This window comes from Miniopterus schreibersii (genome assembly GCF_964146895.1).
Source record: "Miniopterus schreibersii genome assembly, chromosome: 2".
NCBI lineage: Eukaryota > Metazoa > Chordata > Mammalia > Chiroptera > Miniopteridae > Miniopterus > Miniopterus schreibersii.
Genome location: NC_138102.1, coordinates 158883786 through 159027964, shown reverse-complemented (window position 1 = coordinate 159027964; position 144179 = coordinate 158883786). Strand labels below are relative to the sequence as shown.

General features: G+C 37.2%; 2 protein-coding genes and 1 pseudogene across 6 annotated transcripts; 1 reads left to right on the top strand and 2 right to left on the bottom strand.

Moving 5' to 3' along the window:
• Nucleotides 1-8476: 8476 nt before the first annotated feature.
• KCNJ8 (potassium inwardly rectifying channel subfamily J member 8) lies at nucleotides 8477-15964 on the bottom strand. Of its 2 annotated transcripts, none has more exons than XM_081128886.1 (3): nucleotides 15622-15964; nucleotides 14357-14797; nucleotides 8477-10363 (listed from the first exon to the last, which is right to left on the bottom strand). In XM_081128886.1, the coding sequence occupies exons 2-3, from the start codon at nucleotides 14728-14730 to the stop codon at nucleotides 9463-9465; spliced, it is 1275 nt and encodes a 424-aa protein (XP_080985012.1). In that variant the 5' UTR covers nucleotides 14731-14797; nucleotides 15622-15964; the 3' UTR covers nucleotides 8477-9462. The 2 variants fall into 2 exon arrangements, with proteins under 2 accessions (XP_080985012.1, XP_080985013.1); XM_081128887.1 differs by lacking the exon at nucleotides 15622-15964 and adding an exon at nucleotides 15353-15578.
• A 14818-nt stretch (nucleotides 15965-30782) lies between these two features.
• Nucleotides 30783-134887, bottom strand: ABCC9 (ATP binding cassette subfamily C member 9). Of its 3 annotated transcripts, none has more exons than XM_081125431.1 (41): nucleotides 134550-134669; nucleotides 134096-134204; nucleotides 131286-131365; nucleotides 130963-131119; nucleotides 127691-127832; nucleotides 123084-123205; nucleotides 117279-117445; nucleotides 115767-115982; nucleotides 113669-113863; nucleotides 111551-111709; nucleotides 110897-111052; nucleotides 108942-109076; nucleotides 106815-106977; nucleotides 104280-104320; nucleotides 103237-103379; nucleotides 95834-95942; nucleotides 90713-90817; nucleotides 86072-86144; nucleotides 85071-85176; nucleotides 79060-79098; nucleotides 77415-77516; nucleotides 76147-76231; nucleotides 74112-74192; nucleotides 70357-70494; nucleotides 70089-70214; nucleotides 65883-65979; nucleotides 63300-63529; nucleotides 62487-62635; nucleotides 62208-62277; nucleotides 60007-60164; nucleotides 56553-56645; nucleotides 51658-51760; nucleotides 45086-45187; nucleotides 44377-44497; nucleotides 43068-43198; nucleotides 42272-42350; nucleotides 40484-40592; nucleotides 38923-39026; nucleotides 38379-38512; nucleotides 36581-36643; nucleotides 30783-32249 (listed from the first exon to the last, which is right to left on the bottom strand). In XM_081125431.1, the coding sequence occupies exons 4-41, from the start codon at nucleotides 131102-131104 to the stop codon at nucleotides 32112-32114; spliced, it is 4626 nt and encodes a 1541-aa protein (XP_080981557.1). In that variant the 5' UTR covers nucleotides 131105-131119; nucleotides 131286-131365; nucleotides 134096-134204; nucleotides 134550-134669; the 3' UTR covers nucleotides 30783-32111. The 3 variants fall into 3 exon arrangements, 2 of the variants coding, with proteins under 2 accessions (XP_080981557.1, XP_080981556.1); XM_081125430.1 differs by having other exon boundaries at nucleotides 115767-116009; nucleotides 134554-134637; XR_013997981.1 differs by lacking the exons at nucleotides 79060-79098; nucleotides 131286-131365 and adding an exon at nucleotides 35470-35890 and having other exon boundaries at nucleotides 115767-116009; nucleotides 134554-134887.
• LOC308552684 (small ribosomal subunit protein eS12 pseudogene) lies at nucleotides 75102-75480 on the top strand (annotated as a pseudogene). Its single transcript has one exon. The product of its transcript is annotated as a small ribosomal subunit protein eS12 pseudogene (transcript).
• Nucleotides 134888-144179: the final 9292 nt, after the last annotated feature.

Below are 144179 nucleotides of genomic sequence, written 5' to 3'. Positions count from 1 at the left end.
GGCAGATACGATAGAAAAGCTTCTTTTCCCAGATTCTGGAAGACCCGATTGCCCTCTCACCCCCAACAAGGGTCACTAAACATCATAACAGGAGAAGCAAGTTGTTTCTGTAAGCATTGTATAGGTGGTCTGATTTCAGTGCCCATAAAACAAAGGATCTCAGTTCATTTATAATATGCAAAATCTGCACAGCCTTTCAAACAAGTTAAAAAACTATATAGCATTCAGTTACAATCAAGTCATATATATATATATGCATGATTTAAATAGTGTAATATATGTAATTGTGATAAACATGGTGTGATTTTGATATTTCTGTCTTTTTCCCAAAACAACTGTATTGTACATGGCAAAGGCAGCATAGTGGGACCAGGCTTATTGGTTTGATCTTCTAAACAACTTGACCTTTAGGATGCTTATCAACAAAATGAAGAGAGTTGCCTTATATAACCTCAGAGTTTCTTCTTCATCTTAACATTCTAAGAATCTATAATTCTTCATTCTCTGGAAAATTAGAAATAACTCAGCTTTTCTAAGGAGCTTCAGCTCTCCTATGCCAGTCCTACTAACAGGCATTTAAATATAAGGATATGAAATCCTTATAATAAGGATATAAAATAAAGGTGTGATCCAGGCTCAGATTCCAGTCATCATATAATCAAGACTTTGGAAGTAGATGCTTTAAGGGAATGACTAGACACAGAATAGAGAGGGAATGACTACAAATGTAAAAGCCCAAGACCGCTTTATAAAAAATATGAATTAAAGGTGGATGTGGTAGGATGCAGATGAAGTGGACCCAGCACTTGGATCAGCTTGGATTATAGATTGACGGTATGGGGAAGGCTTTGGGAAATGCCTATCAAAAACTCTTCTTAGTTCTGCGTATGTAAGAGGATGCTTAGAGGGACTTTCTCTTTTCCCAGAACTGGCAATTGGGGCTCAATATGGGGGTCAAAGAGTGCTACATGCTTTCATGTCCTCTTGAGTGAAGGAACCGAATAGCCTCTTCATTCACACTGTTCTTATCATTTATAAGAGATGACAGAATCTGCCTCCCACCATTAACCAAAGCCTCAAACCTTCCTGCACTTTCTGTGCCTGCATGAGAAGACTGTGGGAAGAGTCATAAGGTTAAAGTCAGGTGTCATCAGCTTTGTGGGGAGTTCTGTGGCTTTTCCCCCCCTTCTTTATGAGATAGAGCTACAAAAGAATCTTTCATAAAATTTAGGGGTACCTGCAAAATATAAGGACTACCGTCTCATTCTCTAAATGGATGTTGGCTAAACTGTAAATTTTACAGGTGCTCTCACGGTGTGGGAGGGTGACTTTTTTATAAAACTTTACTTGCGTCTCCTGGAACTTGCAAGGTTTATATGGATATAAAGTGTAGTGTTTGCTTGTCATTTGGAGAAGTCTGAAGATATGAGGTTTGCTGGAAATGATTGTGACAACAGAGTGAAGATATTGTGGTATAATGTCCCTGGGAAAATGTGGCAACCCCTTACCCAAGATAGATTCTCTGTGACCTTTGAAGGGTGCTGAAGAGGACCTCAGTTCTTTCTGTGGCTCCAAGTGAAGGAGCTGGGATATAGGGTAGTGCAGGAGGAAGGGGGTGGTCCAGGCTTACTCAAAGGAGAATACAGTAGGTTGGCTCGATGATGGCCCTCAATGATCTCAGCTTTCCAGTATATATACCTTGTAACTCTCTTCTAACCAATAGAATATAGCAAAGATGATGAAATGTCACTTCTAGGATTTTGTTACTAAGATTGTAATCTACATCTTCCTAAGTGACTCTCTCCATTGCCTTTTTGGTTTGAATGCTTTGATGAAGTATGCTTCCAACTTAGGAGTCCCATGTGACAAGGAACTAGGGGTGGTTACTGGTCAACATTCAGCTGAGACCATCAGTCCAATATGTCACAGGGATCCAGATTCTGCCCAAAACCATATGAGCTCAGAAGCAAACCCTTTCTCAATCAAGGTTCAGATGAGACTTGTTTGAGCCTCTTGAGAGACTTTGAAGCAGAAGACCTAGATAAGCCATGTCTGGACTTGTAAACCTTAGAAACTGTGTGTTAATAAAGCTAATATTGTTTTAAGACACTAAGTTTGTGGTAATTTGTTACATAGCAGTAGATAACCAATATAGAGATAAACGAGGCATGGACACTGGCAAAGGACAAATGAAGAGTGGGAAGCCCCTCACTGGTGGGGATGCTCAGTAACATAATGGTGAAGCTAAAATCACCCCAAGAAAAATACACACATCACATTGGTGGAGACCATAACATTGGGAACATGGAAACATACTGGGCACCAGGTGCATAAGATATTTTTCTACCATCTCTCTTATTCCCTCTTGTCTTCGCAATACCAGTGATGCCAAAAAGAAAGAGGAAGGAAGTATCCCAGTGATGGCCATTCCTCCACGGTGAAGGACGGGGTGGAGGGTGAAAACAGCAGGCCACCTCCATTCATTCATTTGTGGTGGAAGAGGGTATAGGGGGGATAAGTGGTGATGGGGGGAAGAAGATAAAACATGAAGTCTATAAAAAATATCTTATTTGTAGACTTTAAGAACCAAAACACTGCATTACACTTTCAGAAGAAGTATTTTTCATTAGCCCTTTATAAAGTCAGTGCTTCAAGAATTCTGTTTTATCTGTGCCCACAGATGTAAAATTACTCGATAAGCATGCAATGGTCAAGAACACAGAGCAATTAGAGCTCCCCCACCCCCATTCCTTAAAAGTTATCACTGTGTTCTCAGCTTGGGGATTTACATTTCCTTCCAGCCACCAAGTCAGGAAATAAAGAACAGTAAAACAAATGAATGAACAAAACCCCTAGGACATAGAACTTTCCAGTGATGGTAAATAGAAGTTTTTCATCTGACATCTGATATGTGACTGCAATTTTTAAGTAAATGCCCCCAAATTCATTAAGACATTTTCTACTCATTCAAAAAGGGAAATTTGACAAACACATAGGACAATATTTAGAGAAAAATTAATCTGTTTCATGTATATTCCTCCACCAAGTTTAGACTCTGCATTAAATGGGTAACACGTGACTACAGTCTAGAAGGAATATGAGGTTCTGGACACTGGACGAAGCCTTGGGAAAGGGGTTTTAGGCTCTGAAATCTGAGAAAATGCTTCAGCACCTGAAAGGCACCAAAACTATCTTTGTCAGATTTTATGCAATCAATTGATTTAACGCGGAAATTTCCAAATGTTGGACAGTAGTTGTCAATACTTGTATGTAGCCTCTGATGAAACCTGCCTAGAAGAGCTCTGATCATCAATACCTGAGTCAAACCAGGATATTGAATCATATTAAAATATAATTTGAAAAATAACTACACTGACTCAAAGAAATTACTTTTCCTAACTTTCCCTGTCATTTCAATCTTATTGATTATCTCTATTCTTTGGGGCATTTTTCTTTTTGAGGGCTTCTGTAATACATTTCCTAGGTTTTTCTCTTATTTCTCTCATATTTCACCATCTTCTTTGCAGACTTTTCCCTCTTCTTGTCTTCAAAAGTTTAGCAAGTTTTCTTCCTGGCTCTATTTAGCATTCTTTCTTCTCTTCCCTGGCAAGACTCTACATTTCTGTGGTCTCAAATGAGTTGTCTATGTAGATGCCTCCCAAACAGACACATACCACATACATAAACACACACACACAGAATCTTTTGAATGATGAAAAAAATTCAACAATATAAATAATAGTTACTCTTCTTTGATCCCTTGTTGTCTCTTGCCTTCTCCTCAATAAATAAGTTTCCAAATTTCATAGGTTTTTCTCTCCCGCAAGGTCCTGCGCATCTGTTTCTTTATACTCTTCTTATTCTAATTTCAATCTAAGCTCTCATTACCTGTTTCCTAGGCTACTACAATCACCTCCAGTCTGATCTTCATGCCTCTCCTTCCTCTGAACCATCCAATATATTGTTAATGAAATAGTTTTCATAAAGCAAAATTATGATCATGTCCTTGGCTTTAAAAGCTCAAAGACTTTCTTTTGTCCACCATTCAAGATCCATCCTGAAGTCTTCCCAGTCTTTGGTTATGATATCTGAATGTTATTCACACCCTGACATTTTCACATAGTCTTTTGTTTGCACAGAATAATTGTATTTTGAATAATCACAAAGGCTGGATAGGTGTGTTGAAGTCAAACCACAAAGAGCCTTGGCTATTATGCTTAAAGAGTACAGACTTTTTACAACAGTCAATGGTGAATAATTGAAGCCTGTGCTGAGAAATCTGTTAATATGCACAGTTTCAGTGAAAAGTGTTTTTAAACTTGATTTTACATGTAACTATTTTACCCTGTACCTTCTCAATGTTTATTCAAAACAAGCTGAAGTAATTCAATAGTATGCGAAAATTCAGCCTTAATATTTTTATGTTTTCTCACGTGATTAAAATAAACAAAGTAATAGTTTCATTAGTTACCCCAGAGAATATCATACAGTACAGACAAGAAAATCTTCAGGAGAACTGTGACAACAATGGCAACAATTGCAAAAGAACACTAATGTAGACATAAGTAATCTAAAATAAAATTGACCTTCAATGTGATATTTTGATCTGAAGTTAAAGGCTGATTAAGATTTTCATGAGCTTAAACTTGAATTTGTGCAATAGGTTATCAAAGGGGTGTAATTAGAGTCACTTCCTTCCAAAAACTGTGAGGAAATTCCCATCACCATTGGTGAGAATTGTGCATAAAGATCATGGGAAGAGCACGGCCCTTGGGTTTGCTCTTAAACAGCCTGTACGATTTGTTATGGTTATTTTAATGCACTGGTCCTTGGAGACACTAATTTCAGTTCTGCCTCTACCTTCAACATGCTAAAAATGACAAAAGTTGGGGGTGGGAACCCCAAAAGATAGATATCTTTTCATTCTTTCTTTATCTATAATTGATTTACTATCAAAGAGGAAACTCCTTGCTCCATAAATGCCAAATCTTTAAACAACAACAAGAAAATGATTCTAAGCAATGGAGGGGAAGAAATGCTGTCCCATGTTCACTGAGTGGCTAATAACTTCTCTGGGAGTGAGACTTTCTCTGGGAACTGAGGTCAGTTTTTTGTCACTGTGGTTCTGAAACACTGATAAGTCAGAACACTTGGCCAGATGTATTTAGAAATGTCTGCAGGCAAAGGCAACAGGAGCTTTTCTCAGAGAAAGTCTTGAGTCATGTGGCACATGATGTAGAATTATAGAATGAATCTGTGGTATTGGGAGAAGGTAAATCAGGGAAACAAAGAAAGTTCTGAGAATGAACAACGTTCTATTCTCTCACCCAGCTCTCTGGAATGCTATATGTGTAACAGCTCTGGGTCTGACACTTTTCCCATTCCTGCTCAGTAAGCAGGGATAGGTCTTGATTTTCACTTTGATGTGAAAGTGTGTCTTCTGCGATTCTGGCACAGTTTTCCTCTCCTTATACCTTTCATTTCAGATTACTTGGGAGCAGAATCAGCATCCACATTGCCTAAAAAGTTCTGCTTCTTCTTAAAGAGAACACACCCAGTTACTTTTGCCAGAGGATACTTGTCAGACATGGTAGATGCCCAATATATACTACTGGATGAATAAATAAATGATAGACATGCGGAACAAAAGTTATCTTCTGTGTGTGTGTTTCCCTTTACACACTGTAGTGTTTCACACATTACACTATTTGACAACAAGCAAATGGCAGGTGTCAAGGAATCAGGAAAAGCAACTGGGAGTGGGCAGATATAAGATCTCTGCTGTAGTGTTTAAGAGATCAGATTCATGTTGCAAAGCTCTTTTGTCTCTGTCCTAGAGAGCAAGGGTAATGCATTGAATTAGTCATTTTCTAAGAATACAATTAATTTCAAGGCAGTCATTTCAAGCCTTTGTACTGGGCAAATGAATGAAAAGCTTTTAAGCCTTTACTTAATCTTTACAACTTATGAGGTAGGTACATATTATAATCATTCTGATTTTATGTATGAGGAAAATTAGGTGCAAAGAAATTAATTGGTGCCTTCTCTATGGAGCACACCCACCCCTTGCCCCACCCCTTTTCCTCAGGTGCATTTTCCTTGCTTCTCTCTTTCTCCTAAGCTCCAAGGGCCATCCTTGTGCCTCTGTAGCTTGTTTCCTGAGCCCATTTCTTCTACAGTTCACTTCTGCCTCTGTGACTTTCTAAATTAACTTTCTCTTATAGTTTCAGTCTTGACTCTGAATTCTTTCTTAGCCAGAAAAAAAAATTAATTTTGTCAAGACCTCACAGATGCTGTGTTGAAATTGAAATTTAAACCAAGTGAGTCTGGCTGCAGAGTCCATTTTCTTAACTACTATACTGTATTTCTCATGAGATGGCACTTGAGCAGAGACCTAAATGACAGGAGAGACCCACGAGCCTTTCTGGGGAAAGTTCTCCAGGTAGAAGCAACCCATGATATAAAAGCATGTACAGCTCTGTTTCAAAGAACAGCAAGGCCAGTGTGGTACAGAGTGGGAATGATTGAGGAGAATGGCTTGTGGGCTTTGGGAAGAATTTTGATTCTCATTGTTAGAAAAATAGAAAGCCATTGGGGGGTGTTAAGCAGAGTAATATGGCTTATGATGTATTATAGAATTGTACACTTGAAACATATATAATTTTATCAACCAATGTCACTCCAATAAATTTAATAAAAATATTGTGGCTGTTGTATGAAGACTAAAGTAGAAGCAGAGAATCTAAATATTTAATAAAATTCAACACATGTCAAAATTATACACACATATATTAGTCTTATTTTATAAAACTAAACTATGTAGTTCCTAAATCTCCTTAGCCAGTTAAACATATTTTAGCAAAAACAGGTTCGGAAATCATAGTAATTCTCTACAACAATTGATGTTAGCTTTTAGAAACTATTAATGTTATCTTTTGTTTGATGTGGCTGTCACTAGCTAAATAATGTCCCTGAGCCATGCCTTGACACAAAGGGGCCCCATCAAACTCTCCCACTGACTTTCCCATTAAATGGAGAGTCGTCAGGTCCTTGGCACTCAGCCTTTGTTTGCAGCTGGAAGGTAGCTAGGGAACTGCCCATGTTCTATAGTTAGATTTGCCCTTGGGTGCCAGGGCATTCTGTACCACCTGGACTCGGAAATCCTGCATCTCAGCCCTACTAACTGTGTCCCAACATCGCCTTCCCTGAAGCCTGTGTCACCTCCACAGACGCTGGGCTGCCACTGAGCAGCAGGCAGGCACTGCACATGCTCCTGTTGCTGCCCTGGGGTGGCCGTGGAGGTCCTGCATCTGTACCAGAACTGCAGGGGTCTGACATCTACCTCCGTAGTCACTGTTGGGTGAAGTTTTATTAAGATAGGTTTTTCTTTAGCAACCTCTACAGAAATGTTTCAATATTTTAACAACTGATACAGCTGCATTCATATATACTGGGTGGTGAGCACCCAGCTTGGACTAAGGAAGAAGTGGCAGAGGTAGAGAGAATAAGTCATGCTCTGGACAAATTTGGAAAGTAGACCTAACAGATTTTGCTAATGGATGGCATGTGTGGTATGAAAGAAAGGTGTCATGTATGACTCCCAGATGTTGGCCTGAGTGATTGGGAGAAAGGCTGGTGAGAGGAAGAAGGCTTTGTTTCCGAAAATGAAGCATTTGGTTTTTGACACCGTAAGTTTTAAATGGGTATTAAGTATCCAAGTGGAGCATCAAGTACCTGTTTGATGTATGAGTCTGAAGTTCCAAGGAGTGGTTAGAAGTCTTCAGAAATGATGAACTCAGTGACCCGATAAATAATTTCCATTCTTCAGGTTATACTTACAAGGCTTTTGTTTAAGACAGGATTTGAATATATATTTGATAACCCTCCTATTTCGCTGTTCATAGAGATAAATACAAAATAAAAAATCTGTATAAAAAGCTACTCAAGAGCTCAGCTTTCTGATATTGACTCATATGGAATATAAGAATTAAGAAAGAACAAACTCGTAATTTATTAGCTTGGCACTTGTCTCTGTGCCCTTACCCCTCCCTTGAAGATGCAGGAGCTAAGGATGATTAAATACAGCTTTGATAGAAAAATCTCACTTTAGCAATTGAGATAAAGCTAAATCTATATGTGCCGGGACCGAATTCAGATATTTCCAGGAGGGAGCTGTAGTTTTAAGATGGGAGGTGGGAGGGTAAAAAGAAAAAAGTTACAGGATTCCATGACACATCAGGCTCAGATAGAAAAGCCTAGAGAACATTTTAAAACTTGGAATGAAATGAAATAAAAAATGGAACAAAAAGTGTCATTTTCTTAGGACAACAATCTCTGAGGGAGGGAACCTGAGGGGGGAGGAGGGGACTCAGAGGTGTTATCACTGTATGATCTCTTTCACATGCCTCTAAAATTGTTTTCCCCTTGATATTTAACCAGGGATAATTTTGTGAAAAAAGAATAACACAGCCCCAATGAATACAAAGAAGATATTTTAATAAAATATTCAATACAGCATTTCTCTGTGGGGGCCCTGAAGAAGAAGTGAGAAGGTGAAGGAAACGACTGTCCTCGCTGGGAACCCAGGCCCGAGACGAGACAGGAGCGCTCTTAGCTTTTCCCCTAAGCTCCTTGCCCAGTTCTGCCCACCAGCGGCCCTGAGGAGGGCCAGAAGGGCCCTGGGGCGCTGGGGAGGGCCCAGTGAGTTTCCAGAAGCTGCTTAGAAGCAGAGAGGGCTAAGCAGTTTTTGCCTCGTGCTTGTTACCAGGTGCAATATCATAGAAAAGGAACAGGCAACATATTGGTTGATACACAAAAAGATTTTGTTTCTCCCCTCCTATTCTATTTGTATTTCCAGAGTGAACAATAGCAACAGAGAGATCCCTGGTTTCACCCACTGAGCATTTCAAACAAAAGCATTCCTTGGCCGCCTTTGGTATTCAAGGTCCATTACTATTAATATAATTGTGCTTCAAATGGAGAGAAATGAGGGCGCACTATTTTCTATGCATAACTTAAGCATGTCACCGCAAATCCTACGTGTATGAAACAAGTGTGAGCCACGAATCCTCCACCTTGTGTGTTACTGTTCTATTGATAAAGAAAGTGCTGTTGCTTGAATATGAATATGATTTAGTGCGTTAAGATGTAGAAGGAGCCCGGCCGGGCGTCGCTCAGCGGTTGAGCATCCACCTAGGATCCAGGCGATCCGGGTTCGATTCCCGGTCAGGGCACAAGCCCAGGTTGCGGGCTGGATCCCCAATGACTCTCTCATCACTGATGTTTCTATCTGTCTCTCTCCCCCTCTCCTTTCCTCTCTCGGAAATCAATAAAGATATATTAAAAAAAAAAGAAAAGATATAGAAGGACAAATTACTGTGTTCCAGCTCGGGTACAGTGTGGTAGTGCCCAGCCTAAAGCGTCAGCACTTGATGAAAACTCCTCCTGGGGGCCGTCTTGCTGTCAGGATTCGGGCGCATTCTGGTTTCCCTCCGGCGTCATGAACTGCACCTTGGGCACCATGAGGGACGAGTTGTTCCTGCGGATGGAGTTGTTCCTGCGCATGGAGTTGTTCCTGCGCATGGAGTTGCGCTTCCTCAGGGAGTTCTGGTGGGACAGCTCGCTCTTCTGCAGGGTCTGGATGAGGATGGACGGCTTCTCGTCCAGCTCGCGGGCGCTGCACCTGGGCGCGGCGACTTTAACAGTGTTGCCGAATTTGGAGTAGTCCACGGAGTACACTCCCTCCTCCTCGGTGACGATGGACACGAAGCGGTGGCCCCACTGGATCTCCTCGGCCACGTAGGAGGTCCTCGCCTGCGTGGTGATGCCCGTGGTCTCCACCACGCCCTCCAGAATCACTATGACCTCCAGGTCCTGCGTGGCCAGGTCGGCCGCTGAGATGTCGTACAAGGGGCTGCGCTTGTCGATCACGTGGCAGATGATCAAAGGCGCCACGAGGAAAATGTTGTTGCTCTCGATGGGGTTGTCGACGGGGATGTCCAGCTGGTGAATGGGCACCACCTCGCCTTCGGGGGTGGTGGTTTTCTTGACCACCTGGATGCGCACGGAGGCGCTGATGATCATGCTCTTCCTCAGGTCGCCCACGCGGAACATGAAGCACAGCCGGCCGTTGCGCACGGCGATGACCGCGTGGCGGCTGAAGATGAGCGTCTCGGCCCTGCGGTGCGCCTGCGCCGTTTTCATGAAGATGCAGCCCAGCATCACCGCGTTGATGATCAAGCCCACGATGTTCTGAAGAATCAACACCGTGATGGCCAGGGGGCATTCCTCCGTCATCATCCTCCCCCCGAAGCCAATGGTCACTTGCACCTCGATGGAGAAGAGAAAAGCGGAGGCAAAAGACCTGGAAGGAAGAACATCAGAAAGCGATGCCATCCGATCCAATTTGGAATAATGAAATAACAGACCAAGCTAAATTTTTTTCCCAATGTCAAAAACATTATTTTTCTGTGATGAAATGCCCAAACTGCATTTGCCATTTTCTTCTTCCAAAGGCTATTTATTACATGCCTCTGGGAAGACAAGCCAACTGACTTGTCAAGTGCCTAATTCTAAACACAAGCCCTTGTGTTCTCTCTCTCTTTTCTGCACGTATCTACCTCCCGACGTCTAGGATACAATACCATTAATGTTTCCTAGGTCAAGTAACAGTGGGCATACTTGTGTGAAAGCTTTAAAATAATAAATATACCTATTTATGTTTTTAGGCATATTTTACTTTGTGAAATAATTTACCTTCACAAAGGCATAGTTCACTTTGTGAAAATTTCTACCAGGTGGACGTTTCTTATTTATTGCATGGTCTGTGTTTAAGTGACTTCAGTCATAAAGAAAGTACTGCGTGATCAGTGTGTTTATCATTCACAACCTTTAACTATATTCGTTAGCTAACACTCAGTGTGCACCTCATACACTGAAAGCACAGGGCCAAAAAGTGGTACAAAACCTACTATTTTAAAAACTAGTATTTTTAATAAAAAAGAATGTTTTTCCATTTGGAAAGAAAAATGTTTTCTTACTGATTGTCTTATTTTGTTCTGTAAGTGATCTAGAGAATGCTGATGCTATTAAAGAAAGAATTCAAAGCAGAGAGGAATAAATGATTGTATCAAGATCATATAATTAATAAGAACACGAATCCTCTCAATTCTGGCCTAGTGTTCTGAAAGGGGCAAAGGGAAAGGGCCAACAAGCGTCAGGATTTTCTTGGGAAGCTTTTGCAAATTGTGTATTTTTTTTCCATTTCTCTGTGAATTAAACACTGATTTGGTAGATTCAGGGTGGACCTGGGTAAGACTTTTGAAAAGCTCTCAGGTGATCTGATTTCTTCCCCTGCTTGAGAAGCACCTCATTTCATTATTATTATCATGAATTTATTCACTGAACTACATATCCACTGCTGCTGCGGCTTCTTAATAGAAATGACATTAGTCCTGTGTTTCCCTCAACTGCAGTTTCAAACTTCTCCAGTTTTAGAGAAGATAAGCCACTTGTCAAAGTATTATCTATCTGCCACTGACACACACACAGAGCGAGCAAAATGTTTAAACATCTTAACACTGAGTATACACACTGCATTTTGGTGGGACACCTTGAGGAGGAAGCAAGCATACAGAGATTCTTTTGATTAGCTTTTAAGTGGAATACGCAAATTGCCCTTTTCAACATTTTTGTTGCTAAAAAGATTCATGGAAAACCACAATAGTTGCTTTTTGCACTAACTGCATGCAAAATGTCCTATGATCTGAAAAGATGGCAACAGCTAAGAGTAGACCCAGTGGAGAGGCATGGACACAACATTGACTTCTAATAGTATATACCCACTTCGGGGAGCAGCCTAATGCTGACTATCTTTAAATGTTTGGTTATTTAGCTTTGGTTAATAGCTTGAGAGGCTATTTAGGGGCTAATTATGTATACTGTTTATTTTATGAAATAATTTAATTCTAAACATTATGTGGCTCAAGACCCAGCCTCTGTATGGACACCTGTCATGCTGAACAATCTCAAGATATGAAAGGGTTTAGCTGCTTGTTTGTTTGACTACAGAGGAGGTTAGGCTGAATAATAGAGGAAATATGTTGATTAATTTTCTGAGTCACATTAGAGACTTACCCCACATGAAAGGGAAGTGAGCCATTCTAAAACGGGAGTGGTAAAATGTTATTTGGACATACTGGTGAGTATGCATCACAGTAAGTTGTTTCCAATTATGATGATATGGTGATACAATGGACTTATGAAAGAAAGGAGATGCAAAGAATTATAAATGTTATTAGTTGTCTTTTAAACCCCCTTTGGGACAGAATAAAAAATTTTCTGTTTCTATATTTTGGGTAACAATTTTTTATTATGTATGGTTTGTTATGATTAAACTGTATGTTGAGATTAAAGTATAAATAGCATCATAACATTAAAATAAAACTTGTAAGGTTTTAACCTTAAAGATGTCAAATAATTTTTTAGATGAAAGGGGCAATTTAAAATGCTAACATTGTTATGCTGATAAAACCAACTTTGTCTCACTGTAATTTTCACACCGTTTCTCAGGCTGAACTTAACGTTCACGCCAGTAGGAATGCATTAGGGGACTAGCCATGGTCCAGAACACATCTTGTTGAAAATGGGGACTAGCAGCAAAGCAGCTTTTAACAATCAGTGTGTGCTATAAAGTTCTTCTTAAAAAAAAATCATTGAAAGGATATTATTTTTGATGATCTCCCCCAATTACTTAATGAGTTATTTTTTTATTTTTTATTTTTTTATGGAAAAAGCCAATGTATTTGTCTTATAAATAAAATCTGTCATCTGTTTTCAAGGTTTATCATTTTCATTTTCATTTTTTATGTCTACTGCATATTTATTAAAAATGTATCTTAAAATGAAAATGATTCACCAACTTAAGTGCCAATAAATTTCTTAAAGAGAAATATAAATAATGATATTTAACCAACAAATACCTGTTACACACAATTATTTTCATTGTGTCCTTTATATCTGATGTACTGATCATCTCCTAAATTTTTCACCTTTATTTTCTTTGAGACAAGTTTGTGACAAGTTTAAGACAAGAAAATGCATACTTGATGGTAAAAGCAATGGATCAATTCCAGGTAGCTTTCTTTCCTCAAAATCCTAGCTGGAATCTGTGGCATGTGATGTCTGCACACAAATCCCCCCTTGGCATGCTGGCATTGCTGACACTTAAGAAATGGAAGGATGGACAAGTTCACAGTCTAGGTTTCTGCTTCTTGCAGTGGTATGCTAGTTTCATAAGATTTCAGGGTCAGTAAAGGTCTCACTCTTCACAGTATCCCAGCAGCATGGTGCTTGTTCAGGTTGCTCTGCTTGAGGCATTATAGGAATTTGAAATATCATTCATAAAATGTCCTGGGAAAGTTTCTAGTATTATTACTAGTGTTTTGCTTCTGAGTGGATATTTTTGAAATTGATATAAATGATCTCTTTCTATCTTCCAACAAAAAGAATTAAAAGACAAATCACCCCAACGGAATGTTCTTAGGCCATGTGAAAATATAAGAGAAGAATTACTGAAATTAAGTTCACTGTACTTATCTTTGAAATACCATATAAGAGAAAAAAGCAAAAGTTAGGCAATCTAAAAAGTGTCTTATTCCTATCTTATTAAAACTTTTGAAGAAAACCACAACACGAAGTCACTTCTACATAATCTCTCCCATGAAAAATCTGGACTAATTTCCATTAAAATTAATTTTTTGTAGTTCTGAATCTTAGCATAATTTTTAATTTTGGAATCCAATGCAAGCAATGAGCTATTGAAAATGTTCTTATTAAAGAGGGGCTTCTGTTTATTTATTTCATTTTATGAATTTTAAATCTAGGACACCTCCCACCAGTGTTTCCCCATTTTTCTCATTATTTCCGCAAATGCCATGGACAAGAGAAGTCATGGAACTATATTACTAGCATCTGCACAATATTTTTTGCTGATCAAAAATATCTACTTGTGAACACTGGAAATATGGACAACAGCTTTTTCATCCTGAAAACTAAATGTGCACTTTTTCTTTCTTTATTTATTTTAGTAAGGCACTTTGAGCCACAACCAGTTTTTACTAACTGGTATAGGGCTTTCAAGGCTAGCTCAGGGGATTGAAGCTTCACATTTTCAGAGGTGCCTCACCCATAAAACTGCATTAAAAAAATATTTTTTCACTATGTTAGATCAGCTTTTTTGCTTTTTTGTTTCTGCAAACCCTTTATTTCACTTTCATCAATTGGAGTGATAAGAGAGCCGTTTCATACTTTTTCCCCATCCTGTTTTCGACCCCTGCTTCATCCCGCTGACTCTTACCTGACATTCGTCACACACACAGCGGAGTCCAAGCCACTTTTCTCCATTCCACTCTTCTCCATGTAAGCATAGATGTCCCCGTGGGCAAAGGCCACCAGCCACCACATGATGGCGAAGAGCAGCCAGCTGCAGAGGAACGACATGGTAAAGATGACCAGCGTGTGGCGCCACTTCAGGTCTACCAAGGTGGTGAAGATGTCCTGGAGGAAGCGGCCCTGCTCGCGGATGTTCTTGTGCGCCAGGTTGCAGGCCCCGCTCTTGGCGATGAAGCGGGCTTTGGCCAGGCGGTCGCGGACGCGCGGCTTGCGCAGGTTCTCGGCCGCGATGCGCGCCAGCACATACTCCTCCGGGATGATGCTCTTTCTGGCCAACATCGTCCCGTCACCACAGGCCGCCTGCCCACCTGTCTCCGGCCTGCCTCTCCTCTAGAGACCCGTCCTCCTGCGCAAGGGAAACGGTGATTAAAAGCTTTCCCCTCATTTCCTCCCCTCTTCAGTCCTCGCATTTAGGGCTCTGTCTATCCATTCGAGGTGACATGCAAAGCTTAAAGGTAGGATTTTATCCATCTAAACACGAATTTAGTGTGTGCTTCAGTTCTGGGATTCCAGAGAAATGATTTGGGTTGAACCCGAACTGTTTCAAGAGTTCTGATCATTTTGAACATATATGGGTACAGCCTGAGTTAAGGGGAACTAGGAGGCTTTCTGTAAACAGCAGGCTCAGGAGCATTCCCCGAGGTGAGCGCAAGCAGGCAAGCACGTGGCGGCGTCTGGAACAAAAAGTAAGGCCAGCTGGGTATCGCGATCCATTTACTGAAGTATTTACATGATAGGGCAATATGAAAAGTTGAGAGGGGAAATTCTTCCTCCGTTATTTTTAGAAGTAGGCAAAGAAAAGGCCGTGGCCTCTTGCGCAGTATAAATAACGTTTGGTGTAATTTGACAAAATAGTAAACGATGTGCCATGTAACGTGAAAATTATGAACAAGTATTTTACCTTTGAAAGAAGTATGAGTTGCATTTAAAATTACTCTCCATTGGAGCTCCTGTTATAAAATGGAAACTTCTTTGCAACGAAGGAAGCGAACATACAAGCTGCAGGGAAAACCCGGAAAATAGCCCGCGGGCTGCAGATAGAGTTAAAAGAGCGTGCCCCGAAAAGTCCCTGCAACACTGCAAACCTCAGCGGTGTTTTGCATTTTCAATCTTTTGCGGGGACGCAGCCAGCCTCCCGGTCCGCTCCCCAGGCGGAGCGTAGAAACTTACAGACTCCGGACAGCGGGTGCGGCCGCCGCACCTCCCCGCGCTCGCCCGCGGACCGTGGGCTGGTGCCCCGCGCGCCCATCCCAGGGCGCGGGAGCAGGGGTGCCGACTGCCGGGCGGACGGATCCCGGGCCGCTCGTCCTAGGAAGAAAAGTTAAAATAATAAAAGGTGCAATTGAATCTGAACGCGGAGAGGGCTGGAGGAGGGGGATGGGTGTAGCTCTTCCCCTCCCCCTGCTCAGCTCTACTCCCTCGGCCTCGGCAGTGGGCGGAGGAGGGACCGCGGGGAGCGGAGCTCGGGGGTGATGCTCCACAAATCAGCCTCCCAGCTCGGGCTTTGACGCGCGCCAGACCTCTGAGGCCGCGGAGGTTGCCGAGCGGGGGCTGGAGAAGTGGTGGGGCGGTCGGGGTGGGGGTGGAGGTGGGGGTGGGGTGGGAGTAGGGGTGGGGTGGGGGTGGGGGGGTGGGGGGTACGGAGTTCGGGTGGGGGGTTGGGGGGTGGAAAGGCGCATCTCCCGTAGGTAGGGAGCAGGCCGGAGGGAGGGGCAGAGGTGGGAGGGCGGGACCCGTAGACAAGCTCATTTTCCAGTAGCCGTGACCCCTGCCGCGCAAGCTTGACACGCTGGTCTTTAAAAGGCTCCCTGCTCAGGGGAGAGAACTTTATGAGTCTAAGTTCACTGACGTAAAGAGAATTTATTTTATTTTTTTGTAACCTTGGTAAATAACCGGACTACTTAAGATTGAATAAAACCAGATACAGAGATAAGGAAAATAGTCTTTTGAGGCTCTCAAGCTGTGTGCACACACATTTATGCACACACGACACTTCAGTCTAGTAAGGATGATACAGGTGGAAAATGTTCTGAAAACCGTCATAGCAAACGGTTTCTTCCCGGCCAAACCATGTAGCTCTCAGGAAATCACACACACACACACACACACACACACACACACCCCCAGCAGAACAGGAAAAAAACAAAAAACACTCAGTGTCTTCCAATGAGAAATTTTACCCCCAAAAGGGACCGCTGTCAACACTTGAGAACTCAAAAGGTCATTCATTCCTCAGTACTTGGTGGCTTTCTGAAATGCCGCAGCTTCCCCATGTTGCAGAGACGGTCTGAATGATTAAACAGAGCAGTGCAGGAGAAAGGTGATACAGTAAATATCTTTCTATAGCTCTTGGAAAGGGAGCCAGCAAAGGCAAATGGCTTCCTCCTCAGGTCGGGCCTCCTGGTTTGGCACTTGTCTTAATGGAAACTTTAATTCTTGGAAATTTAATGTATTTTCCAAGACCCAGGGCAGAAAGTATATGGAGCATAAACAATGTGTTCATCTAGTTATCAAAAGACCTAAAATTAGTCTTTAATGAAGGCAAACAAAGAACATTTTTTCCCCCTTGTGGATAGATCTGTTTAACCCCTTCAAGCCTAGGGATCCTAGTCTGATAGTGTTAACTCTCCTCTCTACTGTCGGCCGTTAAGTTTTACAGTAAATGATGTGTGGTGATCAATTTGTATAATTAATTCCCTCCTATTTTACAATTGAGTTTGGTAGTATTTATGCCCTATTATTTTAGCTTGGTTAACATTCATTGAACATCTGTTTTGTGAAGGTTTTTTTTTAGGTTTATATATATCATAGTTTCTGTTCTTAGGAGGAAGACAGTTATAGTAAAGAGACGCAAGATTTTAATAATAAACTATACAAGCAGGGATGATTAGAAATGCATGAAAATTTAAATGAGAGATACTGAGACTAAAGAGACTAAGAAATGCTTCGTGGATTATTTGGCATCTGATCTAGTTTTTGAAGGACCAGATATATTTGGGGTATATAGAAAAGCAGAGAAAAGACATTCCAAAGAGAGAGAACATCATGGAAAAATTTAGGGAGTATTGATAAGAGTCCATGTTTTAATTACAAACTAATTTAATCAGCATTGATGAAGCAAGGTAGCAAGATAGCAGGATTTTTGAGTCCAGTCCTCCCTTGGCAGTTTCTATCACCCCCACTCTCGACACAGAATGGATTATTCATGTATTTGTCTCTTCACCTCTACACACACAACCCATGAAACTAACGGCTGCTAAAGAGCAGGGCTGTGACTTGCTTATCTTTGTATCACAAACCTCTAGAGAAGCTCAAATTACAGAGGTGTCCAAAGAATCCTTTTGAGTTGATGAATGGAAAGATAAGGCTGAAAAACATGTTGGGACCTTGAAAAAAAATGCACACAACTTCAAATACTCAATAAAGAAGGCTGGGCAGTCTTCAGGAGGCAGTGGTACGACATAGAAAGATTTTGATTAGAGAAAACACAGCAAGTGCCTGCTTCAGGACTGATTAGGAAGCAGAGGCTATGATGGTGTTCCTAACAGAGCCCCTCCCTCCAGGCTCCAAAATTCTGTGATTGGCAGGCAGAAGGGGACGCTGGAAACTACTGTATTAATTAAAGAAGGAATGAGGTCTGTATATAAATATATGTACACACATATATGTGCATATATATGTATATATACATACAAGTATATATTTATATATTGCGTTCTGATAATATTTGTATACTGTCAGTGAGCAATATCCAATATATACAAAAAGAATGTTATACAGAGTCAATATTGGGAGAGGGAAAAGTCAAAGGTGACTGTGAATATTTATTGGGGCGACAAAAATAACAGGAAAATTGAAATGAGTAGAGGTAAACTGCTGAAGGAGAATTATGAGATTTGCAACAAATAAATCCATTGCTGAATTCTAGAAAAATGCTGATCTTTTGCTATAATGCATACTGAGGACTCAATATTTTTTCCTAATGAGATATATCCCTCTAAGTATGCCCTTTTAAGTTGTTTTCAAATGACTCATTTTAAAGTGACAATTTATACCATACTTTTTATTAGTCAGTAATTTAAGCCGATCAATTCAAAATAGGAGCACTAATATATACATAATAAAAGTCAAATTTTAAGACATTAATAAGTAAAAATTGACAGTAGAATGACTAAAAACAAATAGCCATACAGAAAAAGGTATGAATGTGTGCTATAAAAGTATTACAGGTTTCCTTTTTCTTTTCTTTTTCAATTCCTTTCCTAAGATTTTTCGAAACCAACCCTTTATGTCTTTTTCCTTCATCTAGTTTTTCTGCACTGGGTGGAAACTGCATGAGCACAAGTTGTTCGTTGTTATCACTACACACCCAGTATCTGGAATTGTTCCTAGCTCTGAGAGCTAGGTCCTCAATAAATACTTGTCAAAAAGAAAGAAGCAATGCTGCTCCTAAGACGTGTCTCTCTTTCTTGCATTTACTCTGACTCTCATTTCTCTCCCATTCATGATTTTGCAACCATTTCTCACAGTCCACACAGGTAATCTGAAGTTTGGGGATCTCTTTGAAGCCTACGTGTGGCCTTACCTGTCTGCAAAGATGCCCTGCCTCATCACCTCCCTTCTCCCTTTACTGAAGTTTTCCTCCCTTTAAGCTATGCTCTCCTTCCTTCCTCAGCCAAGCCCCTACACCACTCCAGGTCAGCAACACAAACTTGTTGGGCATTTGCTGGCTATGTTTCTCTTTATAACTTGATCTTGAGCTTAATGGAAACATATCTGTAACCCCCAAAGGCCTTTTGGACAAACAGTAGCTATGCAAAAATATTAATTATTGATTGATCTCTAGCTCCTCCCCCTTTGGCCCTTCGTCTTTTCATATTATGGTCCAATAGTGAACATTTAAATTTTCCTCTGAAAAATTTGGGGAGAAAATCAATTCATCTCTCAGGAACCCATATACTACCTCAGGCTTATTTTATTGGCTTATTTAACTATTATTTTGCTGTCATCCACTAAAATATGTGCATTTTCTTAACTGTTCTATAATTCTCCTTACTGTTCTTTTAGAAGTGAAGACTTATTTGTACACTATTTCTAGTAGAGACCAGTAATATATATTTAGTACAGAGCTAACTTTTATTTTATTTTTATATATATATTTATATATTTTTAAATTTTATTTTTGTTTAAAATATTACAGATATCCCTTTTTCCCCCCCAATGACCCACAGAGCTAACTTTTAAAATCTTAGGATTTTCTTGACTATTTAGGAATCCTGATAGAATCTGTTTATGTTGCATACCATAAAATTTATGCAATTGGAAAGCAATTCATGAATATATGTTCACTTGTACGTAAATAATTGTTAGGTTCCTTTTAGACCCTATGAGCATTTTATTTGTGGATAAAGAAGTTTCTACCAGTCTTAGTCTCCAAAGAAACCACATTTGTCAGGGGCCTTCAAACAACTGGAGAAAGTGTTAGGTTGATGCTTTACCCAATTGTCTGATTAGCAAATACAAATCGGTAAAGTCCTTGAAAGTACTCTTGAGATAAAGGGTGAAGTCCTTGCCTATCATGACCTTGCCTTTGAATTTTGAACTCTTGGATTTCCTGAGCCATAATGAATGTAAGAATTTGGATAGTCTTCAAAATGGCAATGGAAACGATTCATGTTAGCAGCCCCAAATAAAGGTTGGTCTATTTGCTTGGTATGCTGCTTTATTAGTGTCCTCATATAAACCACATATTGGAGCATATTGCTTTGGAATCAGCTTAATAAAACTGTTACATAAACTAGTAATCAAAACAGCATGTTATAAACTCACTTTTTTTGGAGTTATCATGAAATGGGAATGACAGTATAACTCTTTGTGTTCATCTGTTCCAGTGAGTTCAGAGAGCATGTCTTTTTTGAGCTACATAACAATTTATGTGCAAAAAGCCGCACTCTCCTTTAAATTAGGTCACCCCATTTTTGAAGGCCATCCATCAGAACCGTTCATGAAGAAGACCTCCATCCAGCCTGCATGCTCAATTCTTCAATATTAGGCCTGCTCAGAGCTGTGAGTCAGCGAGTCAGGAAGGGGACATTAATAACAACCACTACCTTTTAATACACATGTAGGTGAACAGAACAAAGTCCCTGCTCCAGTGCATTCTTGGGGAGGAAGCTGTTAGCAAAGAAGCAGACAACTGATCCATTGTATAGTTATCAATGGTGTCCGGATTCATACAGAGAGTAAGGCAGGCTAAGGATTGAAAGTAACTGGGGCCAGAGATCAGCAATGTTCCGTATAATGGAGAAAAGGCCTTGTTTAGAGGTGATGCTTGGGAAAAGAATTAGCCAGGTGATGAACAGAGGAAAGAGTGCTTCAGGCAGCTCAAGAGCGAGTATAAAGGCTTTGAGGCAGGGAGTAGCTTGGTGCCTTTGAAGAGCAGTTATAAGTGCAGTATGTCAGATAGAGAAGAGGAAAAGCAGGAGATGAGATAGGAAAAGTGGGACGCGTATTCACACTTACCCAGTGAATGAAATTGAGGGCCTGCATATACTAGGCTGTGAACACTGACCTAATCCTGGAGGCAGCTGTTCAGCTAGTTTCTGCATTTTACACGAGTCAATCAGAGTATAGCTAAATGACTTACCTGAAATCAAATACCATGCAGGTGAAAAGTTACAACAAACTTAAATATCTGATCCCAAATGCTATGCTTTTCTCACTAAAAAATATCTCAAAGGTATGACTGATTGTTAATCAGTGGTCCATGAGATTAACATGAGAAACACCTGGCAGCATTATTTTATGCCCCCCAAACTTTTATTGAGCAAGGATAGAATAAGATATAAAATCTATGACCCTCAAATTAAAATATTTTTAAAAAGAAGATATAAATATTTCTAACAAAATGAAGCACACTTAGAAGTTCTTCCTGGAGTTTCTCTTGCCCACTCAGGTATAAGAAGCTCATAGAATTGCTATGAGGACACTGGGACACAGTTCATATAAGCGCTGAGGAAACAGACTGGTCTGTGGTAAGTACTTGAGAAATGTCAGTTCTTTTTCATACATTAGGGTGGGTTTTGGCTTGGTGATGGCCAAAATGACCTCAGAGCTTGGTGTGGAGGTGGGAAAGGGGGGAAGATAGATATTCACAGACTCCTTTATAATTGAACTATCTTTCCTAACCCAAAACTAAGAAAAGAAAACATAATATCACTTTATAGACTTGAGTATTATTTTTTATATCTCACCAACCTCCAGAATGCTAACCAACACTTGTACTGGCATCTCCTCAACTCTGGAATTTAATCAATACACTGGGGACTGAACCGGAGCCAGCCAAGATACTGGTCATAAAAACAAGGACCCAGGAAATCAACAAGTCTGTTTTACTATTATGTGTGTCTCTCAGAGAAGAGTGGTTCCTTCAGTGAAGTAGAGAGTACCCATCGTAATTATTTTCTGCTGGTAGGGTACAAAATGATAGTACTAAAGAAAGCCGATAGGTCTTTTCCAGGAGAAGATGAGGAGTAGCACAGTCATTGTTCATTTCTCCAGGCCTTGAAATTATGCGTTGATATTCCTGTGCCAAAAAAAGGCAAGTTCTCATGAGCCTGGGATGGGCCTTGCCGTAGGAACTATTCACAGGCTTTTCTGAAGCTCTTCAGAGCAGTTCCCAACATCGTCCTAATCTATTGCTAAGCTTTCACGTCACTATGTTTTGAAAAATCAGTGACTCATGCGGTGCTTGGAAAGAGAAACTTGACATTTTCCAGAACTCTCTGTAGGGTGACTCCTTATTGCTACCTTTCAAAAATGTCAGCTGCAGAAGGGATTATAGAGGTTAGAAGTTTTAAAGTGATATTTAGACTCATTGGCCCCAATGATCATTTGCCAGGATTTTTTCTTGCCTGTTAAATGACTTGGATTTTCCTTTAGGTAAAATTTATCTGTGCCAGAAAAGCTTTCACGAGGTCATTTTTCTAAACAAGTGCATACTAGAATTAAATATTTGATATTTGTTGCTAATTTAAAATGTCAATTTACCTCAATTATTGTTAGACTAAATGGGGTAATAAAATGATTTCCTCTCTAAACCTACAGAACTTTATTATGCATTTGAGTCGATCTTTTTTTTTTTTTTTAATTGAAGTAGCATAGAAGATGCATAAAATGCATATAACTTTTTGTTCAAGTTCACAGAGTTTTAGAGTCAGAAATACGTGAGGTCAATGACAAGTTCCTCCATTTACTTGGATGGTAGCTTCATCATTTTGAGCCTCAATTTCTAAATCTGTAAACTGGAGACACAACTCTCAGAGTTGTAGAGATTAAATGAGGTTAGTATGTAAAGATTTTAGCACAGGCCAATGACAAACATAATATTTTCTAAAATTAGTATAATTGTCACAACTTCTTTAACTAGTATTTAATTAATTTATTGTTTATTATTTAAAAATTTTCTTAGCCTGCATTTGTTAGTATTTTCGCATCAATAGTAAGTAATAATGGTGATAACAAGCATGCTTTTCTTCTTAGTGATTTTGAGAAAATATTTCCAGGAAATGTATTCACATAGTTATTATTTTAAGGTAGTGTGCTTTTTCTACTTTTCCGTTTTTTAAATCAATGATGGATGATGAATTACATAAAATGCTTTTTTAGCACATATCAAAATGATCTTTCTTTTTCTTCTTTCTTAGCCAATTTAATATGGTGAGTTAAGTTCCTAGAGTTTTAATACTGTTGAATTTATTGTTACATTCCTGAAATGAACTCCATTTGGTCATGGTGGATTACTATTTTCATGTAATCCTGGATCATTTTTTGCTCATATTGTTTAACATTTTTGGATAAATATTTATAAGTGAGATTGGTCTGTATTACTCTTTGCCTGATTTTGGATAAATGTTACGAGTCTTTGTGAAAAGAATTGATGCGTATTCTTTCTCTGTGGATTGGAATACTTTAAATAGAATATGCAAAGGCAAGTGCTCATGAGCCTGGGGTCCGTCTTGCTATAAGACTTCTTCACAGGCTTTTCTGAAGCTCTTCAGAGCAGTTCCCAAAAACGTCCCAATTAGCTTACTCTTTGAAAATGCAATAATTTTGAAATCATCTGAGTCTGAAATTTTTTAGGAGCAGTTCTTGACTCTGAATCCTCTTCATTCTATTTTCCCCCCTCTGGGATCCCTATTCCAGACCTTCTGATACTACCCTCCTTATTTTATTTCTAATAGTTCTTCATATTTTCTATCAACTTGCTCTGCACTGCACTCTAGGTAAATTCTAGATCTTTTTCCAATGAAAATAATTCTTTCATCATCTAAGCTTAATTGCTGTTTAATCCACCCATTGAATTTTTAATTTTAGTAACTTTTTTACTTTCTTGAAGTTCTTTTGGCGATTTTAAATTGATTCACTCTTTTCCCCAACTTTAAAAAATACACCTGTGTATGCAATTATAGAACTACCACACAAATCACAGATCGAGATATTAAACCATGTCTATTGCTCTAGAATATTTCCCCCTGGCCCTTTTCAGACTGTAATTTCTCCTTACCAGAGCCAACTTATTATGACTTATTTCGCCATTGTTTTCTTTGCTTATTATTGAGTTTGGAGTCATACAGTGGATACTCTTTAGTGTTTGCCTTCTTTCACTCAATGCAGTATCTGTGAGATTTGGCCAGGTTGCTTTATATTTCAGAGATAGTATTTCATTGTGAGAACGAGCCATCGTTTACTTATCCACCTCCTATTGATGGGCATTTGGACTGTGTTGTTATTTTATTTACTATTACAAATTAAGCTGCAATGTACATTTCTGTATAAGCTTTTGTGGACATCAGTACTCATTTCTCTTGGATACATGCCCAGGAATGGAATTGTTGAGTCCTGGTAGGACCAGACACACAATGTTAGTAGAAACTGCCCGTTTTCCATACTGGCGGTGCCAATTACACTCCCTTCAGCAGTATATGCGAGTTCCAACTTCACCAACACTTGGTATTGTCAGTTTTTGTATTTAAGCCATTTTAGTGGATAGGTAGCTATTTTATTTGCATTCCTGAGGAAGAATGATGTTGAGCACATTTTCACATGCTTATTGACAAACACATATTTAAAAATCCCTTGTACACTGTTTTATTATTTCTAGTTCTTGTGCTAATATTCTTATTTGTTGTGTCTCTTGAATCCAAAGATGGTGGTTCATTCTCTTGTGTGGTTTTAATTTTGAATGCAAGTTAATCTTACTTATTTTCCTCCCTAGGAGATGTAGGTTGTACCCAAATAGATGGCCTGATTTTGCATTTGCCCTTTCCAGAACCTCAGGGATATCAATATTCTGGAACTATTTTATATATTATCTCAGCTTAAATATGTCATTTCACCATTGTAAAGTTGGAATCATATCAAAAATATTTTAAGATTAAAAAAAGCTTACTTTGTGATTTTAAGAAAATCTCATATAATACTATTAATATGTGCTATATACAGGGATTGACAATACTAATATTTCATATCAGAATGTGCTTTTTAAATCATAAATTCCTTTCACCATCATTTAATTTGAGATTCAGAAGAACTCAATGAGGCCGGTAGGATTATTGTTATCATGTCTTTTTGTTTCCTTTTTTGTAAGTGGGGAAATGAAGACTCAGACTAAATAATAAATCCAAGGCCTTACATCTAATCTGTGATAGAACTGAGATGAGAACTTAGGTTTAATTCCTGTCCAGTTCCTTTTTCAGTATATTCTACATAGACTCACATGTGTATGTTACACCTGTTGAGTAGGCTCCCACCCCTGGCGACTCTATGAATAAGTGGTGTCCACAATGTCCTGTCCTCGATAGCTCTGCTCAGCTCCTGTACACTCATGACTTTGGCTTCTTTTATGGTGTCAATCCATATCACATTTGGTCTTCCTCTTTTCCTGCCACCTTCAATTTTCTACAGCATTATTGTTTTTTCCAAAAAGCTCTGACTTCTCATGATGTGCCTAAAGTAGGGCAGCTTCAGCTTCAGTTTTGTCATTTTTGCTTCCAGAGACTTTTCAGGCTTAATTTACTCTACGACCTACTGTTCATCTTTCTGGCAGCCCAGGGTATCTGTAGAGCTCTTCTGCAATAATACTTTTCAAATGAATTAATTTTTCTGCCTTCTGAGGCTCACATAATTCTTCTTTATTATACATCACATATCATATAAATCATTTATTCCCAAGAGAAGTTAATTGACTCACTAATTTATCATTAGTCTAGTATAGCACATGGCTACAAGTATAGTTCTTGAAGTCAGGTTGCCTGAGTTTGCATCTCAGTTCCATTAAAACTTGGGCAAGTAGACTCTGAACGTCAATGATAAAAATGGAGATAACAATGCTTACCTCATAGAATTTGTAAAGATTAAATGGGATTATACTTCTAAGGCTCATATCATATCAGGTCAATATATATTAGTTATCCTCCTTTCATCAAATTTTTAGTGAGATGGTTTCTGCAATATGCATTCTACTGATGTCGGAATTGATTTCACATTGCTCCTTTCTTCTGTTCCCCAGTGATTTTGTTTCTCTCATGTTGTTTGATATAAGATGGCAATAGACATTAAAGAGATGATCTGATATTTAAATCATAAATTACGATGTCATCTCTATGCTTTATTGGCACATGTAGATAAGCTTTATTAAAATATTATTTAAGCCAAGAATTTGCCATGAAATATTAGGCTTGCTAAGTTTTTCCTACAATTCTGGCCAAAAGCCTTGGTGTCTTATGTTTCCAATATAATTTTCCTGCATTTAATATATGCTAGAAGTTGTCAAGTGGGAACAAAGAAAACTCCCATTTTCAGGTGAAATCTTGTCACCCCAAATCACTTCCTTTTGCTACCTTCTCCTTCCTGTTTGCCAAGGACACTGAAAATTCAGTGTGTGGGCAACTGGTTGGCACTTGTAAATGTCTGAGAGTGGTAGGTCACTGGGAGAAATCGGTGCCTGTATCTAAAGTATGCTTGTGATGGCTGTATGGACTGGAGATGCTAAAATGGGTGGGATAGTGCAGTTCTAGGTGGGTGTTACTGTTTGTTTTGAATGGGTGGTTGTGAGAAAGTGTCTCACAGGCTGTGTGTTATGCAGTCATTCCCACAGGGAAATAAAACTTGGGCTTAAAAAGTCAATATTTTGGAGATAATTACACATGGCAGGAGATTTTGTTGTGCTTTCTTGTTTAAAAGAAAATTACATCCTTCTTTGGACCTTCCCTCTCTCTGGAGCAAAGGTAGGGTGTGGAAACATGTGATAAATGTCCAAGGGGCTTAGTCAACCCGCCCGATTTAGCTCATGTGATTGAAGAATGGTCGACCTCCCTCTGATTTTTCCCCCTAAAGGGAAATAACCAGTAGCCAGCCCGGCCTCATCACTCTTTTTCTGGAACTACTAGTTGTGATTCGGGTTTGTATTCCTGCTTTCAAGTCACTCTCCAGGCTACGTTAAGTTTTTTCCCTCAGTATAAGACATTACTTCCAACTGGCACATATCATCTAGTCACAGCTTTTAAGGCCAGAGGTCGATCCCTGACTGAAAGTGAAGTAATACAAAGTTGTCCCCTCATGCCTAAGACAAAGAGATGAGCTGGACAAATTGGATTCCTTGCTTCGGATACTTTGGAACAGGCGACCCCAGAAATGGAGACAGTTAGCCGTGGGCCCAGGCATCAGGGGATTTCATCCGAGATCGGAGTGGTTCATAAAGGCTGCATGCTAGATGACAAGTGGACAGAAGGGTGGGATAGCACAGAGGGCGGAAGGAAGCTGAGAAGCCTCAGGCAGAGAGATGGCATCGAGGGAGTGGACTGTCCCTAGAGGGGCTGGTCCCTGGCCCCAGGCCAGGTGTCACTTTTTTGAGACCTGGTAATTCTGCTTTCTCTAGATTCCAGCGCAGATGTACCCTTTCAGTATCACCCCCATCTCTCTCCTCTCCCTTCCCCTGGTGTTTAAAGTGCTATCTCTGGAGTCAGACAGATTTTAAATCAATGATTTGGGGTAGTTCATTTAAAACATAACCTTGGGTGGTGGTTATTTTTACCTATAAAATGAGTACAGTTAATTGTTTCAGGTTTTATATTATTTTTAATGTACTTAAAGCTTTTTACTACCTTGACAACCTCCTTGAATCACACTTTATTACTCAAAGGTGAACACATAGCAGATACTCAACAAATGATCAGTCAAGATTTGGGTATTTGAAAGAAAGAGATTAAGAATTTTTAAAAATTGCTCTTTACTTAGCTAGTGTTGGAGCAAAGCCCCAACTGAGATGAGCCAAAGAGCAAAATACCTAGATATGGAAGAGCTGGTCTAAATTCATTTAGTTCCAATAATATTAAAGGTCAATAGTCTTTCACTTAATAATAACTTATCTTTTGTATAAATAGTACATAATGTAGCACTAAAAGAAAAATGAGAATAAATCAGCATTAAGCAGTGTTGCATTGTTGCTGTATATGGCCAAGGAACTTTTTTATACAGTGGGAAGATTAAGTGATAAAAACAATGGTCTGAAAAGAAAGCTCTTTGTCAGTAATGTGCAGTGCATAATTGGAGATGGTCTGAGATGGTTGGTGGCACTAAGGTCATAGAGGGCATTCTCCTGACAGCCAATTAAGTTAGTCAATTACGGATCCCTTGATTTTTTTCAGTTTGGAAAGAGGGCATTGGTGACCATAGTGTGATAGCAAAGGGAAATTTGCTACTGTCCATATAAAAGGAAATAATTTAAATCCTTTGTAGTAAATGTATAGATGAGTATATCAATGATGATGACAATGCTTGCAGAAAAAAATGTGAAGGTGGAAAGGGGAATAATCATCACAGATGATTTACCTTCTGTCCATATCATGAAACATCAGTATGGAACCTACCCAAACTGGCTGCATTTATGTACTATGAACATCTGGAGATATAAGTTCAAATTTAGTAGAAAAATGTGCAAATGATTCAATAGCTAATTCAAATGTGGGAAAAAACAACTTTGTATCTTTGTGAAAACATTTCTCCTAGACCACATTATTTCTGGTTAAACTACAAAACAAAATGGCACTCAGAGTCCCTGTTTATATCTTCTCATCTGAGATCCAGTTCATTTAACGATGTGTCCTTTATGCTGGAACTAAGGCAGGTTATTCAATGACATCGAGAGGCTTGTTTTAGCAATTCAGGATAAGGTGACTTCAGAATGATAGAAAACATGTTAACATCACCTTCAGTATTTTATGGCTCTGTGTTATGCACAATGAAGAGAAGCCTGGGTGGTGACTTAGGGGGATCATTGATTCCTAAACTTTGCTAACTATGAACTCATCTGGAGGCACTTGCTGGAAATACAGATACAGCCCTTACATTGCAGTTTGAGACAAGTAAATCTTACTAATGCTTGAGAAAACCTCTTGTAAATGATGTGTAGTTACTAAAGAAAAAATTAAATCTAAGTGACAGGGTGCATCCTCTTGGCTACTGTGTCTTATGCTACGAGGCTAAGACTAGAAGATGGCATTTACTTTGGGTAGTGGGTCGATAAAGGAATTATCATAGTACTATAAATCACAGGTCTCCAAAGGATGTAGTACAAAATAAGTGGTAAAAGATAGATTGGAAGACAACTGGAGAATTGATCAACAAGCCTTGGGGAAAAGTCCAGACATCCAGCTATTTAATTAGAGATGTAATAAAATTATTGATTTAGCTGCTCCACTTAATGGAAACTTCCATGAAGCCTATACATAAAAGTAATGAAGTGTATGACTGTGGCAAGTGTGAAACAAAATTGTTAAAGCAGGGTAGTTATTGTCTTAGCAGCTGCTGTTGATTTATAGCTATTGATCAGTCCTGGCAGATACCCAATAGTATTATAAGTGAAAGAAAAATCACCCTCTTTAATCAAGCAAAAAGAAGAGTAATTTATTATATAATACCAAGCCAATATACACTATTTTCACAGTAGGATAAACACAACACAGAATGTGAAGAGAATAGCCCAGAGTTCTAGGCACGTGATAAGTCGTGTAAATAATCAATGGATCAATTAACTACGTCTATTAGAGCCTACTGTGGGCCAAGCACTTGTGTTACATGCCAAGGCCACAAAGACAAATGAGACATGGTCCCAGATCTCAAGTATGAGTTACTTAGAAGGGTCTTCTGGTATCTAATCTAGGCCTAAATTGACTTTTAAATGCATCATGAGTAGAAGCATAAAAATAGAGGACATACAATCCTTTAAGAGAATCCTTCTCGCTCAAAGATATCAGTAACCTTGTAATTTTCATATAAAGTTTTATGCATTTATTGCTTTTAACAAATATTAAGGAATTTTAATTTATAAAATTGATTTGGCTAATTAAATGTAAACTTTGTGAACATAAAATTTGATTTGGTTAAGGCTGATCTTTTATGGATACATACTATGGAGTAAAAAGTTATTTCAAGATGAGTTATTTCTATATCCAGTTGATCATACATATTACATAGTAAATGATTAAACAATTAAAAAAATCATTCCTGACTTTATTCAATTTAGTTTTGTAAGTAAATACTTATTCATTTTAGGTGATTAAAAGCTATCTGGGAACCAGCGATCACTAGAGTGAAAGAATGGAAAACATGATTCTCCGTTGGTGTAATTAGATATGCTTCTGCTGATATCACTTCTGTGCAGTATAATTTACAAATATTAGGAGGGATTATTTCTATGGCTAAATCCCCATTTCTCTGTAAGAAAGAGGTATAAAAAGCATCATGTAAATTCAGCCTTATAAAACACTGCACACCAGAAATACTTTGAAGTGATTGGTGGAAATCTTAGAAAGTATTTTCAAGATCAAATTAATAGTTACTGATTCTGTTCTGCTTACCTTTCTGGACACAATAAGAGGATTTTTCTCCAAATGAAGTTTTGTATGTATCAAAAAATGGTGACAATTTAAGCTAAATACCATAGAACACCTTTTTCCATCCTTGTGGAAGTTATTTTAGGTAAACATCAGGCCTCTATATTCAGGTGAATGCCCAGTCATATATTCTGGATAGACAAGTATTACAGATTTTCCAAGAGTAGATGCATAGTACAGTAAACTAACATAAGAACTAAAGGAAGGGAGCATAAATTCTCTTTTTCAATCAATCATAATTCTTCAAAATTTTACAATTCATGCAGATCTTCATATGACAATCAATGATATACTAGATGGGCACAGAACTGTAGTAGAAAGCTTTGGCTGCTAGTATGACAGTGAAGGTAACTTTTATTTTTTATTTTATTATTTTTTAAAATATATCTTTATTGATTTCAGAGAAAGGAAGACAGAGTGAGAGTGAGAGAGAGAGAGAGAAACATCAATGGTGAGAGAGTCATTGCTCAGCTGCCTCCTGCACGCCCCCGACTGGGGATCGAGCCCGCAACCCGGGCATGTGCCCTGACCAGGAATCGAACCACGATCTCCTGGATTCTAGGCTGATGCTCAACCGCTGAGCCATGCCTGCCTGGGCAGTGAAGGTAACTTTTAGTATTTTTAAATTTATTAACTTACATTTAAGAAAGCAGAAGGCCAATATCCCATCAATTTTTGATTCACTCTTAACATGCACATTAAAACGAGAAAATGTTTTTGACATACTTTCTACATGCACATTACATTAGAGCAGGAGCAAATAGATACATGTGTGATACCACTGGGCATAAATGTCTAAAAGAAGCACACTCTTTCAGATATTTATATAAATATATATATCTGCTGTGCAAGGAAGGCCTATGCTCCCAAATCTTGAGTAATGTGAAAGTTTAGGGCTCAGAACCTTAACCACATCTAATGATGATTTAAATTATAGAAAGCTTTAGCTGGCCTGCCATTGAAGATCTGGACCTAATTACTCTGAACTTCAGTCTGGAGAAGGCACATAATGCCCGGAATATTACTAACGCTCTCCCTGCTAGACAGACAAACATGGAGCCTTGGCTTTACAGAGCCACTCTAAATGTGATAACTTCTTGGTGACAGGAAACAATTTAGATGAAAAAGAAGAGAGACTGCTATATGAAACATCAATATTTCTGATGTTGATGAATACAGAAAATATTCTCACACAGTAGATAATGAATTTGAACGTTTCATTTTCTAACTGTTTAGAAAACTTGTCCTTTTATTCTCTTCCAGTAACATCTGGAGACACTAACAGAAAGAAAAATATATTCTAACAAAAAGAGTAAAATAATACCGAACACTCACTGTGTCTTCTATGCCTGAGAGATATCTACCACACTTAATGTTATGAGAAAACATACCTGCTGATTTAGCACTTAAAGCTGCTTACTCGTTTTAATACAACTTTAAAGGTAAAGTGACTAAATCATTAGAAGAACATCAGTAATGAATATGTTAGGCAGTAAAAAAACAAAACAAAACTAGGAAGAAGTCAACATAGGAAATACAATATTCACTGGTGAAGTGACATGTAATTACAAAGTTCTGCAACATACAAATAAGCTTTATAAAAACGTGTAAAAGTTTAAGAGCACTTTGCAAAGGCCAAGCTGATGATCCACTGAGTAAGTTATGAGCGCGTTACTTTAAATAAGGGCAGCATTTTAAAACATCCCTTCACATGTCTGCGCGAACGAAAGAAGCGAATACTCCATCTTCCCGAGCCAAGAGGCTCTCTGGAGTGTCATATTCTAAGATATTTCCTCGCTTCATCACAATAACGAGGTCTGCCGTCAGAATAGTGTGAACCCGATGCTGCGAGGGAAAAGAGTACAGGCATTCGTTACAAATTTTAAGGCACAAACAACATATTGAATTATAAAACAACGTATATGAATATTTCACCAATTACTCAAGGACATTTATTTACCTTGGGGTGAATTTTTAAAATACTGGCCAGTATGGCTGGGTCTTGTACATATGGACTGTATTAAATGGATTGCAGCTAATATAGTAGTTCCATCATTTGCATGGAACTGTAAGTAAGCTAATGTGTTCTGTGAAATAATTAAATAAGAAGAGCCATTGTGAACCAGTTGAGTTATAGCTTAGTCTAGACCCAAATTATCTCTTATGTGGAGTCAGCTACTTCTGTCAGCTATCACACAATTAGAAGAACCCTGGAGGTTGGTCAGTTCTGGGAAGACAATATAGGGAAGTCCATTCTGACGTGCAGTATTAGAATGGATTATTCAGGGTTTCAGACACGCTGTCTCTTAGTCTTTAGAGATCACTGCCACTCATTTGTTCTATCTTTCCGCATGGCTCCCTTTGGAGGGAAGCTTTGGTGTTAGCAATTAATAATAAAAGCTACCACTCATTGAGCATATATTATACATTCAGTGCTCCACACACATACTTGTTAATCATCAGAGCATTTCTCTTCACTTTACAGAGCAGACCATTGGGGTTCACAGAGATAAAGCAAAACCAGACCACATAGAGAGCAGCAGGCCCAGTGTCAAAACCAGGCCTAATTTCAAAGTGTGAGGTATTTCCAACCTGCTACCAAGCTGTTTCATAGGGAGTATCTGGTACTTGAGAGGATTGTTCACCTGCCATTGTTAGCATTACGGTTAAGGGCACAGGCTCTGAAATTAGACTAGGTTCATATTTTGGTTTCACCACCTGTTAGCTGCACAATCTTGAGCAACAAACTTGATTTTTGTATGCCTCAACTTTCCTGTCTGTAAAATGGTGGACATAATAGTATCTGCCTCGGAGAATGGTGGTGAGGGTCAAATGAGATAGTCCATGTAAAAAAATTTCAGCACCTTGTCCAACACATATAAGCAAATAATAAATGTCAGCTATGTTATTTTTTTATTTTCAGGATTTACAAGGGAGACATCTCTGCAGTAGGCCTTTTTACTATTCTCACTAAGTGCTGTACAACAGAAGTGCAATGTGGGCTACAACTGTGAGGCACATGTAATTTTAAATTTCTTAGGAGCCACATTTTAAAAGCACAAATAAACAGGTAAAATACAATTTAATCATGTATTTTCACCCAATATATTCAAAATGTTATATCAACATGTAACCAATATAAGAGTTATTAATGAGGTCTTTTACATTCTTCTGTTAGTACTAAGTCTTTGAAACCCAGTGAATATTTCGCACCTACAACATCTCTCAATTTGAACGACCCATAATTCAAGTGCTCAATAGCTGCATGTGGTAGATGCTACTGTATTGGACCTGGACCACACAGGTCAAAACATCAGCATCCACCTGTTTAGCGGATACACTGGCTCCCAAAGTGCCTTCTCCTAACCCAAAGCCCAACCTGAAGCTGTCTCCAGGGGCAAAGGCCTATCTTCTGCCCTGGCCACTTAGATGGGGTAGTCTCAATGTTCATGCTTTCAGAAAAGCAAGGAGTCATGGTTGGGACTCACGACTAGAGGGGACAAGAAAACAGGTATATGGAGTGTGATAAAGATGACAGCTTAGAACATGCATCACTATTTCCAACGTCCACAGACAAACCTATCATTCACTGAATACTGCTAGCTAGTGATATGTATTTAGGGATTATCACTAGTTGGAAGATAGTGTCTATTTATCTTTGTGAAAGGACCAGAGCCATCTGCATACCCACACATTTAGAAAAAAATACACTTAAACTGTATGTACTACTTAATATGTGCTGTGCATTTTCCCTCCAAAACAAATTAGTTCTTCAATAACCATACCACAGATGTTAAGAAAAGAATTTGGCTTCTAAATCCATAAATAGACTATTATAAACATTGCCTTGATATTCTAAAATAATGTTTATCTTTAAAAAATGAAAACATTGAAAAACTTGGCCAATGGAAATAAATATAGCCAGTTCTTATTCCATTAATCTAAATTATTTTTTGCTTGACAAATTGTGATGTCCATTGTAAGAGCGTTGATAAAATTTTCAAAATGCTCCAAAGGAATTAATCTAATTGAGAGTGAAGAACAAATCACTTTCATAAATAATGCCATGTACCATTTTAGTGCATGAGGGCTTCTTCTCAGAAGCCAAGGAAAATTATCTTAAGTTATGCCATAATTTTCATGGGCTGGTAACAAAATTAATAGAACCATTTTTAGCAGGGGAGGAAAATAGTTACTTGTACTAGAGCTGAGGATCATTCTGCAAGGGGTTCCCGCACATGTGGGTGGTGCTCTGTCTCCTATGAGCCTGTTAAGAGGAGTTGGTCCCACAATAATTTGTTTTCCCCCACAGCTTTCTGTGTGTTCAGTGAGGAGAACTCTAAGTATCCTGGTAGCCACCTCCACACCAGTGGTCTTGAAATAAAGGACAGGTGCAAGATACACAAGCAAATAAAAACATATTTAGTAAATGCAGCAGAACAGAAATGAGGTAAAAACATACTTTTTTTTTTTTTTTTGGTGAAAAATACAAATGATGCTCAAGTAATCTTCCAGGTGTAGATTAAATGGTACCATCCAACAATACCATGCTTCATGCAGAACAGAGAAAACTACTAGTCTTTTGAGCAGGAAAGGGTCTTTTTTTCCCCCTTTACCTACCCATTTAGAGAGAATAGGAATTTTTTTCTCTTTATCTCTCCAGTGAGAAAATTCTTGAAAATATTATAGAACCACTTTTTCATGTTAGCCAATTCTCTTACCTGTTAAATTGTTCATACTTTGGTGTGAATGAATTAACCAGGTGACTCCTTCTCCAGAACAGAAGGAACCACCCAGTTCACTGGGAAAGTGAGAAAAAGTGGGTTTTTCTTTACTGAGACTAGTTTACAGAAGGTGGGCCCTGAGAGGGAGTCATTTCCTGCCACCTTGAAAAAGCCACGCTTCAAAGGGTGCTCTTTCTCCCATGCATCATTCACAAAAATCGCAGCCTAAGCAAGCACTCCATATATAGCTCCATTACTCAACAGTTAAACAAGTAATTATTTAAATTAATGGATCTTCAGGGCAAGTGCAGAGCATGCATGGCATTTTTAAGGACACTTACAGAACATCCCTCAAGGAACAGGGAGACTGGTCCTTAAGACAGAAGTAAATCTGGTTCTCAGGTTTTCATAAACACTCCCTTGCATGTTTACATTTCAGTACATGTACATGTACCTCATGCAAACGGAACATAACTGAAGCACTTGGTTGGGCTGATTTGTGTGACAGTGGCCTGTAGTGAGTTCCCTGGCCACTGGCAATCACTGCATTGCCTTGCTGTACTAAGGGGATGCTGCTAAGATAGCTACCAGAGGATGGGACACTCGGCAGTAGCTCATGATGGTCTACTTGTTGGTCATCACCAAAGTGGAAAAGAGGCCATTCTTGTGGGCAAGCAATTCTGGAACCGTACCACACTCCACTAAAATACCCTCAGAAAAGACTAAAACAAGGCCTGCGTCCATAATAGAAGAGACACGGTGCTGGAGAGGAAAGAAAGTAGAAAGAAGAAAGAGAATCAGCAAGAGAAAACATCCAGGTGATTCATTTACAAAATAGATTTTGTCAAACATGAAGCCTAAATGTGAGCAAGAATCCACTTATCTGCAAAGAGAAAGAGAGAAAACCACGGTCTACTGTAAGGAAGTTATAACATGGATTACAAAGATTTAAGCAATTCTTCAATTTGGTTGGTGCTCAGAGAAAGTGCTGCCTCAGCTGTGAGGCATCTCATTGCCTTCTTACAAACAAACAAAAATCAGTTAAGTGAATAGAGACATAGAAATTAAGTGTAAGTAGTGGCAGAATTAGCAGTCAAATTTAAGAATTTTGCTTCTGAAACTGCTCATCACACGATCGGATTGTTGAAAAGAGAATTATCCCATATGAACTACCACCTGAATCTAGCACAAGGCATGACCTGCTGGAACCTTAGATTTAGGATGTCCTATCATTGTAACTTAGGGGAGGTGGGTAGAGCAGACAGTCTAGGAAAAAAATGTAAAGGCTCTCAGAGTATAGCAGGCTTTTTTCCTTTTTACACAGATACAGAAAAATTAGCAGAGAAATATATAATTCAATAAAGGTATATTTTAATTGCTCAAAAATAAAGATGATTGGATCTTGGAATGAAAACCAAGGAGAAATACAACAACTCTGTCTCTCATACTTACAGCTATTGTAACAACGGTGCGGTCTGCAAAAGCTGTCATTACCACTTTCTGCAAAATGTTTTCCTGCCAAAAAATAAACAAAGTAAGTCTGAATTTTCTCTGGACTACTTCCCCTTACTATGATATCTGGTCCCCAAGAACAATGTTTCCCCACGCCCAAACCCTTCTGAGAGCTCCCACTCTTAAGTCCGCTGCAGAAGGTGTAGCAGAGAGCAGTCCCAGACACCGAGTTCTGCGGCTGTCTTCAAGATGCAAATAAAACTCATCTGGTCAATGACAATGACTGATAAGTTTATGGCCAGGGAACCGAAAGAGGAAAATGAAAGCAAATGAACATGGAAATGCTCACTTGAGTCACACCACAAATGGTATGTATTCGATCCCTGGCCAGTGTGGCTCAGTTGGTTGGCATCTTCCTGTGCACCGAAGGGTTGCCGGTTCGATTACCAGTGAGGGCACATGCCTGGGCTGCAGGCTCAATTCCCGGTAGGGGGTGCGCAGGAGGCAGCCTATGGGTGTTTGCTCTCGCATTGATGTTTCTCTCTCTCCCCCTCTCCTTTCCTCTCTCTCTCAAAATCTTTCAAAAAATCGTATGTATTCAAAACTAATAAAACCTTATAAAGGTGTTCCCCTTTGGATCAGATAAAGGAAAAATAAAATACATGCCCCAAATTTGAAATCTGATCCATAAAAGAACATTCCAGGCAGGAAACATTTTTATTTCTACCATAAACTGCTGTTATCATTATATTTTAAAAGATGTTCTGGGTAAAAATTCTAACTCTCTCCTAGAGGCAAGCTTGATTACCTAAGTCTTAGTGTGAAGTAGTTTTTTTCTCCAATCAGGTGGCTTGTTGCCAATTCATTCTCATTCACATTCTCTCTCTCTCTCTCCCTTTCCACCCCCCATCACTCTCTCATCTCTATTGTAGCAGTATTATCCTATTAATAACCCCCAATATTGTATAACCTTAGTAATTAACACTAACTGTGATGTAGTTATGCTTACTTAGTGAAATGGCTTGATTAGAAACTATTTTATTGCTTTAAATTATGTTAACTTTGAGAAGATATACTATAATTTTATACAGTTACTCTAATTCATTAGTCTTATTTAATAGAAGGAAATCATGTCGAATTAGCATCTCCATATATAATTGGTTCTTATTCCTGAAACTGTTTCACTTTTGGGGGCAGTTTTACCCAATCTAATGTGTATAGTAAGAAAATAACATGAGGTTATGGAAGCTTTTTATTTTTGTACTTTCTGATGCCAAACTTTTAATATTAAGTTAACTTTTATAAACATTGGTTGCTAGATCATTCAGTTTGTGGTTTAATGTGACTTTTCTCCACTTAATCAGGGCCTTCTAGACAGATCTTTTTTGTACATAATTTCTAAAGTCAAATTTTCTGGTTTGTTAGTATAAACACATTGACACAACTATTATTTATTGTAGCCATTATTCTAGTGAATCCTTCTTCAAATTACTTTAGAAATTAACAATTGGCTTTGGTCATCAATAGATTCTATTAAATAGAGATCTGAATACTTCATTTTAGAATGTCCATGATAATACCTGAATATAGTACAGTACTCTTATCTACTGAGCCCTAGAATTTTACTGTTTTGAGAATTTAATAAAAAGTAACGGCAGATTTATTTTGTGTTTATTGGCAATAGGAACACTCTTAAAACTGCCCTGAAGATTCAGATTCCAATCAGGAGAAAAAAAAATTAATTTTCATGTGCATTTCTCTAAGTCATCGATTGGAAAAGCTTAGACGGTGCACTCACTGTGGCCATGTCGATGGAAGCCGTGGCTTCGTCCATGATGAGGATGCTGCTCTTGCGGACAAAGGCCCTCGCAAGGCAAAATAGCTGCCTCTGCCCAACACTGAAGTTCTCCCCACCTTCGGTGACAACTGCATCTAAATCAGAGGAAGAGGCGAGGATTTCACTGAAGAAAGGCTACTATCATGTTCCTTGGGTAAGGTAATGAAACAGGGTAGGTAAGTGATTGGGTAGATCATGTGAACACGATGACCACGGGGAAATATTCTGACTGAAGTGCCCTGTGCCCAGCAATGGTGAAAAGGCAATAAATGTATTAACTGGAATACTTCGGAGTGCTCACATGGAACAGAATGTTACAAGGCTCACTCTCTTGTATTCCATGCAAAATCATTAGGTTTTAAAGTGTTCTAATGACCTTTAGAAGATTATTTTAAATATAAGGGAATTTAACACTAGAATTATGTGATTTTAGCATAAATTATAGAGATATGTAGTAAATTCATTGCATATTTAAAAAAATAAATGTATAATTTAGAAAATTTACCTAGACCTCCTGGTAGGGATTTGACCATATTCTTCAACTGAGCAATTTCTAGAGCTTCCCAGAGTCTGTCATCTGTGCATTTGCATTCTGGATCTAAATTAAATCTGTAGGGGGGAAAATCAGTTAGTCAATAAATAAAAATAAAGAAACTTTTGTATATGTTTGCGTATTGCTGTTCTTTCCTTAAAATGTAAGTTCTATTTGCTTTGGTTTTGGCTGTATCCCCAGTATGTACAACAGTGCTGAGGGCAGAGCAGGCATTCAACTTATGTTTGATGAATGAATGAACTTAATGCTATGACATGGTTTTTGATGACATAATCAGTAAGGTTCTATGCATGACAAGATATAATAAAACTCATTATTTGACTTCGTTCACTTTCATATTATGTTTCATGAAACCTGAAGAGTGTCTAGAAAAATATTTCTACAGAACTGATGCTAAATACATACATCTACCTGAGAACATATAAAGCTAATAGCTTTACCAACTCATTGCACTGTACCAACCACAATAGTAGTAGTATGTTTATTCAGAATAAATATTTTCACAGAGATAGATTTACTATGGCATTGCTAAATAAATGGATACTTCTAGAACTTTTAATTAATGTTACAGCTGAATACAGAGCGATCTTACACTTTCTCTTCAGGACGAGTAACTAGTAAAAGGAAGTGGAAAATTACTTCTTTGTAATTAAATAAATGGAGAAGGGGAGCGAGAGAGCAAAGCTTAGATGAAATGAGAGGCATAAGCTTGTGGATGATGCCATGGCGGACTTTGGAGTCAGACAAACTTTATTTGGGATCATGGTTCTACCACTTACTAAGTGTATATATTTGGGCAAATTACAGCTTCTCTGAGGTTCAAAATACTCATCTGTAAAATGGGGATAATAATATACAGGGTGGGCAAAAGTAGGTTTACGGTTGTTTGTATGGAAAAGAATATGGAATAAATAAATAATAACACAACAACAAACTCTGTTTCACGTACTCACAACTATAAACCTATTTTTGCCCAACCCTGTACACACTAGAGCAATATTTTGAGGATTTAATGAGACATATATTTAAAGTGCTTAGCAGATACTAGTTACGTCCATCTTTTTTTCCCCCAGGTGGGAAACCACAAACCAGGAATGAAGAAGATTGTAGCAGCTTCTTAAAATCAATTTTGGCTGAAAGAAAAGTTATGAGGGATGGGGGCTGGAAATCAAGGTACTAACCAAACTCAGTATCTGCTAAGGTCAGGTAAGATACACAAGAGATAGGTAGGGTATCAGTAGGGTGGAACACCTAAGACACGTCTGCCAAGAATCCAGAGGAAAAAGTGACTTTTGTAAAATCAAAGAGAACTGGAGACTTAAAAGATTGGCTTCTATAGGCTAATTTAGTAACTCTAGGGTTCCCTAATCCAAGTTGTTGGACAGATATTTGATCTTAGCATCTTGACAATGCTATTTTACACCTACCTGAAAAGCATTTCTAAGCAAAACTCTCCTATGAGCCAAAGGGTAAATGCTGAGGCACACAGTTTTATGTTGAGCACGGCACCTACCTAATAGAACCGCTAAATAGTATTGGATCTTGCAGAATGATTGAAAGTCTAGAACGCAATGTATGCAGTGGTAGTTTTGAAATGTCTATCCCATCAATGACAATCTTTCCTATTAAAGAGAAACAAAAACGACAGACATGTAGTAAAATCACAAGCAAAATAATATTTATTTGTTTTACAAATTGAAAGTACTTTCCTAGTTCAGGGTTGAAATTCCTAAAATTTCTTTATCCTGGTTCCCTGCTTTATTTTCCTCCATAGGACATTCTATACACATTTACTGATGTTTTTTTTATTGTCTTTCTCCCCAACTAGAACGTAAGCTCCTTGAAGACAGAGATTTTTGCCCGTCTTTTTCACTCTTGTATTGATTGAATAGTTCAGTATATTACAAATAAAAAAGTAAATTCTATAACATAGATACCAAATTTTAATGAATTTCCCCAAAGTGTGCATAGATTTATAGACACGTGTGCAATCGTGATGGCCTTTCCTCAAATTTGATAGATTTATTTTATCGTATCACTTTGTGCAAAAACAATATGGCCTTAGGAGATGAACGTGCCAGGTGAAGCATGGCTACTGGAATCCCTTTTCCAGTTGGCTTTGGAGTCAAGAGCAAGAAAGGTGATTAGCTGAAACGATCTTTCAGAAATAATACATTATCTATTAAAATCCTAATAGTCTAATGATAATAAAAAGAGAATATGTCATTGATAGTGCATATGGAGCCTGAAATGATGTTTCTTAATCTAATATGTTCAGTCATAACCATAGTTTTTTAATGAAAAGTGTCAATCAATTGTCTTTGGATCATGCAATTGAGTCACACTGCAAATCCCAACTGAAAATCTTTAAAGTATCTGTGTATTATTACTAGCCATGGAAAGAGCAGACCACTAATCCAGCAGCAGATACCTAACTTGTTCCTGAATCTAAACCCCAACTAGACAGCAATTACCACAGTTCAACTTTGTGTTCATAAATTGACCTCTTTATCTCATAGAGCTGTTGTGTAGATTAGATTAAATAATATAAACTGTCAAGTACAATAAAAATGTGAAGTACTATCATCATCATAATCATTACAGATAATAATAGTAAGCACACTGCCAGATCCCCTTTTATTCAAGAAGACTTATGTGCTGGCCTATTTATAGGCCACTTGATAGACTAAATAATGTGACATATTTTTTTCTAAAGTAAAGATTAAATTATTTCCATGTATCATATTATAAATAATTTTGTGGATGAATAAATATTTTTGTATATTTTCAACATGGGCTTGGCACTTTACAGCAAAAGTTGCTTCCTCACAACATGTTCAACATTATTAAACAATGTTATTAAGATGATGATAAGAGTCATGCACCAAAATTAAAACTGCAGATTATTTATCTCCTTGTATTTTTTTCCTCTGATGGAAAGAGATATATTTTTAGTCTGCAGGAAACAAGAGTGTCTTCCCCTCTCTTCCCTATTCTTGAAATGCCACCTCCATCTACTGCTATTCAAAATGACTGGTCTTGTTCTCATTTTATCAGTATACTAGAATTTTTTAACAACTATATCTAGAACTGAGTTTTGGGCTAATAGTTTTATTTCCCTGATTCTACATTTTTTCTTTACTTTTGGACTGTGTATCTGGGATACCTGCCTCAAAATATGGACTGTAGGACACAAGTCCTTATAAATATTTATTTTTCTATTTCTGTAGAATTAAGTTGATGTTGCATTTTTAAGGGGAATTAATGTGGAAATAATGGAAAAAATTAGTTAGCAACTCACCATCAAAAATATCAACCATTCTGAAGAAAGCCAGAGATAATGATGACTTCCCACTGCCAGTGCGACCACATATGCCCACCTAAAAAAGGAACTGTCACTCAGAGAGAGAACTCAGACAAATGATAGGAAATGGGAAAAAGTCTTTTTAACTTAGACAAGATACCACAGTGAAACCACAATTCTATTTAAATACTTACATTAATATTATCATTCTCTTTTCAGATCTCCTTTATGAGTGATCATTATAAAGATTAAAACAATGGAGTCCTCACCAAATCTTCAGTAATTCCATTCCAACCCTTTTTATTTCTATGTGATTATGTTGTTTTTCTCTGTGGCAAAATTTCTGTATTAGGTATATGTTGGTTTGATAAATATTTTTTTTCTTAGAAGTGATGATTTTATAACAAAAAGTAAAACAAGTCCATTTTTTTCCTGCACACTTGCTCTCTTTAAAATAACTAAAATAAATCATTTGGGACTAGAGCTAGTCTCAAATGCAAAAGTTCTCAGTGGGATGTCTGGTACAGCTATGAGCCAGAGACAAAAATTTTGAAAAACATGCCTGTTGTTTACTTTCCTGATCTCATGGGTGACTAATGAATAGGAATACAACTTAAAGAACATATATTTTATCCTGATCTTATCTCTGCTTTTTTGTTGTTGTTATGTAGATAATTTGACTTGTAAAGTGTAGAGAATACTATGTGCACTAAGTGAGAATATACTTGGCTGAAATCTCTGAAGAGCTTAGGCGTTCTGTAGGATATAAATCAAATGTCAGTGAATTCCATACCTTTTGCCCAGGTTTGATGTAAGCCTTGACGTGTTTAAGAACAGGTTTCAGATTATTTTCATATCTGACACACAGATCATGAATCTTGATCTCCCCTTCCTGTGGCCAATGTTCTGGAACTTGAGAAGGATCTGGGAGGTAGGGAAAGACAGAAAGATGGTGAAGGAAAGGGAGAAGGAGAGAGAGATATATGAACATATTTTTTACCCCCTAAATTTAAAGTAATACTGAACCAAATTCTGTGGTTTTTAAATTAAAATTACACAGAGTAAAGGCTTCTGGATGACAAACTTTTAAAATAGTTTTTTGTTTGTTTGCTTTTGGAGCATTCAACAGCATCATGGCTATTCAGCATTCCATCACTTAATTCTATTCAAGATAGTTCATCTGTGAATTGACTCATTTGTTCAGTCCATCGATCATCAAACATTTGAGTACTTGAAATGTGAGGGGTGTTGTGGGAGGTGTTGGGAATATAGAGATGAAAGACATGCCTCAAGGTGCTCAGTGTGTCCTGGGGGAAGCATACAAGTAAGCCAGCATCTACAGTACTGCATGGGGATACACATGAGGGAGGCCAACCCATCCAGAAGGGTTTCAAGAAGAGATGATGTCTGAGGTGAATCAGAAAGGATATGTGATGGGGAGACCTGTTTCAAATATATATATATAGAGAGAGAGAAGAACAAAAATAAAAAGAAAGCACAGGCTGTTGGCATGGCCAGACTAAAAAGTGTGTGGATGGATGATGAGAGCTGAGACTAGCTGGGTGGGCAAGGATTTCCTAATGAAGGGTCTCGTGGTCTATATAGCTAAGTTATCTAGATTTTGGCCTTGAAGACCTGGATAGCTATTGGAATATTTAGACAAAGGAATGCATTTTAAGCATCAGATTTGCACTTAAGATCTGTCCTCAGTATTGAATCTCCTGCTAATTTAATTCCAGCAAAGCTAAGAATCTCAGTATTTTAAGATCCAAGTTCCTTTACATCTAAGTTAATAAGGTCTTGAGAAAGAAAATACGATTGTGTATGGTTTGGGTTGGTAATTAGTCTAAGAAAGTCCAAATATTTGTATGATTATCTTTCAATATTACTAGATAATATCTATTGGACTCTGATTGTACCCAAGACTTTTCAGGCCTAAAAAGTCTTATCATCTCAGGAGGACCTAATCAAGCAAAGTCGAGATGAGTGGGGATCCTCTGGATACTGAAGTGGAAAACAAAAGCAAAAATGACAATGTGTCTAACATACAATATTTGAATAAAATACATACTTAAGTGAAAAAATAATATTCTGAACAATACCCATGGTGCCTTCATAGTTCTCAGACTCCATAGTCAAGAAACTGTTCACTTTCTTCACTGCCCCCATCTGGACCTCCAGGTCAGCCAAGTTCCTCACAACCCAATTCAAATAATTGGTTATCTGTGTTAGATGATACACAAAAAGAGTAACACATTTAAAATAAACTATCAATTTCTGCACTTACTGGATGCTTGGAGACAGAATGACTTGGACAGTTAGTGTACATCATGTGGTACAATTCATAGGTGCTGCAGGATACCAGAGACCAGAGATGATGTCATGAGATAAAGTTGTCAAAGAAGGTATCTGTTCTTCAAGGGTCCTCAAATGTCTGTTTTGTGAAGCCCTGATTGCCCTTCACAATGGATAGTGTATGTACCTCTGTTTGCACCTTTCTCATTTCTATTCATATTCACCTTAGTGTCCCTAAGTGGGTTGTGAGCAACTCAGGAAAGGGATTCCCAAGGAGCCTTGGGGGTGCTCTGATCACAGGGTTTGAGGAGGTTGTAAAAATTGGTTCACAATATCAGAAATAAATCTGTGCTTTTCTAAAACTCTGGTTTGGGTCCGGATCTACTAACATTTGCAAGATGTCATCTTGTTATGAATTTCAACATTATCGTCTGACATCCATGAATGAGAGTTGATAAAAACTATGGAAAGTCCCTCCAACACTGCACAGAAGGAGAGATTTTCATCCATACCTACCGTAAGTGCATACAGAAGGCCTAAGCCCACCAATCCAGAATTGGAAGACATGCTGATGCATGCAATAGATGCAGTGAGGACAATGCAAGCTCCCAGATAGTCCTAAAAAGGAGCAAGAAAAAAATGTTAAAAATATCTTTCCCAAGTTCTTAAACAAAGATCCCCATCAAAGTAGGTGATCACCAAGAAAATACACATCACTCCTATATGTCCTATTAAGGGGAAGGCTACCTACGTTATGAAAGGGTTGAGAGAAGTTAAATAGCTTGCCAGAAATTAAGCTGCAAGTTTTTACCACTATTATCTCCAGCAACGGTAATAACACTAAGTACATTGTAAAGGTTCAGTAATTCTTTATAGAATAAATAACCAGAGAAACTCATCCCTTCATAAATCATTCACTGAATTTTTATGAGCCAAATATCTTCTAAATCAAGACTTCTGAATTATTTTAGGACTCTTATAAATTATTTAATTCTCCACCAATCCCCTTTCTAGACTTTAAGAGGTGAACATGTAAAAACATTAATATGGTGAGAAGTCCAATACAAAGTTTTATGATATTTTAATCCCCTACTTTGAACAGCAATATGATTGTCTCCTAAAATTCTTTGCTATGCATAGGTGCTAGGGGTTCTTTGCTTTCTTAAAGTGCAAAGCACTATTACTTTAAGACATGAATTTCATCATTCAGTTCCAAATTATTATTAATTTCTCACTATTTCAATTGTGGAGGAAAAAATCATAAAACTCTATGTTCTTTGTTACAAAGAATAGATTGGAATAGGACTAGAACAGAACAAGGCCACATTTAAGATACTAAACAATAAAATAATCACTGAGTCTAAATAAATAAAAATTAGACTTTAGGTCTAATATAAATATAAAGAAATTGAAAAACATCATTCACTCTATCTCTTTCTCTCTCTCTGTTAAATTTACTATGGAATGTTTATATCCAGGATTCACCCATTATATAGGATTAAATCACAGATTCAATTAGATGATAATTTTAACTATTTTCTACTGAATTAAAATGGAAATTCTGGTAACAGGTAGGTAGTCTTATCCTGGCAATAGAGTGAACAAGAGAAATGAAAATAGATGAAGGAAGGAAAGGGAGAAGGCTGATCAATAGATTAGTCAATGTATACTTTCTGGGTCTCTTCCACATGGCTAATGTTTTCAAATCTGTAAAGTTTTCAATAAGATAATCAGACATTATTGTGTAAAATAAGCCAAAATTTATATATGAAGATACTGTGTAGACATAACATTTTTGATATTTCAACAATAAGGCTTAGCTTTTTGAAATACATATATTTACAGCAAATTTTCTTTAGAGGAAACACCCATTTTCAAAATCTACAGTCTACTAAATAGATATGAGAGCTTAAAAGCCAATATGTCTTCAGTTTAGTATGTGTAACAAAGTTATTTTATTTATCAACAAATATTCTTTATCTTTTTTTTAAGAAAGTGCAATTCATGTTGTCTTTTAGTTGTACCAACTAGATACTTTTCTGCTCACTCCTGGATTATTACCACTGCTCAAAAATGTTTTTTTCTAAGGCAACAGAAACTTTTGTAGGCATTTGATAAGAATTTTACCTTGATCTGCATAAGAAAGGGAGCTCCTTTGTGCACAATATTTATCAAAAAATTTCAGAGCAAAATCACTAAATTCCAACCACTGCTTTTCAAATAGTACAGGAGTACAGAAGTGGGAAATTGATAGACAATGTAAGAACTTACATTAGCTTTCCATTTTCCACTTCTTTACCATTCAACTGAACAAGTTTAATGAATTACCAAGTGATTCAATAATCACACCTCCTTTCCTTTCCTTCACAAATATGTCAACAGTAAAATGGCTTAAAGGCAATAAATTAAAAAAGGTAAGCAGATGGCCTGAATAACTCACACAGAGGAGAGTAAATACTTAGGGATCACTAGCAGCATTTATTCTACTTCTATTTGTTAGGATTAACCAATCAAGTCAACGAAAAACACACCTGTGGTCAAAACAGTCCGATGGAATGAGAGATTCAATTTAGAAAACAGAAGTTATCACCTATGTGAATGACCCACGGTCAATGAGGGCCCAATCACAGAACATTTTATCTGTATAGTGATAAATTATAACGTCCACAGAGTTTGGGAATTTGACGGTCTACTCCAGAAGGGGGCCTTTGATTCCCACGTCAGATTTGTAGTCATTCCATAGTATCTATCTACATGTGAGATCATAGTAAACATTGTACTTTTTTATAAAACAGGCTTGTAAATAGTTAACAGCCGCATAACCTCTCTTTCACGTCGCCCTCGGGAGTCTACGATACCACTGAGTCGGAGAATGCATTCGGCCTCCCAATGGCGAGGGCAGGGCACACCTGCCCATCGCGGGGTTAGGGACACTCGCAAAGGCTCTGTGCTGTTGCACAAGACAGGCTCTTGTGCAAGCTCACCCTGAAGACCATTTTCACTTTAGCCCGTTGATTCTGCAGACATTTTTTTTTTTTCTTTTTGGCTTCCTGATACGAATTTTCTTTTATCTTCTCGCCACACAGCAAGACAAAGCCTTGGAAGGACAGCTTTTAGATAGAGTTACACAATTTTTGCAAATGGGAACACCGATGCCAAAGAACTGGAACTGTTTAGTGCAGAGGGCTGGGGCGAGAACGCTGGGCCGGACCAAAGGACGTAAGCAGCCCTCAAAGGTTAGGACGCGGTGACACACTCCACACCACTGCGGCCACGCCGCTTGGCACCGCAGGAAAAACACTCCCTTCTGTTGCCAGAGCAACCTGGGTGGTCACAGGCTAGCTACTTTCTCACCCGCCAAATCATTTCCTTCTTCTTGACTCTTGTCCGGTTTTGATTCGAGTGCGCTTTGACCTTTATTTATTTATGTTTCCCCCATTCAAAGTGAGCTTGGCGGGCAGGGCGAAGCTTCCACAGGCAAAACTTCACCCAGGGAAAGGGGGGAATGTGTGAGCGTCTTAACTCTTCCTTAACTCTTCCTTCATGTGTTAAAAAAGAAATAAATACATTAGATCATAAACAAGAATTGGGTGGGGCTCCGGGACCTTCCCAAATTCAACAAAAGGTGTTTTCACTCTGCTTTCCCTCTCTTCCCTCCCCTTGAGATTTCTGTCCATAGAATTCAAGCAGCTGGGTCTGGAAAGTTAGAATCGGGAGTGAAGAGAAAGGAAAGAGTAAAGTGGCCACAGAAGCTGTCATAAGTTTTCTCCTCTTTTTCTCCATTAAGGTGATGAGTCCATGAATTAGAGCTGGTGACATCCCCAGATCCGGGTCAGGACAGCCTGCTTGCCTCTTCCGATCTATGCCCAGTGCCTCGACCCTCTTCATACCATTTTAGTCATGTTTCTGCTCTGGAAACTCCAAGAATATTTGCTATAAGCAGATGTTTTTGTTAATTTACTGAGTAATATGGCAAAAGGGGTTATTAATACTGTGGATAAGATCAATGCAGATTCATTGGGCCAAAGAAAAGTTTTCATTGCTTATTTTTTTACAATGACTTACAAGGCAGGATGTGTCCAGCTGTGGGGTTCAGAGGGCAGTTCACACCCTAGTCTCTAAGGTCCTGTACCACAAAATTCATATTTCTGACACAAGATTTATTTGTTTCAAAAGGAAATGGTGTCTCCAGTGATATGAACACGTCCACAGGAGCACAGTAGTAATGAGGTCATTTAAATGTGTACAATTGGGAGAAAGGCTATTTCCTAATATACTTAATCATATACTTAATCTATTCAGCACTCCTACTATGGCACATGTCCTTAGATTGTAACATTTATAGTCAAATAAATATTTTAATATTCTAATGTTCCAATTATTCTAGTTCTGATGAAAACTCTCAATGTACTCAGAAGAACAGAAAGAGAATGAAACTGACTGGTTTTAAGCTGTACCTCTGGGATTGTCTGGAGATGTGTGTGCATGTGTCTGTGCATGCACATACCCACATAAACTTATTGATATATAAGTACTATCAAAAAGAAGACAAATGATACATGAAAGACTATGGACTTTTACTTCTGTCAGCAGATATATCTGAAACTTTGCAATAATTCAACAAGTTTCTTATCAAAATTTACCTTTACTCATTAGAAATAGAAGCAAATTATTTCTTCATCTTTTTGGGGTATTGGTTTAAAGGAAAGTTCTGGCAATGAGACTAGATAGCAAATTTTTAAAAAATTATAATACATAGTAAACAAAGAAAAGATGTAATAACAATGGTATTATCAGGTAACAGAATGAATGGCAGATCATGAACTTCCTGTTGAAATATCAGTATTTTCTTTAGGTTTCTACAAGTAGAACTAGAATTCTTTCATATTCAGGTAGGTCTGACTGCCTTTTCCTGTGAGGGTTAAAGTAGTGGGTTGTGAGTCAAACTAAACTAACTCGTTCTGAATCTGGCTGCCGTTCCTTTCTAATTTTTCCTGACCTCCCCTTTCTTGGCAGTCTGAAGGCTCTAATATCTTGTATTCTGGCTATGAGAGCAGAACATATGGTTTGCTTGAAGATCCTTGTTAAACACTTGTCCATTAACCTGACAGTAGGAAGTGCTAAAGAGCAGAAACAGGAGTCAAGTCAGACACTCACCTCAAGTCCAAAGCAAACATGCTTGCCCCCCAAAAAACGTACTTAATCTTCAAGTTTAGGAAAATCACATACAAAGGTAACTATTAACATTTTCCCTTATGAATTTAGGACCTTCTTTCATTAAGCTATTTCATCGTTAATTCTGTTATTCAGATATGTGTGATTTTTTTCTTAGAGAAAACAGATTTAAACAAATAAACAGAAGTTGTAAACAAAGATTTAGGATCTGGCCATGATCTAGAAAAAATGTTTTGGTTTCGTTATAAATCCTAAGCAACACTTTATCTGCCTTTATGTTATCTAGGGGTAATTCAAAAGACATTTTGCCCAGTCCCCACAGCTACCTGGAAGGAATTTCCTATCAACAACCAATGCTTCTATCTAAAACTTGTGAAATATAATTGTGTTATATTCTGAATAGTTTCTACATAATAACTAATATAGTGGCAGAGGTTCTCTGTAAACTAGTAAGAATTCATGACCACTATATCTCATGGGTGGTGGTGGGGTCCAAGATTTCGTATCAATCTGTATCTATCCATTGACAACTCAGATTTTAACTTGGGCTCCTTCATTTCAACCTTATCAAATTCCCTTTGCTGCCTGCCCTCTCTGGTCTATTGAGTTTTGAAAGAAATCCTGTATATGATAGGGGTGCTTGATCAGCAGAAGTGAGATTCTCACAAAAGCACAGATAAACCTCCTTTTCCCTTTTACAAACTAATAGATAATTATTTTTTAAAAAGATTACGGGGAGGGGGGGGAAAGACTATAGACAGCTCATCATTACCACCAAAGTAGCTTATCTGTACTACAGATAGACCAGTCTGCAAACTAAAGTTGGCCCTTTAACATCACAGGGATTAGGGGTGCCAACCCTCCACACAGTTGAAAAACTACATATAACTTTTGACTCCCCCAAAACTTCCCCTCTAATAACCTACTATTGACTGGAGGAAGCCTTACCGATAACATCAAGTCAATTAACACATTTTGTATATGTATTATATACTATATTCTTATAATAAGGCAAGTTAAAGAAAATATAATTTAGAAAATCAAAAGGAAGAGGAAATACACTTACAGTATTTACTGAAAAAAATCCACACATAGTGGACACGTGCAGTTGAAACGTGTTGTTCAAGGGTCAACTGTACATTCCCTTCTCTTCTAAAACTTATCTCTTCTATTTCCTACTCCATGCTCTAGCTGGTTGGGTTATGATTCACTTACCAAGGCAGATACTGTTTCCATTCATTTATTATCCATCCATCCATCCATTCAAAAGACATTTGTTGAGTGCATTTGCCAATCAGTGAACTATGGGATTTATATTATTATTTTAATCCTAATATCCCCATGAGGAATGTATTCTTATTCCTACTTTATAGATGAGGCATTGGGACTCAAATAAATAAATTAACTTGCCAGACCAAGTCTGTAAATGCCAATGCTTGTGCCTGCTCTCCCACTTCACAGGACAGAAGGAGGCAATCGATGATTAACTGCAGTTTTTACATTCTGTGCTAACGTGATCCTCTACTGACTTAAAATATAAAAATCGCCATCTCTTCCAGGCCTGTCAAGCTGAGTGAAGGAAATGAGTACATTTGTTCACTTGTCAAATTTGCTTTTTTGGCAAAAAAATTGAAGTTCAACAAATATTTGCCATTCCATTAACTTATGTAATCTAGAGACTGATGAACACAGAATGAATTTTTGCTTTGGGGGCTATTTGTCTTGCCATTAGCTAAAACATTATGACAAATGTCCTCCGCAACGTAAACAAACCTGAGTTATTTTTAAAGTCCTGAAAATGTGCAGCGAGTGCCTGCATCTCAGGGGCAGGCTGATTTTTACAACCGCCTCCCTCTTTGCATCAGGCCTCTTCTCTGTTTGGTTTCCATTTCGAAATCGCGAAACGAACGTACCGTTCTGACCTCCAGCCATCTGTTGGCAGCCGAGAGAAATAAGTAGGCAATGTTGTTCGTGTCCGTCAGTTCCAGCATACGCTGCTTAAATCTGGTTTCATGCCTGCAGAAAACAAAAAGGTTATAATGGTAGCCACACAACAGGCGAAATAATAAAGAACAGAAAAATCAGTCACACTTGCTACTACACTATTTACTCAACAGAGTGACAAACCAATGGGATAAAATAACTAGCAAATGATCCTACTTCAAAATCAAGGCCGGCTGTTGCTGCTCTGGGGTATTCTCAGTAGAGATGGTGTGGTCCAGTGTTTCCTTCATTTCTCAGACCTCTGCTATCAAAATGAATCCTTCTGATAACAAAGTCCTGTTAATGATCATTTCACAAATTTCCACATCATCATGGAAACAAGGTATGGCCTGTGTTGCAAGGGGCCTTACATAAACCAGAAGAAGTTGTACAAAAATGGAAAATACCGTACCTATTTTTTGTGTTTATTTTACTTTTCCAAATAGCACAATTAGAGCTGGGTGGGAGGTGCTGGATGAGAACCAGGGAAGACAGGGACCTATGCACTGGTGGCAAGCAAATATATACTTTTAAATTTCTCTTTTTGCCTGGTGTTTCTGGGAACCAAAAATGGAAAGTGGAGTGACATGAAAAAGAAATAGGGTCTTTGGAAATGGCTGATGTTCTTAGAAGAATGACACAATTTAAATAAGATATCTTGCCTGGCTGGGCACGGCTCAGCAGTTGAGCGTCAACCTAGGATCCAGGCGATCGGGGTTCGATTCCTGGTCAGGGCACATGCCCAGGTTGAGGGCTCGATCCCCAGTCGGGGGCGTGCAGGAGGCAGCCGATCAATGACTCTCTCATCATTGATGTTTCTCTCTCTCTCCTTTCCTCTCTCTGAAATCAATAAAGATATATTTAAAATAAATAAATAAATAAATAAATAAATAAATAAATAAATAAAGATATCTTATGCCTTAAAATTCTAGGGGTGTCCCCAAAAATGTATACATACTTTTTATGGATAGCTCAATTGATGTTTCTTTCTTTTCAGATTTAACCCATTGGAATTAATAATTATTCAAAGTGTGTATGCATTTTGGGGGGACAGCCTATATTTGTAACAATGCTCATTGCACAGAAGGAACCCTTACTCGTGGTGCTTACAGGTTCTATGACACGTACAGCTTAGATATTAATTCCTGACCAAATTAAGGTCATCCTTGGTGAACCACATAATCAGACCAAATTTTGTGGAACATGTTATAAAGGAAAATAAAAATCTTATCCATTTGGACATATGAGCTACTCTCACAGCAACTCAGGCTACATAGTGCTAAATCTTTTCTAAACCACAAAAATAGTCTCTTTTCACTTTTGAATTATTTTCCCTGAATAACAGAAACAATGAAAAGCTGGATAATATGATAAAAATAACTTATCTGAAGGTTGGAAGAAATGCCAAATCAAAATGTGGTGTATTCACCCTCTGCGGCCATGGCTGGTCTTACACAGATCTCCTGCCTACGCATCATGTTTGCAAGGAATAACCAACTTTCATCTGACAACCCGGCAGTGATTCCTGATTGATAAAAGACCGCCTGCCCCAAGTCCCCCGAAATGTTCAAATCAATTTGTAAAACTTTATAATAAACCACTGCTATGTCGAAGGATGAAGAAGTCTGGGTGGGGTGTTCACTTGGCCCATGAAACCATCCATACAGGCCAACATAAAGCAGATACTTGATATCTGTCCAACTGACCTGATCACTCCAATATGCCAAACCAGATAAATCAGATAATTGAGTCAGACAGTAACATCTGATCTAAAATAATCAAAGGATTCTGCAGTCAGAGCCAAATAATTACCTCACTTTGAGTTATGTAGCCTTGACCCAAATGCCAGGCACAGAGGACCTGTGCTGAACAGCATCATACGGGGACAGGACCGAGCAGCCTTAGGAACATGCCTACCCCTTGTGATGATCTTTTTAGAGATGAACAGAGTGACTACTTAAAAGGTAGGATGGTTCCTAGGACCATAGGATTTACTGAGACAGTGAATAGAACTGTAAAAGATATGTCCACATAAGGGCCATTCTTTTCTGTACCTGCAATGGTAGGTAGATTTTCACCCATTCATTCAGAAACACACAGCAAGCACCAACTCTAAGTGACACATTACAATATACATATGGACAAGACATGACTTCTGCCCTTGAGGAGCCCACTGTTTGTGAAGGAGGTAAACAAGGCATTAACGAGTGAGGACGGTGCAACACAGAGCTAGTTATAAGGACCCTCCCTACAAAATGCTCCATGAACATAAAAGAAAGGGACCATTTACACTGTCCAGAGGATCTGGAAGGCAGGAAATGGGGTGGAGGGTGGCAGAGAACAATTAAGAAAGGTTTCACGAAGGAAGGTGAGGATGGTCTGAGTGAGGTTTTAAGGGATGAGCTGAATTTTTCAGGTGAACATGGAAGGACAAAGCGGTGGACGTAGGGGAGGCAACATGGGCAAAGGCACAGAAAGGAGAAAACTCCGAATTCTCAGGGCCCGAGGCCGGGTGCTCTCCCAAGAGCACGGTGGGGATGGAGAGATTGGAGGCGGGGCGGCTGGACCAGCGCCAGCGGCCTGCATTTGAGAGGAACATCAAACACTTCATTCTGACAAAGTGTTTTGTCTGGGACTCTTCTCCCCCTTTAATTTGGGGATATTGTTTCAGATACACTCTTAAAGAGTTTGTAAATGGAGCTGGCAAGAGTCTGGAGCAGCAGTGCGAGGGGAGGGGTGGAAATGCAGTGAACATTCTTTCTGTGTGTTTCTCTTTGGCAAGAAACCTCCTGTTTTCCTAATGGAAACTTTGACACACTCAGTCTGTATCTTTTCATCCGCATCCAGCTCATCTTCTGAACATTCTTAGACCTTTATTCTGTCAGACAAAAAAATAATAGGAAAGGTCACTGAAATCTCAGTCTAATTTAACTGTGATCCTTTCGTGGTGAAACTTCTTGAGGGAGTTGACTGCTGCATGTGAGTACACCACGAGCTCTGGATGCAGGGGAGGAAAGGCCGTCTAATCAGTAAATTCTAACTTTCCAAAAAAGCTGAAGACTCTGGGGACTCTGGGTAGCTTGAAAGGAAGGAAGAGATGGATGAAAAAGAATGCGTTTGGTTCTTTACCACAAGTACCACACGTAAAGATTCTAGAACTGCATTCAGGTAACAGGATCATGCCTATATTTTAAAACTTTCTTCAGTTTAACAATTCTGGTATTTGTGGTATTCAATATTTACTTTAAAGATGAACCCTGGAAGATCGAAATCTGGACAAGTAGGATGCAGGTACTTTTACACAAAAGTTGGGGCACCTTTTGTTTATTACGGTCATAATTCAAGCCTTGAAGGCTAACAGGTGCTACATTTTGTTCTTCTAACAGCTACATGGACTTTTCCTGACGTAAAATTAGAAACAGTCATGCCAAATTCTGCTTGTATATCAGACGAAGAAGGTAAATGAAAGATCTAAGCCTTGACTCTTGGTCAAGTTTCTCTTTCATGCTAAACCTTCAAGATGCTTTCCCTGATTCTAGTTCTCAGCACTCTCAGAAAATAACCACACCTTGGTTTTCAGGGAGAAAATAGAGGCTGTTATATGTTTGAACCCATCAACTTCTTGCTGACCCATCTGTCAGCCTGCCTGAATCCAGTCACTGCTTGCCCCCCACCTACCATGTTCCCTACCCTTTTTTGCGGTATTTACCTGGGGTTGGAAATGAAAGGCCATGCGTTTGTAGTCTTTGTATCTCCAGAGCAAGAGCAGTACCTAGCATGTGTTCAGTACTCAAATAGACAAACTCAAAAGGACTTGTTTGGTGAAAAATGTAATTTTTAATATGGTGTACGTCTGAGCCCCATTGGTTAATGCTGGCTACTATTAGAATATAAATTGTGTCTTAGGATCTACATTCAATGTCAATAAATAGTTTTGCCATCTCCAGTTAAAGTCATTGCACACTCTGATGGAACACCACACAACTGCAGGAAATATGAATGCTTCATGATGAAACCTATGTAGAGTTATGTGGAAATTCTATGGTACATGTGGATAGTTGTATCTTTATATTTTACTTTTTCACTCAAATATATGTGTGTGTGTGTGTGTGTGTGTGTGTGTGTAGTATTTCTTAGGTTAAAAGAATCTCTGGTTGAAATCAACACACATTTGTATTTAGGGTTGCAGAAACATATAATACGTTTAGATATCAATTTTCTAGATTAAATGAAATATTCAGTGATGCCACTTTTTTTTTCTAATTTACTTGAACAGGGAAAGCAGGGACAGGTTTTTGTTGTTTTGGGTTTTTTTAGTATTAAGTAAGCACTCTTGATAAAGCTTGGATTATTACTCTGTTTACCAACATTAAAAAACTGATTAAGTCCTAAAATAACTTTGATATAATATTTCTTTTATTATTAATAATACATTTATTTTAACTTGTTTGTTGGGTGCTTCTTTGCTAATCACTGGTTAATACTTTACATGCATTATATCAATTAGTTCAATGATCCTAAGAAACTAAATTGATTTCCCCATTTTACAAATGAGGAGACCGAGGCTAGGGAATTGAAAACCCTGGTCTAAACCACACAGCTAATATCTTTCCAATGTGGTGCTTCATGCTTCCTTTATTCTTGTCAAAATTTCATATGCGTAAACTCTAACTCTGATAATTTACTGCCTCATTTTCTTCTAATTTAAGACATTGCCATGCACACTGTGGGCATCCAAAAATGGTAGCAAGTATCAGTTATGTTTAGATAAATATTTGCGATGACATAATTTCCTAATTAACAAAATGAAAACGTGTTTACTCACCTAAATGCCCGAATGGTGGTGAGTCCTTCAGCTGTTTCTGAGAAATGGCAAAGTAGAGGGAGCTGGGTACTATCGTCAAGTTCCTGGAGGTCCCTAGAACAGGGAGAAGTGCAAAAATAAACACACGTCTTCAGGCTCAAAGAGCAGCACATTCATTCTGAATTAAGGTTATTATTTATCATTGTAACCATTTTCCTCTAGCACCCAATTAACAAAAACTTCAACAGCTTACAGTCTACAAAGGAAGAGAAAGGTGGATATATAGTAAATATGGGTCCAGGTGGAATGTAACGTGTTGTACAAAAATATTAGCCTTTATAACAGCAAAAGTAAAGCCCTGTGGGGACCCAGAGGAATGAGCAATTAATCCATCCACAGGAGGTGGGTAATACATTTTTTTAGGAGGTGGCATTTAGGCCAAGCCTTAAGCATGAGGAGGGCTTCAACCAAACAGTCAAGAAGTAATGCATTCCAGCTAAGGGAACACGAGAGCAAGCACAGAAGACTGAAGAACCTGGCACGTTCAATCGGGCTGGTGCCCAGCATCCTTTGGGAGTGCTGTAGTGGGAAAACGCTGTACAAAAAATGTGTGGGACTAGATTGTAGAGGAGCCTGGGTAGGCAGGAAAAATCACTGACGACTAGAAACAAAATGCCCAGAGCTGTGCTTATGCAACAGGACATGGAAGACAGTGTAAAGGGTGAAAGACAATGAGTGAGGTAGGTAGGTAGTCTATATAAGAGACATTTTTAAAGTTCTCAATGAATGTGATGCTGGTTAGATTTTAAACAAGGGGAGGACTGTAAGTCAGTCTACTCGTTTTATATGTATCCACACATAGGTGTGCATGTATGTGTATATCTCTATATATCTACATACCTATATCTATATAGATACATCTAGCATTCAATGCATGTTTGATGGACAAATGAATTTAACTCTTTTCATAAGGATGAACACTCATGACAACTTTTCTTTAAACCACATAAGCAAGCATTTCTACAGGATAGGCTAAGAGTTACACCACATGTTTCAAAACATTGCTCTCTTTACTTTTCAGTCTCTTTTTCTACACTTCTCTAGGTCTTTGGGATGGAGGAAATCAGAGTAGCAGCACTGACATTGGCCTGCCAGGGTCAACTGAACTGATTACACTGTTACACAACCTTCAACAATCAATTTACACCATCCTGGGCTGTCTGTTTAGTCCCACAAACAAATGCAAAGTCTTTTTTGAGTTCCTAAAATGGATTTGCTCACTGCAGAAACTGCAGATGAGGGGAGGAGAAGTAAGAGGGGAGGAGAGTGACTATAAAGGAATGTGAATAATCTGCTATTTTTAAACATAAAGCTAAGTGGCTATTTGTAATTTTGACACAAGCAACAGGTGATCACTACACTGAGGTTAGTAGTGAAGGAAAAAAAGTAGGAAGGAGGAGTCTTTGTTTATAGGACTGCATTCTGTCACAAGGTGAGAGTAGTTTGATCTTATAATCTTATAAGGAGGAAACAGAGCTAACTGCACATGAGATCTTTGATTTTAGACATTCAAAATGTTCCCCCATTTGAATTCTCCTTGGTGTTCACAAAATAGTCTGTTATGCTCCCTGAGCTTTTCACCGTGGGTGAGTGCTGCAGAGCCTCCACACCTAGAGGGTCTTTCTATATGTGTAAGACTTAAGATCATGTGGTCATATTTGCTAGCTTTCAGAGTATTTCAAATGAGAATGATTTATAATCCATTACCAATGTTAATTCTTTAAAATGATCATCCCTTCTGTATTTTAGTAACTACCAATGCTAACAGATATTCCCACTTATAATGATCAGAATTCGCAATTCCAATTATTGGACTAGGACCATTTGCCTAGACTTTGCACTGAACTTGTATTGCCAAGGGGCGAAAATAGTCTCAAATAAGTATGTGATGGAAGTAAGTCACAGCTGTTTAATTTAGTGGTGAGAAGGCAAGGATAGATTTGGAAACAACCAACAGAAATGAAGTACTAAACTTTTTGCCACTCCATCAAAGTGACATGAGCAAAACCACCAGAAAAAAAGGGAGAGTGAATTTGATCACTCTAGCCTCTCCCTTTCGGTCTGAATTTGCTATAAGAAAAGGGGATGGAGCTGAGGATGAAAAACACTCTAGACTTAATATAGATCCCTAATGTTTGAAGGACCCTAATTCATACCCCTGAGGGAGAAACTATATATATATTTAAATATATCTTTTATTGATTTCAGGGAGGGGAAGGGAGAGGGGGGGGAGAGAGAGAGAAACATCAATGATGAGAGTCATTGATCGGCCGCCTCCTGTATATCCCCTGCTGGGGGATCCAGCCTGAAACCTGGGCATGTGCCCTGACTGGGCATCGAACCTCAGTCTCCTGGATCATAGGTCAATGCTCAACCACTGAGCTACACTGGCTGGGCAAAAACTATATTTTTTAAATTAAAAATGTTATATGGTATTTTCAGAGGTTCCCAACTATATTCTTGTCTTTTCTTGTTATGTTCCCTGATTTTTTCATACAATTCCCTGTTTCAAGCCCTGTGGAATATTTTTAGTTTACTGAATAAACTCAATGTCTTCCTTCTTATTCAGTACTTAATAGGTTTTATCTTCCCCCCAAAACTGTTTCACAACAGCTTCTTGTCATGTTGATCTCTTCATGGGCCCCATGGCTCACACATTTATTTGCAACACAGTAAATGCTTAATAAATGTTTGTTGAAATGTGATTACCGCAATGATATAGCATTTGCTGTACTATTCATAGCAGGGCTTCAAAATTAAACTGGAAATTTCAAAACAACTGGTACTATATTTCATTTAGCTATTCAACATCTCAGCAAATGACAACTCCTATATTAGTGGAATAATTTAAAATCATGGCTATCTTTTATTTATTTGGCTGGATACTCAAGCGCATGTTAATAATCCAATTTGAAAATTTCTAATCTCTTAAAGTTACAGCATTCAAGATTATCTACTTTTATAGTAATTACTCTGCTTTATCTTTCACCTTTTTTTTTTTCTTTTTTTAGAGAATGTATTTTAAGCATTTTAAAATATCTTACCTTTTTTTCTACTTGGGAATATAATAATATTAAATCACTTATCCTTTGGGACTGTGCTGGGTTTTGTAAGTTTTTTGCCAATGTCATGTCAGTAAAAGGACCATGGCATAAAAAATTTTGTAGTTTGTGGACTCAAAACTTAATACATCAATCCAGATGGTAATATATGTCCAGGGCTATGTAAGGCTCAGACAACCAATTACAGAAACAATTATAATAGATCTCCAACGTCAGGATAGGTTTCATCATGCTAAAAATAGGCTACATTTTCAAATTCCATACCTTATCTTGAAAAACACTACAGCAAATTTGGATCACAGTAAATCAAATATGTAGGCTTTTGAAGATGAATAGAACGTTGTTTTACTTACTTAGAGGCCACTCGGAAGTATTTCTGGATAAAATAAAAGGCGACTCCAAGAGGCACAATAGCAGCCAGGAACACATGGGTAGCGTAAGAAATCATGCCAATGGCAGACAGGCAGAGCAGTGTTGAGCGAGTGAGAGATTCCAAAGTTGGAGGGATGTGCTGTTATGAAGGTAGTTTGAAAGAAAAATGTTTCAGCTCAAATACACGTTGATTACAATGCCATGTGATATTCATTTTATATCAATGTGACATTATACAGTTAGTTACAAAAGTAGTATATAAACATTTTCATTGTACTCCAACCTCACTCACTTCCCATAGTTTAATATATTTATCCATCTATCTACCTATTTACTTTTTTTGGTCAGTTATGACCTACCTATCTATTTACCTTGAAGATTTTATATAAATCGCACTATACTTCAAACCTTATTGGCCCATGTGCTTGTTTTCTTTTACTGAACAAGACAGTCAGTCTTCCCATGCCACTATATACAAATCTATTTTTTAATGGTTGCATAGTATTAAAAATGTATTTAGTTATTACTCTACTGTAAGATATTTAAATTAATTTTCTGTAATTGCTTGCTCAGATCCTCTGCATGTTTTTGATTGCATGCTTTATCTTCCTTATTGATATTTACATGCTTTTTATATATTATGGATGTTTATCTTCTTCCTTATATATGTTGCAGTTTTTCTCCTAATCTATTATATTTTAAGTTGTCTTTGATGCTTTTAGCTCAATAGAAGCTTAAAATTTTATGCAGTCATTTCTGTTGGCCCTTTTCCTACTGTTTCTGAGTTCTGAGTCTTACTTTAAAAAACTCTGCCACCCCCAAATTCTAAACTACATTTACTCTTACATTTTATTTTATAATGTTATGTTTTTATGTGGCCATCTTTATTCCATATGTTTTTGCCTTGCATTTTATAGCTAGCTAATTGATCCAATATAAAAAAATAATCCTGTTTTTACTGACTCAAAGTATCACATTTATCTTATCTTAAATCTCTATATATGCTAGTTTTGAATTCTCCATTTTATACTTTTGATCTAGTTGTTTCCTGTGATCACCAGTGTTTAAGTTCAATAGTATTTTGGGGGTATCTGATAGGGAAAGTCTTTCTGTCTAAACAGGATTTTTATAATTTCCAGGATTTTAAAAATCTGTTTTCTTTATGTTAGTTTTATTTCTATCTTGACAGTTTCTGTGTTTTTTAATATATGAAATTTACTTTTTACTTAATTTTTAATTGGTGTAGGGTAAGATTACATTTGTATATGTATTATGCAGATACTCTGGTGAACTTCCTAATTGGTTCTTTATTGTACTCATTGTTTTGAACTCTCAAGGTAGCAATCATTTCATCTTCCAAATAATGAGTGCTTTGTCTTTTTCCCCCTAAAATACATTCCTTATGAAGTCTGTTAGGTACAATATGACCCAATATGAATGTCGTGAAAACACCAACATTTTTCAGCATATTTTTTAGTCAGCTGCATGCATCAAGCATTTTTTCTCTAAATTGAGGGCAATTCAGGTATTCCTAAGGCCACTCTGCAAAATCAGAAAAGGCAAGGGCTGAATTTGGTGGATTCTTCTCTCAATCATCCTAAGGGTCTGTCTGTTCTTGGAGTTATATAAGCTCAGAATTTGAGGTCTTTAATTTCAGGACAAACTTCTAGAGGCCTAAGGGTCTACGACTAAACTGGTTATCACTGGAATATTCCTAAAATATCACACCATCTAAAGCTTCTCTCATGTCAGAGCCCATCTAATAAAAGTAAAGGACATCTAAGAGAGCTCGGCATTCCGTTCTTTACTTCTGGGAGACACTCCGCGTCAACTCAACTTTTAAGAACTCTACTGTGAATGGAGAGACAACATTGATCAAAATCATTCCTTTTTATAACAAAGAGTTTAAATGTTAGTTTATTCTTTGCTATTTCTATTTATTTCATGCTGATTCTCTAAATATTCTCTTCTACATGCATAAATTGTTTTGAATTAAGTTATTCTGTAAAGATTTTACTCTAGACATCATTTATGCATAGAATACTGATATGAACACAAATAGGCTTTTATTTAAGTTTTAGAAATCCTTTATTGTTCAGAGGAATCATGGTTTATCTCACAACGTTATGTAGCTTACACTAAGAAATTTATTCTTGAACTTAAAACTAACTTGGGCACTCACCTGATCAATGATATTTGTATCAGCTGAAAAGCGATTGAGAATCAGTCCCAGGGGTGTGGTGTCAAAGAATCTAGAAAACAAACAGATCGAAATGCATGACAATACTAAACTATTTGAAACCTGAGCACTGCAAATAGGCATCCTGGAGTCATGAAAATCAGAAGGTCCCTATTCGTTTGCTCAAGGACTGAAAAAAATTCTTTAAAATTTCACATTTCACTAAAGTTTTAAAATGCATGTAGATTTTGTATGTGGGAGTAAAAAATAATTACTTTTTACCTTATTGGTCCAAGAATTATCTTATTGAGGAGATTGTGGTGAAGATTTTTGGCTGCTGTGAGGCCCATCCATTCCACAGTGAGAGACGTAACAAGGCAAAGGAAAATACCTGCTCCGCAGAGTATGCTAAATCCAGCCACATAGTAGGTCTAAGAAGCAACCAACACACAAAAATACATATGGAATTATCAGTTGAGCTTTTTCTTACTAGAACACCAATATCAAAGTCAGACAATATTGTCAACTGCATTATCTTGGGTCAATTTAGGCAGTTGAAAGAGCGCAGCTTTTGAGATTTAGGGCAATGTCCCCACTACAGTCCTAAAGCCAAGTCCCCCACTTGCTTCTTTCATTCCCTTTCAAGGTTTGCGTAAGGGCAGATGAAGCATGAGTCTGCTTGCAGGTCTGAAATATTCTCGGATTTCTACATTGCAGATTTCTTCATTCCTTCTATCTCTAATCTCGGAATGAACAGCTAACTCACTGGTACAGAAAGTTAAAATCAGAACAAAAGCCTTGTATGTCTGTTACACACACACACACACACACACACACACACACACACACACACACTCCCTGTGTATATAACTCCTTTGAATGCAAATCCAAACATTATCTTTAAATATTTCTTACGATAACTTTAAAAACAAAAGTCATGATAACTGATCCCACTTTGACAGGTCCTATTCTACTTAACTTACTGAATCACTATGGAAGTCCTATGACATTTGGACTATGAGTGTCGAATTAGTTAAAAAGATATCACTGTTCATCTCAACCTTTCCTTGATGATTTAAACAGAGCCCACTGTACCTGATCAGCTTTGCCGGTATTGTTGATAGTGTACTCCGACGTCCACGTAGCCAGCCAGTAGTCTATAGCTACAATGACCGAGTGCTTCAGGAGCTTAGAGAAAATCATCAGGAAGAGCAAGAAGAACCCTCCAGAAGTGAGGTAGCGCCAACAGGTTTTCCACGGCATCTTAGTCCTGAGCCTCATTACCGTGGACATGTTGTCATCCTCATCTTCCTCCTCTTCTTCCTCTGCATGCAAAACACTTGTTTAAGCTTCACATGGGCAGCAGGGAGATAGAATTTGTATCAGCCCACAAAAAAAGCATATAAAAATCTCCCTCAGATCTATAGAAATACAAGTATTAGTCTTAGAAAATTTTAAATGCTTTTAGCAGAGCATACCTCATTTTTTTAAAAAATGAGTGAAAATGAATAAATAAATGATTGAGGGGAAAAAATAAACATAAAAATCTATATGCCTGTATGAGAGAATTTGCAGGTTTATTACACATACAATTTACTGGAAATAGAGACTAAAAGTTTACTAAGTTACTGAAGGAATTGTGTTGCCAATGAAACCACACATCTGGCCTGCAAATATTTACATGGAATTCTTTGAACTCTAAATTTCTGAATTTGTAAAACTGCACCAGGAAGAAATAGGCTCTGATATTTGTCTGTGTCCCAAGAGGGCATACTCTATGCTCTCTATGGCCCATTTTAGATGTGGTCATGGCAGGGCATGGGCAAAGAGAACCCATCTAGATGGCAAAGCCAGGAGCCACAGAGGACAATGGGCAGGGAGCTCTTCTCAGATGTTTAAACCATCTGCAGACTCCAAGATGGCTATCCTAAGAACATACTGTATTACGAGGACAGGGATTTGGGCATTCTCTGACCAGCAAAACTTGATCATTTGTGTGGGTCCAGTGACTATTGCATTTCCTGTCCTTTTCTTCTCCAAAGGCACTTTTGATTGCAGTTATCCTGTATGTACTCCACTACTGAACACTGAGCAGGTTGTGGGTAGAAGGACAGACAACTTGTCTTTGATTTATAGGTTATCAGACCACAGAGATCTAAATATGGATACCATGGGAAGATAGCATCAGCAAGGATGCTAATATTTGAGCTGGATGCAGTAAATAAACAGGTCTCGAATAATCTCTCTTAAGGGTGGGTTCAATGCGTGAGAAAGACAGGATTTAAAATTTACATGATCAAAGAGGTCGACACTTGCAAACTGTTAGCTGTCTCCCCAATATCCATATTCTGTTTCCTATTAATTGAAATTTTAACTTGCATCTGACTCCCCAGCTAGGGACAATATTCCTTAAATTTCCCTGTACCTAATCTGCCCATGTGATGAACTGGCCAGTGGTAAGTAGTAGAAACACATGCAACTACTTTCTATCTTCCCTTCCTGGTGGCTTGAACAGACACACTGATAAGCCCAGAAGCAGCAGCCTAGTAGGTATTATGTACTGTACTGGGCTCTTCCATATACATTACCTCATTGCACCCTGTTAGGAAGGTGTTTTCATCTTATTTTATACTTGAGGAAATAGATTAACACAGCAAGCCCAGGGCAGAGTCAGCAGCATCTCAAGTGGTACACTCACCACGGGAACACTGGAGTAGCTGGGCAAGACTTCACTTTTAGAGTGGTTTAGAAATCATTGGTTTTGAATTTTAGAGGCTGATGTCACCGTCACCAAACATTCTTTAAAAAACATTTTATATCAAGCAAATTGAAGTGAAAATCTATCTATTCATTCATCCATCCATCCATTCATTCATTCATTCACTCACTCAGTAAGTATTTGTTGAAACTCTGAATAGTTGTCATCTGAAACATAAAGGCAAAACATTTTGGTGTTCTTTGGCTTAAAATAATTATTTGTTTCTTAAATAACTTGTAGAAATGCAGTCTTGAGCAAAAAATATATAGGAAAAATGAAGTATACTGCAAGTAGTCTATGGACTTAGGTATGACTTATCTTACCAATTTCTTGACAATAAATGCCAAGGCAATGTAATTATTTCATCTCATTCCTCAAATTTCCAGTAAATCTTTTCCCCACACTATTTCTTATTAGATCCAGAAAACAAACAAATAGCTCTCTAATTCTCTTATTCTTTATTGCTATACTGTTATGAAAACCCCATGAAGGATCCCATGATTCAATATAAATATTTCAAAACAGTATTATCTCCATAATCCTCATTTATTGTTTATTTCTGAAGGACTGACGTTTGTTAAATAACTCCACTGGGTCATTAAACTAGACCTTTCCAATTTTTCTGAACAAAGGTCTACATCTATTTACAAACGACTGCCTTTTCTTTTCCACTCTCTCTCCCAGCACAAATGGACTAAGACACACTATGGGAAACCCCTCGAGATGCCTGGTAATTGAGTCCACACAGCTTTCGGTCTCTCCAGCTCTTTTCATGTTCACTGTTGTGTATTCGATTTAGCCCTTCGCCCCCTGCGACACGGCCTGTCCCTCAGTGGCACACTCAAGCATCAGCTGCCAAGGGCAAGCTCTCACATCCTGTTACCCACAGGAAGATTTCAGATGTAAGGGGAAAAACCTACCTTCGTCTTCATCTTCCATTTGGGCTTTGGCCTCTCTCGAGTACATGGCTCTTCGAAGAGTTTTCCTCTCTAAAGTTGTTTGGTCAGCTTCCATATCCTACGGGAGACATTGCGCTGTCACTCACGGAGCTCACAGCCACAGCAAGGTTTTGGCTTGCCAACCGGTGACCCGCAGTACCAGTCGTTAGTTACCTTTACCAGTCCGGGCTGTCTGCTCTCCCTGGAGATCCACAATGCCCGTCATGAGAGCAGTGTGGGCAATGCCTGAGGTGTGCAGGAAGAGCTTCAGAGCCAAGAGGCAGAGATCAGGGGGCCCAGAAAGGTGGTCACAGCATGATGGACATGACCCCGGGGCAGGGGACACTTGCTTTATTTTTACATCACTTTTAGATATTCCCTGTAATTTCACTAACTAAAGACGTACTTATGTTAATAAATATCTTACTTTATTTTTTATTTTAAATATATCTTTATTGATTTCAGAGAGAGGAAGGGAGAGGGAGAGAGAAAGTTGAAATATCAGCGATGAGAGAGTCACTGATCGGCTGCCTCCTGCACGTCCCCACTGGGGATCGAGCCCGCAACCTGGGCCTGTGCCCTGACCGGGAATCGAACCGTGATCTCCTGGATCCTAGGTTGATGCTCAACTGCTGAGTTATGCCCCGTTGGGCAATATCTTACTTTAAAATACATGCCATTCTGGGCTGGTTAAAGCACTATCTGTCATTCACTATTATTACGAATTATTAAATCAGGATGAGTTTCTTTAGCATCTCACTAAGATAGCTGCACAAAAGGTAGGGACTCCAATAGGAATTAATGGAACATATGTAATTTGGAAGAAAATGGGAAATGAGGGTGCTTAGGTGCGTAGCAGTTGAGGAGAAAGAGCTAGGAGGGGGATATATGCAGAAAGAGAAGGAAAAGGTAGCAAAAACAAAACCATGTGAATTTTTAAGGGTTGCTCCAGACTTGTCCCGGGCTCAGGAAAGGGAGAGCGTTTCGCTTACTCCTCTCCCCTGCTCCCAACACCGCTGGCCGGCTGGCTGCAGCCCTGGAGCAGCCCTGGGTGACTGCATTAAATCAGCTTCTGCCGCACACTCTGGGAAACTAACCATATCCCTGGTTTCTGTGGGGAAACGCATCCTGAGTTCCAAACAACTGACCCGCAAACTTTTGGAATCTATGGTAATTTAAGGGTTTCCTGTATATGCTGATACCAAAAAAAAAAAATCACAGTTTGTTACATCAATAAACCAATAAATCTTTCAAGTGATCACTCTGTCTCAGTAGTGACTTTGGTTTGGGGTTTATTTATTTATTTAGCCTCATACGACACGTGTGATTTGGGAGAGTTGCTATTCCAGACGGCTCTCTTGCTTCCAGATTCTTCGTTAAAAAAGAGTAAAAGTGAAAGTGCCTCCTGAACAGTATTTTTTCGGAGACAATCTAACATCAGCTTTTAATTTTGTGTAATGATATGAAAACCAACACTTGGATAGGAGATTAGATAAAACAAAAACTTAAAGAGCACCCAATCCTTTGGGACTAGTGTAATGAAATAAAACAAACCTGCACATTGAAAAATAGATTTGGATCTTGTTCAACCTCCATGCTGTGTGAGCAAAAAATTTAACATCTCATAAACATTTAAAAAAAAAATCTTTAAAATCTTGCTTCCTATTAAGTAAATGCTCATATTAGGCTCATTACAGGTTAAATATTTTTAATAGTGTTGATATTTGGATCAGGTATATATGAATTTAGTTACATTTATTCAATAAATATTTATTGAATGCCTGTTATGAGTCAGGTCAAGGTGAGAGGTGGGGGCTAGGGAAGGAAACACCAAATAATGCTAGTTTATTTTGCTTAACAACATTATGAAGATAATGGCTGATGCCATCCAAGCTAGAATTTTTAATAATATTTAAATCAGCTTAAAAGGTTATTTCCTTCCTCTTCTTGTAGTTTTCATTGCTGGTTTTTTTTGACATATTCTTTTCTGTTTACCCCTTAACCCTTAAACTGCCAGTTCTGTCTAAAGATCTGAGAGAGGTTGTTTTGTGAGTCATTTAACTTCACTGTCCTTCTCTGCTTGCTCGATGTGTTCTGGCTGCAGGCCAGCCTTTCTCAGCCTTGGCACTATCGCCATTTGAGGCCAGGTAATAATTGTTGTGAGGGCTGCCCTGTGCACTGTAGATGCTTAGCACCGTCCCTGTCTTCTACCCACTGGGTGCCAATAGCACCTGCCTCCCAGATGTGGCAACCAAAAATGTCTCTAGATGTTGCCAAATGTCTCCTAGAAGGCAAAACTGGCCCTGGTTGAGAACCAGTGCTCTAGGCAAACACCCTATCCTGTCACATAAGAAATTAAACAAAAAGCTGTTTTTACAAACACTTCCCCAAGGTGTCCTGTTGGTTTTGTCCCCACAAAGTGACTCCCTCGGCTTCAGATGAATTCAGGTGCCTGCTCTTCTAGGCAGCTGTACCCTCCTTCCATTCCCAGGTGAGGCTTCTGGGCAGGTGCCCGGTTCATTCTGGCTTGTATTGGCCCCCAATCCACCTCACAACTGGGTTCCATCTGTCCCCACCCTAACTTGCTTCGTATCTCCTTCCGCTGATTTAGAACCCTGTAATGCGTCTTTAATTATAGAGCTATGCTGTCCCAAATGATCACTTCATTTCCAAATATAACTTAACCATGGACTTTCTTCCTGGCTTGCTTATGAGTATTACTATAAAGTCAAGCAGTCGGTCTCTCTCTCTCTGCCCCCCTCCCTTCCTCTCCCTCTCGCCTGTTCTCCCTCTCTTTCCAGATCTTCTTTCCAAACTAAACCATAAATGGTCCCACTCCTTAAGCTTACAACATATTCTTTTCTCCCTGGCACCTGAAAAAAATATCATTTGGAGCCATCCCTAGTAATCAAGCTTCTCACAGTATAATTCTTAAGTGGGCACTTGCCAATTAGACTATTATTATTTTTTTTTACGAATGTCCTCTTTTCAATGGTTCTGTGATTTGGCCTAGTCTACTTAAGGACTTTTACATATATCATTCTTTTTTCTGTAGTTTGCTTTTCATATTTTTGGCAAATCCACAGAAGACAGAGCAACCCAGGGTCTGTCTGACTTTTTATCTTCCCTTCTCTATTGAAACATAGGTCCTTTTATTCCTTTATGAAAGAATACATTTTAATTTCTTGATATTCTCAAAAATTTGCCAATAAAAAGATTTCATTTTATAATGCTCATTCTTGGCCAGAGGTACCAAATTCTGGACATTTAGTCCCAAGTCAAGAGATAGAAATAAAAAAATTTACTAATTCAATTTATAATTTCACCTCTCAATCACAAATCATTCTTTTATTATACTTAATCTGATTTCCAATTCTGTTATTACCTCATTCAATGTTATATTTAAATCATATATAACATTATACTGTAATTACATTGGCTATGGATCTGGGTTTAAGTCCAACTAGGGCCACTTATTACAACTTTGGCAAGTGACTTAGTCTCTCTGAGCTTGTCTCCCCATCTGTAAAAATGAGATGGTATTTTCTTCACTTATTTCTCTTTTTTTTCCTTTTCTGATTTCTGGGTTTTGTGCTAATTAAATGAGATTGTGTAAAGGGGCTTTGTGGACTTTAAAAGCTATTTGAAGGTAAAATTTTATTGTTATTTCTTTCTGATCACCTTCCTTCACTCCCAACTCTATCCTATACATGCTTTACAACTTCACCCACAGCTCACAGATCTTCCTTTTTTCAAAATTATCCTGGATTTGTTTTGCCCATATCCCTCCACTTGTAGGTGGTGAATAAAAATATTCACACATTACAGAAGAGAAAAATAAGATATGCGTAAGAAAAATAAGATAAAATAAGGATATATTATGCTTCGGCAAGTAGTTTAAATTTTAATCACACGCATAATTATAATATGGTTCAAATTCAAGTAAAAATCTTCTAAAAACCTGACAGCACTTCTTCCAAAAGATATCATTAGAATTTTATAGTTTCAAAGTAGCCCATTTGTTAATAACATATAAATATATAATTACTTTGGATTTCAAATGAGGACCATTATCAAATATTAAACATTAAATTTAAGTACTCCTTTAAAATATTTTTAGTAATTATACAGTATATTTCTGACTCTTCTGAAATGGACTCTGAACTCTTCCAAACTATGAGCAATTACCTTTTCTAGTTCTTGATCCTGCCGGTTCATGAGTGTTTTCCAGTGTTCATAAAGCTCAACATCTTTGGTTTGAATGTCCTTCAAAGTCCCTTCTCTTAGTACACTTCCATCTTTCATGGCTATGATCTAGGGAAAGCACATATTAGCACAAAAAGTCTTAGTTGGCCAAATGAATTACCCTGATCTCAGAAAGCACTTCTTAATGTCCCTATTTATTATTAAAAGGACTATAATATAAAAGTTAATGAAACTTCCTCTGAGCTCTCACCCAGTCAGCATGTGTTAGATACTGTAATTTGTGAGTCACAAGAACGAGTGTCCTCTTGTCATCTTGGAGAAATTTCAAAATCCCTTCCTGCATTAAGTGATCACTCAAGTGAATGTCCAGGGCAGAGAATGGATCATCCTACAAGCAGTAAAAGAGACAGAAGGTAAACATGTTCTATACCTTTTATGTAACTTAATTCCTCTAGAAAGAAATACAAATAACAAAGGACAAATTATCCCTCAAATCTAATTAATAAAAGCAGACTCTGTATAACTTTAAATTGTCAGGAAAAAATTTAAAATGAAGCTTTTCTTTTCTTTTACCTTTAAAAAATTTTTAAGTAAATAAAAATATTAAAAGCGGTTTGAATTTTTACATATAGAATCTTCAAATCCAAAACCCAATATTTTCGACAACCTATAACAACAGAGTAAACAAAGAATGAAGCAGTAATTGGAGCAACTAAATTTTAGATTATAAAAATAGGCATTGAGTCTGACCAAGATGGTGACATAGGAGGCTTCTGAATTTCCTTCCTCCCACTCAAGCACCAAATATACAACTACACACAGAGCAATTCCCTCTGAAAGAAATCCAGAAATTAGTTGAGTGACTTCTATACATTGGCCAACTAGAAAATACCCACATCTAAATGGGCAGGAATAGCTGAGAAACTCTCACCATAGCCTCACCCTGGCACAGCACCATACAACTGAGAGGGAACCCCCAACTCCCAGCTGCTCCTGAGGAGGGAAGGGTTGGAACCACACATCTAGTGCCTTGACTTTTATGGCAGCCACCTGAGGGACAGGGCCCCAAATCACCTAGCTCTGAAAGCCAAAAGGACTTGCATTCATGAATCTCATAGCAAACAAAAAGCAGTTTTTAAACAGGTGCAGGAGCCCCCTTCCCCGAGCCCACTGCTCTTGGCTATATATACACCCTGGCTCGGCATAGACAGAGAACACAATAATGCCCATCTCCCTGGAAGGGGTTTGACTGAATACTTTCCCAGCTGCTTGCTACCTAAGCTTCTAATCAGCCTGCGTCTAGGTGTTGACTCTGATCCTCTCCTTTGGGATACTGATGGGTCTTAACCCATCAACAACTACTTGGAGCCAATAAGAACAAAAATGGCAGCTGGGATAATTACAAAGGTTGGAGAGGCAACCAAGAGCTCAGGGTGGGCTGATTGAAGAGGTTCATCTCCTATAGGACTGGTCTGTCAAGACTGGGAGAGGTTATTTTATATAATAAGCAGAAACTGACACAGAGAGTCAAGGGGAATGAAGAAACAAGGGAATATATTCCAATAAGATAAATCTCCATAAACCATTTTAATAGAATAGACATAAGTGATTTGCCTGATATAGCGTTCAAAATAACAGTCATAAAGATGTTCATTGAGATCAGAAGGGCAACACATGTGAGAATTTCAACAAAGAAAAAAAAAAGTATAAACAAGTAGCAATCAGAAATCATAGAGCTGAGGCATACAATACCAAAACTAAAAAATTCAATAGAGGGGTTCAATAGCTGACAATATCAAGAGGAAGAAAGGATTTCTATAAAACTCTGATTTTAAATGTTGTAAGATAGTAAGGCGTAAAGAAAAGTTCATTATCTCTAAATTAAGACACCCAATTTTTAGTCATGACTCTACCACTCTGACAGTGGGCAAGTTTTCAGACTCAGTCACTTCATTTGCAAAATGTGGATAATGATGATACCTGTCAGAGAGCCCAGAGGATTGTTGCAAAGATCAAAGGCAATAATGTGAAAGTCTCTGTAAAGTGTTATACAAGTGTTATTTTATAATTATTTTCTTATTTTAAAAACTGTGGTGGATTAATAGTAATCCCTTAAAGCAACACAGTAAGAGTTCAGTGACTTCAGGACTCTCATAATAAAAAGAATGTGGTGGTTAGAAATGCAGGCTACGGAATCAGGCCACCTGGGCTTGCATCCTTGCGTCACTATTGCTCTCTGTATGACCTTGGATAAACTATCCCCCAAACCCTCAATATCCTCTGTAAATTGTAGCAGCAGCACTAGTAGTAGTAGGAACAACAACAACAACAGTGCCAAACCTAACAGGGTTATTGTGAGAATTAAATGAGCTGATGTGTATAAAGTACTTAGAATCATGCCTAGGTCACAGAAAGCCCTTAATGATGGTTGCTTTCATTTAGTGCCATGGCTTCATTATGGGGCACTTTGGTGTTATAGTCAAATGTAACCTTTTATATAACTTAATAAAAATCTAGGTTTGATGAATTGGGAATCATTCCTCAAGATTCAGTTTGCTTATTAATGTTTGGGGCAATGTTTCTTCTATAGAAAGCAGCACAATTTGCAAAATGGCCAATCCAATGAATGGCCGGTTCTTCAATTTCAAGAATATATTATCTATTTTTATATACATATATACAGTTCTCATTAATACATTCTTCCCTATATTCAATAAATATGTTCAAGTATTATATTCTTTGTATGAATATATTTTTGGAAATAACTCCCAAATATATTCAATGATATACAGCACATTTATAGATACTATAAAGTTTCAAAAATAACTAGCATACTTGATACATCACTAGCATCATTAGGATGCTTTATTTGGCTCTGATGTTGTGTAAAGGCTAATGTAATAAAGTTTAATTAGAGCAAAATGTAAAACCAGTCAAATAATTAACTGATCCCAAAGTTGAAGAAGTCATTTCTAGTTGAGGGTCCATCCATTTGCAGAAAGATTTACAAATACACAGGTTACTGCTAGAACCTGCTACAGCTTTTAGAGTATGTGGGGGGGGGGTTTTCTGAAAAAATTTAGGGACTGTTATTCTTAGGGAGATTGGCCTGAAGTGAATTTACAGTATGTCCAAATTCTACTTCCATCCCTAGTAATGGATCCAAGCTTAGTGGGAAACTCCAAAACCAACCTACTTTCTGAAGAGGCTTTCAACATTGGATGAAGTGAAAACTCTAAAGGAGGAAGCCAGATTTATAAATAGTTAATAATTGCACAGAAGGAAAAGGCAGGGGAGGATGCATTTACGTAGTCTTCTGGTCTCTGATATACATTATCTATTTGTAAGCTAAGTATTTTGACTTCCTCTTGCTGGAGCAACCAAACTAGAACAAAGTCATATTCAACATAATCATCTAATGTTATTTGTGGATCCACAGGTAGAACCAATAACCCAGGATACACATAAACATTCATGGAGCTTTATTAAGGCAGACTCTAGACCTGCCCTTATAGATTACGATTCAATAGGTCTAGGATGGTAGTAAGATTTCTATAGTTTTAGGAAGCTTCACAGAAAAATCTTATCCACAGCCTGAGTTTTACACCTTTGGAATGGAGTACCTTGTTTACTTACTCCTATGTCTACCAAGAATGTATTTTCCATATCTTCTTTCTTTGCCAGCAAATATAAAGGAGAAGACCTGTGATCTTGTCCAGTTGATCCAGCACCATTCACACACCCTCATTAATAATCCTCGTGGTTAAGAAACTCAGATAAGCAGCCATGTGGGCTCCTCAACCTCTTGGACATCAATCTGGCTCCCCCAACTCTCAACCTTACATGTTGATCTGATTTGTACTGTGAGGATTTGTTTCTCCTACATTTTTTATGATTTCACAAGTTAAACCATCTTTCCTTAAGTTATTTGACTTGTCCTTTAAAGACTCATTTTTCCAGAGGGAAACAATGAATTAGAAATATAAGTAAAGGCCATATTCTCACCAAGAAGACAATGTTGGTATTTTGATAGAGAGCTCGTGCCACACAGATTCTTTGCCTCTGACCCCCACTCAAGTTGATGCCCTAGAGAAGAAATATCCATAAATACCCACCTTTTCCATTAGTAAATGATCTGTTGGTTAAAAGTTTCTTTTCAAATACAAATTTTTCTTTAAAAAACCTTAAAATAATAGTAACTTACTAATTAAACTGTGATAACATTAACAAGAAAAAATGAAAACTGTCTAGTGTTCAATACCTGCATCATATTAAGGTAATTGTTGGCTGACAATATTAATCATCCTTTCACTCTGACAGAGAGCTCTGCTGTACAAAAGAGTTATTAACCCAAACACTTGTGAGTGCTGAAGACTGCAAACAATTCCAATTTCTTTTTTCTCATTTTGTGAATTGTGCCTCTAATGTACTTAACATATACCTCTTAAATTTGATATTATAAGTTTTGTTCAACAGAATTATGCAGCAATATGCTTTTATAAGCAAGTGTTAATTATAATAGTATTAAAAAACTAGTATAGTAAGCCCTCACTTAACATCGTCCACAGGTTCTTGGAACCATGGCAAAACGAAATATTGATATAAACAGAGTTAAGCTCCTAAGGCAGCTCAATGTTATAATAAAATGACATTGAACAAAATGATGTTGCATGAAATGAGAAATGAAGTTATTCTAGGACCTGCTATATTTATTGAGCGCTTAGTATGGGTCAGACTTGTGTAAACGGTTTTACATTCCTTATTTATTTTATTCCTTATAGTAATTCCAATATGCAGTACTGTTCTCATTTTACAAACATAAAAACTAAGGCTCTGAGAGGTGAAGTCCATGCTCTTAAATACTAAACTATGGTACAATAAGTAGTCATTAATAATGCAGACTACAGCTCTTTCCCTGCCACCATGGAGGCAGAGGCTTGGGTGCATTCAAGATACAGCTCCACCCCATAACCCACTATCACGGCCAAGGAAGGCGTTGCTGCTGGAGGTGCAATGGATGTTAGTGCTGTTTTATGAGGTGGTGAAGACCACCCTTACCCATGATGGCCTAGCACTCGGAATTTGAGAAACTGCCAAAGCCTCAGACAAGCACCAAGCCCATCTTTGTATGCTTGCATCCAACTGTGATGGGTTTAAGTATGTCAAGTTGGTGGAAGCCGTTTGTACTGAACATCAAATCAACCTAGCTAAGGTTGAGGACAACAGGAAACTAGGAGAATGGGTAGGCCTCTGCAAAATCCACAGAGAGGGAAAACCCCATGCATTGGTTGGCTGGTTATGTGGTGGTTAAAGGACTACGGCAGAGTCTCAGGCCAAGGGTGTCATTGAGGAATACTTCAAATGCAAGAAATGAACAAATAAACGTGACTTCTTTTGTTTCTCAAAAAAAGAATGCAGGCTACAGAGTCAGACTAACTCCAGCTGCACCACTGACTCTGTGACTGGGCAAGCTCTTTAACCTCTCTCAGCCTTCATTTTCTCAGCTTTGATATACATGTAGCATATAAAATCTTATGCACAATACTTAATGCCTATAAGGGTTAACAATTTTAACCAACACTGTAATAAAGATTACACAGAGGTATAAATATTTTTCAGCTGGTCAGAATAGTATAACGTCAATGAAAAACATGTTTACACACACATAAGAACACTTTAGCAAGAATAAATCGATGCTGACAAGAGTGGAAGGAGTTGTCGAAAGCAATCTCAGTTTCCAAATTGATTTAAAGTAAACTTCAAGTAAGTAAAAATACATTTGATCAAAGGCAGGAACTGCTCTATTTTCCTTGAGAACTCTCAAGTGGCCAGCACGTTTAGTATATGGTGGTTACACAACAAACACTTAAGAGAGTGTGGCATCAAAGAGCTCCTGTATTCCTGTTTCTGGAACTTGTCACTAGGACAACACACACATCTTAAACTCTCAGATTTTATTATGCTCCATTAAAGGTTAAAGGAAACCAGAAGACTTTTCTGGATTTTTGTTCATCATTTAATTAAACCATGCATAGCTCACCCTCTCTCCAATTTCAGTTTGGTCTCCAAATGGCAGTAAGTCAATATCTGGCTGAAGAGAACAGGCATCTGTGACAGCTTTATACCTTTAGGAGAAATTATGTTGAATTTTCAGAACACTATTAACATGCTGCCCATAAACTAAGTCCCAAGTTCAATATCTCAGAAGCTGAAATGCACCATTTATTGAACAATTGTATATATTAGCCTCTACTGTAAGTTTGTGGATACAAAGATAAATAGGTATTGGTTCTCACTCTTACAAAGCAAGTAAATGGAGCACAAGACTGATATAGAAACATATAATAAAAATGTACCTTATTAGGTGCTCCTAGAATATATAGAAGGAAATGACTGACCATTCTGAGAAGTCAGTGACATCTTTGCAAGGAAGCAAGGTGTAAATAATATCCAGAAAGATGAGTCATAATTTGCCAAGAAATGAGAGAAAGGAAGAGTTTATGGTGCACGTGAGAGACAACAGGAGGCTCTCAAGGACTAAAGCATGGGATTGGGGTGTCTGTGCACACTGATCATGCATGCTGAAGGGGGAACAAACGGAAGACAGTCGACAGTACTCAAACTGATCTAAGGCTGAGACTGGAGATTCAATGGATAGGATGTAGAGGGAAGCACAGAGTCTGAAAGTGCTGGGGGGAAATAGAACAGTTTCATCTTCTCAATCACCTAGTCTGAAAATATTCAGGTCATTCTTGACTCTTCCCTCTTCTTCCCCCTGCTCATATTTGCCCACTGCTATTCTGGAATGGCTTTCTGGCAACCACCTCTTCTCTTGCACCTTTCTAGTCACCCCCAGGTGCAGGCAACAAACACTGGGTGCCTGGGTAATTGTTCTAACAAACTTCTAAATGTCTCCTTGCTCCTAACTCAGATGCGTCCCACGTATCGGTCATCACACTGCAGATTAAACACCACATTCACCTTATAATTTCCCTTTCTAGAACGTGCTGTGCCCCGCCCAGGATGCACACAATTAAATCCAGTTGGATTTTAGGGCCCACCACCACCTTGTCTCAGCACTCCTTTACAATCTAGTTTCCCACTGTCAGTATCCCCAAATAGCTCTCTGTCTGGTCTGTTCCCAGGCCCCAAACAGAGCAGAATCGAAAGACCTGGTGGTGAGGGTGGAAGGAGGGCAAGCAGGAGGAAAGGAAATCCCCGCGTAAAGATTCCAGACACCGGAGACCAAACATAAGGATTCAAAATAGGCACTCGTTTTAGTTCTAGATTTTATACATTCAGAATTACCTCTGTTTGTTGAAAGGGCTTCCAAAGGTAATATTTTCTTCTACTGTAGCATTTAATAGCCAAGGCTTTTGAGCTGCATAAGCCACAGAATACCTGCTCCTACTGGAAAATAGAAAAGAAAAACGAAACGGCAAAATCATGCAAGCGTGCTCTGCTGTATGTGCATTTTAGTGTAGTTCAGTGAAATAAAAGTTGATAAAATATCTCAAACACAGAAATGGAAAACTCCTAAAAGAGAACGTTTTAACAACCACCAACTTTATTAATTAATGGTTAAAGATTCCACTTGAATTCAGGGGATTAGAATTTTATCAAAATATCACACAATGTAGGAAATTTGATTTTGCTATGCTGAAGGAGTAGAAATCATTAATTAAAATTTCATTTTCTAAAATGAATATAATTTTTAAAATAAAAATGAATAACAATTCACTTTCTCACAGCACAGATATTTTAATTTGTATTTAAAGCACTTTACATGATTACAAATTTTATATGTAGACCTTAAAAAATATGTGAATTGATACTAGAATTATAGTATGTACTTGTGGCTTAATCACATTAACATATTTTAAGGCAATAGATAATATATATTTCAAAACAAAGAATAATAGCTTGAAGGGTTCATTTCAATATTGAAATACATATACATCTAAAAATGATGTATTTCAATACATATTGAAATAGTTTATTTAAAAACATATATAACCCTCTCCTCCCCCACCTTTTTTTGGCTTGAAAATTCTACCAGATCTGTATCTTAGACTTTAATTTGCAATAATTAAGAAAATGCATGTAAGCTTAAGATAAAGAAGATGATGGGATTGGAGCAGGGAAAGGGTCACTAGTCCACAGTTAGCTCATGGTCTGTAAGTACTAATAAAGGAATTATGGTTAAAAGAGAGTAAGGTTAAGAAAAGGAGCAGTTAGAAATGCTCAGTGATTATCCTGAAACATTATGTCTAGGAGTTTAGAAGACATAATAAAGTACAGTATACAGTGATCTCTTAGATAACCACATGAGCAGTAAAACAGTGGTTCCCAACTACTGACATGTCTGCTTCCCCTTCCCTCAAGTCCCCTATTTTTTTATTTTTGAAATACCTGAAGCACTTGGCTCTCCATCTCTACCTTATTCACAGATTACATCACTGTTCAACTCATAAAAAATATACATATTACTTCTTTCATTTTTATTGAATTTATTGGGGTGACATTGGTTAATTAAATTATATAGGTTTCAGATGTATATTGTATTGTGTGTTCACCATCTAAAATCAAGTCTCCCATCACCATTTATCTCCTCCTTACCCTCTTCTACCTTCCCTCATCCCCCTTTCCCATTTTATGAAATCCCAAACCCAGTTTGCTAAAAAAAGAATGAGTTTCAGCCAAAGTTGAAACATGTGACTCACTGAAGGAAAACAGTTGACAGACACCATGAGCCATTTTGTTTGGCAAATTAATTATTTCAGCAGCCTGCAAATGTTGGGAACCACTGCTATTGGAAATATTCTAGCACATTTTGATAAATGACTTTATACATCATCAAAATGAACAAAATGAATAGGAGCAAGAGATTATCAATTAAAGTCTGAGGAAGGAAGTTATTCTTATTAAATGCAGATTAAAATAAAAATAATACCTTCTGGTTGCTTCAAAAGAAGGTTCAGATTCATTTACACTGCAAGTATGGCAAACAATGTTCATTAATTATGAAAAGTAAATACAGAATGACTGTCTGCACATATCAAGTAAGAGATAAAATAAACATTGGATGCACTAAAAAGCTACATTTCCCAAATGATTTTTGATATTAGTTTCAAAGACAAATCAGATAAGATATTTTTAAATGCCTTAATTGATTAGAAAATAATTACTTTGTAAGCTTCCAAAAGATAGATAGTACTGTTCTCTTTCATACAAAATTGGAATTCATACAATGACCTGGGTTCTAACCCCAACTCTGCTCCAACCGGTTCTATAAATTTAGGTAATTTCTCTAGAATAGTTTTCCTAGTCTGTATAAGGACTCAATATCTCCAAGGCCTCATCGTTACCTTTAAAATTCAAATTTAATCTATTTACACTCCTAATTAACTACCGTTAAGCATGGGAGAAAGAAATAATTTTAGGTCTCTAAACTTGAAAGGCTTAGAAACAGCCTGGCCGTTAAGAAACTGGTAAGAAAGATAGACGTTCACAATAGGCCAAACTGAAACATTGACCTATGGGTATTAACATGGGTATAATTAACTACTGATCAATATAATTTTTGTAAAAAGAGGTATTTGACTAATTAATTTTAGGTATAGCTATATTATAGGAAAAACACATGAAGACCCATTTGTTTTATTTTTACTACATACTGTATTTTAGTAATTCAGTGGAATTTCATCATTCTGAAAGAACTGAATTCGAAAACCATACACATATTCAAGTCCATAGTAGCTCCAAAAATAGATCCTATTTGACTTTGGCAAGCATCATAAACTTTTGTGGAGAAAATTTACCTAAGTAGGATACCTAGTGATATCTGACTTAGAGTTACCATTGATAAGATTTCTCACAATTGCCCACTGCTAATGCCACCTTGGGATGGTTAAGAGAGGCAGAAAGAAACAATCTCAGACTAAAAATTCCCTCTCAATATGATTATTTCCTGATTTAAGTTGCTTACAAGAAATAAAGTAATAAAATACACAACTTCCCAATGATATCTTCCATATAATATGCTTTAGATGCCAAGAAATTTGGATTTTACTTTTACAGTGGTAAAAGCCAATAAATTATCTCAGTGATTTTAGGTAATCTGAGGAAGACAGAGAACAGAAAAGGAAGAGCAGACTGCACTGCGCTGAGTGAAAGGAAAGTAAGGTTAAGCATGGGCAGATTCCTCTCTTAAAAAGAGAAATGTTCTAGTTTGAGAGATCGGCAAGACTTTTTTTTTTTAATGGAGCATAATGGAATGTCCATAGTAAGAAATTAACAACATATAAGAAAGAAGAGTTAATTAATATAGCAGTGTCCTGAATTAGGCAAGACAGCATATAGTGGATCTTCATTTCTGAAGGCCTCCCCTTGCAGGATTTATGTATATTTTCCTTCAAGTATAAAAGTTAAATATCATACACTAGTTTCAGAAGAAGAAAGAAAAGGTAGATATAGATCCATTTATTGGTAGTCATCTTATGTAAACAAATAAAAATAATCCTACTCTTTCACTAACATTTTCCATGAACAATAATATAGTCCTTAACTTCTAGAGACCACCTCCTCTCTTTCGCATACCAACATGTTTAATCAAATTCAGTTCTGGAAGGTTATTTTTTCTCTTCCAAAATAAATAACTAGAGTTAGCTGTGAATTCCAACATCAGATCATATTTGATTCCATGAAAATCACTGGTTACGTGTCCAGACTCATTTTCCACCATTCAGTGTAGTAGTTATCATCACTAAAGGCAACAAGAGAAAGCAAAGGAGTCAGATGGAAAATCCTCTTCTGGAAAAAAATGGCGTAAGATTTCACGTCTGTGTGCAGAATTTGTGTGTATTTTCCTTCAAGAGTAAAAGTCAAACTTGGTGTTCTAGAAACTTCCAAGTATCATGGTTGATACCTTATGGAATGCAAAGAGTGATTTTGGCAGTCCTAAAACAGGAATAATATTTGGAAGATGGGGAGCTAGGTATGGACACAAACATGCTACATTCTAACTGATCCTTCATGACAGGTAAAGTCACAGGAAAAGGAGTAACTCCTCAATTCACCAGTCTCAGAATAACTGAGCCTGATTACATGAAGCTGATGACATGAAGACATAAGAAGATGGAACATTAGGACAGATGGGGCCTGGTAAGAGGCCAGCTGATGGCACGGGGAGAGGAAAGAGAAAAGAAAGGGAAAGCAGAGATAAATGACGGCCCTCTCTCACACGATTACCACACTTATTACACATGCTGGACTCCCTCACTCAAACCATCATCAGATAAAGCTTTAGTTCTGGCTCCTAAGATATAGATAGGAATTACTGTTTATCATGACATGTAGTAGAGGACAACTTCAGTCAGGCAGAACATTTGCTTCTAAACAAATAGCACAGCTCGATTCAGGATTAAGAACCCTGGCATTCTGACAGTTTTGGAGAATGATTTAGTCACTCCTTCCTCTCTCTCGCTTTTCTCTTCTGGGGCTAGAAGATGTCAGACTAGGTCACAGGTAGCAATTTTCAAGGAAACATCTACAGATGTATTTGCTGTACACCGGGTTCTGCCCATGTAGGCGTGCCCTGCATGAGCAGCAGTACCTTCTCTCCTGCCCAAAGTAAATATTTAGCACTGCAAGAGGGCAGAGCACTTTACTGCTCTTTGCTCAGGCCATCTATGAGGACACATTTAATTCATGCAACCAGAGATACACGCCATGATGAAACTATGACAGCAAGGCACCTGGTGCCTTACCATAGCATTTGGTTTATTGTTTTGCTTTTTTATTTTTTGAGCTTTAAAAAATATCAAATAATCCAGTTTGCTGTAATAAAGTAGTTCTTAGTATTGGCACGTCATCAGCCTATTGATATTGATCATTTCTAAATTAGGTTTGCTCTAATAACATTTATATGCCTTTCCTTATTGGATGAAGCACAACAGCTTTTTTTTTCTGAAATGGAGAGTAATTACAAATAACTCTTTTAAAAAAAGTGAGTATTCTCTGAATTTTTTTTTATTGAAGATATGTTTTATCAGCTATTAAGGATCCCATGGAGGAAAATTAGGTAATTCTTGTAGTTAAAGAAAAATTGAACTAGTGTTAGCTCATCCAAACTCTTAAGGGTTTGGTTTTTAAGTCGCATGTGTGTCTGAGCCAACACAAACATTTTTTTTAAGAAAATCTTTGTCCTTCAGCCAGTAAGAGATAGGATTATTGTCTATTAACTATTCTTAAAAGATGATTTGTAAATTATAGGAATTTTATAAATATTTGGAATTATCTTAAATCCTTTATTACACCTTCATCATATTGGCTCTTTCTCTAAGATATAACCTTTTACTAGCTTTTAAAATTAGAATCCATGGGAGAGATTTCTTCCCCAAAAAAAATCTTAGCTGCTATTCAGTAAAAGTATGTTTTTATCTTTTATTTCCCTCTCTGCCTAACTTTCATAAAGTTCAGAGTGGAATTTGTGGCCCATATTTATAATGAACTCTAGTGCATGCATTTCTATGTATTAATTTCTCAGATTTTTATTTAAGCCTTATTTTCTTTTTGATATCTTTATCTTTTTTCAAGATTTATTATATTATGTAATTTTAAATAAAATAATTCACAATCTTTATGAAATGAGATAGGATATCTTACTTAGGAATGCAGAAAATAAATAACTAGATTGTGTAAAACACTTTCCTAATTCCCGTATCATTTATTTATCTATTAACAAAGTCATAATAATTCTTAATGATGACATTAGGAGTCAATTTGGCCCAAATGGAGCTGGAACCTTTTTTAACACTGGAGAAGACTAGATAAGGAGGTTGTTCTGGAGGCATGAAAATAGAATCTCAAGCTTTCTCTGTCACTGTCTCTCATTCTTTCTCTCTTGAAAATAGAATCTCAAGCTTTCTCTGTCACTGTCTCTCATTCTTTCTCTCTGTTTTAATGATAGTGAAACAAGGTAAAAACAGAACCCAAGTAACTTGATTATGGCTGTACATGTCACACAATGTAATTTGTGGAAGGAAGACCTTCTCAAATCGTAGTCATGCACGATGGAAGGTGATGGTGGCGGGGCAAGCACTGCCTGGTGCCTGACCTGAGTGATCAACAGGTACTTGTCATGAAGCAAACTCCAGGTAGCAATTATTTCCCAAGTTGTCTGCTGAATATTCATGAAACAGTTTCATGTCTACTATCTGTTAAATTTGCCCAACAGAAATAAACTGTACACTCAACATTTCTCAGCCTTCTTTCACCAATACCAAAAATAGGATTTACAGTTATATTGTTTCCAGTTCAAATTTCACATCCAAGCATTTCCTTCTCTTAATTGGAGTTTAAAATAGTCTACTCTTAAAAATGCCCTTAAATAGTCTTTTCTTATTCTTGAGAGATGTCTGTGTATGTGAACAGCAGACTAAGCCACAGTAGAATTCACAATGATGGGTACAAAATGATACTAAAGAACGTCTGTAGGTGAAGAGCAAGGTTTCCCGATCTTGGCACAACTGACATTTGGGGCCAGATAATTCTTGTTGGGTGGAGGGGATGGGGGCTGTCCTGTGCATTGTAGGTTGTTGGGCAGCATCCCTGCTCTCTATCAACTAGATCAGTAGCAGACTAATTTCCCCTTGTGAGAGCCAAAAGTCTCCAGAGACTGCCTAATGTCCCCAAAGTTACACCTGGTTTAGAACTGGTCTATAATCCAATTTCTTAGATAAGCTGTAATCAATTTGTTCATAACTGCTCATGGGGAGTCTACTAGGTAGATAATACTATGGTTCTGGTGTACTTTATTACTGCACTATTCTTAGAAGATGCCAAGACAACCATTCAAATATCCAAAGGAGCAACATGCAATATACTTCCTTTCTCATGTCTTTAGGGGAGTACAGCACACTAACCTGACCTATTCATACCTCTAACTAGGTGCTTCTAGTGTCTCAGCCCCTTATGAAGGTTCTGGAAAAGATTATTTCAGATTTCTTCTCTGAACATTGAACTATTAAGGCTCTGTTTGCATTAAAGCTTTATACATAATGCAAGTTTTTCATACCTCCTTTTATTACAAGGTGAATTTTTAAATTATTTCTTTGTTACCCATTTAATTTTAAAAATCTGTCTTTACAATCACAATCTTACATTTATCTCAGCAACATACTAGTTTATACTATTATAAACCTCTATAAAATTGCTTTGTAATTCTTAATTTATGACATTTAAGGTTTCCACAAGTTTAAATAGATAAACAAACAAACAAACAAACAAACAAATAAATAGCTGTGCTTATTTCTAAGGCAGTCTTCAGACTACTGACATGGGAATCTATTGCTTTAAATTCTTCCCTTGGAATATCATCAGATGTGTGACAGAGCAATAGATATCAATTTATTTATTTATTTTTAAAATGTATCTTTATTGTTACAAGTATTACAGGTGTCCCCTTTCTCCCTCCATTGACCCCTTCAACTCTGAATCCACCCCACCACCAGGCCTTTCCCATACCAATGTCTGTGTTCATAGGTTATGCATATAAGCATATAAGTTGTTTGATTAATCTCCTCCCACCCACTCCCCCACCTGTGCCTTCCCTCTGAGATCCCTCAGTCTGTTCCATGCTTCTATGTCTCAGAAAGAACTTATGCACCCCTATGTTCATAGCAGCGCAAATCACAATAGCTAAGATATAGAAACAGCCCAAGTGCCCATCAGTAGACGAGTGGATAAAAAAGCTGTGGGACATTTACACCACGGAATATATGCAGCTGTAAAAAAGAAGGATCTCGTACCCTTTGGGACAGGATGGATGGAACTGGAGGGTATTATGCTAAGTGAAATAATCCAGTCAGAGAAAGACAAATACCACATGATCTCACTTATATGTGGAATGTAATAAACAAAATAAACTGATGAACAATAGACACCAATTTAAAATGCACTTACTTGCTCCAGTGAACTTTTCCTTCCAGTGCCTGCATCTCGCCTAGGATGGCAAGGAGAAGAGAGGACTTCCCACATCCCACTTGGCCCACAATCATGGTTAACTGACCTAGAGAAATGAACAAAGGATAATAACAGAATGAGATATAATTCTGTTGGTAAAATAAAACCAAAACACATTTAGAAAAGGCCAATTTTTCACAATCAATGGCTCAGTTTTGGTCTCTGGCAGTTCTAACAGCTCCTTTTTCTGATATGTAAGATTTTGAAAAAGGAAAGAAAAATTAAAAGATATAGGTCTTGATTTATTTTTTTTCAAACTATAAGAATAGCTGACATTAGTGAACGGAGCATTGAAATAGTTACCTAAATCACCTAGATTAGTTTTGACTTTATTATTCAATTAATTCAGGAGAAAAAGGCAGTTTCAACTAAAAGTGATAATTGGGATGAGTGATTTGGGCTGTTACTAAGACATCTTCTCCAATCTCTTACATTGATTTGCATGTATAATAGAAAAATCCTAAGCTACTGACCACCAAGTGAGGTCAAAAAAATATTTCTATTCAACTATCCAGACGGTTTAAATAAAAATTACTGGGTATTTCAGCCTTGAACATCTTGAAAACGTCAGTCTTCCTTAGGGATAAAAAAATAATTTTCTCATATACTCTTTCTTTAAATCCTTTCTCAAACGAAATGAAAAATCAATAATCCGATTATTTAAATGGGACAAATTAACAAGTGAACTGATCACAGTTAATTTGGACAGTAAATAACTTGTCCAAAGAGCTACACTCAGTAGTGAAAGGCAAGTCTTATCATTTCCAGTCATTTCCACAGGGATACAGTGACTCATGAGCTTTGTGGTGCAAATAAATAACTATCAATAATGTTTCTGTCTTTAAAAAGTCTTTCTTTTTGTTAGGCTCAATTATCTTGGAAATCCATGGTAGTGATAATTATCAATTACAAAAATTAGTAACAAACGATATGATTCTTACCTGTTGGAATTCGAATATTTATATTGGATAATGTAGCTAAACCACTGCCCCATGAAAAGTACCCATTTGTGACCTAGAAAATAAGAATATAAAAATTAAATTATAAAATTATATAAGTATGTGGTGTTAAAAAATATTTCCAATTAAAATAAATTTTCTTTTTAAAGCATTGACAGACTTTCAATACAAGGTAGAACACACAGTGGTGAAATTCTAATTTAGAGTTATAACTATTTAAGAGCTATAAATGAAAAACAAAAGAGAATGGAAGTGAAAGGAGGGTGAATTAGTAACTTTATAAAGAATGCTGAAAATGTAAGATTACTGAGCCATTCTCATGTGAGCCATCTTAAAAAGCAATCCTCCCAAATATTTTCCACTACTAGGCAATGCCTAGAATCCTGGTGATGTAAATTAAAGAACAGAAATAACTATAAATTGTTCCAACCAAATCATTCTGCTACCTGAGGAGGAAGGTTTTATGATAAGTGAGTTTCTTGAACTATATGGATTCATTGTTATTCACTGAACTAAAAGATAGTAAAGAGGGCCGAGGAATGAAGTAAAGAAGTGAGGCAACATTGCTTGGGGGTTATGTATAAACCTCAACAACCAGTCAAGATCACAAGACCTTAGGATCATCTAAAGCAATCTACTTCTTTTCTTTCTGTTATTATTTTATTTTTGCAATCTATTTCTTTTAGCATGCATCAAGTAAACTTGGTAGTTATAATAGTTACAATGATAGGAAACAAAAGATGTGTAACAGAACCCGAAGATTGGAAAGGTGAATAGAGACAGGCAGGTGAGGGGAGAAAAAGTGACTTAAAAATAAGAGGAAACTAATGTAAGAATACACCTTGCTCATAAATTAATATTTTGTTTCAAAACCACAAATGATGAAATTGCTAAGCACATTATTGTTCTGGAATTTTGCACAATAGAATGGTGATGTGTAAATTGTTACTAAATATATCCCTAAAAACATCTTCATAAAAGAGTGAAAAAGTTGTTTGAAAAGTCTAGATTGTGTTTTTCCAAGTAGGTTTTTCTCTAACTTGTAAAATGTGTGGCATTTATGCATGAAAGAGCCATCACATAGATATGCATGAAATTAGTCCTGGAAAGAGGGTGGCAGGGAAGGGCTAAATTATTGATTGCTTTACGAATATTTGCTGAGCAACCACTCTGCGTGAGGTGCTGCGTTGGGACCCATGTAGGCTAAAAAGAAGGTATAATGCACTCTCCCTACCCCTGTGGAGCTTATTACCAGATGAGCAAAAAAACCATGGACAGCCCTGGCAGGGTGGCTCATTTGGTTGGAGCATCGTCCTGTACACCAAGAGGTTGGGGGTTCAATTCCGTCAGGGCACATACTTAGGTTGCGGGTTTGATCTGTGGTTGGGGCGCATATGGGCTGCAACCAATTGATGTTTCTCTCACATCAATATTTCTCTCTCTTTCTGTCTCTCTCCCTTGTTCTTTCTAAAAAAGAAATTCAATAAACATATCCTCGGGTGAGGATTTTAAAAAAAAGTACATAAGTTCAACAGAAGACAGTATGGGCCAATATAATAAGCAGATGGGACAAACAGACAGTAAGTGCAACAGCAGTTCAGAAAGAAACTCGCTTATGTCTGAAAACAAAACTGTGCAGAGGAGGCTTTTTAACTAGTTTTGAAAAAAATAATGAATTTCAATGAAGGCATTTCTGGGTAAAGAACTACAATAAGAATAGGTGCAGGATCAGAAAACTACGAAACATATTGTGGAACTAATAAAGGTGGCTGGGACAGTGGTTTCAGATACTGTGCCTAAATGACAATTAATGCTCAAAGAAGTTAGCCTCAGAGACCGAGGATCCCTCTTTCTCTAAGAGAGTAAACAAGGAGGCTAAGGGAGGTGCAAATATAGATGGTTTGGAAGAGGGTTAGCATGCAACCAAGAGAGGCCCTACGTGACAACCTTTATGTCCCCAGTGAATTGGGAGTGAAGGTTATCCGCAGAAAGAGGAGGCAAAAGGCGAGACAGGAAATGGGAAGAGGGTGGTGACAGTCGAAGAGCTACTGTAGGGTACGGAAAATAATGCTGATGAGAGGCATGCAGAAGGATTGCCAAGAACTACTGAGGGTCAGCTGAGGTTGGAGATAATAAATCTGTGGCTATGCCAACTTGGGCCATTGTGTCACTTTCTCCAATGTACTCAGCAGCCTGCTTATAGGAGTGGAGAAGGCACGAGGTTGGGATTGCTGACAGAAAAGTGCTAAGGGACTGGGAGGAAGGCAAAGGGCTCAAGTTACTGGAGGTTTCAATGAGGTTTGAAAACAGTAACGGTGAAGGTGAAGGCCCAAGGGAGCTGGAGGGTAGGATCTGATGGAAGCGACTGACTGGTGCTATGGAGCTTAAGGCTGCAGAAGAGCAGCTGCTCCAGGAGGTGGCCAAATGTGAACACATGTGAGCCTGCGGAAGCGGACTGACGGAGATTTAAGGGATTTCTGGACTGGGATACGAGATAGGCTGTGCACTTGGAAGTTTTAATCACATCCATACATGGCACCAATTAAGGTAGAAAGATGAACTAGAAAACAGATCCCTGAATCTCCAAGCAAGTGGGGGAGTGCAGCTAACACATAAATCTTTGCAAAAGTTTACAAAAGTATAGGTGCAAAAATGATCGTCGTAGAATGATTTGGTGATAGAGGGAAGATGGCAGGGAACCCAGTGTCCATCACTAGGGGATAAACAAAACAGTGACACACGTTACAGAGCACAATTGTGCAGGTCGAAGGAACAAACCATCATAAGGCATTTCAGTAAATTGAAAGCACACGAGGCTCATAGCAACACGACATATATTACAGGGATATGAGTGTGTTTAAGTGCATATGTTGAGCACATTAGGGCTGGTACCACAATGGTGGGAGCTAGGAGGAGAGACATGAGAGAGCAGCAATGTGTGTGTTGGGGACCTTCAGAGGGAGCTGACATTCTTTATTTGGTGGTTCTACAGAGCTGTTTATTTTTTCATTTAATAGTACATACATGCTTTATGTATTTTTCTCTTGCATTTCACAATAAAAAATATTTCAAAAACACAAATGAGTGATTACCAATTTGGGAATTATTGCCATGAATAAACATTTGGGCTTGAAGGTGGGCCTGTAGTGGCCATTCAGAGGCATAGCAGACTCTAGGCCACTGATAAAGAGGGTTTCTGTGTTTTCTTTTTTGGTAGAGTATTTTGGGTGTATGTGCATGAAGGGTCAATTGGGGGGGGGGGGAAATGACCTCCTGTTTTTATACTCAAAATAAAAACTAGTTTAAAAGGCACATGGAAAAGACATATTTTTAGATTCCTACTATATTGAATAGAAAATGTCAATTAAAAAAACTAGCCCTGTTTCCTTAGTCACTAATACATTTATTTGTTGTCTCAGCGCATTTGGTAATGAACAGCATAGAAGAGCATTTCTAGTCTCTAATTACTTACCTTTTCATAGCCTAGTAGTTCACACCCTACTTACATATTATAATTGCCCAGAAAACTACTAGAACTATCTATTGAAAATGAAGTCCAGGTATTCTATATATATTTAAAGCTTTCTGGGTTATTTTAATGTACAGTCAATGTTAAGAGTCACTGCAGATCTTTAAAATTCACAGGTGACATATTTTACTCTCAAAACAACCATACTAAACAGGCATCTCCACCTCAAGATGGGCAAAGCATGGCTCAGAGAGGCAAAGTAATTTTCCTCAGTCACACATCAAATTAATGGCAGAGGTAGGGCTATCATAGGCTTATTCCATCCGCTAACACATTTGCTCCAACTGTAAGTGCTTATTGTAGGACAGGTGTCATGCCAGGCAATAAGGAATGAGAGAAGAATTATGTGCAGCCCTTGGATCTACTATACACCCCACTGAGCCTCCCTTACTCTCTGATTGGCGGGGCAGTGCGGGGAGTTGGAAAGTCTAGAACAGGCAAAGCAGCTAGTTTTCTTAAAGGGCTAGTTTCCTGGACTCTGGTGGCTCCAAAGTTCAGAGGCCTTTGGCTGCTGCAGGCATCTGTTCCAGTCCCTACACAGTACTGACCCCTGCCCTGGGGCTTATCCCAACTATCAGTCCTCAGTCTGTGTTCCTTGGGTGGCCTGTTCTACCAAAGCACATGTGCCTGGGGAGAGTACCCAAGGCTGAGTTTAAAATTAGATCAAAGGCAGTATTGGAAACCTGGAATGCATGCAGCACTGGCCTAAACTTTTCCCGGTTGAAACAATCACTATCTCATTTATTTCCTTAAAAATTGGATTTATAATATTGGCGTTCTCTATAAATCAATTTACTTGGTAGATAAGCATAAGAGTACGAAGGGAATGATGTTGGATACTAGCTTCTAAGGCAGATTCCGAAGAAAGGCTCATTCTCAAGCTATTAAAACATACTGCTGAGGCAAAACTGTGGTTGGGAGGTAAGGAAGAACTGAGATTTGTAAACTCATCAGAATATATTTTTTAAATGTTATAAGAATTAGTGGTCACTGTAAAGAGACTTTAAAGACATTTCAGAACACATTTGCTGAACTTCACCAGAAAATAGTAACAAATGTTTCTATTCATGTAAGAATTCAGGAAGTGGAATAACCTTTATTGCAATATCCTCTGATTCTACAGGACGTAGACGTCGTGTTGACTGCTCATAGCTGTCCAGGTGATATCTTCCAGGCTGTTTCCTGTTTACAGTTTTCGGCTGTTGCATTCCAAATGGAAAAGAACACAAATTGAAGCTTTATGAAAAAATTGAGGTTTGACTAAACTCACATTGCTACTTCTCCAAGAAAAAGAAACAGTAAGACAAATGTCATATTTAAACTATTTCAATGGTTTCTCCAAAAAAAAGAGGCAAATTATAACAAAAAAGTACTAAGATATAATTTTAAATTTAATTCACAGCTTTTTAAGAAAAATGAAAATACAAAGATATGCTACTTGAAAAATGATGGAAGTAAAAGTGCAGAACACCCACCCTGGCTGGTGTGGTTCAGTGGTTAGAGAGTCAGACCACATGCCTAAGGATCCCGGGTTTGATTCCAGGTGAAGGGCACTTACCTGGGTTGTGGGTTCACTCTCCGCCCTCAGTCGGGGCGCATGTGGGAGGCAATCAGTTGATGTGTCTCTCTCACATCAATGTTTCTCTCTCTCTCTCTCTTTCCCCTTCTTTCCCTCCCTCCCACTCTCTCTAAAGGGCAATGAAAAAAATATCCTCAGGTGAAGATTAGCAAAAAAAAAAAAAATGTGCAGAACCCCAAACTAGGTTTTGGGTATCTTTTCTCTGGCTATCTGTATGAATATACCCAGGCAATAAAAAATTCTGTATCACGTCAAAAGGCACATAGACTAACACAGATTAAACCTGAACCTACTTGTTAGGCCATCAGCCTTGTAAATGTTCCAATGGTATATTTACACTCTGAATCATGAGGACTTTGAATCTGACACATTCACTTAAAAATAAATAAATGAATTAATTAATCAGATGGGACTAACATCACCTGAGGATCCATTGTGGAGGCAGAAAAAGCATAAAGATCTAGGATGGTTTTGCCCAAACATGTATATTATTCCATAAGGAGCCCCCCAAGCATTGTAAAATGATCTATTCTTTCTTAAAAATTATAGCATTGTTCCTAGTCAAATGACTAAAGCATCCACAATAAAGAAGATACCAGCTGACACTGAATAGTCTTCAGAAACTGAAGATGAACTTGAGTTAGATCATAACTGCAAATTTGTTATTAGTTTCAAATTTTGAGTTTAATTTCACAGGATAAAGAAAAATGCCTAAAGAGAAGGAAGAAAATTCAGATCTGTAAGCCTCTAATACAGAAAAGTTTATAAGCTCAAAATTTGTCCTAGGAATCAAGTGAGCAAGTATTTAAACATAAATAATTATTTGTCTTACTTTAAATACCTTATGGAGATTATGAAGGTTAAATAGTAATACACTTTAAAACTGATAAATTATCTATAAGAACAAAGGGTTCTAGAGTTGTGAAACTTTGGGGAGGGGCCTGGAATTACAGGTTTAGCTTTTTGAAAAATCCATTGCGCTCTATCAGAATTAGGAATGCATTCAAATAATCAGTAACAATCCAAACAAGATACTGCTCTTCCAACTTCCATCAATTGGTGTAGCAACCGAATATCTCACCATCATATAAGCTACATGCAAATACATTCACAGATTAAAAAGCCACTGAGAACTACCAATGGTTCTGTCACACAGAAAATAATGCATTTTAACTTAAAAAATAAAAAAAGAGCGCTTATGAAATTTTATTTTACTTTTGTTTTTCTCCTCACAGTCCTCACAGATGACCCTTGAAGTACATTGCATGAGATGCTGTAGAAAGTCACTATCATTTAAGCTAAATATATTTTCCACACAAGGCAGGTCTATACCTGTACATATATTTAATGTTTTCTAGAATAATTCTATAGTAGTATTGCCCCCAGAGGTCCAAAAGGGATGACTTCATGTTCTTCACAAAACTAAGGAGAGGGTGGGAGGAGGAGATGTGTTGACAGAGATTTGAGTCGGAGCTCCACAGATGTAATTTGAAGAGACTTTGGCTCTAGAATGTCACTAATTCTCCATGGAGATTCTACAGCCAAAACCACTTAACTCTAAGCTTTTACAGAATACATAGCATCTTAAGCGCTCTCAAGAGGAGTTTCCATTAGTGTTATTTTCAAACACACAGCTTTTTTAACTCCATTTTTAAAAGTTTGTCGTTTGTGGTTTGGCCCATCAGCAGTGATGAATGACCCTGAAAGACATCATAAGTCCAGTCTGGTTTCAATAACCCTGAAGATATTGGATGCATCTGAAGGGGATTCTTTTTTCCTTCCAAAAATCTTTTCTCAATTCAATTTTTCTTCTATCCCTCATCTCATACAAGAGATTCTTCAGATTTCCCTCACTCCACAAACTTGACCTCCTACATCCCCTTTCTTGAGGTCATCTCACTCTGCTCATCCTCACATCTCTGAAAGATGATCTAATAAGTTCTTTGGTAATCTCCTGTCATCCAAAGTGTGACAAGGCTGGTTCTAATCAAATGCTTGACTTTCCTGCTGCCTCAAAGTGTAGACACTCTATGATGTGTGTTCTTGTCTTTGTGTCCATGTCCACACAACAGCAAACAAGCATTTCGAGGCATCTTTACTCTAGTGTCCATAAGCATGGGTGGTAGTTCCTTCTCAGACAAAAATCACACCTGCACAATAAAATAACTTAACAGAGAGTAAAAAATAACTTCAGAAAAGCAGAAGAAAGAAGCAAACCTAAATATAGCCTAGTGCTCATCTTAACTGTTTTCAGTACTTTTAAACATGATGTAATGAAAACTTTAATAGTGATTGACTTCCAATAAAGGCTTTCCAAGCCTCAATCAATTCCAGCCAGGAGACTGCATGTGCATTTTGGTTTGGTTACATAAATGGTAAATACATTCATATTTTTCTCTAATAGTAACATGAATAATATTAACTTATAACTCATTTTAGAATAATACCTTCCATTTTATTGCTATGAAATATACATATTAATTTTATTTTAAAGACTGGAATTTTTCAGAACACCTCCCAAGAGTCTAGTTCCATTCATTTAAATATTATCTAATGGCTAATGACTGATATTGACACTTCCAATGCTGATTTCTCTTCTTGGATATCAATATATATCTCAAGATTATAATGTGTAAAATATACCTCTCGATTCCACCTCAACACAAACCTATCATTTCTCAGTCTCTGGATATCAATTCCATCATCTACCCAGCATTCAAGCCAATAAACCTGACTCATCTTTGACTTCTCTTCCTCTCTCATTCCTTCCATCTAATCTATTAGCAAGTCCTTGTCAGCTCAACCTAAAGAATGTTTGTTGAATCTGATCACTTCCTCACCATGAAACTGCAATAAAAACTATTTCTGACCATCATTTCTTGCTTGTGTTATAATGATCTCTTGAGTGATCTGTTCTTTTCTTGTTCCCATTGACTACTTTCCACCCAGCAGCCAAAGTGATCTTTTAAAAGTGTAAACAAAATTATCTCAGTCCCTACTTTGAAACTGTCCAAGGGTTTCCTATTGGTTTTATTGCTAATAAAATCCAAACTCTTTCCATAATCTTCAAGAGCCTTAATCCTTCTTACTTTGTCCTCTGTCTCTCTTCACCAGGTTTCATGGCATTGCTCCTCTTTTCCTTGAACACATTGAATGAATTCCCACCTCAGGGTCTTTGCACCTCCTACTTCTCTGCCTGAAACGCAAGTCCCAGAGCGTTGTAGAAAAGGTACCTACTCTTCATTCAGGTATCAGCTCAAATGCAGGGACCTTTGGGAAAATGACCACCCTGCTTCGAGTATCCCAGTCACTCTCTAACACCTATTTTTATTTTCTTTCCACAGCAAAATTATCTCGCTTTCCACTTGTTTATCATCTGGCTCCTGCCTCAAGAAAGCAAACCCTGTGACAAGAAGGATCTTGTCTTCCTTGTTCATTGCTACATCTATAGGTCTTGGCATGAAGTACAAAGTAGTCAATAAGTCTGGAAACACTGGCAAATATATAATCCATGTCATAGTACATGTAACACATGACATAATAATATTGACTGTACTTCCAACCTTTATGTTGATACTGAGTATCTATGTAATGGATAAAAAAACTGGTTCAAGAGTTAAAACACTCAAGTTTTAATTCTGGCTCTGCCACTTGATAATTTTCTGACTTTATTCAAGCCATATAACATGCAAACTCAATATATTAATCTGAAAGCATAAAATAGGTAATGTAATGTAGTATATTCAGTGAATCAAAATACAATGCATCAGAAAGCACTTTTTAAACTAAAAGGTGTAATGTAGCTGAAAATATTATAAGAATATGGTACAGGAGTTGTAAGCTGATTTTGTATTATTTTTATATAAAGCTTGGGGTGCAACCTCTCAATTTCTGCTTGAATTGAACATGTACTGTCTTGGGGATATTAAGTACAACACAGGAAATATAGTCAATAATATTGTAATAAACTATGTATGTTGCCAGGTAAATACTAGATTTATTGGGGGGATCACTTTGTAAGTTATATAAATGTCTAACCACCATGCTTTACATCTGAAACTAATATAATATTGAATGTCATATGTAACTGAAAAATGAAAAATAGATTGTTCAAATAAAATAAAAACATGTGCTGAGTCTCTTGGGATAATTCTTTGTTGACCTATAAAGATAAGCCTTATACATTTATTGATTGATTTTAGATTTGTGAGGTTTGTTGTAGAAGCAAGTGGTAATCGTTTTTCATACAGATTAAAGTAAAGCTTACAATTTCTTCTAATTGCACCCATTTTTTTTTTTTAATCCTCACTCAAGGATATTTTTTCCATTGCTTTTGAGAGAGTGGAAGGGAGAGAGAGGGGGAGAGAGAGAGAGAGAGAGAGGGAGAAAGACACATCAATGTGAGAGAGACACATCGATTGGTTGCCTCCCACATGTGCCCCTACCAGGGCTGGGATTGAGCCTGCAACCCAGGTAAGTGCCCTTGGCCGGAATCAAACCTGGGACCCTTCAGTCTGCAAGCTGACGCTCTAACCACTGAGCCAAACTGGCTAGGGAAAATTGCACCCATTTTAAATCATCCATTCTTGGGACTATCCCCTATTAACAGGTTTCCATAAAAAGGAAAAGCACTTACAACTCCAGTGTGTTTCTTACAGGACTCAAAAGGAAGAGAACTTTCACCAGTTCTCCAGCTGTCATCACCAATCTCATCACTCAGGAGAAACTCATTCAACTTTTGAACACTGCAGAAAGCAAACAAAAACAAAGGATTAAAAATAAGACCACCAACAATAAAGTTCTACTTAAACAAACAAACTCTTCCTCCTTCATTATCCTGTTGAGCAAGCAACTCTGAGAGTCATTTTTCAAGACCAGGTGGAAATTCAGCTCAGATGAACAAGCATCCTAACTTGCTCAGGAATGATGGATTCCCAGGACCTAGAACATTTAGTGCTAAAACTAGAAAAATCTCAGAAAAAAACAGAACCAATAGGTTACCTTAAATTAGTCAAATTACTTTTGCACTGTTTTTTTGTTTGTTTTGGTTTTGGTTTTTTTTTGCAATTCTATGCCTTGTCAAAGACAGTGGAGTTGGAGAGGAATCTGAAACAGGGTGGTTAAAATTAATAATACCAATGAGGGAAGTACTTATTATTCCAGTTTTACAAATGAGGGGAAACAAGGTACAGGGAAGTTAAGTAATGTGCCTAAAAGCATTTAATGTTAACACACAAAGCTGCAGTCTGTGGCCACTGTGCTATCTGGCTTAAGCATTATATATGACACTTATTTTCTGCACCTGGTAAGGAGAGGGCCCTCTAAAGAGCTGGTAGTCAAAGCATTGGCCAAGGACCAGCAGCAGCAACACCTGAAAGCTTACTAGAAACAGAGAATCTCAGCCCCCACCTGAGACCTACCTAATCAAAATATACATTTTAACAAGAGCCAGAGATGCTTCCTAAGCACATTACAGTTTGAGAAACCCTGCTCTAGAAGAATGGTTTGCAAACTTTCTTCACTACGGCTGGGCACAACGCTCCTTAGCCCTCCTATCCCTCCCATTCTAACTTTTTCAAACCAATGTCACAGGGTGAGAAGCAAAACGAAAGAATCAAAGAAAACAGTAACATGACTTAAAAACCTCCTCTTATAAATAAAATAAAACACTAAAGAAAATTCTGTAAAGTTGCAAAAGAAATGTTCCTTTTGGCATTCTAGAAAGGGACACACTGGCTTGGCTCACGCAGCAACCACAGGGGAAATATTGCCTTTGATAGGAAACTAAAAAATATATATTTGGAACAAAGGTTTCTTTAATTTTTTTCCCCATTTGAACTTGTAGTCAAGCTAATTGCCTTCAGATAGGTCTGACTAGTTTGATTTTGTGACAGACTAATAAAATGAAGAAAAGTAAATGTAGTTGTCTGTTGCCCATGACCTTTAAGCCCTTTACCCTTACTGCCACAGAAACTGTTTCCTTTCAGTGAAAACATAAAGGTAGGTAAAATTCATTGGAGCAATCTATTAGCTTCCAAATTATATTTGCAGGGAACTAAAAAAGATAACTGCTTAAGAAGAGCTCCAGCTGAATAACATTCCATTGTATGTAAATGCCACGTTTTGTTTATTTATTCATCCATTGATGGGCACTTGACTGTTTCCACTTTTTGGCTACTGTGAATCATGCTGCTAGGAACACAGGTGTGCAAATTCCTATTCAAGTCCCTACTTTCAATTCTTTTGGGTATATGCCCAGAAGCTGCACTAGGTGATAATCCTTTGTTTAATTTTTTGAGGAACCGCCATACTGTTTTCCATAATGGCTGGACCATGGTTCTGGAATTTTTGACTCACTTTAACATATTAGTGTTATAACAACATGGACGAACCCTGAAGACATTATGCTAAGTAAAATAAGCACAGTGTCTCACACACACACACACACACATGTTGTATGATTCCACGTATATGAGATACCTAGGATAGTCATATTCAGAGAGACAGAAAGTCAGTGGTGGTTACTAGGGACTGGGAGGGGAGGTAAATGGAAAGCTACTATTAAAGGGTATAGAGTTTTGATTTGAGAAGGTAAAAATATCTGGAGATGGACTGTGGTGATGCTTGCACAATAGTGTAAATGTACTTAATGCCACTGAACTGTACACTTGAAATGGTTTAAGTGGTGAATTTACATTATGCATTTTACTGCAATTAAAAAAAGAATTTCAGACTCCCAAAAAAAGAAAAAAAGGAGAGCTTCAGTTTATGTTCTTTTTTTGAATCTGCAATAAAGCCTGACCTTACAGACTTGAAAGACACTATTAGAAATGCCTATGCAATGGCATTTTAGTCATCTTAAATGGCAGTTATTCCGTCTTTACTTTTTCTATTGAGGAATAATTGACCTATAACATTATATTAGATTCAGGTGTACTACATGATGATCTGATATTTGTATGCATTTAAAAATCATCACACAAATCTAGTTACATCCATCATCATATAGTTACAAAAATTATTTTCTTGTGATGTGAATTTTTAAGATCTATCTTAAACATAGTAGTAAAAGACCTTCTTTACTTTTATAGATTTTAATTGTCATTCTGTTCTTATGTCTTGAAGAAACTGGATTTTAAGGAGCACAGCCTCATCAAAGGTTACCTCGAACAATCTCACACTGTGTCTCTGCACACAAAAGAAAGTACAGGGCCAAGCTCATTTGCCTTGATAACTCTAAGTCCTTGCACACATTACTCAATGACTGTTTACTGAATAAATCAATGAAGGGATAATCAATGGTTCAAACATTTAAGTAAAGTTGGTTGATTTGATTCTCCATGTCACTTCTCTAGTACATGTGCAAATCTTGCCAAAGCTTTTATGGAATTAATGAGCCCCATTCTTGCTGCACATTAAGAAACAACGGTCTCTGAGCATACTGGGACATGGGGAGAACTTTCTTTTCTCTTTATAACACCCCACTTTAGAACTCCAGTTACAATGAACCCTGGAGTACCCCAATATCAGCTCTTCTCTAACCTGCTCCTTCCTTTCCCCTCCTCTGTCCCCATTATTCTAGGCTCTCTGGCTGAGGGTTCCCTGCACTGCTATTTTGTCATTGCTTATTTACTGTCTATCTCTCCCACTAATCTGTGAACACCTTAACAGCAAAGATTTTCATCTTCAGAATCTAGCCTAATGCCAAAGATAGAACATAGTGATTCCTTAAGAAATGTCTAGTGAATGAATAAATGGGTAATACAAAAAGCATTTCCTGTTCATATGAAGTCCTTTCAGAAATCAGAGGGAAAACAATTATGAACAATGCATGAATCCTGACCAAGGGTGAAGTAATTTCCACCATGCTGCCAGGGTTATATTTTTAAAATCCAAATCTGTTCATGCAATTCTCTCTCTAAAATAACAAATGACACCGCTTGCCTTTCAGCATCCTTAGCATCACCTACAAGTTGATCACCAATTTTACTCTCCAGCTTCATCTCCTGACTCTTTCCACATCAGTCCTTTGTGCAACTGTACTCAACCACTTTCATCTCCTGAATGTACTGAGATCTCTCACCTACTTATTCACCCTTTCCCCTTGCATACGTTGCTCCCTCACATAGAACATGTTTTCCCCTTTTCTTCAAATAACAAAGTCCTACTAATTTTTTAAGATCCTATGAAGGGTCCTCCACCTCCTTTAAAGCCTCACTGACCAGACTGCCTGCCTCCTCTCTTGAGGAGCTTCAGTGATCCCCATATAGGAGTCCATGACATTCTGTGTAGAGCCCTATAATAGTATAAGGCATTGTATTGATATTAGTTTCCTCTCCTGGTCTCTGCAACTAGACTATGGACTCCTTGTGGATTTCTTGCTACCTTTCCTCTTTGCAACCCCCAGTGCCTAGCAATGTCCCTACAGTGTTAACATGCATGTAGACCTACAGAGATATCTCTCTGCGGTATGGAATGGAGATAAGAAAAATGGCGGTAAATTAGTAAAATGGAGATTTTAAAAATACCTAAAATATTTAGGCACTGTGCTGGGTACTTTACATGCATTATTTCATTCTCTCAACTCCTATAAGTAGGACCTATTAGTGTGCTCATTTGATAAATGAGGAAGCTGAGCTATAGAGACACTAACTAATGTGTTTGAGGTTCAACAATGAGTTCTCCATGGCAGTGCCAGGATTTAAAAGCAGGTATATTTGAGACCAATCAATTTGCTATCCTGCCTCCATTACCTTTATAGGTCAGTATTTTATTAATCTCTCATATATTTAGATAACTTACAAACATATTTAAGGTTTTAATTACACTTGTTATTTTCTCACTTTTCAAGTTTCACTTTGTGTATTTAGACATCTTGTCCAGGTATCACATTAGTTGGGAGCAACTTTTTTTGTTGCTGACAGTTACATATTTTTCTTTTAGGAACTACAAAATTTTTGTAAGCAGAGACCAGGTCAAAGTATACGCCTGCTCTACGATAAATATCAGTAACAATTTACTTGATTGAAAATAATTGCAATAGACGAGCCAAGCATACATTCCTTTGGGAGGTACATGAGAGAAAGGACACGAAGTTATTTTCCAACAAAACAGAGGATTCGGTTCGCACATTTTTCCCTTGGCAAATAACATCTTTGGACATAGATGCTGCGTTATACCTCAAATAACAGAAACCTGAACTCAAATTATTTATGAAGGATATAACATATCAACTTACATTCTCCTCCAGAAAAGCAAAACACATAAATTATTTCCTTAGAAATAAACCAAAGTGGAGAACTGAGGCAAGCACCCTGAAAAATCGCTCTCATTCAAGTATTTTATTTTAGATAGCAGTGACTTTGCTGACTTTTCTTCATATTTCACTCTGCGTTTTGCAAACTTAGACTGGAACACATCGTTATAAAATGTCCAGAAAACTCAAATGGTGTGGAGTCCTGGGGTTATGAGGAAATAACCTGAAACATAACTTCCTTTCTTCCATTTTATTCTGTGTATACATGGGGTCCCACCCATTAAGCAATCTGAAGGAATTTTATCTAACAAACTAAACATTTCTGAAAGAAAGCATAGAACTTTCCCATAGCAAATAATTTTACGTGGTATGGAAATTTCCTATAGTAGAGACTTTCCAAGTCTCCTACACGCACATATAACACAAATGGGGAGTTGGCTGCACTCCATTCTAACCCCCAGAATTTCTGATCGCATTTAAGAGCGCAGCAAAGAACTTATGACTTCCACAGTCCTAAAGACGAGGTTTCAAAATCAGCTGACCAGAGTCTCCGATTATAAACAGGCTGCTCAACTCGCTGTGGGCCAACTGGCATCCAAGACTGGTCACGGGTTCCCAGGCACAGAAGCTATGCCGAGCCCAGGCAACAATGGGAAAACACTCAGTTGGGTTCCCAGAACCAGCACCCAGCGGGGAAAAGCACTGGCCGCCTCTGTTGACCGCTCATCTCTGTAGGACCCACAAAGCAACCACGGAAACTCATTTTAGAGAAGCAAGTTTTTGTAAGCTGACTCCATTTGGCCTATGGCTTGGGAAAGCTGGAGCTGAGCCTTGAAAACAAACTGGTCTTTATCAAACTGGCAAATGCCTTTTCCCTGGGACATGAGGAAGAGAGAGTGCTGTGCAGAAATGTAGAGGGAATATTATCCACTCTCAAAATTGCCAGGGTTTACTATAGCAGGATTGTATACAATAGACTTGAGGACACCCCTAGATTTTTTTATTTTTGTTTTGTTTTTCATATCAACTCTTAACATCCTTTTGGTGTAACCTCCTGATTTCAGAGGCGTTATCTGGTATAAGTTAACAACTGCTTTCTATCTTCACCTGTAGATAGTCAAATTTCAATTTAAAATGCACAGTCAAATTTCAATTTAAAATGCGACCATGAGAGGGACAGCTATTAAATGGAGAAAATGAAAATAAGGACCAAAATAGCAGACTCTGGCCATTTATCAATTTTATTGTTTGAACTAGCTTCCCTTCCAGAGCACTGCCTAATTTGGAAGTGGTGCTACAAAAATCAGTCAGTGATCTGTACAAGTGCTTCAGAAGGCAGAACAATAAGAAAAGAAAATGAGAGCAGATGAGGCCAGAGGGCCTGAGCTTTAAACTCAGCTCCAGAATTGATTCCTAATTTCATATCTTACAGAACAGGATTGAAATCATGTTAGGATACCATTGTAACCTATCAGAACTTGTTTTAGAATAAGACAATATTTATGCATTTGAAAGTTATTTGGTATTAAGATGTCTTTAAGCCAATATAAACTATTGCCTAAAACTCAAGATTATAATATTTTAAATATTAAATATTAGTTTTCTTAGTAATACATAGACTTTGGGAAAATTAGCTCATTTTAAAAGACCTTACAAAAGATGTTCTACATTGCTATCAATGGCAACACCATGCTTTGTCTATTTAAGACCTCAGTTTTCCCATTTTCCTTCAGTGGTGCAACATCTTGGCATTTCTTTCAAAGGCCAGATATAACATGCTGATGTTTTATAAAGTTTGTAAGATCATATAGCAAAAAGCAAAATACGACTTGAAGACTGCCTTGTTATAATAAGATTTATACATGGTAGATTATGACACATACAGTGCTTTATAACAGCTTTATAACATATAGTTTGGTAACACATTTATTATATGATACAAGTAAAAATGGTGGGGAGATTGTCATTATCATATCACATCTATTTTTATAGTTGTGCCTTGTGGGAAATTGTGAGTCTGAGACAAATTCTACACTGGTTAGAAATACTACAGAAGCATATTTAAAATGAACAAAATTAAGTGATTTTATCAAGTCTTTCCATTTGCAGAAACTGAGCTTGGAAAAAAATTTTTTTGAGGTTATGATGTGATATGTTAATGTTGGTGAAAACATAAACTGATGCAGCTTCACTGGAAAATATGACCACATTGTTAAAAAATCTGAAAAATGTGTCCACCTTTTGACCTGCTACTCCTTCAATGGAAAACAACATAGCCACATTCATCAAGGACCTTAAAAATGTGCTTACGATTATAACTAGTATTCCCAATTCTAAAAATCTAACAAGAAAATAATCAGAGAAAAGTTTAAAGGTAAACAAAGATGTTTATCTCAATGTTGTATATATTATTTATGTTAGGGAGAGAACATAACATTCTAAATGTCCAATAAACAGATAATGATTAAGTAAATTATAACACTTCCAAACAACGGAATATCACATAGCCAGTAAACATCATGGGTTATGATCTAAATGAGGGAGAAAATAATAAAACCAATAAGTAAAACAGGAGTCGAAAGCTGAATAAATTCAAATTTTTATTCTAGAATAAGTATTTTTATAGGAAATAAAATACTGAAAGGTAGCATACCAAAATTTTTAACAATGGATATCTCTGGACAGTGATTTTACTGTTCCTTTTATACTTTTTCAAATTTACTACCATGAGCACATATTATTTTTATAACCAAGCCAAGAATTGTAGACATTGCAATGCATACCTTATGATGGCTTTGACTGCAAATCTGACCACTGTGGAGAGCAGGAACAATGGAGTGACCAGGATATGAAACAGAGAGAGTGAAGCAAAGGCCTCTGCAGGTTTTAGATTGTTCCCACTGGTATATGCGTGGGTCACAAATGTCTGTTCAAAGAAAGGATTTCTTTAGAGAAAGTTGGAGCAAGTTTCACAAATGCTTACATTCAATTTTACAAGCCTAACCTATTCTGCTATGACAATATGTCCACTGCAACTATGAAAACAATTACTTCACCCAAATTACTCCCTAAGAAAAATCATACTTGTTATTGGTGGAATACTTAATGGTTTTCATCCATTCTAGCAGCAAACATGTGAGAAGGGCAAAACAGATTCTGTTTACAGATTAGATAACTGACTTCTGTTAAATTACTGAGTTGGAAGAAGAACATGAAGAGAAACCAGCCAGGATCTTTGCAATCAACACTAAATTTTCTAACAAAAAGAGAGTTCCATTGTTTTTAGGTCCTTATTGTGGACCTTTACTAGAACTGCCAACATTGGTGTCCAATGCAGATTTATTTACATTTCTAAATATAATATTAGTTCCTGGGTCTGTAACTTAAGTTTCAAATACAATACATCATTTAACATATTCTGGATGTTGAACTAACACTTGTTCTAAGAATGTCCAGAAACCAGGTCATGGAGATCAGAACAGTTAGTTCTCAACTACTGATAAAGTTGCTCCCAGGGCATATGTGGCAATGTCTGGGGATATTTTTGATTGTCATGACTTGAGTGAGGAGGATTCCAATGGCATCTAATAGGTAGAAGCCAGGAAAGCTGCTACACATACTAATGCCCTTACAGCAAAGAATTATCTGAGCCAAAAATGTAGATAGTGCCACAGTTAAGAAGCCCTGGTTTAGTACTATTGCAATGAAGACTGCAAAGACAAAACTGGCACAGGTGAGGTAATATTAATTCCACCCACATATTCTTGTTCATAAATCATTTCTAAACACTGACTTTGTTCTATGTCTAAAAGAAAAAGTGTCTTACAGCAAGAACAGCTGCTATAGGAATTGCTGCATTCATGAAGACTGTGAAAAGAAATAAAATACATTAGATTCAGTGAACTGTGAAACATTTTCAGTAAGTTTAATTAATCATCTATTATTACTTTAACTTTCCTTGAAGACAAAAAGGACCAAGTGCATTAGATAACATCTTGTCTGGAGTCCCCAAATATTTCCCAGTTGGTATTTCCTTGTTCGCAGTTGTATAAGTTCCTACATATTAGTCTTAACCAGAAAATGTTAAAAACAGCAAAATTTTATATAAAATAATCCTTTAAGGATGCAAATTATTAGAATTTAACAAAATGTTGAGAGTATTTACAATCTATATTTTGTTTGGTCTACAAGATATAAACATGAAAATTGGGTCATTATACAGATTAAAAACAAGAATTTGACATCATTTCAAGTTCTCCAGCAGTGATGTTAATTTTCACTCATAGGCCTTTTGCTTAATAAAAAAACTTCATATCCAGGACGCTCTGTTTATTTAAATATCTCTGCAGGAATATATTGCACTATCATTTGATAAGCATGATATGCATAACTGAAACAAGGAATAGTCATATTTTAGGCTAAAATACTAGCATTTGGAAGCCATAGTAAAAATAAAAATCCAAGTTGATGATTTGTAATTATATTTTCTATAAACTACAGCACTTTAAGGAGTGAGGACCAAAAGATTAAATCAATTGTTGTTAACAGAGCCAGGCAATAGCAGAGTGCAAACTAGAACTTAGTTTTCTTAATTAACACTCAGGAGGGTGTCCACCCCAAAGCCATCATTGCTCTCATGATCCGCTCTCATGAACTATCCTTACCACCCACTGTACACAGAATTAGCTTGCGCTTTGGCAGGTCCAGACGTGTCTTAGTTCAAGCTCTTAACCACCAAGAACACAGCACTTAACCAAGTCATAAAACTTGAAAGTGGTTTCACTGGAACTTTTCACCACTGACTCAAGAATTCCCACTGCCTATCATAAGTACATCATCATGTATTTTTACCTTCATGACTTCTTTTTTTCCTCCCCTATTATGACCTCTCTGTCCCCTCTCATTTTTATCTGACTTTCAAAAACCAACCCAAATCTCATGTCTGGAGACAAATTGGGTTAGCAATCCACTTCTGCTTTTTAGTGGCTGGATGATTTGGGGGAAGTTCGAGTTACTTAAGCTCTCTCCAGCTCAATCTTTAAATTTCTAAAATGGAGTTAATAATAGAATCCAAGTCATTGGGCTGTTGTGAGGATTAAATGAGATGGTATATGCAAAGCCACTTATGGCAATAATTGGTTAAGTATCTGAATAGGTTTTTGTTATTATTATTAGTAGTAGTAGTAGTTTCATCATCATCATGATCATTATTTCTGGCTACATTCATCACCCTATGAGAATTTCAGTCCACTGCAGAAAGGAATGTATTGCGGGAGTCACCAGCTTAGAGTACTGTTATATATGTAAGTGGATAACCAATCATTCCATCTTCTAGAATTTTGACACCATATTAGTAGTCGTAATAGCTGGAAGATAAATCTCATCCCCATTTCCTTTGTAAAGCACTGGGGCTAGAATAAATGAGCTATATATACCAAACATTTTCTCTAGATCCATCTCACAAATGTAGTGTTTATAATCTCCAAAAATTGGTTTAGGATTCAAGAGGAAACAATTTATAAACATCCCAAACTTTAAGATGTTAAAAGTCTTGGGGACAATAGAGATGAGCAAAACTGACACACAAACCAAATTGAATATTAGTGGGAGTATTTTGGCTAAGTTCATAAGAATTGTACTAACATAAACTCATTATTCTTGAGAATACTCAGTGTTAGTCCTTCAGAAAACAACAACAATATTTTGTAACAATTGTTTTTTTTAAAATTAGAGTTGAGGATAAAAGTGCTCTGTATTTAAAAGCTCTTAAAAACGTATTGGAAAAGAAGGTTTTATATGAATGTAGTTTGGCTCCTTTCACTTGGCAATGTTGACCTTTTTTTTCTCCTCAATTTTCAAAAATGGTATTTCAAATACAACCTTTAAGAAAATAAAACATCATAAGCTCCAAAGAGACAGGTAAGACAACTGCAGATAATTGTTAAAGATCTTTGGGAATAAGAAGATCAATAGTAAATATAGTCAAATGACTTTATATACACAAATTTTTACTGAAAACCCAATCCATCCCAACTGTACCTGAGAAGAGGGTTTCAACACCCCTACTACTACCATCACCATCCTCATTTTACAGATGAAGAAGCTCAGGATTTCAGATGTAAAGGAACATGGGAAAGGCCCACAGCTCATAAAGAATCAAATTCAGGTTTACTTGACTCTAAGCCTGTGCTAACCTTACTCTTGAATTTCAATTAGTCATGTGGCCAGTGGCTATTGGACAGTACATATGTAGAAAATAAATGGGCTTCCTCTGATTACTAGAATGTCTCAATGATCACAACCTAAATGAAACAGACTTTTTTCTTTTTTTTTGGTGGTCCGTAGAACAACAGCAACTTACTAGAGAGTGATGTATAAAGGGCAAAGGTTTTGAGACTGGATAGTTCTTTCATTCTTGTTTCTTCTACACTTTTGCAAAAGATGTGCTCCCAGGCATACAATTTAAGAAGTTTGATGCCTTTCAATATTTCATTTGTTTTCTTCAGTCTCTCAGTGGAATAATCCTATAAAACAAAACAAGAACAAACATAATGCAAGCTACATCCAAGTGAATCATAGAAGCGCGGCCATGCTTGGCTCTCCCACTAATCATGGCTGTGAAATACCTGGGAAAAGTAAACTCTTGGTGCTTCAGGCTCCAACTTTACAATGAAGAGTCGAATGAGATGACCTCAAATTTCTATCACCTAAAAACGTTTATATATCTGTTGGTTTGGTGGGGAAACTTTTTTCTGCCAAGGGCCATTTGGATATTTATATCATTTATAACAGGCCATACAAAATGATCAACTTAAAAATTAGCTATGAAAAAAGCTCCTAGATTTATGGAATTTCAAGTCCCGCCTGCAGTTGCCTTGTCAGGGCCAGACCGAATGATTTCTGCCATGTAGGGCCCGAGGGGAAGACGTTTCCCACCTGTGCTTTTATCATAAAAGCAGTTTCTTAAGTTTGACATGATTTTCTTGAATGTCTACTGGTAATGTACACATACCTTTAGGGAAGTGATAAAGAGACTTCCCATGGCTTCCTTTTAATATCTAAATCATTTCATTCTCCTCTCAGCACCCTCTCTCATACTTAGAAGAAAAACAATGAATTTAAGAAAAGGTAGTTGGCTTCTCATTTGGGAATGTGAGGGTACAGTGTTGTGTGTGTTCACATTGTGTCTTCAGAACACAGTGTTTGAAACCAAGCCTATTATCTTTAACTTCAAGAGATTTCTACATACTTTTTTATAAGCTCTTGTTTAAGGCCTAAGTTAGAATTACTAATTACTATCGACTTGGAACAACTGTAGAGATTTGTAGCAGATGCAAAAACCTCAATTTAGTCAACTGTTTCTGCCTCCTCTATGACCAAATATCTAGTTAGAATGACTAGTAAGGCACAATATGATCTGTCAACTATAAAAGTGTTTGTAAAGTGGCAAAAGGTAGCTGGAAGGAAGCAAAAGTAGAAAAATAACCTGTTTTTTACCCATCCTTTTGTCTCGTCAGGGTCTTAAGTGCCTATCAAATGGCTGTGAATGCGTGAATGAGCACAGTGTGAAAGGCCAAGTGAAAGGTGATTGAGGATGGTCATGTCTCCACTTTGTGCCCTCTTCCACATCTTTCTGTATTTATGTCCTGAAGCAGACAGGGTGGAAGGCTCAGACAAAAATAATGAGGAACCTCACCAGAAGCAGCAGAAAAACAAGTGATAAAAATCACTTGTGTGACATGCAACTTGCTAGTCACAGTAGAAACACCAACTTGGGAAACCATTCCATCAGTGGCATCATCCCTACATTTTATGCCTGATTTACAGATAGACAGCCTTGCTCATATTTAATCAAACCTTATTTCTAAACATGCTGTCAACAACTTTATTATTTGCAAATATTTCTTTAAAAGAAGCCAATTCTTGCTCAAATAAAGTGATTTCATGGCAAACTGAAGCCAGAAAGAGTCAATACTTTGGCTTTTTCTTGCTTGCTAAGTTGACCATGAACATATTCAGTTAGAACAGCTGCCACTGAAACATTTCAGTGGAACTCCATAGATCATCTCGTGGTTTGATTCAACTCTATGGAAATTGAATTTCAGAAACACTAAACCTGATCCTTTATTTGTTTCTTGCTCCATTTCTCCCACGTCAATGATTGACCTCCAATGGCCTCAAAGTACACTTAAGTGTATTCTCTAGGCAAGTGATCTAGAAGAAGATCCAAAGCCTCATCACCTCATGGCACTTAAAAACATCCACAACTGTGATTCTGGTATTTTGAGTCTAAAATCATCAGGTCTTAAATTTCAATCCACTTTTAAAAATTATGTTGTAATACAGAAAACACATATTCATGCCCAAGAATTGAAATGAAATATAATGATTTCCAAATAATCCTGAGAGGTATGTACTCATTTCCTATATTTAAAAAAGCAAACAGCATTAGATTTTCCTAATAAAGTTTCCAAAAGATGTTACTTACAAGAGTGCTCTTTTGAGCCTCTGCCAACTTTGTAGCAATGAAGTACTGAATTGGCGCAAGGAGCACAATGACAGCTGCCCCAACCAATGCGCTTAATCCAAGTAAATTATAGAGCAGAATCACTCCCATTATGATCTAGGAAGGAAACACATAGGAAAGGGGAAATGAATGAGGGCTTGGGGACCACTGTAGGAAAGGAAATATTTTTAAGTGAAAATATAATATTTCTAATTATTAAGTTTATTTGGAAGTTAACTCAACTGTGACAATGGGTTTTACCGTGATTTATTTGGGGAAAGCTAAGTAGCAGGAATTTATTTTTAGTATGGTGATCTGTGCAACTGGTGTCAAACCAATTTATTGCATGAAGTTGCATAGCGGTCTCATGATGCTTCTGGCCTACAAAAGCAGTCTTCAAATTTTTAAAAGAACATGAAACTTCTTGAAAATGTTGTCACTCACCATAAATTTGACATTCCTTATTCTCTTGGAAATGTCCTATCTTTCCAAGGTGGGAGGAAATGTACTAGCTTTCCAAGATAGGGGCCGTATCATAATGTGAGTACGTTTAATGAAAAGAGGCCCAGGCCTAAGTAAAACCGAAGACACTAAAGTTGGTGCCCCATCTTATCTCACTGCCCATGTTAAGTTTATTTCCCAGAACGCAGGGCAGACTCACTTAGCCCACCCTCTCTGGTCTGTCACTTTCCTCTTCTTACTTTACTTTTTTCCTGAAAATTTTTTTCCCAGTAGTTCAGCTTTTTCTGGCGCTAAATGTCAACTAATGGACTGTATCCAAGCAGTTAAAGCATTTAACTCATCCTATATGCCAATGATAACAGCTTATTATGGCCTTCTGGAGGCAATGGAACATGCTCACTGCCTAACCAATTAGCCTCTTTGGGAATTCCAATCAAAACAAAAATTTCCTTAAGGTCATCCACAGTGCAGTCATTCGGAGATAGCCTGGAATTTCCGGTGCACTAAATTATACCATGTACGCAGCTGACCCGTGTATTAGTACATCTTGATGAGACAAAGCATATTTTATATCTTACCTCATGCCAAGCTCTGTGCATTAATACACACTTTTATTTGACTTGGATTTCCATTACAAAATAAAAAGCAAACAATAAATATAAAAACTACCATATTTTCTTTATTATTTTAGGTACTTTACTAAATGGGGTACACAGGGACATAGACGACAAATTGCTTTGAGTAAAATCTACAGTTTAAGCTCTGTTTACAGGATCCAAAACTTGAGATAATTAAAAATATTCAGTGTCGCACAGAAAACAATACATTTCTTTCGCCATTTTTACCCAACGAGGGGGGAAAAAACAGTGTCTTTACTAAAATGCTATATTCCATTGGAAATAGCTAAATAGCCCTACAGCTTGTTGGTGTTCCTACTACCTTATAAAGCTTGGCATTTTATAATGTATCAGCTATTGAAACTACGTAATGGATTAAAGTAATTGCTCTAGTTTAGAAATGCTATAAGAGAGTTTGTGAAAATGAAAGGGGTCGAGCCCTGGCTCTGTGACTTGCATAAACTTAGGCTATAATAGTAACTAACAATTCCTGAGGGCCCACGACATGTTAGGCACTGTGCTAAATGCTGTACACGTATTAACTTATTTAGTCTTGACAATTCTAACGACTCTATGAGGGAGATGCTATTATCATTAACATTTTACAGTTATGAAAACTAATGTTTTGAGGGATTAAATACTTGTGCAAAAATGGGAGAGAGCAAATATTTAAATTTAAGCAATATAATTCCAAAACCCTTTTCCTTAAACTATGTCATAGCATTTCTGAGTCCCAGCTTCCTTCTTTACAAGAAAGGTAACATTAGCACATTCGAAAAGTTTACGCTTTATTGAGATAAATATCTTACACTTGTTTTATTTCCTCTGTAAGTGAGAATCTTACTTATAATGATCTACCTGAACAGGCATAGCCCATAGGTTGGGACACAGGAACAAGAACCACATGAGTTGATTGGTCTCAATGGCAACCAAGTTATTGATCTGTCCCAGGGTCATCTCACCCATGGATAAATTAGATGTAGAGAGCCTAAGGATTTTATTGTATATCATGGCCTGCGAAAGAAAAGAAAATGTACTTGAAGCTCTAAATTTAATAATCAACACTATGCTTATTTATTTCCATTAAAAAATAACATTAAAAACATTTTTTAAAAGGGGAAAAAACTATAATGCAATCTTAAATCAACCATTTTTTCATTTCAGCATAGTTACTTTTAGCCCTCAATTAATTACAAAGTTAGTTTTTCTAGTGATGTAATCAAAACATATATTCAAATTTAAACATAAGCCCTAGAACAAATAGAAACAGAGATAAGCAAATGCATGATTTCAAAATATTTTTCTTGTCATATTATTGTAAGTTATTTTTAATCCAATGGGTTTATTAATTAGCTCTATGTTTCTTTTATTAAGTAGGTCCTAGAAGTGTTGATGTCATAACATCAAAGTGAAAATGACATGCAAAAACAAAACTGAAGCTGCTACCCTCCCTGTCACTGGATGGCATATGGAACTTTAAAGAACCAAAGATCATTTGAAGCTTGTACATACCAGCAGGGCTCCACGGAGGTTAATGCCGGTCTCAATGGTTACATAGTAGGAAGCCTGCAAAAATGTCCTTTGCAGAATAAGGGCCAAAAAAAGAAGAACTGCCAGAACATAAGCATTTTCGAGAAATTTCTTTGATGAGAGGGTTTCTGAATACTTGTCCTAGAAGAAAAAAGACATAAATCAAAACTAGTCTTTTCATATACCAATTGTACAGTTTGAGTTTATTAAATGACACATGATTTCTAAATTTAAAAACTCAGTATCTTTACTATACATCAGTAGAATGAGCCACAAAAAGGCAATTTGGGGTTTTCCTCACAATGTCCACAAAAACAAGTACACATCAGTTCAATGCATTAGATCCCACACTGATCATTATAATAGCTGGAGATGCCTGATTGTAGGAAAAAGGTATGTTTTAATTTTTTAAAAATTTGAGATTTCCTCCAAAGATATATCCTACCTTAGTAAAATGGGAAGTAACAAATGAAGATAGAAGTTAATTTAGACTGTAACTTAGAGGTAAAAACACAGAACTGACAGTTGGTCAGCAAGACCAATGGAACAAAAATAAATTTCTGCAGCCTTATTAATTCAAAATAATTCTACAGAGTTGATATTTTCTGATTCTCATATATCTTGCTTTATATTAATGAAATAAATTATAAAATACAGAACTTGGCTATTGATTTCACCCATACGATACTTCCAGTAACAAAACACAACTTAAGAAAACGGTTGTTTTAGTAGAAATACGACTTAGTCATCATAAGGATATACAAAACTGATTGTTTTCTATTTGTAACAATAGCATATGGTAATCTGTGTGTTAAAAGCAAGGCAGAGGTGCCTGGCTGGTGTGGCTCAGTCAGTTGGAGCCTTGTCCTGTATACTGTAAGGTCGAGGGTTCAATTCCCGGTCAGGGCACATACCCAGGTTGCTGGTTCAATCCCCAGTATGGGAGGCAACCTATCAATGTTTCTTTTTCACATCGATGTTTCCCTCTCTCTTCCTCTCCCTTCCTCTCTCTCAAATCAATAGAAAGATATCCTTCAGTGAGGAGTATTAAAAAAAAGTGAGGGGCACATGTGGGAGGTAACCAATGTATCTCTCTCACATTGAAGTTTCTCTCTTTCTCTCTTTCTTTTTCTCTTTCTTCCACTCTCTCTGAAAAGCCCCATGAAAAAAATATCTTCAGTGAGGATTTAAAAGAAAAGCTTACACCCTAGAGACATAGGCACATCCATAAATAATATGATTCATTGTAAATAGCATTTATGTCAAGTGCCAACATGAACTAAACAATGTGGTAGGGGAGTACCAAGGAGAGTCAAATTCCTACTAGGACATTCAGAAAAGGCTTCCCTGAGAAGGCAGCATTTACTGCAGAATTTGAAAACGCATAAAATTTTAATTGGTGAAGAGAAAAATGACAGGGACTCAGATTGGGAGACTAGAAAAGGAAAACCGATGCATCTGGACTAGCATTTCTATCTGTGAAACTAGGGAAATTAGAAACTAGGAAATTAGAAAGAAACTAGGAAATTCATGATGCAGAGTTTATTAAGAACAGAAAATATAAGATTATAAATTTATACAAGCAAATATCTTATATAGCTCCCCAAACAGTAACATAATATCTAATAAAAATATCATAGTGGGACTTGCCCTTATTGTGAATCAGGATGGCTTTAAGATATTAGAAAAAGGAAATGTACATACTAACAACCACATTACTAATGTTATTGGTCATGGCCTCTAAAAAAGTGACTCAGCCACCATCTCTCATGTATTCATGCATGAAAATTCTTATAAAGATAAAATAAAATAATAAATGTGAAATTTCTGGGCATGGTTTCTGGCACACAGTAAATGCTTATTCAATTTTTACAGGTTCTGAATCTAAGAAAAGATTTTGTTGGCCAGATCCATTCAATTAATACATAAACACAAGATATTCTCCACAAGAAAAAATATATTCTTTTTTTTTTTAAAAAAAGCATTCAACTCTTTATAAATAAGCCTGTTTAAACTGCTTGTAAAACTGCATTAATAAAAAGTAACAAATACAATGAAATCTGCCAATAACGTTTCCTTTCAAGAGTACCATCAACTTACTTCTGCTGTGTTATCTGTCCTATTCTGGGTTTCATTCACACGCTGCACTATTCCAGAAATACAGAGAGGTCCTGCAAAACCCAGTAAGTCAGCGAGATAACGGAATGTGCTACTAAGTAGTATTGGTCGTCCAAAAGCTCTGTACATTGCTAGCCATATAGATGGAGTCCGGTTTGGATGATCTGCTACTTTTTTCTGGGAGGAAAAAACAACAACAGATGAACCTAAATAAAATGACTAGAGAAGCAAAAAAACAGCCCCTATAGAAATTTCTTCTGATATTTTTTAAGTGATATTTTAAAGGTTTATAACCGTGAATGACTCCCTTTCCGTAGAGTATGCATGATTCTGCATCCTTGCATTCTATGCTACCGAAGGCATTTAATGAAGTAGAATAAAGAGAAACCAGGACTGATTTTCAGTGACTGGATTATTTTTAGTTGTCAAAGGATAACCCAAAATTCTTAAGGCTGAATTAATTTTAATTCCCTTTGATTTGGAAAATGTAGCTCTGTCATGAATATACCAAATAACATTGTACGAAAAAAAGACAGTAACGCACAAAGACCAAGGTTATTGACAGGCTACTCAAGATTTCTCGAGTTACTAGATCACAAGAGAGTATTTTATCAAATTATTATAAGCTAAGCAAAACAGAAGATCCCAACTTCAAACTGTTTCTCCTCCAGGTATTTTCCATCTCTGTGAATGGTAGATACTTTTTGAAGTTATGTTAGACTCATGTTTCCTAGTTCTTCTTTTTAAAAATGCAAAATAAAGAATGGCATATATGCTTAAGCCAACTCATGGCTTCATATATCTGTGGTTGTTTACTGAAAAGATTTTAGGAGCTAAACATCATAATTATGACTTGGAGAAAAGATGAATTAAGTTTTTTTCACTGTGGCAAAGAAGCTCACTCAACACAATAGAGTTTAATTGTGTTTCATATTCAATTTCCTGTTAGATGAATAATTTGATTATTTTTTTAAGTTTTTGATAAAAGGCATTAACACGCCAAGTTCAAGCTAATCTGTGTTAAGTACTCAAAAACTTAAGCTATGCTTAGGCTATATTGCTAATCTTTACTTTAGCACAGTAGTCTAAAAAATAGCATGCAATACTTTTCCCAGAGGTGAAATCAGAGATGATTCACGTTTATTTGCAGTAACCATTTCCTGCAATGTCAATTTCATCACACACATTTTTGACACAAAACAGAGGTCATTTTCATCATTTACCATAAATGCTTTGTTGATCTTAATTTACAACAGCCAACTCTATAACTGTTTCCCCATATCCTACTCCCTCCCAATGTTGTTGTGAATACTCATATTTTTAATTACAATAAAATTTGTAGATGATTGCATTGTAAAATACATCTACCACTGTGGATAGGATACAGAATGAAAACAAGAAAAATGAAAACAGTCAAAGACTCCCACACTTATATATTTAAAGCAATTATAAATATGCAAAGAAAGTACCACAAGAAACCAATTTTGGCTGACATATAGCTTGGTACATGGAGTAGGTAGAAGATGCCCCTTCGTTTGATTTAGTTTCCTAAGTTTGAAATTCAGAGCCCAAATTTTAGTTAATAATGAAAGAAAGGATTTTAGTTTCTTAAAGGTAAGTTATTAATGGATATAATATACTTTTCTCTTTAAATAACAAAATTATTGAGAAGACACTTGAAAAAAGACAATAAATATTCGATGAATTATTAAGATTATATGGTAACAAGAATTAGACATACATTATCACTGAATTTAATTCTTACTTTCCATTTGGTCCCAGAATAAAGAGTTCTCTCTCTATCCCTGCACATGTATTGACTGGTTAACTAATACAATAATTAATAAATAACAATACAGGAATAAACTGTGTTTCTGGTACTTGCAACTGTAAACCTACTTTTGCCCCACCCTGTATTTCTGGTTTATCCTCAGCAGCCCAATTAACACGACTCAAAACTACTGGGAAAGGCAGAGAAAATCTGCTAGTCTTTAACAGTAGATATTATTCATGCTTCGTGCCTTTGTATTTAATAGGCCCATTTTCTACAATTATCAACATGAAAGACAGATACTGTTACCTTTTGTTCTTCGTATGCATCTTTCAGGCAAACATAATTTGTCACCGCCCTCATTGCTATTGGTAATTTTCCAATTGCCTTCAGATCGATAGGCTTTTTATGAGCTGATATGATAAGTGTGTTCATCCACCAGTATGTTGCTTTGGACAGTAAATTTACAAATGGTTGAAGAAATCTCACACCAAGATCCTGGAGGTCTTCAGGAGGTTTTACTTTCTGGGGATTCATGAAGAATACATATCTCTGTAGCAAGAAACATTCCACAGAATAACAACCCAATTCTTTTCCACATGTTAAAAATAAAATTTGAACCTTTCCTACATTTTCATTTCCGGAGGCCAAAATTTATATTTTCATACTTTTTCCCATCCCGTTCTGAAATATTCTTTAAAATATTCCCCTTTGTCACTCAATTAACTAATTGAATTCCAGACTTTTACATTTAATCCACTTGGAGTCACTTCTAAAAAATCAACTATCCTTTTAAAAGATATATAATAAAAGATAGTTATTGCAGTACTAAAATTTAATCATTCATGCTATCCTGTGATAAAGTCAACTAAATAAAGATTTTTACATTTAGATTTTTAAAAATGTGTTATCAACACCATTGTAAGCCGTTCTGTTAATTTGTGGTCTGACTAATGTTTTCTGACTGTTCTCCACTATTCATTGCAGCATGCATCTTGCCATTCAGTGCAAATTTAAAGTGCTCCGGTAGAAAATGAATATTGAAATACCAGGCGCTGCCCAGCCGGGCGTGGCTCAGCGGTTGAGCGTCGACCTAGGATCCAGGCGATCGGGGTTCGATTCCCGGTCAGGGCACATGCCCGGGTTGCGGGCTCGATCCCCAGGTGGGGGCGTGCAGGAGGCAGCCGATCAATGACTCTCTCATCATTGATGTTTCTCTCTCTCTCCCTCTCCTTTCCTCTCTCTGAAATCAATAAAGATATATTAAAAAAAAAAAGAAAAGAAATACCAGCCGCTAATATGTCACACAATATAATGAAGCATTATGTGGTAGAAAGTACAAAAGATTTGTAATCACAGATCAGAGATGAGTATTGACTGTGTTACTTGGATATATAGCAAGAGTTATCTCTACAGAAGTTTTTACATCTGTGAAATGAACAAGCTGCATTAGAGAACCTTCTTTTCAGTTTGAAATTTCTCATAATACAATAGTTTGATTAATCCAGGCTTGCTTTGGATCAATTATTGATGGCAAAACTTCTGATGAAAACAATTTCATCTATAATATGAACTAATCATAGTGTTTAGCATATAACAGGCATTCAATCAATATTTTTGAATGAATGGATTCCAGGGTCAAATTGAGATTTCTGGAATATTAATGGTCTGAAACTTAATGATTAATTCAATTTTATATTTATACACATAGATGACATACATTTCATTCTCTTAAATATTAATGATTTCTAGCTAACTGTGATCTTTAATATTAGAATCCTGAATTCCAGGAACTAAACAAAAAATCCATTAGATACATACTCTGACCCGAATGACATTGATCTCCACAGCCATCAGGAGTCCATTCAAGATGACCATTATGCCTGTGATGCAGAAACGCAGATTGGATATTCCCCAACCAGACTGCCAGTACTTGACCAATTTTATAGTTTTTGTAATAAAGGCCATTACCCAATACAGGAATAGGGCTGAAAAAAGAAAAAGAAAAAGATTCAATCCTTTGCTGATATTTTTTAAAACTTCACTGAAATTTCAATATAAATATAATGCTTTTTAATAACAAAAACAATTTTGAATATTCTACTTTCAGATAATTTTATTTGTGAAGAAAACATGTTTGCTTTACTGTAGTTTGGGAGTCTTGAGTTGAAGGTATGGCAGTGACTTTAAAATGTTAGTGCTTCCACTCTGATTATATGTGATAGATGTACGGACATAAGGAGACATATAGGTAAGGATAACCCACCCACTTCAGAATGTATGTGTAATTCTGTAGACTTTAAAACTGACTTTTATTTTCTGGTCTTGTTTTTTAAGAAGCCTTGATTATATGAAGAATTCACAAGTTGTTATTTTTTGCAACCTCAACAATAGGTAAGTGTTGCTACTTCCAGGGATATGTCTAACAGGGTTACCCTGGAATTATTATGGAATCCATGTAGCTACGTCATAGGTTTTCTGCTTTACAAATCAGCATTCAAAGTAGTGACCCTTCTCACTCAAAATGGTTTAAAACACCACATGCAACCACAGAGCACAGAGAACAATAATCCTACAGAGCAAACCCAGGCTGCAAGCGGTCATGTCAGAAGGCAGGGATCTACACCATCTCACAACCACAGCCAGAATTTTGCAGCAAATATGAGATGGAAGCAGAGATGGTCCTAGAAATCTGTTGTCACTGGCTCAGTTTTCTTGGAAGTTTGAGTAAAGGTCAATACAAATGAATAAGGGATGAGAAAAAGAAATATAAAAACATGTGAGATAATCCAGTTTGGACATCACTTATCAAAAGCCAGAATGTTTATGGGTGATCACAACTTCCTTAGTGATAAGGAACTGAATTGTCACATAAGCTCATCATATACCCTTTTTTAGCTTAAAATACGGAGATTGTCAAAATGGATTCAGAAAAAAATAAAAACAGACCAAATTACTATATGCTACATAAAGAGATTCACTTTAAATATAAAGAAACAGTAGATTGAATATAAGTGGATAGAAAAATATATACAAAGAAAACAGTAAGCATTAGAAACCTGGGGTTGCTTATATTAGTTTCAGGTGAGGTAGACTTCAAGACAAACAGTACTATTAGACATTTTAGAAACTCTTAATAATGATAAAGGTGTCAAATTTTCAGAAATACACAATTAAAATTCACATAAGCCTAACAAAGACTTAGAAGATCTGAACACCATCAACTACCTTGAACTATTTGGTGTTTATAAGATTGATATTTAATATTATATTATAAAATGCACACCAAAATCTTCAGACTACATATTCTTGTTAAGTGTGCATGGTACTGAAAAAAAGGAGCAATAAATTTAAAATACAGAAATCATATAAAGTATGTTCTCTCATAACAATAAAATTAAATTTAAAAAATCAAGAAGAGTAAATGTACTGATTTTCTATTGCTTCTTAGCAAATTGTGATAGATTTAGCAGCTTAAAACAACATTCTGTACATTTATTATCTCACAGTTTCCATGGATCAAGAGTTTCTATGGATTCAGGCTGTAATACAGATGTGGATAGGGCTGCAGTCTCAACAGAGTTGGCATCTTCATCTTTGCCAAAACTTATTAGCTAGAAGTAAGTCACAAGTCCCATCCACACTGATATCTAGAAATCTACAAATAGTTGGAATTTAAACAGTACATGTCTAATGAACAACATGCTAAAGAATAAATCATAAGGAAAGTTAGAAAATATTTAAACTAAATTATAATGAAAATACTACATATTAAAAATGTAAGGATAGCAGCTAAAGCAATACTTAGAGAAAATATTATAGCTTTAGGCATTTATTTATTTTAGGGGAGAAAAAGACAAGTCTAAAATCAATAATCTAAGTTTCCATCTTAAAAGCTAGGAAAAAAAGAAGAATGAACAAAATAAATAAAAGGATGGAAACAACTGAGATAAGAATAGAAAGCAAAGAAATAAAAAACAAATAATTGAGAGAATGAAAAACAAAAGCCAACAAGGTTAATTTTTTTAGAAGATCAAGAAAATTGATAAGGGCCTTGCTAGGCTGATCAAGAAAAGAGAAGCACAAATTATCAATATTAGGAATGAAAGAAGAGTTATCCCTTCTTATACTACACACTTAAAAAAGATAATCAGGGAATATCTTAAACAACTGTATGACAATAAATAAAAAACTTGGATTTTAAAAAATTTTCTTGAAAACTACAAAAAAATTTATTGGAAACTATAACTTACCAAAATTGAAATAAGAAAAAATTGACACTCTGAAGAGACTCTATCTAATAAAGAAATACATTTTAATTTTAAAATTCTCCCTTAGTTGAAACTACAGACTCAGATGACTTCACTGGTGAATTCTATCAAACATTTAAGAAATAAAATTAATCTCATTCATATCTTTCAGAAAATAGAGAACATTTTTCAATTCATTTGTATGTCCCAGCATATAAAAATCGGACAAAGATATTGCAAAAAAGCAGGCCAATATCTCTCAAAATATAGCTATAAAAAACTTTAACAAATAAATTCTAGCAATACATGGATAATATATCACGTGTGCCTTAGCCCAGAAATGCATGGCTATGTTATCACTTGAAAAAGCAATCAGGGGACATCAACAGAAGCACATTAACAGAGATCTGTGTCCCAACAAATGCAGAAAAAAATATTTAATAAAATTCAACATCTATCTATGATTTTAAAAACCCTCTGAGAAAACTTAGAATATAAGAAAACTTACTCACTTGATAAATTTCTTATATTAAAAGCCTATAATTAACTTCATAATTAATTACGAAGGACTATGTTTTCCCTAACATCTGGAACTAGACAAGGATTTCACTCTCACTATGTCTATTCTACATTTTACTGAAGGTCCCACCTAATGCAATATGGCAAGAAAAAGAAAGCATAAATTAAAGTTTGAAAAGAAACAAGTATAGCTGTCTCTATTTTCAGATGGTATGTTTGTTTATATAGAAAATCCAGAGAAACCAACAAAGTAATAATTAGAAGTAACAGCAAATTTCCAAGGTGACAAGAATCAAGGTCAATATACTTTATACAAAATCAACTGTATTTTACACAACGGCAGAAACAATTGGAAATAAAATTTAAAATACAATTCCATTTATAATAGCAATAGTGAACCAAAATTGTTATTAAATTTAACAAGATATGGAAGTCTTCTACATTGAAAACTATAAAACCGTGCTAAAGCAAATGAAAGAACACCTCAATAAACAAATAATGGATTGCAAAACTCAATATTTTTAAGATGTCAATTCTCTCCAAGTTGTTCTATACATTCAGGGCAATCCTTACCATAATCCTACCAGATTTTATTTTATTTTTTTTTTGGTAGTAGAAACTGACAACCTGATTCTAAACTATAGGGCAATGCAAAGGAATGAGCATATCCAAAGCAGTCTTGGGAGAAGAACAAAGAAAACAAGTTGTGTGATTATAATATATGACTTCAAGACTTCCAAAGCTACAGTAATCAAGACAAAATGGTAATGGCATAAAAATCTGTGAATAGTTCAAAGGAATAAAAAATACAGAGCCGAGAAATAGATCATACTCAAACAGTTATTTGAGTTCATTTTTTACACAGGTCCTAAAACAGTCCAATAAGAAATGGAAAGTCTATTCAAAAAATGGCGCTCAAACACGTGAACATCCATCGGGGAAAAAAGAACCTTGACACCAACCATGGCACATTTAACTTAAAATGAATCATAGCTCTCAAAATAAAAACTGATACTATAAAACTTCTAAAAGAAAACAGGAGAATATGAGGGAGACATATGTTGAGAAGGCAAAGATTTCTTAAGACACAGACTATACATGAAAAATGATGAATTATACTACCTCAAAATTGAAGTCCTCTGATCGCAGTACCTTGTTAAATAAATGAGTATTCATGCCACAGGCTAGGAGGAAAATATTCTCTAAACATGTACCTGATGACATACTAGGATCTAGTATATACAAAGTCCTCCTACAACTCAATAGTAAAAATACAACCCAACAAAAGGCAGCAAACGATATGAATAGCCATTTCACAAAAATAGCAAATGGCCAATAAATTCATTGAAAAGTGCTCAACGTCACTTCTTAGGGAAATGCAAATTAAGCCCACAGTGTGTTATCAGTACATACCCACCAGCATGTCTAAATTATAAAATTAAGATAATCATGGTGGAGAGCATGTGAACACTGGGGCTCTCACACATTGTTAGTGCAACTGTAAAAAAAACACTTTGGGAAAAGATCTTGCGATTTCTTACAAATATAAACATTTAACTAACTACCCTATGACCCATCAATTCCACTCTAGGTATATATTTAAGAGAAATAAAAACATATCCACAAACAAGTGTTTAACTCTAGTTAATGATATGCATGCTGAAATAATCAGGGGGTGATGCATATTAATATCTGCAACTTTTACATGCATCAAAAATAAGATGGATTGATCAATGAAGAGGGATAGAAAGATGTAGATATTTGATAAAATAGGGTAAAATATAAATTGAAGTTTCTGAGTAGTAGATATGTGAGTATTCAATAATTCATTCAACTCTCTGTATGTTTGGTAATGGTCATAATACAATATTGGGACAAAAGTACTAGTTTTGTGATCTTAAAAGGAGTGTGATTTTTCTAGGTCCAAATATTTCTTTCCTAAAATAAGAAGAAAGTTATGTTCATCATATACCAATAAAATGAAATTTATGAACTTTAGAAAATTATAAGCATTCATTCACATCCAAACACACACAACTCTGTCTACAATTTTAGGAGATTCACAGGTCCCTGAAGCCCATCCATGATCCATGTTCCATACCTTCCTCTCAGCTCTGTTTATGAAATTGTGCACCAAGGAATGCTAGGATGGGTCAGAGTATTGAATATAACTAATTGGGATGAGTTAAATTATTTCAGCCTAAGGAAAAAATAAGGGACATTTTAGACAGTCTCTGATTTCTACAGGACAGGGAGGAAAGAGAGGCTAACAAGATGATGTTAGGCGCGATGCAGATGCGAGGGGCTGTGCTTTGGGGCAGTGCCTCTCAGGACAGCACAGTTTGCAGCATGCTATGAAGGATACTCTGCCACGTGGAGCCCCCCTGAAGCCCTGGCAGCAATTCTAGAAGGAGCATGACACTCCCATAGTATCAATGAAAGGCTTGAACCTTCAGAAAATGCCTCAGGACTCCAAGGCAAAGGCAGAAACCCATGGAACTAGATTAGATAACTGGTTCATGGGGCCATACAGTGCAATAGCTCCTCTCAAGAGCTCTGGTTCTGCAAGCCAGAAGGCCAGCGCATCCCCTCCACTTCCTCCTGCCACACACCAACACATCAGGAGGGGCATTTGGTGAAGAACAGATGTCGTGGGGAAATGATGTTTTCACAGCCTAGAGCAGCTCAGTTTATCTTCCTCTCCATATTTATTGGGAGACAGAAGAATGAAACATTGTAGTTTTCCCATGTTTAATTTTTCCCAATCCCAACCCATGCTGATAGCATCTACTATGAGAAAAAGGGAAGGCAAAGAGTTCTTTGCGGGGCAAGGGGAGAGACACTGGATCATACTTACCTAAAAGTAATTTAGGAAAATTTGATGTTTCAATGTTATGATAATACACTATTGATGTTGTAGTGGCAACGAATCCCATCACGGCCGGCATGAAGAAGTGGAGATGCCGCGAGTCCTTCCGTCTACAGAGAGAGGGACAGTGTCAGTGTCTACAGCTGTTGATTCCAGATCGTCTCTCATTTTGTTTCTTTCTCATTAAAACTCTCTCTTGGCAATAAGATATTTAAAGTACAGAATTGCAGCAGTGGTTGCCAAAAGAACATATAAAGAAAGATTATATTGGGGGACATAATTCTGTTACATGGAGGGCTGAGTAAACACAGCTAAACAAAAGACCTAAAGGGCTACAACGAAAGCAAATATATAACTGCTCTTATACTGAAGGGCAGACCCGCTGAAAGAATTTAACACCTTCTAGCAAGTAAAAACTATCAACTGAAAATAAACTCTAATGTATGTGAAAAGTATATTTATTTTTTGATAGCTTCCCCGAGCTTTTCAGTGATTTGTCCATTTTCATTAATCCATTGAATACATACATGTTTGCTGATCCAGATACTGTATTGGATTCTGGGATGCAACAGTGAACAAGACAAGATACACTGTCTGTGGTGACAAAATTTAGAGTTTGTTGAGGATAGTAATAGTATATAGTAATTATAACACAGGTGAAGGGACTGTGCCCACATAAAGGGCTAGGGTCTAGGACAGGAAGCTTTGTGAAAGAATGCGCTTCTAAACTGAGGCTTTAAGAATGAGAAATCGCTACCCAGAGGAAGAAGAGAAGAGGACTTCCAGGCAGAGGGTTAGATCTGTTCAAGGGTACTAGAAGCAATTCACTATGATTGCAAGGAGACAAGGCTTTGTTCTGAGGACAACAGAGAGCTTCAGGTGGATCAGAAATATGACAGGACAGATTTGCATGGTAGACAAGCCTCAACTCCATTTACATTAACAATGCCTCACAATGAAGCATTTATAGTTTCTCAAATACTTAAAAATATTAGTATACAAACAGCATAAAGAAGAAAGTAACTTGTTTGAGAGTGAGGGAAAGAGACACATTTGGGAAAGTCATTTCAGAAGAGATGGTTGACAATGGGAACTGAAATAGAAAAAGGAATCCACGAGTCAGGAAAGTGGTAGAAGAGGGACCAGAATGTGCAAATACATAGAAGCATGAAATGGTAGTGTAAGGTTCCCTAAATAGAAAATCTGAGATAGGATAAAGGGCTTTGTATGCCATGTAAGGAGCTAGAATCTAATCTTGTGGAAAGCTGAAATACTTTAACGGGTAAGTGGTACAGTCAGATCTGAGTTCCAGACATATCAATTTGGTAGGAATGTGGATAATGGAGCTGATAGGTAGTGTGCAGGTTTGAGCTGAGGGGAGACACAGAAGGAAAGAAAGCAGTTAGCCAGGGAGGGATGCTGAAAGCCTGAATTAAGCCTTGGCAGCAGAAAGATGGAGGAAATAATACATTTGCAAAATGTTAATTGTTAAAATGGACAGGACTTTAATAGTGTTAGGGTATAAGGGTGGTAATGATGGAGATGTAGAGAATAATTCCCACTGTGCTTGGGTGGATGGTGGTTTAACAGGATGAGCAAACTGGAGAGAGGAAGTTAACAAGTTTCAACAGGAATATGTGGACTAATAAACACGCAAAGGAAGTCATCTAATAGGCAAGTGTATGTAGAGATTTGGAACATGATCAGTGATAAATCTGGAATCATTAATATAGACACAGTAATGAAAATGTGAAAGTATATGACAGCATAAAAGCTGGCTTGGAAACAACCCACCACCTCCCAGAAATAGTTCAAAGTGGTCAATCAGAAAAAAGTAAGGAATAATTCATCAGTACAGAAATTAGGAAATCCTTATAATACTCTTTAGTTATTGAACCAAAGAAAGAATTTTAAAAAATCACTTAATATTTAGGACATTTTAAAATGAGCATACTACCTATTAAAGCCTATAAAATGTTGCCAAAACTATACCCCGAAGAACGTTTATAACCATAAATATATTCAATAAGAAATAATTATAATTAGGTAGTCAGTCCAAGAAGTTAGACAAAGAATGATAAAGGAAGCAATAATAAAGGATGACTAAAGATAGCAGCTAACGTAAGGTTTTATATTTACTGCGGCATTTATCTGTTAGTGGCTTTTAACCATTCAAGTTTTTTATTAGGATTACTGTCATACTGTTAGTGCTCTACTTACAAAGTTTTCTAGGTTGTGAGCAGTTGCCCCAACCTTACTCTTTCCCTTAAGCTCTATTATTTTTAGAGTGTGAGTCGCTGACCTCAATGTTCTACGGAAGCACATACATCCCATTATAGCAGAAAATCTCTAGTCAGAAAGTTAGGAAGAAAATTTTAAAAGTGTACATCACAGAGAACAAAATAATAATTTCAAAAAAGAGAAAATGATAAAAACCTAAATGAAAACATAATAATAGTGAAGATTTTAACACACATTTTAAAAATTTAATGGATTTTAAATAACTTAATTAAATAATATAAAAATAATGCACAGGACTTTAGTAATCCAATCAGTAAACTCAATAAAATTTCACCTCCTACAAGGATATATATTATTTTCTAACACTCATTAAATACTTATATAATAATCAAGTATTTTACTGTTGGGAAAATATTAATAAATCCCAAAAAGAATTCATTTAACAAATCATATGCCCTAATAATAAATCTATCAAATTAGACTAAAGAGCAAACTAAAAATGATTCCTAGACCTAGGAGAGTATCATAAATTTTTTAGATAGAAATAAAAAGGAGAACACATTACAAATACCTATCCATAAGGATATTTCAAAAGAAAAATTAATAGCTTTAATATCTGTATTATTATACAAGAAAATCAATTATTCAATTAGGAAGATCTTTGCATTGTTTTGCTAATTATAATGAGCATTTTGAACATTTTAAGTAAAAAACAGTCCACAAAGATTTTGTTTAAAAAATATTAAGAAGGAATGAATGATGAACAGCATCAAATGTAACAACTATGCTCAGGAGGAAAAGGTATCCATTAAGGTGTTGTTAATGTGCATTAGGATTCTTGTAGAAGCAGTTTCCAGGATAGGACAAGGCAAGAGAAAGCAAACTAAATGTGTGGGTTCAACAGTAACTGCAAGATGACTTTTGAGAGGCTTGGATAAATAGGGTAAGGGAAAGAAGTCTATAGCTAAAGAAAGGGAGGGAGTAGGGCAAGAACAAAGGTTTACTTCTGCTTGTTTTTTTAGCATGGGTCTCTTGTATCGCTACCACTATAAAACAAAGTTCTGCCATTAGCATGGGTCTTCATCATTATTAGTTCAGCCTCTATTCTAAGTCTCTGACTGAATCTACACATCAACCACGAGGCTGGAAAGGAGGAGTCATCCTTGCCTACATGATGTCAGATTTTTAGGAAGTATTGAACTGACCAACCTTCCACTTTATACATACACACAGAAACAGGTAGAGTCAGCCTATACATATATCAAGGGAATAAAAAATGAACACTAGACTGGGCTCTGCTAATAAAAGTACAAATACACCACAGTGTTTTAAACAATTATCATTAAGATAACAGCCAATTAAGCTTCTAATGTTTGGAGATATGGCGTATCTTAGAGTCTCTGGTTTTTCTTTTTATCAGAAACCACGATGTGCACATATATGCAAAGAACTCTCATAGAACATTACAAAATAGTTGGCTCCGTGTCAAAAGCTTAGTTTCATTCCTTGTTAATTACAACAGCAAAACATAAACAGATGTCAAGGGAAGCTGTTATTAGATAAGAGGGAAATGATTTTTGGAGCTTTTTTTTCAAAAATTTCAAAGGCCCTTTCATATCAATTCTTCAATGAAAGGTGTACCATTTGGCATAATTTCATAATCAAAATTTTCCCATCACCTGAGTTTATTTTCTATTATTATGTGATAAAAATATTTTCCCTACATTATGTTCAAGTTTATAAATAGAATTCACTACACTCTAACTGCCTAATATAAACTTCTTTTATAAGAATGACAAATCCTTTCAAAAGTCAGGGATTTGCAACAAAATATGATTTTAAAATATTTTTGTGCTGTGCCTCAATCTGTAGCTATATCCACACAGGTTCTTGGACTACTTTAATGCCTGCCTCATCTATATTTGCTTCTTTACAAAATAAACTGAAATACCTGAGAAGTGGTTTTATATTTATATGTACATATATAGTTATTAGAGTTATATACCAATATAGACAATCTTGCTATTTATACCTACTTTAAGAGACAAGGTAAACATCAAAGTGTTTAAAAGGACAGAACTTTCTGCCAGGGCTACATAGATGAAGGAACAAAGAAACAGAAAGTATATCAATAAGTATAAGTCACAGAGATCTGAACTTGTATTATCAAAGAAATTATGTAGCAATATAAAAATATGGCCAACATGCATGATCATCATGGATATTGGGTGGCGGCTTTTGTTCCTAAGTTTTGACCAAAAAGTTAGGCCTGACTTGGCATTCTCTTAGCTACTACCCATATCAGCACACTCACTTATAGGCATAGTGTAATCACAATAAGTCGAGTCACTTACGAATCTGAAACTATGCCTTCTGCTATTTCACAAACATGCACAAATAGGAGAGCAAACGTAAGAATCCATCTCAGGTTATGTCCAGGAAAGTGAAGCCATGTGTTGTGATGAATTTGTACTTTTGAGCTTTGACTGCCCCACCCTGAAAAAAGAAAACAGTAAAGAGATCAACAAAAGGATCAATTATAATCATGGAAATAATTTACACTGTTACATGCTTTGGGAAGTTCATGAGATCTTAGTGCTTTCTAGAGTAACAGTGGAAATCCTGATGTATTTTCATTATGTTAGAAAATAATTTCAATGTAGTTTTACAAGATCGCCTAGGTTAACACGTTAACACTTGTTGCACTGTTCAGGAATAACACCAACTCTGAGTGACAGCATGATTATTTCATGTTAATCAGAGCTCTTACTCACAGGTCTTTGATTCATTTAAAAGGAAAAAATTCATGATAATATTAATAAAAGCAGTTTGGTGTCTAAAATCTTTCAAACCATACTATCTATGGTTTGAAAAAAAGTTATCTATGGTAACAAAAAAAGTCATATATGATAATGAAATATAGGACTCATTAGTTGAGTTAATTCTTAATCATATGCCTATTATGTGAGAAAAAATGGAAACCTGTAACTGGGCCAGCACTATTCAACAGTGGTAGTGGAATTTTCTCAAAGAAAGCTACAGTTTTGTTCATTGTTGACCTTTAAGCAGGATCAAAACCAGTATCGGTTCACCTTTACCGCATCATTGAAGAAAAAATTCAAGATTACATTTTAGTAAAATTTTGATGGTTTCCCTCAAACAACAGAGTAATGCCAACTCATATGTGGTGTGCTAGGAAAACACTCCACTTTGTCTCATTTTGTGACCCTTTTTTTCTCATTTTTTGAATACAGAGAAGAATGAATGTCTTGGCCACCGTGAATAATGCTGCAATGAACATAGGGGTGCATATGTCTTTGCAAATAAATGTTTGCAAACTGGAAACAACCAAAGTGTCCTTCAATAGATGACTGGATAAAGAAGATGTGGTACATATATACAATATACTACTACTCAGCCATAAGAAAAGATGAAATACTGCCATTTGCAACAGTATGGATGGACCTTGAAAATATCAGGCTACGTGAAATAAGGCAAACAGAAAAAGTTAAGAACCTTATGATTTCATTCATATGTGGGATATAAAACTGAAAGCAACAAATGGACAAAAAAGAAAAACAAACAAAACTCAAAGGCACAGAGAACAGTATGGTGGTTACCAGAGGGGTAGCAAAGGGGAAGGGGTCAAATACATGGGGAGTGAAGATGACTTGACTTTGGGTGCTGGGCACACAATGCAATATACAGATCATGTATCGTAGAAATGTACACTTGAAACCTATATAATTTTATTAACTAATGTCACACCAATAATTTTAATAAAAAGAATATTTTCAAAAAGAATAAATGTGCTTTGTGCCTCAAATATTGCAGGGAGGAATTTCTTTATGAACAAAAGGGATCCCTGAAGCATTTGAAAAGTGATTCATGTCTGAGTTGTTCCCAAATGAACATTATTAAATGATTAGTTACATTTAACGTATTTTACTAGAATTTATGCCATAAACTCTTGCAGCAAACCCTGTGTCTTTTTTGTAGCATAATTTTCCTTATACCTGATACTTCTTTGAGATTTATTTATATACTCTCACTAACTCAAGTAGCCAATGTGAGAGCTGAATAGTTTGCATTTTTTCCATCTCCCTTTGACAATGTTCACTCCAATTCCAATTGATTCAAATACCCCTTTGCCAGCCTTTGTGTTTGATGCTAGAAATGCAAATAGGGTTTTCCCAACTGCTCATAAGAAGTTAATTGGATGTCAAAATGAATCATTAATTATAGAATTGCCACTCTAAAAAGTAGATGTTCTACTTTGGGCCAAAGGGCATTCTTAATGTCCTATAAATAATACTACAGAAATAACTAGTGTTTCCATAAATGGCCACTGTAGTCACAATATATTTAATGTCTGTACATTAGTTTAACATGAAAAACTATGTGCCAAGAATATGTATGTTGGCCTTTGTATGACATGATATGCTATAGTATAACAGAAATTCCCTTCCAGCCTCAGGAAGAGTTAGTTGTTCTAGCAGGTTAATTCCCAGGAAAATTTGTTCCTATAATTTGTTCCTAAATTTGTTCAGTGTAATTGAGCACAACGCAGTATATAGTTGTCTTTCTTTATCCTCGATGGATACATTTCAAGACCCCCAGTGGATGCATGAAACCACGGATAGTACTAAACCATAAATATATTTTTTCCTATACATACATGCTTATGATAAAGTTTAATTTACAAATTAGGAAAAGTATCAGATTAACAAAAATGACTAATAATAAAATAGGACAAGTTTAACAATACACTGTAATAAAATTTATGTGAATGCCCTCTCTCTCTCTCAAAATATTTAATTGTACTATGCTCAGCTTACCATTTAAAAGAAGCACTTTAGGACATATCCAAACCGTCAGCATTACTAGTCTTGCACTTTAGGGCCATTATTAAGTAAAATAAGGGTTACCTGAAGACAAGCACTGTGATACGGTGATAGTCAACCCAACAACCCAGGGGGCTGCTAAGTAACTAATGGCTGTGTAGCATATACATCGTGGATACACTGGACAAAAGGATGATTTACGTTCCCAGTGGGAGAGAATGGGAAGGCATGAGATTTCATCATGCTACTCAGAACAACATCAATTTTAAAACTTATGAACTGTTTATTTCTGGAATTTTCCATTTAATATTTCCGGACTGCAGCTGACTACAGGTAACCAAAACCAAGGAAAGCAAAACCAGGAATGAGGAGGGACTATTGTAATCATCTCTCTTAACTTGGAACATCTGTTTCACTGGACTAGAATATTCTAGGTAACACTGTGTTTTATTCATTTTCCACGCTCTTTACCCAGCACAAAGCAAGGCTCAGCAAATGCTTTTGATCTATCTTATATAATTCTATTTTCCCTGTTTTTAAAAAAACTGTTGTTGCTACTTGATGTCCATTTCTAAGATGGCATGTAAATTCTATTTTACCTACAGAATATTATATGTCAAAAAAATAAATAATTGGAACACACAATACTTGCTTGTCCTTACAGAGTTATGTATCAGTTTTCACGTTGGAGAAATTGGTTAACATTATACCAAACCTCATCCATTAATAAGATTTTTTTCATAAACATTAGGTGATGTAACATAGGACAACAGATTACTTACCAATAAACAATATTGGAAAAGTGATAAACAACAGGAAGACATGAGGAACCAGGTTGAGGGCATCCACAAAGCAGGGATTTTGTAAAACTCCATTGTAGATGTTATATGAAGAAATGTTGTTACCACAGAATGAAAGGCTCATCTTATATGGTTTACTCTAAAATGAAGAGAAAAGAGGAAGAGCCTCTTATTATTAAATTTTCCTTCATAAAATTATAGCCTTAAAAAAGGGTTAAGTCCTCAGAAAAACCATGCAGTGTTAGTGGAGTTATTCACAATTCACAGATGGGGATACTGACGTTCAGATTTGTCCAGTAACTTACCAACCAGTAGAGTAGCTGGCATCCACACCCACGTGTCTACCTATAAACTGTTTGTCCCGATGTATCACACAGCCTCCAATCTATTTTTTAAAGAAAATATCTTATCTATTCTTACTAAGAATAAGTAGCAGCTTAATATTTTAACCTCAATGAATATTTTTAAAGAAAATATCTTATCTATTCTTATTAAAATAAGTAGCAGCTTAAGATTTTAACCAAACTGGACTTTGTTTCTTTTTCACATTTATGTAACCCTGGATTCTGAGCTAGATTATTCAAGTCTGGCAATGGTTTGAATAACTAAAATAGTACTTTTTCCTCTCTTCCCTTTCACTGATTTTTTTTTTTTTTTTTTTTAGCAATAATCACAAATAATATTTTTTCCTGAAAAAAAAGTGTTACATAGAAAAGACTGGCCACAGTACGTACACTATTGGAGAAAACAAATTTCAAGCAAAAGTTTTATAAAGCATTATATAAATAGAATAACTAGTTAGAAAGCCTATGTGTTTACAGTCTATTAAAGCTTATATGGAATTCCTCTCACATATCCATTCTGGTAAGCCCCCCCCCTTTTTTTTTTTTTGATAAATCATTGATGTGCTCTCTAGTTGAGACCTTTTCTTGTCTTAAAAAAAAGAGTCATACTTAAAAAAACCTCAAAATAAGATTATATAATTGGCAATCTTTATCAACTATAAGATTCTAAGCTGGATAAAGGAATTATAAAGAATTTAAGATTTTTAAAATAACAGGAAAATGGAAGTTATGCCTTTATAATTATATGCTAGATGTATTTCTGGTAAAGATGAAAAAAACAAAAACTGAAAATTAATAGTAGCTAGTAATGGAATTTTTAGTAGAGATCATAAAAGAAAACTTTAAGCCCACTCTAAATTGACGGGCATGTATAAACTGTTTTATTTATTTTAGCTGGGTTTAGAATTGTATACAAAATTATAATATTCCAATTGGCCACATTTATAAACCTTGACATTTAATCATTATCCCTGAGTCAAATGCTAAAAATATAATCTGAATTTGCAAAACCTACACTTCATTAGCCCTAAGCATAGCCTGCTTAGTATTAAATCAATCCTAAAAATAACCAATTAAGTAACTTTTGGATAGATGTGTGTGACTGTGGAAAGAAAGTGCAACAACCTGAAAAAGTCAAAGAGTATTTTCAGTCGTGTATCTGATGTCTGGGATGCTGGGCCATTAATTAACTGTAAAAATACTTATAGATGCTGATCATGTGCTAGACACTAGGAATCCAACAGTGCACATGACAAAAACAGTCCATGTGGTTTTAGACTATATAGGGTACATCAACCCCAACAGTTCATGATACAATGTAAAGGTTATGATCCAAAAGACAAATATGCAATGACATTATCACATAAAGGTGCCTGTTCCAGATTGATAAAGCAAAAGCTTTAGAATGATTTCTTCCTTCTACCACAATCTCCAACCGCAGATTCCCCCGGCTCCCAACCTGTTCACTGTCTCTCACCCCATCTCTCCTTTTGCCTTTTCTTCTGCGTCCACTTCCATCTTCTCGCTTTGATCCCCACCGTCCCCCTCCAACATCCGCCTACAGGTGGCACATTCTACCAGCCAGACCACGCTACCACCCAACACAGACAAAGAGAGGGAAGGGATAAACTTAGCGCAGATAACATTGAAAATCATTGTGTTTAGCTAAACAGTTTTTATTCAATCAGGGTCTTTTAACTTATTCTTAACATCTCCAAATGTCATTCAAGGTTTCCCCACCAGAACCCAGGTTAAGTTGGAAAGGCTTTGAGAAGGGTACAAATTGCTGCTCCTGCTGGCTAGACTCTGTCCTGTGACATCTTTGAGCCCCGCCCCTTCCAGATCTGTCTAGTTCAGCTAAGCCCTGACAGGGGCCCAGCATCAAGAGGAGGGAGAGGGAAGACAGGCCAGATAGGAAGACATGACATTTTCCTCCCCACAAGCATAAACCCACGGAAAGATGTTCACGGGTTTGTTTACGACAGCTGATAGAGTTAGAGAATTGACTAAATGAACTTTAAAGACAAACATCTGAGCTGAAATTTTGATGATAGGGATGGTCTGCAGAGCAGAAAACAAAAAGAAGATACTTCTTGATGACCAAACATGATTTCATGGCAAGAATTCTACTGTCAGAACTCTTATTCTTTAAAGTGCACTGTATGTAGAACTCCCCTCGGGCGTTAAAAAATTTGGATTTAGTTGATAAGCATAAAGGAAGGGGAAACTATTCCTCTTTCCTGTTCACCCAGCAGAAAGTGTTAGTTCTAAAGTAGTAGCAACCCCGGAGAATTTAACATGCAGGAAACACCTAAGGGAAACATACTAAGAGCAACATTAAAGCTTCCATTCTTACACACACAATAACTCACTCTTTAGTTATTCAGAGATTAACCAAATTATGTTATGAGAAAGAAACCTTACACTTTAAGGAACTTACTTAGGAGGATCACATCAACTAGCTACGAAAACAAATGTAGTAACGTCTTGAAATTATTCAGCCAATGGTTCAGAAAATACGCACAAAAATATGTCTGTCTGTTTATCTATCTATCCGTCTATAAATGACAGATCTGAGTGGGGAAAATCCCTACGGAAAAAATGCCCACTGACTTCTCATGCAGTGCCTGACCTGAACGCACCCACTGAAGCCCTAGCGCGCACCGAAGGAAATGCTGGAACTGCTCAGCAGATAAGATTCCTTAGACAGACACTCCAATGGTATTTTTTTCTTAATCCCAAACTGAACAAATAAAGCAACAAATAAATACCTTGGGCAATCGCCCGACGCTGCTTCCAACCCCTACTGGTGCACTTGCGCCACCGTCAAAACACCGGCTTCCTACACTGTCTTACGCGTAAATTTCAGACCTGGAACTCCTAAAAAACAAAGAGTAACAACAATTACGCAGAGAGAAAGCTACTTTGTGAAAAATACGGTAAATGTCTAAGAGGGGGGGGGAAAAGTTAGTATTAACTCCTTACGCTATCTCCAGTTGGTTTAAGCAGGAGCCGGCAGTTTTGCAACAAACGCTGGAAACCTGATCCCCACGCCCTCTCCTCTCCGGCGGGCCCGCTCCCTCAATCCTAGAAATAGCCGCGGCGCCCGCAAAGCGCTGTAACGTGCGCGGGCGCCTTTTGGCTGCGAAATGTTAGGTCTAAATCGACAGCTTACAGTTATTCGTTAAAATTTTAATAATATTGATGTAAAAGACACGGACTCACTTACTCCGAAGGCAGAGTTTTCCTCCCCTACCGAAGCACGCAGCGCGCCGGAGTGGATTATTTTTAGGGTGGTGGGAGACCAGCTGCTGCCTCCTATCGAGTTTCTAAATTGCACTGACTGCTCTGGGCTGGGGCTCGGGCGGACGCGGCGCGTCCGAGGCAGGAAACTGGGCAGCAGCCCCGAGCGCAGCGCCCGAGCCTGGAGACCCTCCCCACCCCCGCTCGGCCCCAGCTTTCCGCACGGGAGCCGCACGCTTGGGCGCGCGGGGCAGACTTTTACAAACACAAGTAATACGCGTCCCCCAAACTTCATTAGACACCGAAACTTGCCCTGTGTCATTCAGTGATTCACCGGGGTCGGGTTTTTAGACGTCTAAACACGCAACGCACTCACATTTTTGTCCCCCGGGCTCTGTTTGCGCCCTTATATTAACCACATAAGGAAGCAGATTTGGGGGTTTCACCATTTCCCCCCTGAGCAGAGCAGGGTAAGGAAGGGCTCATTCCAGGCAGAAGAACCGGCTGCAGGGAGATGGGGGTGCGCGCGAAGGTCTCGGGCGGGAGCGACGCGGGCGCGAGCCGACTCCTCGCCCCCGCCCCCCGGACAACTCGGCCACCCCTGCGGACCGTCGGCCGCGCTCCCGCGGGGCGACCCCTACCCTGGCTCCCCAAAAGTGGGACTCTGGCTCCCACGGCTGCACAAACAGTTCCCCTACTTTTGCTCCGAGAGAGAGAGATCGTTTATTCTCAAGAAGACAACGTGTTTAAAATACACTCGCTCCACAGTAACTCCCCGCCCCACGCAAGCCGTAAAGTCTGTCCCAGGCCACCTTCTTTAATTAACACTCAGCTTTCTCAGGGACCATCGCCAAGTCGGCCTGCAGGAAGCGCCGTTTTCAGCAACTGCCCTGGTCTGGTGAATGATGGTCGGGCAGCCGGCTGCTGCCTCCAAGGCTCCGCGCGCCACCCCTAACCCAAGGGGCGCCGCGCCGCTCCAGGACCGCCGGCACCCGGAGCCGGTCCCGGGGCCTGAACCCTCAACCCCGGCGGCCTCCTGGCCTCTCTGCCTGCGGGCAGAGGCGAGTCCCGCCCCGCAAGCCCCGGGGGGGGGGGGGGGTCCCCAGGGCGCCTCACTCTGGGAAGGACGCAGCGCGCTCAGATGGGCGCCCGGCCTCGGTCCGCGGCTGAAGCTTGGACCCCGTGGCCGCCAGGGGTCTGCGGGGCCTCGTGGGGCCGCACTCGGGAGGGTCCCGAAGGCTCTGGCTCTGCGGCCTTTAAAAGCTTGGCAACTGCACCCTGGAGCTGTCTGGCGCGGCGCAGGCTCGGGGAGAAAAGAGCATGTTTCAAGAATGGGGTTCTCGGTACCGTGGGTGGAATCCGGGGAGACCCAGGAACAAGCTGGAAGGGGGACCAGAGGCGCCCCAGGACGTCTGGGGAGAAATGACTGGAAATAGAAGGCTGCAAATAATCCCCAGATATAGGCTCGGAGTGTGACTACACAAAATCAAGTTGATTTGGTGGTTTTAAAAAATATTGCCATTATTAAGATTATTTAGAATGATAAATGCTTATTGTAGAAACTGTGGAAGTTGTAGAAAAGTATTGGGGGGGCAGTGAGCCCCAAAACTTATAAAACTACCTAAAACATTTTGTTACATTTTAACAAAAACAAGCTGTATAGTGCAGTGATTAAAAGCATGGATGGGGGAGCTAGCCTGCTATCAAATCCTGCTACCCCACTTGTTACCTCAGAGACTTTGGACAAGTTGCTTAATTCCTCTGTGTGTCAGTTTCCTCAACTGTTGGATGGTACAAAAAAAAAAACACAAAAAAAAACACATGCTTCATAGGTTTGATGTGAGGGTAAATAAAATAATTTCTTTAAAGTGCTAAGAGATTGTCTGCCCCTTAAGTACAAGCTAATACTTATGCTATGGTTATTATTTTTTCTATGCATATTTTATATTGTTGGCAATCGCTAAACAATTTATCTCTTCACAGTATCTTTTAAAACAATTATTTCCCAATGGTACTTAAAAATATTTATAGAAAGCATTTAAGTGGCTGCATAGTATTACACTGTGTGGCTATGCCAAAATTTTAAACCCATTTTTCTATTGTTAGGCATAAAATTGCCAAATTTTCACTACCATATATAATTCTATGATAAATTCTTTTTATAAAACTTTTTCTTTTTGTATCAGGTAATTTCTTTAAGACACATTCTCTGAAAAGTGATTACGGAGTCAAAAGTAGTATGTATTCTTAAGGCTGAAGATAGAGGATGCAAAATTACTTTCCTAAAAAGTTTGTATTAATTTCCCCAAACTATGTAAGATAGTCTATTGTAATAGAGTGAAATGCTTGGCCTCTCTGACTCTGTCTTGTTCAAGCCTGCTTTGTTCCCAAGGCCTTTAGGTTAATAGCTTCTTGCATATAGACATAATAATTATTAGAGGAATTCTGATTGTGGATTCAGTTTCACAAAAACAGCCCCTTACCAGAAAGTTCCTCTCCTGAGGTGAAAAGGGGAGTATGCATTGTTTATCACAGATTTGCAGGAACCTCATGACCAGACTCACATCAACTAAGGTCAACAGACTAAGTATAGTCTTCTTCCAAACCCTCCTGGTGCTCAAATGTCTGTGGTCCTCAATCACCTCTTGCCCCTCTCATTCCCTCCTTCCCTTGAACTCTTTACTTTCTTAAAATGGATTTGAGGAACCACTAGGTCTTTCATCTTCTCCATTGGCTCCTTCTAAGTCATACAAGTTTTTGTTATTAACATTTAATATTTTTTCAAATATTCATTAATCTTTGTATCCTCTCTATTGTGAACAGCTTGGCCACATATTTGTCCATCTAATGAAATTTCTTATCATTTGCATGAACTTTTAATAAGAGAAGGATATTAATCTTGTTACATGTATATTATAAGTATTTTCCCGATTTGTCATTTTAAAATTGATAGTGGTCTGCCTTTACAAAAAAGTAAACAATTGTTTTCATATATTTTACAAATGTATGAAATGTATAAAGATTTATTAGAGCACATACCATTTGCTAGATGTCCTGCTGGCCACAGAGGTCAGTGATAAGTCAGACTACTAGTGTCTCTGCCTTCATAGTGTTTCCCTCTAAGGCAGCAATTTTCAACATTTTTCACCTCATGGCACACATAAACTAATGACCAAAATTTTTTGACAAATAAAAAAATATATTTTTTGCCAATCTGACAAAAATAGGTATAATTTTGATTCATTCAAACTGGATGACTATGGTGTTGGTTGTCATTTTTTATTTGACAATCTAAGGGAAAAGAAGTTAGTGAATGTTTTAAAAATTCTTGCAGCACACCAGTGTGCCTCTTGTGACACACCAGTTGAAAAAATCTGCTCTAAGGCAAATTTGGCTCTTTTTGCCATTTCATTGTGTTCCAGTGCTTTATTTAATAAATATTAACCTTTATTTATATTTGTTTAAAGGGTTTTTAATCTGATTCTGGAATTTATTTTGGCATATGCCATTGGATGAGAACCTAAGTTAATATTTTATTTGTTACACCAACACGATTTACTGAATAATCCTTTTCTTCTGCCCTGATGTGTAATACCACTTTTGTCATATACATATAACTATGTTATAATAAGATCTGTTTCTGGGCTACCTATTCTAGTCAAGTGATCTGTTTTTCAGCTTTTCTATGCACTTACTATGATCAGATGTATTTAAGTATAGCTTTAAAGTATGTTTTAACTCTGGGAGTGTCAGTTCCTTTTTTACTCTTTACAAAATTTTCTTAGCTCTTCTCTGTTATGAATTTTATTGGAATTTTACTAAATCTAGTAAGTAATTTATAAAGAAATATCATATGTTACTGCCTGCCTTTCCATCCAGAAACATGGTTTCCCATTTATTTGTTTTCTTTTTAGCTTAATATTAAATTTTTATAAGTCTGTACATTTCTTGTAACAATCGATTATACAAATTTCATATTTTTGTTTTCATATGTTGTACTGCTACTAAGAATGAACTAATTGTTTATATTTTTAGCAGATTATATATTTATCTTATATTCAGTCATTTACTAACTTTTCTCAATACCAATATCATGTTATTATATTACCTTGACTTTCCAGAAAATATGATTTTATCTGAGAAAAGTTGTTACACTTGTGTTATGCACTGCATGATTGTGTTCCTCCCACCAAATCTCACATGTTGAAAACCTAACCCCCAAAGGGGTAGCATTAGGAGGTGAGGCCTTTGAGAGGTTTAGATGATTTCATAAGCGTAGAGGCCCCATGATGGGATTTATGTCCATATAAGAGAAACATACTAAAGCTCCCTCTTCTTTCTCTCTCTGTCCCCCCCCCCCCCCCCCCCGTCTCTCTCTCTCTCTCTCTCCTCTCCACTATGTGAGGACCCAGCAAGAAGGTAGATATTGGCAACCCAGGAAGAAGGCCCTCACCAATAATTGAATCTGCTGATGTCTTGATCTTGTACTTCCCAGACTCCATAACTGTGAGAGATAGATGTTTGGTATTTAAGCCATCCAGTCTTTGGTAATTTGCTAAGCAGCTCAAACTAACTAAGACAACTTGCTTCTCCTTGTCAAATACTTAGAGCTTATTTGTATTTTCCCTTGAATTTTATGAACTCTAAATTCCAGAATGGTGTTAAAAAATAAAAGAACACAAAACATCTTTGTTTTTATTAGAAATATATACAATTTATTTTAAAATCAACTTTGTTAAGTATAATTTTTTATAAAATAAAAACCATTTATTTATGAGATAGAGATTGAAGTTTGGGGGATAGGGCAAGATTTTTGTTTATTTGGCAATATCGTCATTCAATTTTGGTATCAGGATTTTCTTGGTTGCATAAAATGAATTTGGAAGTAGTTCTTCCTCTGTTTTCTGGAAAATAAGAAAGTAATATTATTATTTTTTCCACAAATTTTTGATAGAATTCAAAGTTGAAGCCATGTGTGCTTGGAATTTTCCTTGTAAATGTGTTTTATTTAAGAACTTAATTTCTTTACGAGATACAGTGGTACACAAATTTTCTATTTCTTCTTGTGTTAGTTTAGATAACCTGTTCTTTTAAAGGAACTAGTCTAAATTTTAGATGTCTTGGCACAGAGCAGTTTATACTATTTCCTTAGTATTCTTTTGATGTCTATAGGATTTTTATTGATACCTCCTCTTTCATTCTTGATATTGGTGGTTTGCATTGTCTGTTTGTTTTTTATTGATCAGTATAGCTAGAGATTCATCAATTTTATTTAGCTTAAAAATAATTTTTACTGACTTTATATTTTTTAATTTTCTTTAAAACTTCTTCTTTGACTCATTGTTTATTTAGAAATGTTTTAGTTGCCAAATACTTGGAGGTTATCCAAGTATCTTTTTTTTAAAGTGGGGTTTATTTAGATAAATTTCACATGCAGTAAAATCTAACTTTTAAAGTTTACAGTTCTATGTGTTTTGACAAAGATATACTGCTATGACTAGAATCACAGCCAAGATATAGAATCTCTTCATCATCAGCTGAAGTTCAAGAGGAAGGAGTCTCAAAAAGTTTCCCAAGCGGTAAGAACAACATGTGCTGAAGCTCAGAGCTGATGAGACTTCTCAGGCTTGAGAAGTTCTAAGTAGCTTATTGTGGAATAAATAAGATACAGTGAGTGGGAAGGATTGCTAGAGACTGGTTTGCAATGAGGATATATTTCAAGCTAAACAAGGTGGAGCTTCTCCCCAGGTTTCCTAAGCAAGCATGAGATTCTATGATCAGATCCCTGCTTTAAAAAGATCTCTGTGTTGGCAATGTGGAAGAGAGACTGGTGGGCATGAGAATGGAAACAGGGATGCAAAACAGGAAGCTTTTCCAGTAGTCCAGGTGAGGGATAGTGAGGGCTAAACTACCACAGTCACAGTGGGACAGGGAGTGGGAAATCCTTTTGGAAGTATAACTGCACCAGGCAATTCCTTAATTGCCAAATGCTGCGGCCTCTTTTAGCCTTATGCCTGCCTGGCTTCTCTCTAGCACTTTGACACTCTTGTCTTCCCTTTCGAAAGTTTACCTCCTTTGTTTTAACATATCGAACTCTTCCTCTCTAGTAGTTTACCTTTCCTCGGCCTCCTACAGTGACTCATCTTTCACTACTTAGTGCCTAAATTTGGTTTCTACTCTAGGTTCTGTTCCTTCATCACCTTTACAAGAGAACTTATTCATCCTCACGGCTCTAGCAAATATGGTAAAAAGTGTATACTCTCCCGAAAGTTTTGTCACTACCTGCTGTGTGAACTCAGGCAATATTATCTTCTCTGGAGCTCAATTTCTTCAGCAGAAAATGGACATAATGTTGTATCTACCACTGAGGATTATTGGGATGACTTGAGATATGGGCCAAGCAAAATCTTTGCCATGCAGAAGGCACTGAACAAATAACATCTCCCTTAGTTATGCTATCAAGTTTGACTTTTCTAAAAGGATGTTCTACAGGCACCTTTGGTGAATACTATAATACTTTCTGCCCAGCATTTTTGTCCTAGGGATTTTCCTCTCTTTTGATCTACCTGGCTACTTTAGGCACTGCAATCTTAGTTTGTAACCCCAGCCTCCGAACCACAGCTCGTTTGACATATAATAACTATGTGGCCCAAACTAGGCAAATCAGGATCTTTCCCAAGTATTTTGAAATTGGAACTGCAAAAAAAAGAGAGAGAGAAGAGAGCTCAGTCTCTCCCTAGGTGACTGAATCTGATCGGTAGAAACAGAGAAAGAAGGGGAAGAAGATCTGCAGGAAGAAAAGACTAGAAAGAGGACAGAGTCTGGATGGTTTGGGGATCCCTTAATCTAAGCCAACAGCATGCTTCTTCTCAGCTTCCTTAAGTTGTCTCAGGATCCCTCTGAATTCCTCATTTTGCTTACGCTAACAAGAGAGGGACTCCGCTATTTGTGATGGGAGGAAAAAGTCCTACTGCACCTCAAATTCACTATGCCTATAATGAAACCTACTGTTCCCACCACCCCACGTTCCTCTGATTTCCTCTAACTGTTCACACCGCCACTTACTCTATCCATACTCACACAGCTTTCACACCTCGGAATCAGCTGTCCAACACACGCATTCAATTCACCTGGAATGCCTACCACATTTACCTCATAAGTTACCTACCACTTCTCTCTTCTCTTTCCCCATTCCACTGCTACTGCCTTATTTCATGCTCTTACTATCTTTCGCCAAGATATTTTGATACCTCCAGACTGGTGTTTCTGTGACCAAACTGCCCCCCTCCACCTTCCACAATTTACAGGCATATCTCTCTAAACACAGATCTGATTATATCACTCCTCCCCAATCCCTCAAAGTGTGGCCCACCAATGTCCTGTACCGCAATCTGCCCACATGTTTTTTAAAAATGCAGATCCCTGAGCCCAACTCTACCCAGATCTACTGAATCAGGAGAAGGGGCCCTCCAGTGAGAAATCAATAGATTTTTTAATAAGCATCCTACTAATTCTTAACACTATTAAATTTTGAGAAATGACCTACTCAATAAAAGCTTTAGTTTGCACTCTAATTTTCCCAGTAATACTTTTTAAAATTTATTTTTAAATATGCTTTTATTGATTTCAGAGAGAGGAAGGGAAAGGGAGAGAGAAAACATCAGTTATGAGAGAGTCATTGATCAGCTACCTCCTGCATGCCCCCTACCGGGGATCAAATCAGGAACCTGGTCATGTGCCCTGACAGAATTGAACCTTGATCTCCTGGAACATAGGTCAGTGCTCAACCGTTGAGCCATGCTGGCCAGGCACCCAGTCATATTTTTAAATATCATCCAAACACCTTATTGCTCTAGGCACACTGCTCACTCACTGTGCATAAATAAATCATACTTTTTAAATGCCTTCTAGGTCTTCGCCCATGCTTTTGTTCCACTGGTCTGAAACACTTGTCTCTTCCTCAGCCTACTGTTGAACATGGCTTGTTAATTATATTCTTTATGCTCCATGATTGCTGGTGGTTATATCTTTATTAAACTATATTTATATTATAATTATTTATGTCTCTCTTCCCATGAGGTTTTGAACTTTTTGTAAGCTAGGTCTCTGTTTTCTTTAACTCTGTAGCTTCCAATATCTATTGCACTACCTGGCAAACAATAGGCAATCAATGAATACGTTGAAATGAAATCTGAGTTTTCTAGTAATTGTCCTTTTTTATTCTTTATTTTGCTATAGTGTTACTATAGGTTAAGTAAGTCAGAGAGGAATATAATGCACAAGTATATGCCCCGTGGTACCACAAAGAACTGCTTTGCATGGCACCAAGTAGCCTTCTGTGGGCCTAATGGAGTTAGCCTTGGAGTCAAGTCTCCACCAAACTGGAGGGCATCTCATTCCAGGGGGGCCATAGAAAGCACCAATGTTCAGGTGCATGTCTACAAACAAAAAGAGGCATTAAGAAGCAGGCATTAAAAAATCCCACTTGCCCACTGGGATTTTTACCTAAAGCTTATCCATGACACAGTCTTCTGATTGGTTTGGTAATAAATCTCAATATTAACTTCATGAGCACTGATTTCTTTGAATTTTGTCAGCAAATCCAGATATGTGTTGGTTTCTTGGTACAAATTCAACATTGATTTGGTAAAACAGAAAAAACTGGAAAATATTATGTAAATGATACCAAGTATTAAAAATAATGTAGATAGCAAATGGGACAGGGATCTCAAGTCTTTATTTGTAAAATAAAGGGGACTAGGCCGGCTCCAATATTTTCAAAATTTAGTAAAGACACAATTGTTGGGAAGTCTAAATATCTCCACAATTAGTGATTCACACTTTTGTTATTAGTTAAATAAAATATTTTAGAAAACTATACATTTTTATTTATTCAAATTGAAAGTAGTAAAATTATTTTTACTTCTAACATATAATAAAAAATAAATGAATTTAGACCTTGCTAATTTGAGTATTGTAATAATTTTGATTTAATTACATTTGGAGTATTTCTGACAGTAGCTCATCAGGTTTATATTTAAACACTTCAAGGGCATTATTTACACATGTGATTTAAAAATGTAAACTGCTTTACATATGTAAAAGGAAACATTAATACTTGTAATAACATATGTATTTCTTTTTTAATTTTTAAAATTTATTTTATTTCCTTTTTCATCACCACTTATCCCTCCAATACCCTCTTCCCCCTCCACCCTCCCTCACCCCACAATCACCACACTGTTGTCCTTGTCCATGAGCTTTCTCTTTTTTTCCTTTGTTGCTCAATCCCTCTAGGCCCCCTGCCTGCGCACTTCAGTATTTCTTATATAACCCTTTAAGCAGACATCCAAACACCCTATACTAAATTAATTCTCATTAATTAAAGGGCATGTAATTGATTTCCATTTGTGAATTCCATTTTTAGTTATTTTGAATAAAACTGGCTTTAATCTTTAATATATTTAAATGTTTAATAAATTAGTAGGGAGAATTCTAGAATTAATTTCTCATTATGTTGTAAATATGTCAGATTTGTTCAAATCTTAGAGAGCATGTTTAAATATGTTTAACATTTTTCTTGATTCATCTAGGTAGAGTCATACGCAGCTT

Excerpts from the sequence above, each read along its gene's own strand:
- ABCC9 (XM_081125430.1), bottom strand. The coding sequence starts at position 131,104 with ATGAGCCTTTCATTCTGTGGTAACAACATTTCTTCATATAACATCTAC. Across the intron at positions 123,206-127,690 it reads GAAGGCATAGTTTCAGATTC|ACGGAAGGACTCGCGGCATC; the intron begins GTAAGTGACTCG and ends CTCTCTCTGTAG. Across the intron at positions 77,517-79,059 it reads TCTTTTGAAGCAACCAGAAG|TAGGAGCAGGTATTCTGTGG; the intron begins GTATTATTTTTA and ends TCTATTTTCCAG.
- KCNJ8 (XM_081128886.1), bottom strand. The coding sequence starts at position 14,730 with ATGTTGGCCAGAAAGAGCATCATCCCGGAGGAGTATGTGCTGGCGCGC. Across the intron at positions 10,364-14,356 it reads GTGTGTGTGACGAATGTCAG|GTCTTTTGCCTCCGCTTTTC; the intron begins GTAAGAGTCAGC and ends TCTTCCTTCCAG.